General features: G+C 42.0%; 2 protein-coding genes across 6 annotated transcripts in view; one reads left to right on the top strand and one right to left on the bottom strand.

The window, feature by feature from the left end:
- LOC124717362 (spectrin beta chain) overlaps nucleotides 1-53,309 on the bottom strand; it is a 496,390-nt gene extending 443,081 nt beyond the window's left edge. For 2 of the 5 annotated variants that reach the window (XM_047244197.1, XM_047244195.1), the window contains exon 1: nucleotides 53,214-53,309. The gene's annotated coding sequence lies outside the window, so the exon portion shown is untranslated. The remainder of the gene's footprint in view (nucleotides 1-53,213) is intronic. The other 3 variants (XM_047244196.1, XM_047244198.1, XM_047244199.1) reach the window with 2 other exon arrangements.
- A 35,114-nt stretch (nucleotides 53,310-88,423) lies between these two features.
- Nucleotides 88,424-137,018, top strand: LOC124716965 (EH domain-containing protein 1-like). The gene is made up of 7 exons (XM_047243565.1): nucleotides 88,424-88,605; nucleotides 103,482-104,267; nucleotides 104,356-104,464; nucleotides 107,665-107,829; nucleotides 128,102-128,264; nucleotides 134,180-134,344; nucleotides 136,752-137,018. Exons 1-7 carry the CDS (start codon nucleotides 88,541-88,543, stop codon nucleotides 136,994-136,996), a joined length of 1,698 nt encoding a protein of 565 aa, XP_047099521.1. The 5' UTR covers nucleotides 88,424-88,540; the 3' UTR covers nucleotides 136,997-137,018.
- Nucleotides 137,019-144,179: the final 7,161 nt, after the last annotated feature.

The raw sequence follows: 144,179 nt of genomic DNA, 5'->3' as shown, positions 1-144,179 counted from the left end.
CACCCGGTACATAGGCAGAAAAACTTCAACACCTTTCATGGATTATGCCCAGTAGCACCAGCATATAACATCCACACACACTGAGTGTTTTTAGTGTTAATTACTCGCTGTCTCTGGCGCTGAGGAGGCCAGTTTGTGCACCCCCGGTACTGCCTCTGCAGGCAGTAATTGTGCTGAATGTACCGGTAAACAGGGTTTGCAACATAATTCTACGTTACGACCGTCCCCCACTGACGAGTACGTACTCCTGCTGAACAGCTGCCATTTGAACAGGGCCGCATTGTGGGTCTGCGCGGGAAGCAGTACGGACGTATCGGCGAATTACTGCGCATGTTGGGCACAATGTACTAGCCGTGCGTCGCGGCTTTCACCAGCGATTCGTGGAAGATTCCCATACCCGCAGACCAAGTCCTGGACGTCCGCGTAGCCGACTACAGACATACGTTAAGATGGACGCACTGTGTGAACAGCACTCGCCGACCGATCGTTGTCCGGGGATGAAATCCGGGCGGACCATGCACTTGCAGTGTCATCAGGAATCAGTAGAAATTGTTTGCAGCAAGACTAACAATGCGAGGCCACGACGTTTGGAACGCGAATGTACTGCAAAATTCGGACACTCTCAGTACTCCATTAGGACAACAAAATGTGTAAGCAGTAGCGCGTACTTCTCAAGCGTTATTGAGAAAAATCGCAAGATAATTTCGGTCGTAAAATACATACCTGTGCGTGGCTATTTTTACCATTAAGCGCGGGCAGCCGAGTGGTTAGTGTTCAAGCTCTAATCGCTGGGTTGCTGGATCGAGCCCAGCTCGCCAGTTTTTTTATTTATTTCTAACAGTCATTTTCTTTACTATTTATATTACAATTGATGTAATGGGGAAAATACGTGTAATTGGATGAACTTTTATTAAATTTACAGTGTTATTTCGCAGTCTACAAATTTTTATCACAAATAATAGTATTCATAACTACCGACTAATAAACGGACAAGCGCATAAAGTGATACAGGGGGTATCAGACTGAAGCGCCTAGAACCGCACGGCCACAAAGACCGGCGACAGTATTATACAGAATAGTCAGAATACATAATCTTACATTATTACAGGGTATGTGGTTACAGTGCCATAACTGGGCACTATCAAATTATATTGAGAAAGAAGTATGTTTTACATTATAAATAACTTTTACGTGCAATGGGCAATATTAAAAATGATACATCGTTAAAATGTACAGTATTAAAGTATTACAAGTTATCTTGTTGAAATTTGTGGCCGGCCGCTGTGGCCGAGCGGTTCTAGGCGATTCAGTCCGGAACCGCGCGCCTGCTACGGTCGCAGGTTCGAACCCTGCCTCGGGCATGGAGTGTGTGATGTCCTTAGGTTAGTTAGGTTTAGGTAGTTCCAAGTCTAGGGGACTGATGACCTCAGATGTTAACTCCCACAGTGCTCAGAGCCATTTGAACAACTTTTTTAAAAACGTGATGTAAGGAATAGCAATGTCTGTTACAGTTTAATTTTGTGTGGCAGTGTGTGTCATCGTGGCAGGTCGATAGCATCATGTGAAGCTTGAAAGTAGGGATGTGCTCAGCTGTAATGGATCACTTGGGGGATTTTGGGTTAAATGTCTGTTTATCTTAAGTGCTTCTAATACGTTTAATTTTCTTTCATTGTTAGGCAGATGTAGTACTTTTGTGTGGATTTCGTATTTTTGTCGTTCTTTCAGCACATGTTTGGCGAAGGTGAAGTCTGAGCTAACACAATCTCCAGATGCGTTTATGTCCAGTCAACCTAGCTGTTCTTCCCTGCCTGTACAACCAATGTACAGTTTCTTGCAGTCACTGCAAGTGATTTTATAAAAACACCACTGTTACATAATAAATCTTTTGTACTTGCTGTCCAATAGGATATGGGCGTAGTGCCTCTTACATAAAACTACAGCTCAACATTGTCCATTGTGGAAAGTGTAATTTCAACATTAAGAAACAAGCTTGATGCACAGGCTAAGCAAGCGATTGTATCTTCGCCTATAATGTTTGGTTCCCTAAGAACCAGTGTCCCTTGCAGACACTAATCAGTTGTTTCCTGAAGATGGCCTAATAAGCCGAAAAGTAGTTCGAAATAAATAAAAATCAGTAGAACAAAACAGTGTACTTGTTATTAAATGATAAATACTGAACTGCTCTGCCAAGACGTTTGGTTGATTCGGGGGATGGGACCAGACAGTAAGGTCATCGAGCCTACCGCCGTGGGCCGTGGCGTTTAACGTGAACTATTCCAGAATTACCTGAAGCGACTTAGGAAAATCACAGAAAACCTAAACCATGATGGCCCGACGCGGATTTGAACCCTCGTCCTCTCGACTGCCAATCCATAAATAATGCCTTTGTCACAGCTGTGTTGTGCACAGGGTGGTGAAAACATTGGGCATTGATTTATAAATGAAGAGTACGTCGGGTTGCGATGTGCACAGTGGCCGAACAGCCCTTGTGGCTTCCTGTCAACGGAACCATAAACAAATGATAGCTTTCCTCGTCTTTTTCGAAAAATTTATTATAATAGTCTCACTTGCATACAGTCACACTTTATAAGCAATTCCGATCACATTGAATGATGATACATCTGTCTCTGGACAGCGAATTGGATGTTGGGATGCATGCTATTGATGTAATCGATGAACTGTTCCAGAGTTTCGGCACCATGTGGGCAGACCCACAAATGTGTCAACGTATCAATGAAAGGAAGATTGGTTGGTTGGTGTTTAAGGGACCAAACAGCAAGGTCATCAGTCCCTTGTTTCAAATGTGGTCCATCCCGATAGTGTGCCATCTCAGAAAAGGCAGAATAAAAAAAGGGAAAAGGCTAAAAAATGTAAAAGGGCAGTCATGTTGTCAATGGTAAAAACAAAATAAGGTAAGTCAGCAAGAGAGCGAACCCAACGCTATGCTGAAGCAGCAGAGGCAAGACCACCTGCGACTTAAAGATGCAACCGCTAGAATGTAGAAGTACGTACAGAGACTAACCAATCCTAAAAAAAAAAGATACAAACAGAGTAAAAGGGGAAGAAAAGAGGATCTCAGTCAGGGATGGGAATCCCCAAACACGGCTTACAGTGGGAGGTACCCCAACACTCACCGCCCTGCCCCAACACCAGAGAGAGATTAAAAACCTTAAAATTGAGAATAAAAACCACCTTCCCGGAGGAAACCGAGAACCAGGGCGACCATCCGGGAATCGTCAGCGAACATCAAAGGTAAAGTGCAGGGGAGTCTGTACTCAGCACGCAGAGCCAAAAGAAGGGGGCATTCAACTAAAATGTCGGCTACTGACTGCAAGGCTCCACAATCACAAAGTGGGGGTGGCCCATCACGCAAAAGAAAACCACGGGTCAGCCTGGTATGGCCAATGCGGAGACGACACACTGTGGTAGAGTGCTATGAAAGGAAGATTAGCGAAATGGAGTCAAAATGTAATGCGCGTTCCTCAAAATGCTCCAACTTGACGCTTTATTTGTTCATGAGACCCAGAAAACATTAGATACAGGCTCCCAGGTAGATGCTATTTTCCTTGACTTCCGCAAGGCGTTCGATACAGTTCCGCACTGTCGCCTGATAAAGTAAGAGCCTACGGAATATCAGACCAGCTGTGTGGCTGGATTGAAGAGTTTTTAGCAAACAGAACACAGCATGTTGTTATCAATGGAGAGACGTCTACGGACGTTAAAGTAACCTCTAGAGTGCCACAGGGGAGTGTTATGGGACCATTGCTTTTCACAATATATATAAATGACCTAGTAGATAGTGTCGGAAGTCCCATGCGGCTTTTTGCGGATGATGCTGTAGTATACAGAGAAGTTGCAGCATTAGAAAATTCTAGCGAAATGCAGGAAGATCTGCAGCGGATAGGCACTTGGTGCAGGGAGTGGCAACTGACCCTTTAACATAGACAAATGTAATGTATTGCGAATACATAGAAAGAAGGATCCTTTATTGTATGATTATATGATAGCGGAACAAACACTGGTAGCAGTTACTTCTGTAAAATATCTGGCAGTATGCGTGCTGAACGATTTGAAGTGGAATGAACATATAAAATCAATTGTTGGTAAGGTGGGTACCAGGTTGAGATTCATTGGGAGAGTCCTTAGAAAATGTAGTCCATCAACAAAGGAGGTGGCTTACAAAACACTCGTTCGACCTATACCTGAGTATTGCTCATCAGTGTGGGATCAGTACCAGATCGGGTTGACGGAGGGGATAGATAAGATCCAAAGAAGAACGGCGCGATTCGTCACAGGGTTATTTGGTAACCGTGATAGCGTTACGGAGATGTTTAATAAACTCAAGTGGCAGACTCTGCAAGAGAGGCGCTCTGCATCGCGGTGTAGCTTGCTCGCCAGGTTTCGAGAGGGTGCGTTTCTGGATGAGGTATCGAATATATTGCTCCCCCCTACTTATACCTCCCGAGGAGATCACGAATGTAAAATTAGAGAGATTCGAGCGCGCACGGAGGCTTTCAGACAGTCGTTCTTCCCGCGGACAATACGCGACTGGAACAGAAAAGGGAGGTAATGACAGTGGCACGTAAAGTGCCCTCCGCCACACACCGTTGGGTGGCTTGCGGAGTATAAATGTAGATGTAGACAAGTAAAGCGAGAATATTTTATACGAGGATGTCGTCGCGAGAAAAATTACAGTGTACCCAGTTCTCTGAAGAGGCCACAAATACAATGAGAAAGGGAGCTAGGGAGCTGACCGACTGGCACGACAATGCACGTCCCAGCTGTCTTCCAGAAGACTTCCCTGCACGTCATCGGTTTCCTTGCCAGTGTTGCGCTCACAGCAGGACCCACTTCGCGAGGTGAAGAATGGGCTGTACGCGACTGGCGTGGGTGGACGGGCCCCGGAGGTGGCGCCGCGTCACGTAGCGATCGGTGCGTCGAGTCACGCTGATGTGAGCGGCCCGTTACGTCAGGCGTGCGCCGCCTACCCAGCAGCCGGCTGCGTGTGTCACGCTACCGCACCGCACGGCCCCGTCTGCCTTCACACACAGCCCAGACTACTAGCACCACCGCCTCCTGCTACACCTGACAGCTACAGTGGCGACTCCCGACACGTCACGAGCATCACACCCGAGCCAAAACACACACAGTGTCAGCGAGTGGCAGCCCCGCTGACACGTCCCTCTCGTCCGTGCGTCGCGCGAAGTGCCACACCCGACCGCGACCACAATACACGCACTCAGCTGACAAGCGAACCTCCCCATCGCACTCCCCTCAGATTTAATTATAAGTTGGCACAGTGGATACGCCAGAAAAACTGAACACAGAAGAATCGAGAAAACAGGAAGGTGTGGAACTATGAAAAAATAAGCAAAATATACAAACTGAGTAGTCCATGTGCAAGATAGGCAGCATCAAGGAAAATGTGAGCCCAGGAGCGCCGTGGTCCCGTGGTTAGTGTGAGCAGCTGCGGAACGAGAGGTCCTTGGTTCATGTCTTACCTCGAGTAAAAAGTTTACTTTCTTTATTTTCGCAAAGTTATGATCTGTCCGTTCGTTCATTGACGTCTCTGTGCACTGTAATAAATTTAGTGTGTGTTTCGCGACCGCACCGCAAAACCGTGCGATTAGTAGACGAAAGGACGTGCCTCTCCAATGGCAACCGAAAACATTTGATCGCAAGGTCATAGGTCAACCGATTTGTCCACAGGAAAACGCGTCTGATATATTCTATACGACACTGGTGACGGCATGTGCGTCACATGACAGGAATATGTTGTCGACCCACCTAACTTGTACACTTGGCGAATGGATAAAAAGATTCTTCTACCTTGCCCGATTTAGGTTTTCTTGTTGATGTGATAATCAATCCCAAAAAAGTGATGAAAACAGAGTTTGTCACAAACTGCAACAAATGAATGCAACAGTTTCACAGTTTTCCCTGTGCTCTGTCAAAAGGTTTTCAACTTTTTCCGTGTGTAGACCGTCAAATCCTGCATATGTCCAAGCAAATCTGAACATGTCCTAGAATTTTGGAGAGCGAAGTTGACTATATAAAAAATTAAAATTTTCACACGAGGGATGACTTGAAACCAAGGACCTCTCGCTCAGTAGCTGCTCACGCTAACCACGAGACCACGGCGCTCCTAAGCTCAAGCTATTCTTTATGTTGCATATCCTGCGCATGGACTACTCAGTTTGTATATTTTGCTTATTTTTTCATAGTTCCACACAACTTCCTCCTGTTTTCTCGATTGATCTGTGTTCAGTTTTTCAAGGCCTATCCACTGTGCCAACTTATAACTAAATCTGAGGGGGGTGCGATGGGGAGGTTCCCTTGTGAGTGTGGCGCTCGAGACAAACTGCCCGACGTATTGCTCCGCCGATTTGGTGCGAAACGTTTATTGCCGGATCTGGGTTAATTCTCCGCACTACTACACGTACAGCCAACAGCCTCGCCGCAGTGGTAACACAGGTTCCCGTCATATAACTGAAGTTGAGCGATGTCGGGTTGGGCTAGTGCTTGAACGGGTGACCATTCGGTCTGCCGAGCGCTATTGGCAAGCGGAGTACACTCAGCCCTTGCTGAGAAGTAGCTGCTCAGGTCCCCGAAACTGACGTACTGCCGGTTTTTTTTTTTTTGTATGGTGTTAGGGCGCTCAACTACTGAGGTCATTAGCGCCCAGTCACAAATGTAAGTGCACAAATGATCTGGTAAAACTCAAGGGGGGGGGGGGGACACCAGAAAGTTCTTACAAAGACGCAGATAAAATAATTAATAGAGTTAGATGTCTTTCGACAAGTGTACTAAACCTGTCCATAATGAAATGCTTACGTATACATACATTACAACCAATTAACACGACCATAATCAAGTACATTTTTGAAAATATTCATGTGTCGCTGATATTTTAACTCTTGCCTGTGCTTTTAATTTACTACCTTTAATAATTCCGTACTGCACTAGACATTAGTGGATATACAGGACGCTGTTTCCGCCCCGCTTCGTCTTAGTTTTCTTTCCCACTTTTCCATTGCGCGTGTCCTTTTTATTACGGCTGTATAAAAGGCACACGGCAATATTTTAACCCTTTCGGGGCCACTGGCTACAATGGTCTACATTAAATTTTACTCTCTCTCAATTGGATCAGAAATAATTTTCCCCAATGGAAATCTCATGTACACATTGGTGAATGATCAATCTTTTTATTATGTACAAGTGCTGCCAACTGTTTGGCTTCACTATAAAAATATCAACAAGTCAATGTAGCAATACGCAGCAAGATAATGACTGAATGACCAGTTTATTTAATTGGAAAGTGAATATTTAAAAATTAGTTGTTTTAATCCATAAAATGAAGCCAAGTGTAGAAAGAATATTTCGAAAATGCGTGCATATCTTTGTATAAATCTTGCATCTAAAATCGTTAAAAAGATCATCTAAGGGCATTACAGCATATGAGAATTTTTCTTCCTCGATAAATAATTTTAGTCTCTTACCACAAAAAAATGGAAATTTCGTGTGACGAGGGCCTCCCGTCGGGTAGAACGTACGCCTGGTGCAAGTCTTTCGATTTGACGCCACTTCGGCGACTTGCGTGTCGATGGGGATGAAATAATGATGATTGGGACAACAAAACACCCAGTCCCTGAGCGGATAAAATCTCCAACCCAGCCGGGAATCGAACCCGGGCCCTTTGGATTAGCATTCCGTCACGCTGACCACTCAGCTACCGGAGTCTCTTACCACAAGAAGGACGAAGCATATTTTACACCATTTCAGCATGTTCAGTGAGCATAAATTTAATGTTTATGCATCAGGACGAAGATGACGGTGGATTAAATATCACATCTGTCGATGCCAATGGATTGGGGAAACTGATAATGTGAATACTGTAGCAATCTTGACGTAATACATTGTTCTACGGTAGGACGTCTCACTAGTCTATCGTTAATTATTCAGGCCCTGTAGCTATTTAACCATTTTTATAAAAAAAAAATCAGAGATCCGACCACTTGACTGGACTACGTACGCCACTACTAGGTCATACACACCCTCCAGACACTTTATAGAAACAGGACAGCTTTAAGTGGATACCGCCATTTTGATTTACTCTTTTTCTATACACCACGAGAGATGCTTGCCGACGGCTCATATTTCGTGAGCCGGTTTAACATTCAGGCCCTTCGGCCAATGAGCCACTGTAACCGCCGGCAGCCAACTTCACTGGGCATTTCTAGCTCCACTGCAAGATGCAGCTTCCTGACAGGGTTTTTCAAAAGACAGTTTCCAAACAGGTGCTGGGAAACACGTGCCACTCTGGGAAAATCACTCGCGCTTGGACTAGGCTCTCAGATCTCCTCCACAACCCATTTTCGAAGATCAGGGAACGACAGGCTGGATAAAGCCGCCGCCCCCACCACCTCCTCCTCCTGTACACACACGCAAAACTACTGACGTTGGTCTGTTTTAGGGTTTTGGAACATGTTTTGCACTCGCGTATTGTACATTTCTGGACGTCGAAAACAATTTAGGGACAAAAGTGGATTCCAAAATTAGCGATCGTGTGAAGCCCATCTCGCTGTGTTCGTCCACGAGACCCAAAAGGTACCGGCGTCCAGGTAGACACCGTGTTCCGGAAGGCATTCTATACAGTACCGCACTACTACCCAATCGACAAAATACGAGCTTATAAGATGTCAGCCTAACTGGATGACTGGACTGAAGAGATTCTAGCAAAAACATAACAGAGAATGCCATTCTGAATGGAGAGAAGTCTTCACGCCTAAAAGTGACTTCGGGTGTGCCCCAAGGCAGGGCTGTACGACCGTTACTTTTCACAATATGTATTGTATAAAGGAGCTAGTAGATGACGTCGGAAGTTCCACGAGGCTTTTCGTGGATGACGCTGTTTCATACACAAAAGTCGCTACGATAGACAACCGTGCCGAAATGCACGAAGACCTGAAGCGGATCGAGACTTTGTGCAGGGAGTGCCTGGTGACCCTCAACATATACGAATGCAATTTATTGTGAATACACAGAGAGAAAAATCGTTTACTGTATGATTGCACGATTGCTTAACAATCGCTGGAAGTGCAACGACCACATAAAACGGATAAGGCAGATGCCACAGGTTCAATGGAAAAATCCTCATGGAAATTTAGTCCATCAATAAAGGTAATAGCTCAACACACACTCGTTCGACCGATACTTTAATACCGCTCGTCAGTCCGGGATCTCTGACAGGATTGATAGAGTAAAAGGAAAGATGCAAAGAAGAGCAGGGCGTTACGTTACAGACTACTACAGCAGGCGTGAAAGCCCCACGGAGATGCTCATCCAGCTGCAGTGGCACATGCTGCAAGAGAGTCGTTCTGCATCACGGTACGGACTACTGTTTAAATCTGCGAGAGCTTACATTCATAGAAGAGTCACCAAATGTACTGCTTTTACCTACGCTTATCTCGCGATAAGACTGAAGATAAAACATGAGAGATGCGAGCCCACCGAGTCCACATGGGACGTTAACAAGTATTCTTTATACAGGGTGTTACAAATAGGTACGGCCAAACTTTCAGGAAACATTCCTCACACACAAATAAAAAAAAAGGTGTTACGTGGACATGTGTCCGGAAACGCTTAATTTCCATGTTAGAGCTCATTTTAGTTTCGTCAGTATGTACTGTACTTCCTCGATTCACCGCCAGTTGGCCCAATTGAAGGAAGGTAATGTTGACTTCGGTGCTTGTGTTGACACGCGACTCATTGCTCTACAGTACTAGCATCAAGCACATAAGTACGTAGCATCAACAGGTTACTGTTCATCACGAACGTGGTTTTGCAGTCATTGCAATGTTTACAAATGCGGAGTTGGCAGACGCCCATTTGATGTATGGATTAGCACTGGGCAATAGCCGTGGTGCGGTACGTTTGTATCGAGACAAATTTCCAGAACGAAGGTGTCCCGACAGGAAGACGTTCGAAGTAATTGATCGGCGTTCCAGCCTATGACTCGCGACTGGGGAAGACCTAGCACGACGAGGACACCTGCAATGGACGAGGCAATTCTTCATGCAGTTGACGATAACCCTAATGTCAGCGGCAGAGAAGTTGCTGCTGTACATGGTAACGTTGACCACGTCACTGTGTGGAGAGCGCTACGGGAGAACCAGTTGTTTCCGTACCATGTACAGCGTATGCAGGCACTATCAGCAGCAGATTGGCCTCCATGGGTACACTTCTGCGAATGGTTCATCCAACAATGTGTCAATCCTCATTTCAGTGCAAATGTTCTCTCTACGGATGAGGCTTCATTCCAACGTTATCAAATTGTAAATTTTCACAATCAACATGTGTGGGCTGATGAGAATCCGCACGCAATTGTGCAATCACGTCGTCAAAACATTTTCTGTGAACGTTTGGTAAGGCATTGTTGGTGATGTCTTGATTGGGCCCCAAGTTCTTCCACCTACACTCAATGGAGGACGTTATCATTATATCATACGGGATACTCTACCTGTGCTGCTATAGCATGTGCCTTTACATGTACGACACAACATGTGGTTCATGCACGATGGAGATCCTGCACATTTCAGCCGAATTATTCGTACGCTTCTCAACAACAGATTCGGTGAGCGATGGATTGGTAGAGGCGGACCAATTCCGTGGCCTCCACGCTCTCCTGACCTCAACCCTCTTGACTTTCATTTATGGCGGCATTTGAAAGCTCTTGTCTACGCAACCCCGTTACCAAATGTAGAGACTCTTCGTGCTCGTATTGTGGACGGCTGTGATACAATACGCCATTCTCCGGGGCTGCATCAGTGCATCAGGGATGCCATGCGACGGAGGGTGGATGCATGTATCCTCGCTAACGGAGGACATTTTGAACATTTCCTGTAACAAAGTGTTTGAAGCCACGCTGGTACGTTCTGTTGCTGTATGTTTCCATTCCATGCGTAATGTGATTTGAAGAGAAGTAATAAAATGAGCTCTAACGTGGAAAGTAAGCGTTTCCGGACACATGTCCATATAACATATTGTCTTTCTTTGTGTGTGAGGAATGTTTCCTGAAAGTTTGGCCGTACCTTTTTGTAACACCCTGTATTGATACGTGATGTCCGCTCTTTCGGACATGTCGGAAAGAACAGAAAACGCATTCACGTAACTGGTTTGACTCGATCGACAATCAATCCACAACATTAAGTGCGGATGCATATTCATGTACGACGCCAGCGAGAATCTAAAAGTAACGCTCTTGGAGGTCACGGACAGTGGCTGCAAATAGGTAGCGCTGGCAGCGAGTGTGCGTCGGCCGGGGAACGTACCGAGACTGTCAGCGCATTTACGATAAACACTGCGTCCGGGTACCGCAGTAATTAATGCAACTGCCTAGTAAACAGGAGTTCCAGGGTTCGGGGTCCGGGTCCGGCACACATTTCACTCGTCGCCACTGACTCCTTGAAAGTTACGATGCAGCTAATATCATTAGTTCCTCCCCTTTCCTTTATCCCCCCCCCTCCCAATCTCTCTTCAGTTACACGACAACAATCTTACTTCCTGCGAAACATACGCGACTAGAACAGGAAAGGTGGGCTCCGCACCACACCGTATACGGGGTCAAAAGTATTTAAACCGACGAACTCTGGGAGGTTGTAGGGCACATAAAAATAAATGTTTTTCCCTAATGTCATTTTTCCCTGTGAGGAGTATTTAAACCGGTAGAGGAAGAATTCGCTGGCGGCAAATGAATCAAACCAACAAACACTTTTCCATTTTTTATGACCAAGAGACAACACATTAACACAGCCCAATTTCAATTACAGCAGATTTTCAAAAATGCCTCCATTGACACGTAAACAAAGGTTACATACACCGTCGGAACATGTTCTGTCTGACTTGAGCCAAAACCCCGGGAGTGTTCCTGCTGCTGGTACTATCCGGGCAACCAGATCCTCTTCTGATGCAACAGGGGTTGCGTAAACAAGGTTGCTCATCTCCCACCACACAAAACAGTCCAGAGGGGACATATCTGGGGCTCGAGCAGGCCATGGTACAGGACCAACTCTGCCAATCCACGTTTCTGGGAACCGTTGGTCCAGGAATCGACGCACACGACGACTGAGGTGTGCCGGCGCCCCATCATGTTGGAACCACATGCGTTGTCTTGTAGGGAGCGGAACGTCTTCCAACAATTCTGTCAACGCTCTGGCGAGAAAATTGTAATAGTACCTGCCATTTACTGGCCTAGGTAGCAGATATGACCCAATTAAATCGTCCCCAACAACACCGACCCAAACATTAACGAAGAACCGCACTTTATGAGCGTTAGTAACTGTGGCATGTGGGTTATCCTCACTCCGAACATGCGAATTGTGCGTGTAGAAGACTCCATCATGCCCGAACGTTGCTTCCTCGGTAAACAACACAGAGGATGGAAATGCAGGATGCATTTCACACTGTTCCAGGTACCACTGCGAAAACTGTGCTCTGGGTGGATGATCAACTGGTTCCAGGTTGTGGACACGCTGTAAGTGAAATGGACATAATTGCTCTCTAAGGACTGTTCTCACATTCGTCTGACTCATCACCATGTTACGTGCAATTGCATGAGTGCTGATTGAAGGATCCCGCTCCATATGCTGCACGACAGCTTCCTCAAATTGTAGAGTTCTTACCGTGCGACAGCGTCCCTGTCCAGGTAATCTGCTAAATGACCCGGTCTCATGCAGATGTTAGTACACAGCAGCAAAGGTCGTATGATCCGGGATACGGCGATTAGGATATTGTTGTTGATAAACCCGCTGTGCTGCTCGTCCGTTGTGGTGCGCTACGCAACACGCACCAACCGTATCAGTGTATCCACTCCATGTGTATCGCTCGATTAGTAAACAAACAATGAACTACTACACTGATGGACAGCAATTGCCTTCAACTGAAGATCGTAATACGCCCTCTAACAACTGAAGATCGTAATATGGCCTCTAACAAATGAAGGGCTTAATACAGCCTCCACTGATTTAAATAATCCTCATAGGAAAAAATGACATTAGGGAAAAATATTTGTTTTGATGTCCCCTACAACCTCGCAGAGTTTGTAGGTTTAAATGCTTTTCACCCTGTAGAAGTAGATTGCTTAACTTCGCATCTTGGCCACTGACACTATCGAAAATCGGCATAAAGGCGTGAATCATCATTTCTACATAACGAGAAAAATGGAGTCACCACTTTGTAATAAAAAATCCTCTTCAATCGATGTGACGCATGACTAAATTGTCATAGTACGACGGTAACCCGCTATTATTTTACAAAATCATTAAATCAGGGTGTATACGTGGGTAAGGAAAAAATTCCTGATTTTTTTCCCCGGATTTCCCGATTAAAAATACACTTTCTCCCGGGTGAAAATACACTTTTTCCCTGTTAAGTATACTCTTCCTAGGCACTGTAAAAGTCATCAATCCTTTGAATGTTTATTGTTTTATATGCCGACGTAGAATTTCCTGGCACTTTAGAAAACGAAACTCAGGGAGGAAAAACACATTTGATGTGCAGCAACATGTACGCTGCATATTTTCGTATTACGAAGGTATAAGTTTGAATTTCACCAAACACCGCATGTCACTTTCCGAAGCGTTGAAATCGAGAATGCGATGCGCTTTTGTAAGCCAGTCATAGCTCATGTCGCGTGATCTCGCCAGCTGACAGCATGACAGCATAGGACACTTGATGTAGTCAGCCAATAGCAAGATCACTCTTAAGTAGCACTAGCAGACAAATAAGAAAAGTTAATGGTTTAAATTAATGTACATAGCATTCATATATAATATTGGTCTCTAAGACTAATACGCTGGAAGAGAAGCTTCCACATATGTTGATCTTTTTTTTGCGCGTGTTACACTTTAAGATACATTACACAAATGTGGCAGTAAATTTTTTAATAACGACGTAAATGTCTGATCTGGGCTCAAAATTCTTCTAAATGGTCGTCCTCTAAGAGTTGATTTTTAATACGAGAGTCAAATGCTTGACGATTTAAGAAATTCATCGTACATTCTTGCACATAGTTCATCTTGCGTAAAAGGAAATTTAAAACCACCATTCGTAATATTTTCCCACGACCTGTTAGAAATAAGTTCATTTCAGCAGCTGCAAGAGAGCGCCAAGTAACAGGCGTCACCGCGCATGCGCAGCTACGATGACGCAGGAAGCCCATATGTTCGTACGTATAAAACATTAGAAGATCTTACATTAAGTCATAAAAGATACAAGACATCAGAGGAAACTTCAAAAGCGTCGGAATTTCGTGAATCATATTCAAATGCACAATTCGGCTTAAAATGCACATTCGTAAGTAGATTTTCTTGGAGTACCAGTACCGTATTATCTCATGTTTGGTTCTTTATTGTGGCATAATTCCAGACGTGCACTTGAAATGCAGCGAACAGTCGAAACTAGCCAACTGTGTGAAACTAAACACTTCGTTTCAAATAAATTGACTGCCTCAGCAGAAAAGATTAATGAAAGCCAAATCTCTTTAGCAAACCGGCAAAAATAACTTCATTGTTCTGCAAGTCGATTAATGCTTCACTGTCAGAAAGGAGGAAATAAAGTCTGAAACTAATAACATACTTTAGCCTTCCGTAATTATGCGAACGTATTTTAATTCATTTGATAGCTCTCGGCCACAAAAATCCGTTTTGTTATGATTTAACGTGAGAGGATGAAACGAAGAGGAAACAACAAAATCACTTAACGTATACAAAGGACGTGGAGACGACCCACCTCCCCACCACAACTCATGACTGCTCTGTGTATCAGCCCCAGATTTACTATACTTCCGAACCTGGGCAAAATTAATATTATTATATTATATTTACGAGTCGTAACGATACATCCTATTCATAAAGGTGGTTAGTAAAACTTTCAAAATTCGTGAAATGTAAATGCGAACGTCAAAGCTTTTCACCCACGGGAAAGCCTACTGCAATACGAAGGCATTCGTTATTCGTACGTAAATTAGTGTCTTAACTGAAGACCACAAAAACAATTAACAATGCGTACTTCTATCTTCCGCTGCATAACAAATATACTCGATCAAAGTCTCAAAATCGTCGACATCTTCAAAATTCAGCAATAGCTTTGAAGCGCGTTGCGAGTTAAAGTGTGACTGAAAAGGGGGGGAATTACTGAAATCTTACATATTGAATCCATAAACAATAGTGCTACATATGCGGTATCCTTCTCTTTCAGTACTGTTTCGACGTTTCACTGTTTTCCTTGTTACAATGTCAACACCGACGGCAAATCTTGCTGCGATCGAGTGAAAGCGAGGGAGTGCATACTGATTATAGCGAGCGCGGCCCGTAAGAGCGGCTCGGCTAGAGAATAGAAGCGCTTTTGATACTCCGTGCCGCGCTGCTGCTATTCACTCCGAAATTCCGTTATGAACAAATGCCTGCGGCGCTATGGCGCCTCGGGTGGCCGCTTTCAGGGCGCTAATGCAGACGGCGAGAGAACATCGATAAAGTAAACTCACTCCGCGCATGCGCGCTCCACACCCCTACCCCTATCCCCCTCTTCGCCGCAGGCGCTTTCACCAGCGAGTTCGTTCGCGACTCTGCGTAAACAATACGCCACGTTACACTTTTTACTATCGGGACCGGTGCTAAAATAAATTACTGAACAAGAAGTTAAATAGCGTTACAGTAAACGACTATTACAGCGACAATTTTAACACTTGCAAGCGCGAAAATTTTGAGATCAAAGAATCTCTCCTGTAGTATCAAAACATGATATGCAGAAAGAGAACAAAGCGCCCTTAACACTTCAGTCGAATTCAAATGGAATGTCGACAGCCTTATGATCAGAAACTCCCCTACGACCAGGATGAAAAATAAAAAGACGAGCGTTTTCCTCCAATTTCACATTGTCCTAAAATTATAGCTTAAGTCCATGTTAAAATCCGATAGCTATTGCTTCAACTCTAATTCTCAAAGTACACCACAAAAAATGGGTCATTTCTATTGATGTTCCTTTACTGCTCCAAAACAGAATCCAAAAATTGTGTGCACTGAAATATCACTACTCTTTCACACGAGATTGTCTTAAGACACCGTGGAAACAAATGTAAATGAATTTGGGCTGTAACTGTTTACATTCCATACTTCTACATTGTTATGAAGTACTCGTGGTAAAGAAGACTTTAATTTACTTAGCATCCGCGAAATAGAATGACATTGAATTTTTGTTTGAAAAACAAAAGTAGTGCTAATAACATGGCAGTATAATGATGTCCCATTTTCATTGAAGTCTTGTTAAGGGGCATATTATTAATGTTTCAAATGGTTCTGACCACTACAGGACTTAACATCTGATATCAGTTCCTAGAACTTAGAACTACTTAAACCTAACTAACCTAAGGACACTACACACATCCATGCCCGAGGCAGGATTCGAACCTGCGACCGTAGCGGTCGCGCGGTTCCAGAGTGAAGCGCCTAGAAGCGCTCGGCCACTCTGGCCGGCGCACATCATTAATATCTCGGCTTTCTTTTTAGAATCCTGTTGTGGAAATGACACCTAAAAACCACTTTTTATATTTTGCATGTTGTCGCAAAACCATCCTAAAATCATGTTAGTGAAAGAGTGATCTAATTTCTCGATACATTCACTAGAGTTTAAAAGGACATGTTTTAGAGTTAAGTATGCTACTCCGATGTGACGCAGTAAGGCAGCTGGACTGTTACTCCACAAGAGGGGCTCAAATTCCTGGCCGACTATGCATATTTAAGTTCGCTTCTGTACCATTCACTACCCCACCTTCCTGTTCCAGTCACGAATGATTTGCGGGAGGAACGATTGCTGGTAAATCTCCTCGGGAGGTCGAATATCTCTAATTTTATCTTTATGGCCTTATCAGGAGATTACGTAGCGCAGAGCAATATATTTGTTCTACAAACGTACGCTCTCTGAACTTTTTAACGCACAAAGCCTCTCCGTTGTAATTGGCTTTTGCGGCTACTAAATGAATGCTGGGGGCTCCAAGGCTCACAACCCTGCCAGGATCCTTGTCGGTGCAAAACATCGTCGACCCCAAAAAACAGTTTTTCAACTGAAGAAAGCATGGAGGAAAGCTCAGGAAATGCTACTACCCCAGGTGGTACCTAATCCACCGTCGTCTTGGACGACGCATGCAGGCCCTCTGAGTCCGGGGAGCCTGCACCAACATGCTTGGAGGTATCCGAGACTCCCGCAAAGATTAAGCACAAACGCCCAAATTACTTTGCCACCTTTAATGTTAACTCACTTCTGAAGACTGGTAAACTAAAACAACTTACAGATACCCTGCAGCAACATAAAATACTAATTGCAAAGATTCAAGAAACAAGATTCACAGACGAACATACCTTTGAGTCAGAGGTCTACATAATATTTAAAGGTAAAACTGGCAAAAGCGTTGTAAAAACTATTCCTCATCTTGGCACGGGATTTATAGTCAAGAAAAAAATTCCAGATTCCATCACAGAATTTAGCTCACCACATAACCGAGTATCTACTATTTCTTTCCGAAGCACAAACAAAGTTTACAGCATTGTGAATGTTCATGCACCTACCAACCAGGCAAACAAGACAGATCCGAAAGGAACAGATGAATTTTGGGAAGAACTAGAAGACCTCATACCCAACATCCCAGACACACACACACACACACACACACACACACACACACACACACACACACACCTGGTCGGAGATTTCAATGCGCAACTTGGAGAGAAAATTCCAAAACATTTTTGGAAATTACCCAGCACATAAAAGAACCAACCGCAATCGAGAGACACTCGTGGAATTGCGTAACGTTTTTAACATAGTCATGAAATCAACAGCATTGAAACACTTGCCAAGGAAACAGAAAACTTGGTCATGCCCAAATCCGAATCTTGGAGAATACCAAATTGATGACTTTGCCATCGCTCGAAAAGCACAACGAGAGATCCACAATGTTAAAGTTCTGAGGAATGCCAATTTGGATTCAGATCGCCATCTTTTGAAGATTAGTTAATTCCAAGTAATTCCGGAAAAACACAGGCAAAGAAGATAGATCTGACACGGAAAAGCTGATGTCCAATCGAGAATTCACTCGTAAACTTGGATCCTTAGATCCAGAATGCTGGGAAGAATTGCAACAAGCCCTGGTCAGAACAGCAAAGGAAACTGTTCCACTTCTGAAACCGAAGAAGCATACTTGGAACAGTGATTGTGAGGCAGCAGTGTAGCAAAGACAGCATGCGTGGCAGAGATGGAATGCCAAGAAAAATGAAGCTAACAAAACTAACTTCCTGGACGCTAGAAAACATACTGAAAAAAATAAATCATAAGGGCAGTGAGGCGTACATTTGAGAACATGCAGTTGGCGCAAATTGAACAAGACTTCCAGAAGGTAAATACACGAAACTTCTATAGAACTTTTAAGGCCAATCTCACCAAGTACAATCCTTCAAGCCTACACTTCAGAACTCCAAACGGGAAGCTAGCTCACAATGATAAAGACAACTGCCAGATATTAGCGAATTACTTTACAATTCTTCTGAATAATGAACCTCCAATCTCCACATTTCCCTTTACCGACTATGTAGAAGTACACCCAAATTCATCACCACCCACGGAAGAGGAAATCAAGCTAATTATTCACTTGTTTAACAACAACAAAGCACCAGTGGAAGATTCTACGAGGGCTATCCACAAAGTACATTACGTTTTGGAATTAGTAAAGTATTGGAATTTTTTTTATTATATACAGATGAAAGCTACACTTGAATACTACTTTGCTACATAGTTGCCATTTAAATTAAGGCACTTATCGTAGCGATGGAAGAGCTTGGAAATTCCTTCGTCGTAAAATTCGGCCGCCTGCGCCTTCAACCACGTGGTTAATCAGTAACTCGGTAGAAATACGATTTTTGTGGATTTCCTAGAAAGAGGCACTACAATAAACTCTCAAAGGTATTGCCAAACTCTGCACAACCTCAGAAGAGCAATACAAAACAAGCGCAGGGAAAGTTGGGCTCAAAGATCTTGCTGATTCACGACAACGCCCGGGCCCACACGGCAAATGCCACTCGTGAAGTTCTCGAATCTTTTAAGTGGGAGTTGTTTCCTCATCCGCCGTACAGTCCCGACCTGGCACCGAGCGACTTCCACTTATTCCCAGCAATGAAGAAGTGGTTGGCTATGCAGCGTTTTGATGACGACGCACAGCTTCAAGAAGAGGTAACCAGGTGGTTGAAGGAACAGGCGGCCGAATTTTACGACGAAGGAATTTCCAAGCTCGTCCATCGCTACGATAAGTGCCTTAATTTAAATGGCAACTATGTAGAAAAGTAGTATTCAAGTGTAGCTTTCATCTGTATATAATAAAAAAATTTCCAATACTTTACTAATTCCAAAACGTAATGTACTTTGTGGATAGCCCTCGTATAATTGCTGAGCTTTGGAAGTATGCAGGGGATAAGGCAGTAGATAAACTAACAGAAATTATCAGCCAGATTTGGCAAACTGAAAGACTCCCACATGACTGGAATTCTGCTCTAATTCATCCTCTTCAAAATAAAGGCGACAGAACTATCGTGGTATCTCTCTCATATCAACAACCTATAAGAGTGTCTAAAGCTCTGCAAACTAGGACAGAAGAACAGGTAGACCCAAGGCTGGGAGAGTATCAAGGTGGTTTCAGGAAGGGCCGATCATGCGTCGAACAGGTAATTAACCTCAAATCCATCCTTTCGTACCTGACGCTCAGGAATAAAAATTTTGCTGTCACCTCTGTGAATTTCGCAAAGGCATACGACTCGATTGATCGTCAAACCCTGATCAGAGTTCTAGAAGAATTTGGCCCAGACAAGAAGACCAAAGCGATAATCCAGGAAACACTAACCAACACGACCTCAAAAGTGAAACTTTGAGGAGAAACACCAGAAGCTTTTGAAATAAAGACTGGAGTGAGGCAAGAAGATGGGATCTCGCGTCTGTTCTTCAACTGTGCCCTCGAGAAAGTGATTCGTGAGTGGCGCAAAGAACTGGAAAATCAAGGAATTAAAAATGGTGTCAGGCTGCGTTACAAGAACAAAATCTTGAAATCGATTGTCTCGCTTTTGCAGATTCCATGGATACACCTGACAGACAGATTAATGTGCTTTACGTACAAGCACAGAAGACTGGCCTCCAAATTTAATTTGAGAAAACCGAGTTTATAACGAACATAAATTCACCACCAATGGTGCTTGTAGTGGGTCATGGCAAAATTGAGCGAGCTGAAAAGTTTAAATATCTCTGGGAATGGATAAAAGCCACATTGTCAGCGAAAGAAGTCTTCTTATCACGCATGAACAAAATGAAAGTAGCATTCCATTTAACCAAAAACATCTACAACAAAAGATCAGTATCGTTCAATGCAAAGTTAAGGCATTACTGCAATGTTATCCGTCCAGGTCTTGTGCGCTTGTGAATGTCTAGTAATGAACAAAAAAGGCGTAATCGAAAAACTGGAGACCAAGGAAAGGAAGATTTTGAGAAAGATCTTAGGTCCCATCAAAGAGAATGGGGAATACAGAAGACGTCATAATCATGAACTGTATTCCCACATAAGATAACCAATACCATCCGGAAAAGAAGGATTATGTTTTATGGATACGTGATCCGAATGAGCCCTGGAAGACTCACCCATCGTACGATTACCTACGTTCGAGAGAAGAAAACAAAATGGACCTGGTTCACAGAGGTGGAGGAAGATGTTAAAGAAGTGGGGATCACCCATGAAGGCATCTTGGAGCGTGTCCCACTCACGAAACTTATGGTGTGGCAGAGTTTCCAAGAAAAACCAATAAAAACAGGAAAGGCTTGAGCCCAGGAGAGGAAGGAGCAACACCGAGAACGAATGCGGCAGCATTGGGCAAACACCAGAACACGTAAAAAGCAAGACAGGTGAAATAACGTGGTCCAAAGATGGCCTATACGAAATGAATGAAAGAACTGAATCTGTGACGAAACGTGCGGTAGTGATTGTTGTGTAATCATTCAATAGTGAGGTTATCTGCCTATTTATGCCGAGTATGTTACATTAGTTTATGTAGAAAGTCGATTGCCACTCCCTACGCCAAGCGTCGATCCCGTGGAGGTCTTCCTGCATTTCGCTACAGTTTTCTAACGCCGCAACTTTTACAGCTGAAGACTTTTCTCCGTTTAGAATGACATGCTGTGTTCCGTTTGCTCTTCAATGACATAGTTGGTCTGACATTCGGTACGCTAGTATCTTGTCGATTAAGGGGTAGTGCGGAACCTTCCGTTAAGTCAAGGAACATGCTACCTATCTGCGCACTTTTATCTACTTCTTTCCACGTCTCGTGGACGTATAGAGCGCACTGCGTTCCACATGACTGTTCTCGGAACCCATATTGGTTCCTAGAAAGCAGAATCTCGGCGTCCAGAAACGTCACAATATGCAAGCATAAAACCTGTTCAAAAATTCCGCAACAGAGCAACTTCAGAGACAAACGTCTCATTTTAAGCGTTGTTCTACGACCCTTGTTCAAAACTGTAATGAACTGAGCTTTTTCTTATGCAACCTTATTAAATTTTCGCTGCTATTACACACTAACTCACGGCACATTCTTGACACTGTGGATCGCGGAACATTGAATTCTCTGACGATTTCCGAAATGGAGTTTTCATGCGTCTAGCTCCAACTACCATCCCACTTTCAAAGTCTGGCAAGTTGCCGTCGTGCGGCCACAATCACTTTGGAACCCTTTCCACATGAATCACCTTGGTACAAATGGTAGCTCTGCCTATTCACTGCCCTTTTATACCTCGTGTACGCGATACTGACGTCATTTCTATATATGCATACCGCTATCCTATGACTGTGTATAGGATGATTCGCAAGTCATATCCCTATAAACTTTCAGAGACGGTGGTATGGACCGAAAGAAGAAAATACCAGAAAAGCATACATACCTTAAGAGTCATGAGCTCGTGTTCAGTAGATGTATTTCACAGCATCGAAGATTAGCAAGTGCTCATAGCTCGTAAGGTAAACTTATTTCACAGACTATGTTTACTAGCACTTATTTCTTTTTGTGGTCGATAGTACCACCTGTGAAAGTTAGTCGGAGTTGTGGTTCACTTTATTTGTCATTTGGGTCCTGAGTTTTGAACCACACTATGGTCCTACCAAGAATACCCTGTCTGAGCTGTACTGGTGTTGTCGGCTACCACTGTGTCGCAATTGCACTGCGCAAAGCACTGTCCCGATTAATTCTACAGCAGGATGAGTAAATTTCGCCCTTTTCAAGGAAACAGTTTTAGCGCTTTTTAAAATTTTAAAAACTACATTTTTCGAGATCTGTATCACACGTAAATTTAAGAATGTGATTTTTATACGCGACATGATTTGATTGTATTTTCTATCGACACAGAGCGTAACGATGTTGGGAGTAGCTGGAGACAGGCGCCTGTCGCGGAAAAGCCATTACTTTTGACGATAAACGTCAGGTGTTGAATTTAAATCGTGCTTTAACTCTCCTTGGAAACGCGACATTAAAATTCCAGTCTTCTTTTATATTTTTTACTTTAAGCGCTTTGACGTACTTCCCCTTGAAGAAAGCTTTACAACTAGAATGACAAGTAACGCCTAGCTCCAACACTGAAGAGCCAAAAAAACTGGTTCACCCGCCTAACATCACGTAGGGCCCCCGCGAGCACGCAGAAGTGCCGCAACACGATGTGGCATGGATTGAAGTAGTGCTGGAGGGAACTGACATCATGAACCCTGCAGGACTGTCGATAAATCCGTAAGAGTACGAGCGAGTGGAGAACAGGACGTTGTAGGGCATCCTAGACATGCTCATAATGTTCATATCTGTGGAGTTTGGTGGCCAGCGGAAGCGTTTAAAGTCAGAAGGCTGTTCCTGGAGCCACTCTCTAGCAATTCTGGACATGTAAGGTGTCGCAAGTCCGTCGGAATGCACAATGGACATGAATGGACGCACGTGATCACCCAGGATGCTTAACGTACGTGTCTCGTTTCAGAGTCTTATCTAGACGTATCAGGGATCCCATACCACTTCAACTGCACGAGCCCCACACCACTACAGAGCCTTCACCAGCTTGAACAGTCCCCCACTGACATGCAGGGTCCATGGATTCATGAGGTTCTCTCCATACCCGTACACATCCATCCGCTCCACAGAATTTGAAACGAGACTCGCCCTATCGCGGAACATGTTTCCAGTCATTAACAGTCCAATGTCGGTGTTGACGGGCCCAGCTGAGGCGTAAAGCTTGGTATCGTGCAGTCATCAAGGGTAAACTAGTGGGCCTTCGGCTCCGAAAGCCAATATCTATGATGTTTCGTTGAATGGTTCGCACGCTGACGCTTGTTGATGGCCCAGGGTTGAAATCAGCACCAATCTGCAGGTTTGCACTTCTGTCACGTTGAATGATACTCTTCAGTCGTCGTTGGTCCCGTTCTTGCAGGATCTTTTCCGGACGCAGCGATGTCGGAGATTTGATGTTTTACCAGATTCCTGCCATTCACATTCGTGAAATGGTCGTAACTGGAAAATGCCCACTTCATCGCTACCTGGGAGATGCTGTGCCCTTCGATCGTGCGCCGACTATAAGACCACGTTCAAACTCCCTTGAATCTTTATAACGTGCGATTGTAGCAGCAGTAACGGATCTTACAACTGCACCAGGCACTTGTTATCTTATATACAGGCGTTGCCGGTCGCAGCGCCATATTCTGCCTGTTTACATATCTCTCTGTATTTGAGTACGCATGCCAATACCAATTTCTTTGGCGCTTCAGTGTATTTCAAAACATTGGATGAGCTAAAGTAGGAATGAGACGTTTAGCGAATAGCTGTAGCTTGGAACGACATAGGTAACTTGCTGTCTGCGTAAGGCTCATTGGACGTGCGGTTCTGTTTGTAGGCGAGTTGCGAGAGTAGCGACTTTTTCAGCCGAGACCGCGCGCACCTGAATGAAACCGACGCCGGGACCTGGCGGCGATAACCAGCCGGCGACCCAGATGCGGCATTTAGAGGCGACCCTGTAATACAGACAGCTTTCCACTGGCCGCCGGCAAAAATAGCCCGCGGGCAGCCGAATCCACTACTGCCGAAGCAGCACCCACACAGAACTAAAGCGTGCCGTACCGCAGAAATCACGCTAAAGTTACGGGTAGTGTACAACATTCTCCTTGAAAAGCATTTCAGTCACCTGTTACCGTGTGCCTCGACTTCCGGGAAGTCTTCGACAGTACTCACTACATAAATCTCCTGTTACGGAATGTAAGGAGAAGTGTAGCTACCTGCCTGAAATACACTATTGGCCATTAAAATTGCTACACTAAGAAGAAATGCAGATGATAAACAGGTATTCATTGGGCAAACTGACATGTGATTACATTTACAAGCAGTTTGGGTACATAGATCCTGAGAAATCAGCACCTAGAACAACCACCTCTGGCCGTAATAATGGCCTTGATACGCCTGGGCATTGAGTCAGCTTGGATGGCGTGCACCGGTACAGCTGCCCGTGCAGCTTCAACACGATACCACAGTTCATCAAGAGTAGCGACTAGCGTACTGTGACGAGCCAGTTGCTCGGCCACCATTGACCAGACGTTTTCAATTGGTGGGACATCTGGAGAATGCGCTGGCCAGGGCAGCAGTCGAACATTTTCTGTATCCAGAAAGGCCCGTACAGGACCTGCAACATCCGGTCGTGCATTATACTGCTGAAATGTAGGGTTTCGCAGGGATCGAATGAAGGGTAGAGCCACGGGTCCTAACACATTTGAAATGCAACGTCCACTGTTCAAAGTGCCGTCAATGCGAACAAGAGGTGACCGAGACGTGTAGCCAATGGCACCCCATACCATCACACTGGGATACGCCAGTATGGCGATGACTAATACACGCTTCCAATGTGCGTTCACCGCGATATCGCCAAACATGGATGCGACCATCGTGATGCTGTAAACAGAACCTGGATTCATCCGAAAAAATGACGTTTTGCCATTCGTGCACCCAGGTTCGTCGGTGAGTACACCATCGCGGGCGCTCCTGTCTGTGATGCAGCGTCAAGGGTAACCGCAGCCACGGTCTCTGAGCTGCAAACGTCGTCGAACTGTTCGTGCAGATGGTTGTCGTCTTGCAAACGGCCTCATCTGTTGACTCAGGGATCGAGACGTGGCTGCACGATCCGTTACAGCCATGCCGATAAGATGCCTGTCATCTCGACTGCTAGTGATACGAGGCCGCTGGGATCCAGCACGGCGTTCCTTATTACCCAACTGAACGCACCAATTCCATATTGTGCTAACAGTCATTGGATCTCGACCAACGCGATCAGCAATGTGGCGATACGATAAACCGGAATCACGATAGGTTACAATCCGACCTTTATCAAAGTCGGAAACGTGATGGTACGCATTTCTCCTCCTTACACGAGGCATACAACAACGTTTCCCCAGGCAACGCCGGTCAACTGCTGTTTGTGTATGAGAAATCGGTTGGAAACTTTCCTCATGTCAGCACGTTGTAGGTGTCGCCACCGGCGCCAACATTGTGTGAATCCTCTGAAAAGCTAATCATTTGCATATCACAGCATCTTCTTCCTGCCGGTTAAATTTCTCATCTGTAGCACGTCATCTTCGTGGTGTTGCAATTTTAATGGCCAGTAGTGTATCTTTGCAGTCAACAAATACTGGCACTAGCCTAGGAAGAGCCGAAGATGGGCGAGCGGAGAATCAAACATCTGCCAGCGGCGCGAAGGCACACAACTTATGAACTACAACGAGCGTTCAGTAAGTCATGCAATACATTTTTTCTCGGCCAGTTTCGGCTTTACAAAATGCGAAATTTGTTGTCAGACATCGTGGAATATTCCGGCTTCAGCCCCTAAAATGGCGTCTTTAACTGAGGTGTGTTACAAGCAGTCTGTTTCTTTTGGCGGAAAATCAGAACCGCAGATATTAACAGGTGCTTGCAGAATGTCTACGGAGACCTGGCAGTAAACAAAAGCACGGTAGGACGTTGGGTGTAGCGTCTGTCATCATCGCAACAAGGTCGCGAGCGCAAACCTGTTTGATCCCCGCGCACCAGCCAGCCGCATACGGCTGTGACTGCCGCAGTGCTAGAATGTGCAGACACTTCCATTCGAGGAGATCGACGGATCCCAATCAAACATCTCGCTGCTCAACTGAACGCCTCCGTTGGTAGTGCTAACACGCTCGTCCATCAGTTGAGGCACTCAAAGGTGTAATCTCCTCGTTTAACGGAAGACCATAAGGAGCAATGACAACCGTGTCTGCGGAATTACTTCCGCGCTACGAGGCTGATCGCCACTTTTTTTTTTCTGTTGTTAAGCATCGTGACGTGAAACGTGACACACACAGACACACACACACACGGACACGGAGGGGGGAGAGAGAGGGGGAGGGGGGGAGAGAGAGGGGGAGGGGGGGAGAGAGAGGGGGAGGGGGGGAGAGAGAGGGGGAGGGGGGGAGAGAGAGGGGGAGGGGGGGAGAGAGAGGGGGAGGGGGGGAGAGAGAGGGGGAGGGGGGGAGAGAGAGGGGGAGGGGGGGAGAGAGAGGGGGAGGGGGGAGAGAGAGGGGGAGGGGGGAGAGGGGGAGGGGGGGAGAGAGAGGGAGAGAGGGGGAGGGGGAGAGAGGGGGAGGGGGGAGAGAGAGGGAGAGAGGGGGAGGGGGAGAGAGGGGGAGGGGGAGAGAGGGGGAGGGGGAGAGAGGGGGAGGGGGAGAGAGGGGGAGGGGGAGAGAGGGGGAGGGGGAGAGAGGGGGAGGGGGAGAGAGGGGGAGGGGGAGAGAGGGGGAGGGAGGCAGGATTCGAACCTGCGACCGTAGCGGTTCCAGACTGCAGCGCCTTTAACCGCACGGCCACTTCGGCCGGCAGGGGGAGGGGTAGAGAGGGGGGGGAGGGAGAGAGGGGGCTGCATCAAACCAGTCTCAGGACTGAAGAAGACAACAACAACAACAACAACAGTGCTGTTTAAATGGTTTGTATTTTATAATCACTCACAATGAGCCGATTTCGTCATATTGCCATCACCACCTGCTCTTACATGTAATATCGTTGCTGCCATGTCGTGCCGTTTTAGTAATTCTTCGTAGATGTAGGCTGGAGATGTAAGAGCATCTGATGATGACAATATGGCGAAATGGCCTCATATTTATGATTATAAAATAAAAAACCATTTAAGTGTAGCGTAGCTGGCTGGTTTTCGTAATATTCACGTCATTCGAGGCCATATTTTGTACCGCGGTTCCCAAAGAACAAAAGTTATGTTAACTTGATCTTAGCTTATGCACATAATTCTCTTCTGTGGCTAATTTTTGGTATGCAACAGCTTACATTCATAAAGAGACTATTCAGAAAGAGACAAACAAGAAGGAAATCTAATAGGTGCACATTCGCCTTTTATTTATTAATGCAACCTTCAAGCGACAGCGATTCGCTAGCCAGATCTGAAGCGGCTGGCTTTCACCAGATCGGCCACTGCGACGGGTCGACGGCGGCGCGGAGGAAGTGCAGTTTCCGCATGGGCGAGCAGGGCGGCGCGATGCGGCGCTCCATCGCCATCGCCCCGCGTCACGCCGTAGCGGCCACAACAGGGGCGCCGACCTCCGGCGGCAGCAGCCGTCTCAGGGTCACCGCCGGAACACAACCCCGAGAAAGCTGCTGGCCTACTGCCGCAACGTGCGTTTGCAGTCCTCACTATCTACCCCGGGTGTCGAGCGTGTGCGGATGAGACCGGCTCATCCCACTTCAGTTATTTGAAAAATCATAGGCGGCGTTGCCATATAAATATTACGGAATGTGCGGTGTAATAAATCGTGGCAGCAGATACACGCATTATTTGCAGAAGAATCCAAAATCTGGTAGAAGGCGACCTTAGGGAAGTTCAGTGTGTTCTGCAGGAGAAATGTAGAAACTTGCGAATGAAAATTCAGGTCCTATGTACGAGGGGCATTTGCAAAGTCCGTGCAAAGTCCAAGAGATGGCACCACCGGCGCGTATCGAGGTCATGTTTAGTTAGTAGCATCTTTGGAAAGAACACACACCACGTTTCAGCCATCTTAGTCTATTTCTTTGTGTTCGGCATTCGTGTGAATCAAGGAAGTCGAGTGACTGTCAAAAAAACGGACGAATAAGAATTTCGTGTGGTGATTAAACATTACTTTATGAAAGGCAAAACACCTCAAGAGACTAAAGAGAAGCTTGATAAACATTACGGTGACGTTGCACCTTCGATTAGAACAATTTATAAGTGGTTTCAAAATTTTCGGAGTGGCCATATGGGCACAAGTGATGCTGAACTTTCTGGACGCCGTGTGGAGGTTATGACTCCAGATATCAGATATAAAATCCATGATTTGGTGATGGATGACAGAAGAGTTAAGGTGCGTGCTAGTGCTAATGCTGTGGGCATCCCGAATGAACGGGTACATAATATTTTGCATAAACATTTGGGTATGAGAAAGCTATCCGCAAGAAGGGTTCCGCGATTTCTCACACCTGACCAAAAACTGAATCGCGTGAAGTGGTGCAAGGATTATTTGCAGCTGTTCAGGAAGAATCCGCAGGACCTTAAGCGTCGTTTCGTCACTGTGGGTGAAACGTGGATACATTACTATACTCCTGATATCAAACAACAATCTAAACAATGGGTTACCAAGAGAGAATCTGCACCAAAAAAGGCGAAGACCATTCCTTCGGCCGGAAAGGTTATGGCGACTGTCGTTTGGGATTCGCTAGGTATAGTCCTCATCGACTATCTGGAAAAGGGTAAAACTATTACATGTGGATATTATTTTAGCGTTATTGGACCGGTTGAAAACCGAGCTGCAAGAAAAACGCCGGCGATTGCACCGCAAAAAAGTCCTTTTCCATCACGACAATGCACCAGCACACACCTCAGCAGTTGTGGTTGCAAAATTAATGGAAATAGGATTACAACTCGTTTCGCACCCCCACCCCCCATTCTTCGGACTTGGCTCCCTCTGACTACTATTTGTTCCCCAATTTGAAGAAATGGCTGGTGGGGCAAAGATTTTATTCAAACGAGGATGTGGTTGCAGCAACTAATAGCTGTTTTGCAGACTAGGACAGTTCCTATTATTCGGGAGGTATCAACAAATTAGAAAAGCGTTGGACGAACTTTATAAGTCTAAAAGGAGACTACGTCGAAAAATAAGAAAGGTTTACCCCAAACACAGAAGTAGTTTTTATACTTGTACGGACTTTTCAATCGCCCCTCGTAAAATCGCTAAGTGGGAACAAATAAAGTCGAAGTTTGAAATTTCTCATTCAAGAAATCGTTTACGCAGTAGAACCGTACAAACACGACGTCGTTTGCCAAAAGAACTATCTTCCGTATGGAGGACGTAGTAATAAGCACCCCTGGTGCCGAGAAATAACGGAAAAAGTTGAAAGCAAACACGTCGCCATGTTTTGATGGAATTCCGATACGGTTTTACAGAGAGAACTTCACGGCATTGGCCCCTTAACTTGCGTTTATCGCGAATCTGTCGTGCGACAGAAAGTCCCAGGCGACTTTAAGAAAAAAAAAAAAAGAACCTCAAATGACTCCTGTATATGAAGGTACAAGAAAGGACCCGAAAAATTACCTACATCGGTTCGCTGCAGAATTCTAGAACATATTCTCTCATATAAAACTTTCCTTCAGAGGGTGAAATTTCTGTCTACAAATCAGCACGATTTTTGGAAAGCATCGCTCGAGCGGAACTCACACACAGCATACTTAACGAAGGAAAAAGCATGCGGAAGAGTTTCCCAAGTATATGAGTGACTCGTACACCTCTTAAGCAACAGAAACAATTACGCTGTCCTCTACAGACAGGAGTGCGCCAAGCATTCGTGGTAAGACTGCTGTTAGATTCTACATACATAACTGATCCGGCGGGCACAATAAGCAGCGCCTAAGCCTCTTTGCCAGTGATGCAGTGGAGTATGGGAAGGGCAGGATACAAGATGACTTGGACAAAATTTCTAGTTGGAGTGATGAATTGCAGCTAGCTCTAAAGGTAGAAAAATTGAAGTTAATGCACATCAATAGGAACACAAAAAACCCATGATGTTCGAATACAGCATTAGTAGCGTGCTACGTGACACAGTCAGGTAGATTAAATGTGTCTACGCGTGACGTTGGGTAGCGATATGAAATGGAACGACTGTGGAAGGATTGCAGTGGGGAAGGTTGAATGGTCGACTCTATTTACTATGAGAAAAAGTATGGTTCATCTGTAAAGGCGAACGCATGTAGGACACCAGTGCGATACGTTGTTGAGTATTGTTCGAGTGTTTGGGATCCGCACCGGGTCGGATTAAAGGGAGACATCAGAGAAATTCAAAGGTAGGCTGTTAGACTTATCACCTGTAGGATCGAACAAGACGCAAGTGTTACGGAGGTGCGTCGGGAACTCAAATGGGAATCCCTGGAGGGAAGGCGAAGTTCTTGTCGGGGAACAATATTGAGGACATTTATGGAACTGGCATTCGAAGCTGTCTGCTGAACTATTCTACTGTCGCCAACATACATTTCGCGTCACGACCATGAAAATGGTTTTAGAGAGATTAGCGGTCATACGGAGGCATATACAGGGTGTTACAAAAAGGTACGGCCAAGCTATCAGGAAACATTCCTCACACACAAATAAAGAAAAGATGTTATGTGGACATGTGTCCGGAAAAGCTTAATTTCCATGTTAGAGCTCATTTTAGTTTCGTCAGTATGTACTGTACTTCCTCGATTCACCGCCAGTTGGCCCAATTGAAGGAACGTAATGTTGACTTCGGTGCTTGTGTTGACACGCGACTCATTGCTCTACAGTACTAGCATCAAGCACATCAGTACGTAGCATCAACAGGTTAGTGTCCATCACGAACGTGCTTTTGCAGTCAGTGCAATGTTTACAAATGCGGAATTGGCAGATGCCCATTTGATGTTTGGATTAGCACGGGGCAATAGCCGTGGCGCGGTACGTTTGTATCGCGACAGATTTCCAGAGCGAAGATGTCCCGACAAGAAGACGTTCGAAGCAATTGATCGGCGTCTTAGGGAGCACGGAACATTCCAACCTATGACTCGCGACTGGGGAAGACCTAGAGCGACGAGGACACCTGCAATGGACGAGGCAATTCTTCGTGCAGTTTACGATAACCCTAATGTCAGCGTCAGAGAAGATGCTTCTGTACACGGTAACGTTGACCACGTCACTGTATGGAGAGTGCTACGGGAGAACCAGTTGTTTCCGTACCATGTACAGCGTGTGCAGGCAAAATCAGCAGCTGATTGGCCCCCACGGGTACACTTCTGCGAATGGTTCATCCAACAATGTGTCAATCCTCGTTTCAGTGCAAATGTTCTCTTTACGGATGAGGCTTCATTCCGACGTGATCAAATTGTTAATTTTCACAATTAACATGTGTGGGCTGACGAGAATCCGCACGCAATTGCACAATCACGTCATCAACACAGATTTTCTGTGAACGTTTGGGCAGGCATTGTTGGTGATGTCTCGATTGGGCCCCATGTTCTTCCACCTACGCTCAATGGAGCACGTTATCATGATTTCATACGGGATACTCTACCTGTGCTGCTAGAACATGTGGTTCATGCATGATGGAGCTCCCGCACATTTCAGTCGAAGTGTTCGTACGCTTCTCAACAACAGATTCGGTGACCGATGGATTGGTAGAGGCGGACCAATTTCGAGGCCTCCACGCTCTCCTGACCTCAACCCTCTTGACTTTCATTTATGGCGGCATTTGAAAGCTCTTGTCTACGCAACCCCGGTACCAAATGTAGAGACTTTTCGTGCTCGTATTGTGGACGGCTGTGATACAATATGCCATTCTCCAGGGCTGCATCAGGGATTCCATGCGACGGAGGGTGGATGCATGTATCCCCGCTAACGGAGGACATTTTGAACATTTCCTGTAACAAAGTGTTTGAAGTCACGCTGGTACGTTCTGCTGCTGTGTGTTTCCATTCCATGATTAATGTGATTAGAAGAGAAGTAATAAAATGAGCTCAAACATGGAAAGTAAGCGTTTCCGGACACATGTCCACGTAACATTTTTTTCCTTTGTGTGGCAGGAATGTTTCCTGAAAGTTTGGCCGTACATTTTTGTAACACCCTGTAGACAGTCGTTTTTCCCTCGCTCTATGTGCTAGTGGAACAGGAAAGGAAATTACTAGTAGTGGCACAGCCTACCTTCCGCCACGCACCATACGGTCTCATTGTGGAAGTTAGACTGAAGCAAAGCAAGATAGATTGACGAAAGCACATCGAAGTTGCTCCAGAGGCAAAAAACGGAAGGGATTTCTGCATCGTATTGTGACAGGGGACGAAAAATGGGTTCATTACGATAACCCTAAACGCAAAAAATCATGGGGATATCCTGGGCATTCTTCCACGTCGACGGCCAAACCGAATATTCACGGCTCCACGATCATGCTCTGCATTTGGTGGGACCACCTCGGCGTCGTGTACAATGAGGTGTTAGAACCAAATGAAACAATCACAGGTGCTCGTTATCGAGCGCAATTAATGCGTTTGAGCAGAGCATGAAAAGACAAACGGCCGCAATACTGCGAGAGGCACGATAAAATGATTTTGCAGCACGACAACGCTCGATCCCACGTTGCAAAAGAGGTCAAAACGGACTTTGAAGCGTTAAAATGGGAAGCCCTACCGCACTCTCCGTATTCTCCAGCCTCTATCACCTGTTTAGATCTATGGCGCATGGCCTGGCTGACCAACACTCCCGATCTCATGAAGAAGTCACAAATTGGATCGATTCACGGATCGCTTCAAAAGATGAACAATTTTTTTCGACGCGGGATTCGTACACTGCCCGAAAGATGGGAAAAAGTAGCGGTCAGCGATGGAAAATACTTTGAATGGTACATGTGTAACCAATTTGTTTCATTAAAGCCTCAAATGTTGGGGAAAAAACGTCGGAAGCAAAGTTGTACACCTTGTATCATATCTTTTATACGCACGGAAAAAACCAAACACGAGTGGCTGAATTTGTCCAGTGATTCCAGGTAGTAGGGACTGCAATGTCACACTTTTCAAGAGGGATAGTTTTCTCTAAAGGACTAAGATTTTTTAAATGCGTACCAGGAGTCAAGCAAAAGCAAAGTCCGAGGGGGTGTTTTCTTCCGCAACGCTCGCGCTCTCATACTGCACAGGAGAGAGTCACATATGCGACTTCTCTGGCCTCCCAAATTTTGTCTCCCTTCTCTGTTCACATGACATGGCTCTTAGTGACTTTTTCCTCTTTCCAAAAAATCACTGCGTGACAGGCATTTTCAGAATGGTGACGACGGTATTAAAGGCTTCTACAACCAGTCAGTGCAACCTTCCTCATCGATGGAGGAAAATGTCTCACTGAATGGTGTATGAAGAACACTATCACAGAGTTTCAGGGATGCAGCTTAATTTTATCGACGCGATGAAACTATATGATGATGGTTAACCCTCGTGAGCTGAAAAAAATGGCTTTGAGCACTATGGGACTTAACATCTGAGGTCATCAGTCCCCTAGAACTTAGAACTGCTTAAACCTAACTAACCTAAGGACATCACACACATCCATGCCCGAGGCAGGATTCGAACCTGCGACCGTACAGCTCGGCCACTCCGGCCGACTCGCAAGCTGCAGGTTTCTTTATAACTGTGTGGGTAAGTCAGTTCAAAGATCGGCAAACCACCTGCAATACGACCGAGCCGAGTAATGTACACGAGTGTTCGAAAATAACAACCTTCAGGCAGGGATGAGAAAACTCGACCGGCCTAAAGCGATACCGGTATTGTATTTCTGAATAACAGGTATTTTTCGCAATTTGTTTGGTGTACGTTATAACAGGTGTTTATTTTTTACTAATAACTGGGTAAAAACGAAATATTAACCATAGCAGCAACGCCACAATTTTTGGTTTTTAAATTAAGTTTTAAATGATTATTCGCAAAAATTCATATTGCTTTGAAATATTGCGGTATTACTGAAAATGTAAAACGAGATCAAATGTCGACAGAAACTAGCAACAAACGCGTGGTATTAGAATTAGTACAGTACTGCTTAGGCAATGATAAAACTATTCCAATGTGACGTGGCGCACTGAATGGTATGCGTGTACAAAGCAATGTGCGAGACTCGACCCATCTCGTCTATAGGGCAGTTTCACGCTGTCATCGCCGGACATTAGTTGTACTTTACAGAATGGTGCCATCCATCGTCTGGAAGTGTTTTACGAAGTGCGGTAACAAGGAAGCACAATGCTCCATTCTCTTGAAAGATTAAGAACAGGAGGAACCGCGACAAACTTGCGACATCATATAAGCTGGAAACTTAACAGCTCATGCATGGTTTACGATGAAAACTGAAAATAGCTAAGCTATTGCCTATACGTAATATGCCTTTATCTGCTTCTTTAAAATGGACAAATTAACATGAACAATAGGGCTCTTCAACCTCAGATTTCACACTTCAGCACTCACTACACCTAATGCCCAAATGGTGGTATGATTCTTGATTACATTATTTTTGAGCAGAGTTTCAAAAAATTAGAATCAACAAGAGAATACAAGTGTTTTTTTTTTGTAGTATTCAACCACTTGTTCCTTTCCGTGAAAGCAGCGAACCTTGGACGGACCAAGTTTTCTTGGCTTTTCCTATTTACTTTAATATTTTATTTTCATTTTATGTATCTTAGAACTGAAGGAGTCAAATTTCTTCACTCTTTGATTTTTACGATTTTTACAGGAAATAAGAGGAATACAAAATCGGATATCTTATTTCAGAAACCGGTCAGGTCGGACGTTTTTAACGTTTCATTGTCAGGTTCAACTGACGTTGAAAAAACCGATAAATCCGAAAACCAGTTGTTTCGGCAACAACCACCATCCCCACCTTCAGGTTGAGGAAGGGTCCATATTTTATAGTCTACACTGGAATGTCTGACCCGCGGGCGATCGACCCACCTCCGCCAGGCAGCCAAACCAGCTGTAGCTGTCGACCGTAACGAATACAGTGTCCGTTGGATAGGAACAATGTCACACGCAGAGTCATGGCTAATTTGCATACGATTTGCAACTACAGTGACAATATCACGATGGTACGTCACAGTGACCGTGGCATCTGCTGGACATCAACACACCTCCCACACGAGCCACTGGATACCTCGCCGTTGTCTAGCCGTTTCTTCCTTTAACTCTCGCTCCCACACACACACACACACACACACACACACACACACACACACACACACATCGGTCGTATCTCTTAATACTGGCATATCGCGTTGAATGCCTTCGACAGATTTGACCGCATTACATTTGCAGGTCAAAAGAAGTTGCTGCTTTTGCTGCCCAAGAAGTATCAAAGATAAATGGGAAGTACCTGGGTCAATAAGAAATGATTAACTATTGATAAAACGCGAAGAAAGCAGTCAATCATCCGGCTGATTGAAGGCAAGTAATGTGCCCTTACGAACAATATACCAATAACACCTCCATCGTCTACCACCACTGAACACACATTTACACTGTTAATATTTTGAACCATTCTTCCGCACTTGCTAAAATCAATGCAGTTTGCGTTTAGACAAAGTTAATTATTACTGGACTTTCGCCGCACTTGGCTATCCAGCGGTAAAGCGCGTTTCTGGAAACTGCGGGGGCGCGGTTACGACTTCCGATCGGAACACGACTTTTTTTTCCAGGCTGGTTTTCACTTGATCTTCACCTCTCTACGATGTGAAGATTCGCTATTAACGACGTGTGGTTCGGGTCCACGTTGAACTGTAAGTCCGCTTCCCCTCAATAGTATTACTGACATAACTTCAGGACACCCAAGCTGCCGAAGTGGCGTAAAATTAAAAGACTTGCACGAGCCCACTGAGCCACGCGAAATTATCACAACCGAATCACATTTTTGTCTTTTCACCACACGTTCCCACATCTGACACCGTCCCACATTGCGTTAAAAGAATACGAGCATACGGAGTATCGGAGCAGACCTGCGATTGGATCCTAGAGTTTCTTGCAGATAGAACTCAACACGTCGTTCTTAACGGAACCAAGTCGACAGATGTACAGGTAATATTCGAAGTAAGACAGGGAAATCGGATGTTCTTTAAGGGGATACGGAATCGGATTTTGGGTTAAAAAATCGAATTTTTTTTTTATTGGCGTATTATATTCTGCCATGTTTCCTCTTTAAAATGACGTATCATACATAGCTCTACTACAATTATAACTATTTTATTTTTATATATTTGTGAGATCGGGTATTGCGCTTTAGTTATACACGTCTCTCGTGGCTGACCATGAACTTTTTGGCAGTACCTTTAAAGTGACATGAATTCAAATATCCCGGTTTCCAGCGACTATTTATACACTAGTTGCCCGAAAATGTTTCTCTCTGGTTTCCTCAAGTTACTCTTTGACTTTGTGGCGGGACTGTTTTGTAAACAGTGTGATATAAGAAAGTAGTTGTTGTTGAGTTATTTCGTATTTAGTGCTTCATTTTTCGCAGTGAAAATGCCTAGAGCTAAAGCAAAAGTATTTAAAAAGCGTGTGAACTGGCAAAAGAAAAGAAATAATGATTCATTAGCAAAGCAAAGCAGTTCATCATCATCACTGTTGGAAAATGTGAATCCACTTATTACTGATTTGCCGAACGAACTTACACCAAATGAAAACAGTGCTTCTCATAAAAAACTACGAGATTTGGAAGAGAAATATAATTTACTTGATAGAGGGAATGAAGTTTTTGAACTCATTGATACGAATATATTGTGTGAAGCTCTTGAAAACAGTTTGTGCTGCAAAAAATGTCATGGAAACGTTTCTCTGAAAGTAGAATCCCATGTTGGCCTGGCTGCCCAGTTTAATTTAATATGCAGTGTTTGTAAATACAGCTGTAAGTTTCTAAGTTCGGTTTCAGTAACTGTAAATAATGGATACAAGAAAACTGAACTTTATAGTGTAAATATTAGGTTAGTTTATGGATTGCGAGCAATTGGTAAGGGCAAAGCAGCTGGTGATATGCTATGTGGTGTTCTAAATCTTCCAAGTGCACCTTCAAAGTTTGAAGCTTACAATTATGTACTAGGATCTGCAGTTGAAGATGTAGCACAGAAGTCAATGCAGGTTACTGTGGAAGAAGCAGTGGAAGAAAATGACGGCAGTCGTGACCTCACAGTGGCGTTTGATGGCACGTGGCAGAAAAGGGGCCACACCTCCAACAATGGTGTTGTAACAGCAACTAGTGTTGATACTGGCAAGGTTATTGATGTTGCAATAATGTCTAAATACTGTAGGTGCACAGGCAGGCTGAAAAATGAACACAGTGATGACTGTATTGCTAATTATTATGGTAGTAGTGGTGGCATGGAGGTTGCTGGGGTGAAGAAAATTTTTCATCGCTCTTCACAGTGGTATAATGTTCGCTATGTCAAATATCTGGGAGATGGTGACTCTAAAGCATTCAAAGAAGTTTTGGAAAGCAAACCATATGGGAACAGTGCAAATATAAGCAAACTTGAATGTATAGGACATGTGCAGACGAGAATGGGTGCCAGGCTGAGAAGGTTAAAATCAGTTATGAAAGGGAAAAAACTAGATGATGGGAAAACCTTGGATGGCAGAGGAAGATTGACTGATTCCATAATAGACCACATTCAGAATTGCTATGGCCTTGCAATCAGGCAAAATACAGGCAATCTTGAAGAAATGAGGAGAGCTATATGGGCTTTATATTTCCACACCGCATCCACGGATGAGCATCCACAACATGGTTTGTGCCCCAAAGGTGAAAACAGCTGGTGTAAATACAATAGGGGACTAACAACAGGAGAGAAATACATTCACCACCACAGTCTACCATCAGCCATCATGGCAGAAATAAAGCCCATTTTCAGAGATCTGGCTGACAGAAGTCTTCTGATGAAATATCTTCACGGAAAAACGCAGAACCCCAACGATTGCTTGAATAGTGTGATATGGCATCGTCTCCCAAAAACAGTGTTTGTCGGAATTAATACACTACATTTTGGTGTGTATGATGCTGTGGCAACCTTCAATCTTGGAAATATAACTAAATGCCAGGTCCTTCAAAAGTTGGGTATGTGTGTTGGTTCCCGTACGGTACGTGCTATGTTCTTTTTAGATCAGCACAGACTAAGGCATGCTGATAATATAATCAAGACATTAGTGAAAAAAGCAAGACAGGTGCAGAGGGGTGCCAAAAGAAGACTTGAAGATGATTATGAAGACTGTGAAGGGGGTATTAGCTACGGATCAGGAATGTTTTAATCTTCTTTCTCCGTTTCCCGTAAGTTTACTTTTTACTTCATCTAGGAACATTATCTCAGGTACTGGTCAACCTAGAAGTCTGAAATTTTTATGACTTAGTGACATAGGTCCCTATTACATACTGAAACAACGATTTTTTAATTACTTGATTTACAAAAGACTTAGGGGTGATAGTCTAGTAAAAAGCGATGGAAAAAATTTACTTAAAAATAAATGTACAATATCTCTGTAAGAAAATACTTTGACAATAAACTGTTGTTTCAGTATTGTTGTAACATATGAATGCACATACAGTAAAATTTTTACCTCTCTGTCTCCAGTAGTTTGTGAGAAAATGTTCCCTATAGTAGGCATATATTAACATTGCGGGGATAGGTGATTCCGTATCCCCTTAAGGCTACTCGCACATGATGCAGGCGAAGTGCTGTGTTGTGTATTTGCCAGTCGGTTGAATGGGAACACATGAGGCCGTGAGAGAATTGCAGAAAGGTGCTATTCTGCTTCAACGAGCAGTGAATGAAGCTGCCCGATTTGGTGGTGTATCGACGCCGACTGTGGAGCGTGATGGCGTACCTCACGTAACTATGTAACACAGCGTAAAAAAAAAAGAGGCCCTAAAAAAGATCCTAGCGTGAGGGACCGCAGTCGCCTTGTCAATGAATGCTGGAAATTACTGAGAATCCCGCAATGAATACAAAGCTTGTGTCCATAATCCTGAAGCGGAAGTACGTTTGCCACTTCCCCCCCCCCTCCCCCACCCTTTGCGCGGAACCTATATAAACTATCACAATTCCTTCGAGAGAATCTATATTACTAAATCGCTATCCCAGAAACCAATATCGGCTCCAGGTTGCCTATCTGGCGGCTTTCAGGGACTGAAAAAAATTGTTTTTCTACATTTCGAGTTATTATTGGCCAAATTTAAAATGCTACCGTAATCTACTCATTAAGAGGTATAGTATGTTAAAAGTTCAACACAATATCACAAGTATTATCAGGAACTGTGCGTTTGTCCTAGTGCAGCATAACTCAAGGCGCGCAAATAGCCAAACTATATTAATCTAGTATTTGAGAACGAGACCACTCAGATTTCCAGAAAACTTTACACATAATTTCAAATCTTTAGGGAACTTTTTCTCGCTGACAACCGCCACAAAACGGTCAAAGGAAAAGCTTTATCGCTTACTACGTTTTCGTTGCTCATGCAGTTAAACTTCAGCATCTGGGGTGATGTTTTAATTTACTACTACTTCACAACGAACACTATTCGCAACAGATATCGCTAACCCAAGACTATTTACGCGCGTTTCCGGAGAAAACACGAAAAAGCATTTTTCATCTTTTTTGCCATCAGCAACAGGAATCTAAATGAGCAACCGCAGCTGAATTCTCCAATTTTAACGGTACATTCGCTACGCATTATTTATCTAGAAGTGACATTTTCAAGTTCTCAAAAATCTTTATCAGCTAACGAGAAACGCCCCAAAAACACGGCTTTTGTTTACCAAAACACAGCCTCTGATTCCATTTTTGCTATGCATTGCAAGTGGCTGTAATTTTTTCGATATATTCTAAACATCGAGAACTCTAAATACCTTCAAAATTTTGTTAGTATTTTTATCCTTTTCCGAGATACATTGGTTCATGGTTACCCTACTTTTACACAAAATACGCAAGTAAAACCCGGTGTGAGGGTGAAAACTTAGTTTAAAATGTGATGTAGCACGGAAAAAAATGCTGTAAAGTGTCTCCATTATTATCACAAGGATTCTAGGAACCCTATGCTGTAGTACTGAGACGTATGCAAAATTTTTGTGCACCTAAAATCACGTCTGCTGTGTGGAATTAGTTTTTTGTTACTTCAGTTTCACAAATGTACACGATGAAAATTTCACTGGACCATAAACTTCGTTTCATGTGAATGTGACGCCCTGACGTAACAGTGAAAAGAAGAGAACCAAGTGGAAAAATGCTCCTTGCGGAGCAAGTTGCAGTTAGCGGAGAGAGCGCCAGAGCGACAGACGAGTTGCATATCAAGAAAGAGTGCAACACGTTCGGATGGTAAAATTTTTGGGAAATTGTGCTGAGGAAGGCAGAATGAGGCAGTTCGTACCCCATTTTTTCAGTGAGAGTCTTTTAAATAGGAGCATTTTTCCACTAGTTTTATAATCCGCCGATAACTTAGCGGTTACCAACGGTTTTAAGCATAATTTCAAACTCTTCCTTTACTTTATCTTGCTCGCATGCTTTAAGACAAATGTTCAACACAGCCTCATTTGTAAAGTAATCAGACGATTGTAGCTGTTTTATGCATTGAGTTCAATTCTTTAATGGCTCTGGAGGTTTACTGGTCGAATAGTGCAGGGTGTTTCAAAGAGAATTACCTGGTTTCAAACCTTCATATTTATTGATAACACGTTAGAAACAATGAATGGATTGCAAAATACTCAGAAAATCTTAGTTTTACTATGCTATTAAAAATGCTTTACACGTCCACTATCAGTAGAAGCAGCACGGATAACATCTAGACGATAGATAAATTGGTCTTAAACGTTACACAATGTATCTGCTTTTAAAGAAGTTAAAGAGGCTCTTGTTCTTCACTGCTCCTATGCCCCGATGTAAGGGGGAGATGAACACACTTTCCTTCAAACGTTCCCAGAAGAAAATATCGCATGGGGTAACGTCTGGCGATCTAGGAAGCCAAGAAAGAAGCACAGTGTATCAGGGTCCAGTGTTCCCTATCCAACGTTGAGGCTCAGTGTCATTGAGAAACTGACGTACGCTGCGGTGGAGCTCCATCCTGTTGGAAAAAATGAAGTCACCGGAGTCATGAATTGTAGAAAAATCCAATTCTGCAGCATTTAAAGATAGCTCGACGCTCTTTAGGACGCACGGGACCCCAAGACATCGTCCTGCTTTCCTGACATCCAAGATCGCCAGAAATGACCCCACGCGGTTTTTCTCTTTTGGGAATATTTCAAAGAAAGTGTTTATCTCCCCTTTGCCTCGTGAGACAAAACCAGTGAAAAACAGAATAACAGCTGCCATAACTTCTGTAAAAGCAGGTACACTGTTTAAAGTATATGACCAATTTAACCATCGTCTAGAGGATCTCCGAGCACCTGCTAATGAACATGTAGAGCATTTATATTTATGTTGTTGTCTTCAGTCCTGAGACTGGTTTGATGCAGCTCTCCATGCTACTCTAACCTGTGCAAGCTTCATCGTCTCCCAGTACCTACTGCAATCTACATCCTTCTGAATCTTCTTAGACTATTCATCTCTTGGTCTCCCTCTACGATTTTTACCCTCCACGCTGCCCTCCAACGCTAAATTTGCCTCAGAACATGTCCTACCAACCGGTTCCTTCTTCTAGTCAAGTTGTGCCACAAACTCCTCTTCTCCCCAATTCTATTCAATACCTCATTAGTTATGTGATCTACCCATCTAATCTCCAGCATTCTTCTGTAGCACTATTTATCGTCCATGTTTCACTTCCATACATGGCTACACTCCATACTAATGCTTTCAGAAACGACTTCCTGACAAATCTATACTGGATGTTAACAAATTTCTCTTCTTCAGAAACACTTTCCTTCCCATTGCCAGTCTACATTTTATATCCTCTCTACTTCGACCACCATCAGTTATTTTGCTCCCCAAATAGAAAAACTCCTTTACTACTTTAAGTGTCTCATTTCCTAATCTAATTTCCTCAGCATCACCCGACTTAATTCGACTACATTCCATTATCCTCGTTTTGCTTTTGTTGACGTTCATCTTATATCCTCCTTTCAAGACACTGTCCATTCCGTTCAACTGCTCTTCCAAGTCCTTTGCTGTCTCCGACAGAATTACAGTGTCATTGGCGAACCTCAAAGTTTTTGTTTCTTCTCCATGGATTTTAATACCTATTCCGAATTTTTCTTTTGTTTCCTTTACTGGTTGCTCAATATACAGATTGAATAACATCGGGGAGAGGCTACAACCCTGTCTCACACCCTTCCCAACCACTGCTTCCCTTTTATGCCCCTCGACTGTTAAAACTGCCATCTGGTTTCTGTACAAATTGTAAATAGCCTCTCGCTCCCTGTATTTTACCCCTGCCTCCTTTAGAATTTGAAAGAGTTTTCCAGTCTACATTGTCAAAAGCTTTCTCTAAGTCTACAAATTCTAGAAACGTAGATTTGCCTTTGCTTTATCTATCTTGTAAGATAAGTCGTAGGGTCAGTACTGTCCCACGTGTTCCAACATTTCTACGGAATCCAAACTGATCTTCCCCGAGGTCGGCTTCTACCAGTTTTTCCATTCGTCCGTAAAGAATTCACGTTATTATTTTACAGCTGTGACTTATTAAACTGATAGTTCGGTAATTTTCACATCTGTCAACACCTGCTTTCTTTGGGATTGGAATTATTATATTCTTCTTGAAGTCTGAGGGTATTTCGCCTGTCTCATAAATCTTGCTCACCAGATGGTAGAGTTTTGTCAGGACTGGCTCTCCCAAGGCTGTCAGTAGTTCTTTCAGTGCTCTGTCAAACTCTTCACGCAGTATCATCTTCATCTACATCCTCTTCCATTTCAATAATATTGTCCTGAATTACATCGCCCATTTATAGACCCTCTATATACTCCAACCTTTCTGCTCTCCTTTCTTTGCTTTGAACTGGGTTTCCATCTGAGTTCTTGATATTCATCCAAGTGGCTCTCTTTTCTCCAGTGTCTTTAATTTTCCTGTAGACAGTATACATCTTACCCCCTAGTGAGATAAGCCTCTACATCCTTACATTTGTCCTCTAGCCATCTCTGCTTAGCCATTTTGCACTTCCTGTCGATCTCATTTTTGAGACGTTTGCATTTCTTTTTGCCTGCTTCATTTACTGCATTTTTACATTGTCTCCTTTCATCAAAGCGAAGTAAAACTATGATTTTTTGAGTATTTTGCAATCCATCTCCTATTTATAGTACGTTAATCAATTAATATGAAGTTGTGAAATCAAATCATTCTTTTTGAAAAATCCTATATTTGATTATGCTGAATGCTTCACTTTTTTTAAATGCACGTATAGCACCCAACACTTGTTGGTATTAAAGACGATTCAGTCCAGCATTACAGTCGAAAATGAGCACAAGATGAGCGTCACATTAGTTTGAGGGGAAAGTAAACTCCCGCTTTCTCCAATAGTAGTTCAGTTTTGGGACCGCAGTTTCCCATACGCCTGCCGTGTATGGGACGGAGATGACTCACAGGCGGTTTGCTGCTAATCCACGGCTGGCGCCACCGTTCTCCTTGACCTTTCCGCAAAAAGTAACACTGCAGCCAGCATCGATCGCGGCCGCTGTCTTTGCTATTTCGAGTTTCGGGCGCGCGATGTCATGCCTGAGGTTCCAGCTGCTACGGTGGCGGCGTCACCCACACACACAGAAATGTGGGAGGCGCAACTCGTACGGGTGCAGACAGCTTTGATACAGTTACACCCGCGTATGTTGTGGCAGTCCAGCTGTAGCCGCAGTACTTCGATTACGTGTGTACGTCGTACTGTGGTCAGCGAGCAACTCGTCTTTATCAAGGGAGTGCGCAATGTTTGGTTGAACAGTGGTGTGTGAGTACAGGCAGTGGTTCCAATGGCTAGCATCAAAGACGCGTGTTGGCCGCACCCGCAGCCCTATTTTAAGTTTATAACGTCACTGACTGAACCTATAGTGCAGGCCTTATTAGGGAAAATTATGTGATAATTGAGCAGCAAAAGTAGCATTTTAGAGCAATTTTCGAATTAAAAGCCTATAAAGCGGCATTTGAGGTCTATTGCTTAGACAATAATACTTCTAAAATGTTAGACACTGAAGTTGTGAGGCTGCCAGTACTTCGTGTATGACCACCGCCATTATTATTATTATTATTATTATTATTATTATTAGTAGTAGTAGTAGTAGTAATTAGGCCCTACACCACTGTAGTAACCATTACATAAATGTTGCGTTGTGATCTTAATTAGTTCGTTTATTGTTGTGAATTATGAACCAATTTGTGGTCTACTGCGGGAACTACTTACAACTCGCGAAAGGCATTTTCGTGACATATTTAAGCATGTGTGATGTAAGTATGTATCTCAACTTTACTGTCATAGATGTATGGTACGAAGTACGAAATGTGTGTATGCACAGTTGGTGGATTATCTGAGGAAGATAATGTTCATACATTGGCTTCACACGTTGAAGCTTCCACTATATAGTCACGCTTTAATGCTAGTATCTGAAAACATAACTTACGTAATCAGTATTAGTCTTAAGAAATTTAATAATCAAAGAACGGGAACAAGAACTGAAAAATCGAAATATCTGGAGACCCATCAGGTTACGACAAGAAAAGGATCATATATAGTTAAGATATGGCTTCCCGGCCACTGACCACCTTGCGCGAACGCACACGCTATGCCCGAACTCGTACGGGACTTGGTAGATTAATCTGCCACTAGTAATGAGTATGATGGGCAAACATCTATTAGGCGCACTACGAATGTAGTCGTGTGGACATGTTGGGAATGTGGGTCTCACGGGGAGCGTGCAAGGGATAAGTCCCTGCAGGTGCACTGTCCTCTGTGACTCAGATGAATAGAGCGTCTACCATGTAAGCAGGAGATCCCGGGTTTGAGTTCCGGTCGGGGCACACATTTTCAACATGTCCCCAATGAAGTATATCAACGCCTGTTTGCAGCTAGGGTGTCCATTTAAATATCATTTCAAACTTTTAAATATTCTACGCCAGCGAGACTCTAAACCTTAATTACAAAGGAGACCTCGAAAATATCAAAAAGGCTGAAAAAGATCACCCGAAAAATCCTTAGCCAGAACTCACAGACGAAGGATACCGTCTACAATCACACACAGTCACAGAAAATTATTCCAACACCGAAACCGATTTCCGCAAACGGCGACTGAAATACTATGGGCACATCACGAGATTTGATGACAACCGACTAACAAAATTTTGGCGTACTTACAGAAACAGTATGGATAAAACAAGTCCAAATTGATCTAAAAAATGCCAAAATCTCACCGACATACATGGAAGATCGAAATTTCATCAGAAGACAAGCCCAAGTTACTTAGAAGAAAGTGCTCAAACGAACGTCGTGCTACACATAGCTGGATGGTGAAACAATTCTGGAAGAACATGAAAAATAACTGTCATAGGTCATAATTTGCTTTGTGAGATTCTCTACGAGTCTAAAAAATGTAAATAAATAACGATCTTTTAAAAATAATTTAGTTTCGTGGCCGAAACAATTCATTTTTTTTACCCATTATAAAATTTTAGTTTACCCCTCACGGGGTAATTACACCCAGGTAGGAATAACTGCTCTAGAGGGAATAGAACATCCGTTACTGCGGGCGCGCGTGCGCACACCCATCTATGAACTAGAGGTAAGTTTAAAATTTTCTCCTTCAATCGCAGTTACAGATGAACGGCTTCACTCGGGTATAAAATGCATGATTACGAATACCTCTGAGTCTGCTGCTTATGAAACTGCTGTTCCCGTTAGGTACGGGGCGTTCAATAAGTAATGAAACACATTTTCTCAGATCAGGTTGGTTTTATTCAGGATTCCAGTAAACAATATTATTCATCATTCTTTTGGCTACAAAATCATTTTACGACATAACCATCGTTCAAGGCGACAGCCTTACGCCACTTTACTGCGAGGGTCTGTATGCCCACACGGTACCTCGCATGTGGTCGACGTCGGAACCAAAGTCTTGCTGCATCAATAACCTCCCCCATCATCAATGCAATGCTTCCCGCGGAGTGCATCCTTCACGGGCCCAAACAGGTGGAAGTCTGACGTTGCGAGATCCGGGCTGCAGGGTAGATGAGTAAGAACAGTACAATGAAGTTTCGTGACTTCCTCACGAGTGCGCAGACAAGTGTCAGCGTAACAACAGAAACGCCCAGCTGGGCAGCGAAGTGGTTTGTTTGTGATCCCTCGTTTTGAGAGTGTCTGCACGTTCCAACATTGTAGGAGTCACGGCTGTGTCCGGCCGGGTGCCATGCGGGAGATGGAAAGGTCTGCGCGACCTTGTTTCAATGACGGGCCTCCCCCAACGACTCATCGTGCTTTTGTTCGCTGCCAGATCTTCGCAGACATCTTGCAAGCACGTATTAATGTCTGCGATGCCCTGGTTTTCCGTCAAAAGAAACCTGGAACACCTCCGTTACAGACGTATAGCGCCGCCCCACCTATCAGAACTTTATGAAACTATGAAGTGAGAATATTCCACTATGTCCCACACCAAATCCCGCTTTCTCAATCGAAAAAGAAATGTGTTGCATTACGTAATGAACACCCCTCGTACTATTCGCAGCCAGGCATTTTAAATCTGGCAGAGTGTGTGAAAAATAGCGAGTTCCGGCAGTTCGGAATCCACGTTAATTTGTAGGTCGTCCTATGACTGGCTGGGTAAGTAAGCTCACAGGAAGGCAACGCCTTGTCACTTCCAACACGACCATGCCTGGTAAAGCACTGGGGTGTTCGATACAATACATGGATTGATGACAGCTTTACTTACGGGCGCATAAGACACTGAAATAGGTCACCTGTTAATAAAAATACTTTGCGATCGAGATAATCGCTTTATTTTACTAAGAAAGGGGGGATCACTACGTTCCAGCGGCGATGTCACCATTTCTATCTATGGAGCAAGTTGTCACGGAAGGATAAGAGTGTAGTGAAGATCGTCATACAGCCGCTCTGTTAGGACTGACGACAACGTTGTCACCTTTTATGCAGCTACTATTAGGTCTGAAGGTAGTCTTTGGCCGTTAAGATAACGGTCAGGCGAATCTTTGACTACTTTCACACACTTTGCATTTCGTGGTCATATGTTCGTCCGCCGATGGAAACCACAAGGGCTTACTTTTCTCACTGTGGTCTGTCGTTTTCAAGTTTCTAACATGTTGACTGGATTACACTCTTTAAACTTCTGAAGTTAGCGGGGGTAAAACACGAGGAGTGAAAAGTTATTTACAACTTGTACAGACACAAGACGGCAAGTTTAAGAATCTAAGTGCATGAAAGGGCAGCAGTCGTTCAGAAGAGAGTGAGGCAGGTTTGTAGCCTATCCCCAATTTTATCGAATCTGGACACTGAGCAAGCTGCGAAGGATAGCAAGTAAAAATTTGGAAAAGGAATTAAGGTTATGGAAGGAAGAAATAAAAATTTTCAGGCTTGGCGATGACACTGCAATTCAGAGACAGCAAATGACTTGGGAGTGGAGCTGAACGCAATGGATAGTCTTATAAGGAGGGCAAGTTGAACATTAACAAAAGCAAAACAAGGATACTGGAATGTAGCCTAATTAAATCAGGCGGTGCTGAGGGAGTTACGTTTAGTAAACGAGACAAAAGCAGCATACGAGTTGTGCTACTTGGGCAATAAAATAACTTGTGGCAAGAAACGCTTTTCTCAAGACGAAGAATTTGTTAACATCAAAGATAAATTTAGCTGTTAAGAAGTCTTTTCCTAAGGGATTTGTCAGAAAAGTGTAGCTGTGTACGGAAGTGACACGTGGACGATAAATAGTTAAGAAAATGCAAGCTTTTCAAATGTAGTGATATAGAAAATTGCTGAAGATTAGACAGATACCGTAACCAATTAGGAGATACTAATAGAATTGGGGAGAAAATTGTGACAATGTAACTAAATGAAGGAAAATAACTAAAAGAAGGGATCGGTTCATTGCACACGTTCTGTGACGTCAAGGAATCCTGAATTAAATACTGGGTACGAATGTTGGGAGTAAAAATCGCAGAGAGGCACCGCGATATGGATACAGCAAGCAGGTTCTAATGAATGTGTGTTTGCTGTAGTTAGAGATGACGATGCTTGCACAGGATAGAATAGCATGATTTAAGTAATAATGAAGCTTTCTGTGTGAGAGCCAATTGTATCCTTTATTAAGAGCGTGCTCAGCTGCAGGTTAGGTTACAAAGGGTTATACCACCAGCGTGTCTACTATTCAGTTTGTCGACAGCTCCATGTCCCATCATTATAATCTTACAACCGACACTGAAGAAACAGGTAGAAAGCGCTTTCACAGTTAAGATGTGTGCACTATCTTAATCCATCGCTGTTGGCCGACCACGCCTTTTATCGCGGCTCTGTAGCAGTGGATAAGCTATCTTGACGTTATCTCCAGCAGTGACGGGAGCATGTGTACTCATTTCCGAGCTCTACCTGCAAAAAAAATATTTCCACCGACACCCAGTACTGGAGTACAAAGTACCGCCGCCATCATGCCGAAGCCTGGTTGGAACACAAGAGGTTTACTAATAGAAAGTGCTTCTCACGATGGTTCGCTTCCCTTCCTCGCAAGGCTAAACTGCACCACAACAAACGGTATATACAGTAACTAATACCCGCCCACACGGGGTAAAGATCACACCAGAAATCGGAAAATATGGTCTGAACAGGACTAGAAAAAACGGACCAATGAAAGACTAACTACGCCCATTTACGAATTCAGCACAACCCACTTCATAACCCCCCCCCCCCAGATGTAATCTTGTCCGCTAAAAAAATTTGCCCAAGACCTAGGAATTACGAACATGTGAACAACTGCGAGAATAGTGAATTGAGAGTGCAAAAGTAGTCCTTCCCTTCGAGCCAAAATAGGTTAGAATAAGATTTACGGTAGTGACGTCCTATGTTGACAGATGATCAATAGTCACAGCTAGAGCACTAGAGCAAAGATAGAAAATAATCCCAGTCTTTATCCCATGTGTGGCTATTGAGCGAACAAGATAGATGACATAGGTTTAGGTCATCTAAACAGAATGCGAGTATACTAAACGGCAACTAACATATACCCAAAGACAAGATAGCAAAATAATTAAACGATTGGTCAGTACAGCAACCAGTATCCTTTCCAATTGAGTTTTTCACTGGTGGCTCCCCTTATGTGTAAATACCGGGATGCGGAATTTCACCACGAAAAGAAATGTAGAGAAAAATACATAATCAAATGAATAAGAACAAACCAATTGGGTGGGAGCCTCAACAGAACAAAATTCCTAAACCCACACTCCTAAGGGCATCAATGCCCTTAAGAGCCCCATAAGCTGAAAACATATGGCAGATTATTTAAAACAACCTGCTCATCCAGCCCTTATACGGTAGGAACTTGCCATTTAACGAGGAATCCTTGTGACAGGTACCTAGAATTTTAAGGGGGAAGAAGATTAGGATTTAACGTCACATCGACGTCGAGGCCATTAGAGACTGAGAACAAGTTCGGGATAAGAAGGAAATCTGTCGTGCTTTTTCGTAGGAACTATCTCGCCATCAGTGATTTATGGAAATCACAGAAGTCTGACTGGCCGGCCAGGTATCTCAACCGTCGACTCTCTGAACACGTATATAGTGTCTTATCATTGCCTTAAGCCTCTTCGTTCAGTGCCTGGAACTGTCCCAAAAAAGCAAATACGATGAAGTGCTAACGTGGATACTATATACGATACGATTAACTATGGATTGGCGCTCCGAACTTCTCCGTGGCCTACACACTATTCTAGTAAGCGGAGTGTAGCTTATTTTGCGCATTACAACATCCAGCGTCATAAATACCTGAAAATACTACTTGGTACTAACAACGTTCAGCATACCCTCATAATTATAAGCTTATGAAGTGACATCCCCTTCTTGCGAAATTGCGCTGAATTACCTTTCACCATGCTTTAAACTGAATTATTATTAGATTCATTAAATTGTCCCAATAGCAACAGTGTATATTATCACAGCGAAGTACTTAACATGCTTTTCTACCACAAATCTCACATTATAGTCATTTTTGTTCTCATCAAATGAAACAGAATAGTCCCATCAACACTTTACAGCTGCAAAAACGTGCTTGCCGACTTTTACGCCTCAGGGTGATAAATAATAATCTCCCTCAGGTGAAGACTTATTATAACACCTTAATCACATATCTTTTTCATATACTTAGCCTCAGGAAAATTTCCTCTAAGACCGTATGTCTAGTCTGTAAAAACTTAACTGCAAGCCTGGGATTTTGTCCGAATTTAATGCGACATGTTAACCGAGAAATTTTTTGCAAGGACTCCGTCGCAAAAGACTGTTTCCATAACAGTTCTGTTTATTAAAAAGAGCAACTGTTCTTGCAAACGATGGACGACCGTCCAAAAAACCCGGACGAGTAGACGAAACGTCTGTATCTATGTAATTAATTAGCTTAAATACTCCCGTCTGGTTGATATTGTCTGCCCATGTAGCCACCCACTCTGCCCGACTATTTCTAGTTGCCTTACACTCTCACAACGAAAGGCCGTTGCCTGCAATGTTGTTATTACGGCAGACTCATTATTCGGAGCAACACTTTAAACTTCTTAAAAATTGTCAGTCTTTTACACTGAGGAGTAAATTCAGTGTTCGATGTTTGTTGCCTGGTAGTGTCAAAACTTATACACCCAAAAGTACCAGTTTTTGTTACGAATATGAATCATATTTAGGGCTCGAAAACAAACTGCGTTTCTGCTCTGTTGTATTTGTTTACTGGCACCAGTTTTCGGATTATAAGGCTACTGTCGGTTGTTGCGTGACTAAGGCCCAATAAGCCGCAAACTGGCTCGTAATAAATAACGCTTTTCAACCTCTGCCAAAGAAGTGACAGAAGACAATATGAATCACTTTGCTACCACAGAAACTCTGCTACTCATTTGATTTGCATCTTTTTGTAACTAACTTCCAAAACAGTGTGTCGCAATTTCACAAAAATCCGCGTAGATGGGTTATGTCTGCTCTCGTGATTAAGTCGTTAAACTTGCTGGCGGCAAACGTCTGGAAATTGGAAACCGGTACCTTTTCAATACTAAAGTAAGTTTTCATTGTTACACATCCTTATAATTTATCGCAATATTTGGACTTCGGCGTCTGAATTACCACTAATTTTCTCATTAGAAGCTTCAACTTTACCACGAAATAGACAGCTGACGTTTGTTTTGTGTAGCTACAAAGTACGCCAAGTATCAAGTTTTATACGAAAAGTGTATGTTAAAAAAAGGTTTGAGTTGCTGGAGATTTTTTGTTGTTGTTAGCTCATTGACCAACAACTGACGGTAGAAAGACTGTAACCCTGTGTAAGAAAGCCGTATAACTGTCGAAATCTGATCCCACCCTACCGGAGTGAATTCTAGCAAGCTGAACTACTGTGTTGCCACACCCGCCACTTGAAACACATGTCTACGTTTAACAAGCGTATAAGGACATCAAAAATGATGCGGGCTTTCTTGGAAAAGATCCCTCTCTTAGTGGAAACTCAACACTATCTTCGATACATTCCTAATGCTGAAATGCCAAACTGAACAAAAAACATGCAGATGGGTTTAGGTGCCTATTGTTTATATTAGGCGAGGAAAAGATTTGGAAAACCCAAAGTTAGTTGTCATTTTAATGCCAATACATTGGAAAATTTAACGTTGACAAACATGTTAACCACAATATCGACATTTTTTAGCACAAATTCCAACAATTCGTTCGAAAAATTGCTCTCTCTCTCATATCAAGACCTAGGACGTTAACAACCGCCAGTTAAGCTTACAGAAATGCACTTTGATTACCTTCTCTCTTCCAAAGCAGTATAAATGGCGTCACTACTGTATGTCAGATAAACCAATGATTTATTACTTGTTGACTACATATATAACAACTCTGGGATAGAAAATTCCTATTTCTATTTTTTACACACAGTATACTATATCGGTACATGTACTTCTCCAGAAGACTTTTATAGCACTCTGAAGATGCTAACATTTTTCCATTACTTTACCTGCCACAGGCAACTATACCGGCAACTTAATGGCACTCCCTTTGATACTACTTGCACCCGGTTAGTAAGTACTTTATTCAGCCAAGGATCATTTTACATTGACAATGGATTTGTCAAATTATTACTAGGAAAAAGATGAGCCATATAAGCTGATATATGAATATACAAACGTGTTTAGTCTGGAGAGGACACGTGAATCGATAATTGACTCAATTCCCCCTATGTTTCATTTATGCACAATTCGTCCTACTTCGCCTATGCGTCAGCACTTTACAGTGCCACTACTGCCCACAAATTCTGTGCACTAATGACTTAGTTGCATTAGAAATATCTTGATAATAGCAAGACCATTTTTATTGCTTCTTCAAATATTGAAATCATTTCATTAATTTCTTAGCGCTAGTTAAATTTTATTTAACGAACTGTATCACTCTTCGTCTTCCGGATGACTTATCAATTTAATTTAGCGTACAAGGAAATATACTTCGGTACTCGCCGATCAGTCAGTACTTCGAAAATAAGGTACTACTTAGAGCCAGCCGCACTACTACAAATTATTCTAAGCAGTTTATAATTTTGACCGCATACTTTGACAGGAACTATTCTTCAAAGATTTCGTTATGTACAACTAATGTTCAGTAACTGTTTATTACCTTTACCATCTTTAACCTAAAGTGCTGCAGACTCTTAAACATGGCGTTTATCAAAATTAAACTTACGTTATAAAGATCACTTTCATTACTCTGAAGTCTGTGGATACAGCTTGCAAACGTTTTCAACGACTGAGAGTTGTCTACATAGCGGAATGAGCACTTCACAATTAGAAATTTCCGGCAGACGGCTACTATGAAGGCGCGGGTGACAGAAACAGTTCGGTCGATTCACCGAAAAACAACTTAATTTCTTCATAAGTGGCACAATACGTGCTTACCTTGTATATCGGCGGGTCGTTCGGTGTCGCAGACACACAGGGACTAACACACACGCCACACACACCCCTGCAACAGCACACTACCAGCCCGAAAATTACCTACACTGCAACGAACTCGCTTTGCACCTAGTCGGACGACCGCTCAACTGCACAGTACAAAGATGGCTGCGCGGCGCAAAGTAGTCGTGGTTTTTAAGCACTTTACGAGGCACAGTTCAGAACCTACCAACTGTAGAAGGAAATGTTTCACGATTTCTCTTATTAATTTGTTCAGTAAAGACTGTAGAATGTGTTATAGACGCAGTAATTCACGATGCCGATTATAAGCGGATAGCTACAAAACTACCATGATGTCACCGGCCCCTTTAGGTTACTGACTGATGAATGAACAAGAAAATGAAAGTGGGCGTGGCACTACGGCAGCAAAAGAATTGGAAATTCCTTTTCTTTGAAACATCGCTCATAGGAGATCTATTAAGACTACAGGCTAAACTAACATTAAATTCCCGTGATGACACGTTTTTGATGAAACACGCAAAAGTGGGTCACTCGAACAGGCAGAAATGGTAGAAGGAAAGTAATTGGTTGCTCCTGTTTATAGAGAGAAAGTTAACCTGTAATTTGAACTTCTTTACATCCTCAGTGCTCTGTATAATGACAGCAACCAGTATCCCAACTGAAATCTCTAGAAAAACGAGCATTAGCAATATCCTCCCCATACACTTTATGCAAACACTAATCTTTTGCACTTAAATAAACTTGTGATGTGTGTACTTTATAAAACGGTAGTGAGCCTCCACTATTCCATGTTAACACCAATTAACTGATATGGGAGCCCTCAGCCCCAACCCACAGTAGTTATCGTTTTCAGTATTCAATCACCATGTATTATGTGCTTGATTTAACAAGGAAAGCTAGGGTCTGTCAATAAAATAAGAGCAACAAGTTAATTTTCGTATAGTTTGCACTGCTTGTGTGTCAGGGTCAAGTCACTCTCACTATCACAACAGCTACAAGAATGTGTTACAAATATCTGACAAAGAGCAATCTCTTGGAAAAATAAAATGACCATAAGTATATAATTTTAGGTGAAAAAACTTGACAGAGTGTGAACAAAATTGACACTAATACACATTCTTTACTTACCCACATCATCCAAAAAGCACATTTCTCTCATCAACATATTTTTTTTTTCCTCCTTCCTCTATATAGCAGTCTCATGGTCTTTTTATGATTGGAGAATCAAAAGTGTGCAGATGGGGAAAGAAATGTAGGAGAAAGCAGACTTGCCTGTTGTGCTGTAAGGAAGTGTGTTGGGGGCACATCTGATGGGTATCCATGGCGAGGGAGATTAATGTGATCCCTGAAAAGGAGCAGCAGCCATTTCACACCCACGAGAATCATCTCATTTTTTGGGTCTGTGGACCTAAAACTGAATCTAATCTAATTTAATCAGAAGTTTCAGGGGCACCAGTCTGGAGAATTGATTTATGTAGCCTTGTAACATTAACAATTATGGCCTTTCCATGATGATACTGTGAAAGTTAAAAAGCAAGGGAAAACTGCAGCTGCTGTATTCCTTGGGGATATGTAGCTCTACCATATGGTTTAATGATGATAGCATCCTCTCAGATTAATTTTTTTGGAGATACAGTAGTCCCCAATTCAGGTATCCAGGTAGGAACTTTGTCAGAAGGATAAATGTATATGATGTTCAGTGGGTCAGAACATGGGATTTTAGTCCTATTAATTGTACAGAGAGATTAGAGAATTTTAAAAGAGAAATTAATAGGCTGAAAATTATATGTACTGAGAATTAGTGCAAAATGGTGACAGCAATAACACAATTTCTGATCAGTTAAGTACAATTATACAAGATGATCAACACACAGTGAAATAGGAGAAATGAAGAGCTATTGTCTCTTTATTTACTTATTTATTTATTTTTTTACCAAAATAATATGTGTGGTTACAGAAGACAGTGTGTCAAGTTCAAAAATTAGACTTTGTGCAAAATGCTGTAATAGTCACAAAAAATTATTTTGTTGCTTAGTGTATTCTAAAACTAAGTATCTTATCAGTATAAATTGATTTTTCCATTTAAAATTAAGTTTGGTCACTGGTGTTCAACATTAAAGTTAGTGCGCAATAAAAATTGTGGGCGTGACCCATTGTATGCTCTAAATTGGAGCTTTGATGTTAACTTATGAAAATGTGGTTCTGTGAGCTCTCATGAATGATTAATTAATTAATAGATGAAGCATAGGTATTCAGGAACATAATCATTTATTCTATACTAATCCAGGAAAAATCACAGTAAACAAAAATTATAGTTATGTACAAAAATTCCATGCCTCTTCATCGTCTGGACCAGGGTAAATACTCCCAGCACTGCTCAGTGCTGTTTTCCCCACCTGCTGAAGCTCACAGTTTTAAATTGTTCTTCTTTTATCAGTGATGTTTTATAAAGAATTATCTCTGGTTGGTGTTTTTAAGCTGAAGGCCATTGGAATGGATAACTGTCATTGTCATTTGTGTGATTTTGTAGTTGGGTTTTCAAGACAGCAGCTTAGTCAGGAAAACTGCCTTTTTATGCATTTTGATGGCAGTGGAACTTTTTCCCCCAGTTTGTCTAATCAATTATGTCTACTACTGTGGGTGTTCTATAGATCCACTGAAAGTTTTCCTCTTCTGCTCTGTCAAATTGTGCGATGAAACATGCTAATCACACTCTTTGGGGTGTGTCCAGCAATAAGAACTTTAGAATCGATTATTTCCAAGGGTGGGGACTTCTGGAGGGCAGACATGCACATCATTGCAATATGGCTGTTCTTATTTTGGCTTCAACAGTGGCTGGAATGCATTATCGATGTTTTCTCTTCTGGTTTGATATCCTGATTGAATCTGTATATTCAGGATTCCACTTGCAGCATCAGCCTCATGCCAATAATTAGTCTATAGCATTACATTATTTGTCCATAATGCCCATTTGTAAAATTATATTGAATTTTTGAGTAAAGCAATTGGGAGATATTGCTGCAAATCACATGTAATGGTCTGTGTTTTGTTACTGTTCTTTTCAATTTCTTTATTGGCATTCTTACTTTTCAAACTGCATGAGCTTCCACATGATGTCCTTTGATAGCTTTCATTAACTCAGGTTATTCAGTTTCTGGAGCAAGTTTCAGGTGGATTTTCATTTTATCACAAGTTGCACATGTGTCCATACTAAGTTTCATGTTTGGGAACTCCACAAAAAAAAACTTTGTAGGCTGCATTGCCATTAGCCCTTATTCTGGCGTATTGTTCACACAGGGATGTAATCATAAGGTATGGGGACAAAAAAATTTTACTACAGTGTCTTCTTGAATAGTGATTCTCGTAGCTTGGAATTTTTCTGAGAAATTCTCTGACACTGACTGTAACAGTTTCACGGTTTTCACTCTTGAGTATACCTCACATGTCTGTCTGAATTACTCCAGATGAAGCCATTCTTAAAAACAAACTGTTTCCACAAATCTCCTGGTTTCACCAAATACACCCAAGAAACATGAATTGCACAGTTGTGCCATTTCATCACTAAACAGTATATGGGACAAGACTATAACTGCCTTGTAGCTGTGTTCTATCCAGAATCTTGTTCTTCCCGGGTCTCTCAGTTCTACAGGGTGTTACAAAAAGGTACGGCCAAACTTTCAGGAAACATTCCTCACACACAAAGAAAGAAAATATGTTATGTGGACATGTGTCCGGAAACGCTTACTTTCCATGTTAGAGCTCATTTTATTACTTCTCTTCAAATCACATTAATCATGGAATGGAAACATACAGCAATAGAACGTACCAGCATGACTTCAAACACTTTGTTACAGGAAGTGTTCAAAATGTCCTTCATTAACGAGGATACATGCATCCACCCTCCGTCGCATGGAATCCCTGATGCGCTGATGCAGCCCTGGAGAATGGCGTATTGTATCACAGCCGTCCACACTATGAGCACAAAGAGTCTCTACATTCGGTACCGGGGTTGCGTAGACAAGAGCTTTCAAATGCCCCCATAAATGAAAGTCAAGTGGGTTGAGGTCAGGTGAGCGTGGAGGCCATGGAACTGGTCCGCCTCTACCGATCCATCGGTCACCGAATCTGTTGTTGAGAAGCGTACGAACAGTTCGACTGAAATGTGCAGGAGCTCCATCGTGCATGAACCACATGTTGTGTCATACTTTTAAAGGCACATGTTCTAGCAACACAGGTAGAGTATCCCGTATGAAATCATGATAACATTCTCCATTGAGCGTAGGTGGACGACGAAACTAAAATGAGCTCTAACATGGAAATTAAGCGTTGCTGGACACATGTCCACATAACATCTTTTCTTTATTTGTGTGTGAGGAATGTTTTCTGAAAGTTTGGCCATACCTTTTTGTAACACCCTGTATAAGTCTTGATATGTACATAAGTACCAGTGGAAATTTCCCTCTCCCCATTATTCTCTAAACAATATTTCAGATCTTTCACCAGTTAATTTTTCTGAACACTTGTACCTACACAAACATACAGTTTTTGATTCTCTCTTGGGGTACATTTTATTTTTACTTCCCTTCATCTCGTATTTCAACCCCAGATTTCAAAGTATTTTATGAGAATCCCTTTTCTGCCATGTCTTTCCCTTCGGCCCTCCTTCCCTCCCTGATAGTACCCTTTTCCATAAAATGATTCAATGGCAAATCATCTCGCATCATCATCAGATTCACTGATGGTAGGATGACAAGTCTTCTCTTTTTCTTTGGAATTATTGGGCTGCAGACATAACAACCAAGGGATCATATCTGTATTTGGTCTGCTGCTGGTACACAGTTGGATGTGCTACGACCTGAAAAAAAAAAAAGACACAAAATTTTTTACTTATGAGGGAATTTTTTGTTGATCTCTGCTGCTATAGGCATACAAAGGTATGTATGTAGGTAGGTAGTTATGTTCTGCAAATACAATTGGTGCCAAACTAAGATTCTGAATTTTATATTGCAATTGTTAGCATTTATTCTTCACAAAGTGCAGGACTTAGCTGACGACCACATGGTACATAGCACAAGTCAGCAGACTTCACCCATTATACATACTCCCATCTGCACTGAGCTCAGGGAAGAATGTGTCATATCAGGATGGTCACAACTGACATGCTATTCTCTACACCAGGTCAATATCCACAAACATAACCCACTATACGCTAATGCACCAATCAGCAACAGGTGCTAATAGGACCTGACTCAATGTTTCCAGACAAGGAGTGAAGTGCCTGAGAAGTAGTGCACTTAACTTGTTTTCACCACTTTTGGACTTAACACAGGATCTACTGCAAGCACAGATAGATGTAGATATATGCATATATAACATATATGCAAAATAGAATAGGATTAGGCAAGGATGTGGCATGAAGTTGGCCATGGCCTTATCAATGGAACCATCCCAGCATTCATCTTAGCAACTTGGGAAAACCATGGAAAATTTAAGTCAGTATGATTGGACAAGGTACAAACCCCACTTATCCTGAATGTGAGTCCAACACATAATACAGCTTTTACCACCTAGCCACCTCACTCAGTATATGATTTGGAAAGAAAACATATGTACCTAGTCCACAAGGAGCTTACATCATGGAGAAGAATTATTATAAATTGTATTTCTAGAACATGAAACTTTGATACAGTACACTTCTGAAAAAATGAAAGCACAGAATACATTATATAACACTGCTGAAAAGAATAACACATGGACACAGGAACACGTGTCAATACTACATACATAACAACTAATCTTTGAACTGCTCTCTTCTCTGAGAAACTGTATTGCACTGGATTTGAAACAGAAAAAACTGAAAACTAACAGCAGAAACATTCTTGTGCAAAGACAAACATAGCATGGATGTTACATCCATCAACAGATTAAAAAGTACTCAACAATAAATGAGGGCATATATTTCTGTAGCCTAATACATTCTTTAATGCTGTAAAATACTTATCAGTAAGAAATGGTTTTAACTCTGCTCTAAAAGCCATGTATGTTGGCAATGCATTACAAAAAGTAACACCAAAGTGGCTGACATATATTTGAGTATGAGTTGCTTCTGTTCACTCTACATGGGGGAACCCACAGTTGAGAGTGTCACAGCTAGGATAACCACTCTTTGTTTGAAGGTCTCCAAGATTAGCTCTTGTCATCAAAACACATTTTGTTTATGTACAGGAATGATACATTAAGCACACTCAACTTTTTAAATAGGGACTTGCAGTGAGTCCTTGTACAGCTTTGTGATAAAATTCAAATAGCATTTTTTCTATAACATAAAACTTCCACTTAATCAAGTATTAATTTTACCCCAGAACACTATTCCATAACCTACAATGGATTCGAAGTAACCAAAGTAAGCCATTTCAGGACCTTCTGCAGAGCATGCTTTAGAAATGATTCTCAGACCAAAATGTGGAGAACTGAGTCTTTGGAGAGAATCTCTTGATCGGCGTATATTCTTGAAGCTTTGTACATCATACCCTTTCCAACTTAGCCTAGTACCAAATGGAGGTCATGGTTTTATTTCACTCTTACAAATTGAATGTAATGTGTTTTGTCCATATTAGGGGTGATTCAACAATGACTGTAAGGATTTGAGCAGTTGTGGAGAGACATTCTGTAACATTGCCCACTATTAGTCTGATGTCACTTGCAAACAAAATGAGTTTCTGAAATCTGTCTGTCATTCACATGCATAAGAAACAGAAGAGAGCTTAACAGATTACTTTGTGGTACAGCTGCTTTGACTTTCTTTGCATCAGATACAAGTCTGATTATATGAGTAAAATGAGCTGAAATGGATTTCACAACTTGTGATCTATTTTGAAAATATAATGGAAACCACTTGTTTACCATCCCACTTATCCTCATTGCTTCCAACTTATCTAAAAGAATTTCTTAACAGTAATGAAAGATTTAGAAAGGTCTAAATTTACTCATGCACCACTATTTTTGTTATTTATGTTTCTGGTTATTATGTATGTAATTCATTATTGTTGTTTCTGACCCCTATGAATGGCGAAGTAAATGAACAAACATAGCCGTAGGTATTTAGCAGTTTCAAGTGGATGTGGGTTGCAGTAGTATCCATTGTAGATCTATCTTACAACTGTATGCACCAGTTGTCCAATGTATAATACATTGATTACAACATTTTTTGCGTCTACATTATCCCATTATCCAGTACTATAAAATAAAGAAATAAATCAATACATTGCAAAACTACACATACTGACAACAGTGCAAATATCTAAATTTTCCTGCAGCATGACATACCCTAAAAGTTTCTATGCCATTAAACACTATCAAAAGAAAAAAACCAGCAGGAAAACATTTATTTATTTATTCATCCATAGACCATTTATTACAATACATGAATAATATACCACAGAAATAATATATCCATATAAAACATTAACAAAATAGGATAGGATAAGATAGGGCAAGAAATCAGCCATGGTTTAATCAAAGGAACCATCCCAGCATTCACCTTAGTGACAAGGGGAAGCCATGGAAAACCGAAGTCTGGGTGGCTAGATGCGGAATAAAGTCTGATCCTCCAAATGCTGGTCCAGTACATGAAAACTGGTGTAGCCATCTTGCCTGGTACATGATTGGATGGGGAGTTGCAAAATACGTCATCTACATTGTGAGTACAACATGCACAATAAGCAAATAAGTGAAAACATATGAAAAAATTACATAACACTGGAGAAAAGTACAGAATCCACACTAAGTGAGTCAATGATGTAGGTAAATTATGAAACTTTGATTTAGGACAACCCGGAAAAAAAAAAAAAAAAAAAAAAAAAAAAAACCACCCAAGCACATTACGTAACACTGCTAAAAAGCATAAACACACAAACACCTGTCGACACTGTAACCATCGCTATGAGGTTAGCACCAGAAACCTTCTCAGCGGTGTCACACTGTATCTGAGGGAACAGAAAACCAACAGTGGAAACATTCTTTTCAAAGACAAACACAGCACCAATGGCACATCAGTCAACAGAAGCAGAAGACCCAAACAATGAATGATGGCCTATAGTGATCCTATAAGCTACCATATTCATTTACATTTTAGGAACACTTCTCAACAAGAAATGATTTTAACTCTGATCTAAAAGTCATTTCTGTCTCCAATGTCTTTATGAATGTTGGCAGAACTACTATATACTGAATACTATATATAAGATCTAAGTTATGACATACTAGTGCCTAAAAATATAAGAATAGCTATGGTTTGAACTGAACATATGTTTAAGAAACAATAAAGATGAAATATGTATGATACAGACATTCTAGGTTGCACTGTTCTTGAGTGGGGCAGCACAATCATGTTTAAAATATAATTGATGACATAAAATTAATCAGAACTATTCCAAAGCGATTATAAGGCTAGCAATGACAAAAAGAATGAAAATATGACACAGACATTGTAGTTTTCACTGATTGTTAAGTGGAACATCACAGTCATGTTTAGATTAGTTGTCCTGACACAAAAATAATCACATATTGTTCTAAAATAATTATAAGTTTAGCAGTGATATTCACTTTCTTTCAGAAATTCATCAACCATATAAAAAGATCTCTCTATTAATTACTCTCTGAGAGTTAGTTTGAATTTGGGCAGTTGACTACGAAGACATTTAATATGTGATGGAAGTGCATTAAACAGCTCAATGCTGGAGTAATAAATTCCTTTTTAAATCAGATCAAGACTTTTAACTTCAGTATGTTGACTGTTTTTGCTTCTTGTGTTGTTGTAGTAACATTTGCTGCTGTCCTTGAAGAGACAAAAGTTAATGCAGGCAAAAGTCAACAAGGAAAAAATATACTCTGAGGAGGTGGTAAGAGTCCTCATCCTTTAAAACAGGTACCTACAAGAATGCCTATGGCTGATACCACTCACTATTGTAATGGCTTTTTATGTACAGTGAAAATTTTGTGTCCCAAGAATATAATCATGCACGACAATAATTAATTAAAGTAGTCAAAGAAGGAAGCCTTATTGGTATCTGCTTCAGCCACTGAAGCAATAATCCATAGTGCAAATGTTTCTGCACTAAATCTTTTAAAAAGCTGGAGAATGTGGGTTGACCAGTTACATTTGCTGTTACATAACCACCCAGGAATTTTGTATCCTCAGCTTTCTGTATTGATTGATCTCTACCTTTTATGTCAATACATATAACATATTCTATCTGTATTGAGTGACAGACCATCTGAAGAAAATTGATATAATATTTCGGTGAAAACTTTGATAGCAGTTTGTTCAAGACTATTTTCTGACAATTAGTATATGACAGTTGTGGTATCATCTATGTAAAGGATAAATTTGCTCTTTGTTTTGGGACAAAGTGGGAGATCATTAATGAAAATGAGCAATAACAGTGGACCTAAAATAGAGTCTTTGGCCACCACAACTTAAGGTACTCTACTCAGATGAAGCATGTCCTCCAGATAAGCCCTTCAGCATTACAGTCTGTTTTTGATCCTTAAGATATGACTGAAGCCGAGAACCAACAGTACTTGCTGCACCATTCAAGAGAATTTGATGGTATATACAATTGAAGGCTTTTGAGAGACCACAAAAAATACCTATTCATAACATTTTCTTATTATTGGCTTCCAAAACTTGCCTGTTAAAAGAGAATATTGCTTCCAGAATGAGATTTTCACTCTGCAGTGGAGTGTGCGCTGATATGAAACTTCCTGGCAGATTAAAACTGTGTGCCGGACCGAGACTCGAACTCGGGACCTTTGCCTATCGTGGGCAAGTGCTCTACCAACTGAGCTACCCAAGCACGACTCACACCCTGTCCTCACAGCTTTACTTCTGCCAGTACCTCATCTCCTACCTTCCAAACTTTACAGAAGCTCTCCTGACAACCTATTTGCTTGTTTGGTAGAAAGACCAGCATGAAATCCAAACTGATTTTTGTTGAGGATATTGTGGAAGCTTTTTAGATTATTGGCAAAAATTCTGTGCACAAGTTTTCCAAAAATTTTTGAAAATACAGTTAAAAATAAGCTTGAATGGTAGTTTGTGGGATTACTTTTATCACCATTTTTAAAGAGTGATATCAATGCAGCCAGTTTTAGTTTTGAATATGTTACATAAGACTAGACTTACATCTTTCTAACAATATTTAAATACTTTACTAGAAATATTGTCACACTGACAGACTCATCTACTATAACAGGACTGGCCACAGCGTGCCAAACTTCACACGTACAGTGTGTGCAGACCACAGGTGGGCCAAAGCCTGGCCTGTCACTCGGCTCTGCCCGGTCCTTCTCAGAAGTACCCAGTATGGCATTTCATTTAGGTTTGCAGTGCAATGTTTTGTGGTCGGCACAACTCTCTGTGAGTTCGGCAGAATCGTGGTGTCAGTGCCATTTCCCTTTTGCTATTTCTCACGGTATGAAGGATATTCACACATTCAGTGGCTGTTGGCACAAAAAGAGGTGTCTAGCAATCTATCATCACAGATGTTTACGAATGAATTGGAATGACAAAAGAGAGGGATGAGATTTCTCAATCTGCATAATAAGTGAATAAGTGGATATTGCTTCTCTGCTGTGAAATGGCATTATAGTACCATGCAGAAGGAATTGAAACATTTAGATGACAATGAAAGAGCAAAAAATTACTACAGTTGACATACGGTATACATTGTTCTGCACATCAAGAAGCACTTTCTCATAAATCTGCAGGCATGGAGCACTTGAAGAAATTGGTGGCATGAATAGTAAATTTGCTGAAGCTGCACCCATTATTCCATTTTCAATTGCAACAGTTTTCTGTGGAAATGAACGAAGAGTTTGAAGACAGCATATATTACTGAAAAACATGTTGGTTAAGTCAAGGGATGCCTGGAATGATTTTTTGATTTAATCCTCACTATTGTTGAATTTATAAAGGGAAAAGCCATGCAGGAACAAAAATTTTAACATACAGAATGGATTGCAGTCTTTGCATTTTAATTGGTTGCGCATTGCCCGCAGTAAATGCTTGCAAGGTAAGATCTTTCTGATTTGATGGGGATGCATTTAAAAAGAAAATCATGTTGCAGGAGTTAGAGTTCAAATGAGTATGGCGAGTGAGGGAGAGCATTATGCGCATGGAGCATGAGCTCCACACGCATTGCCTCACTTAGCAGATGTGGCTGAGACCACACAGATGCAAAGAGGTGATGGTAGCACCTCTGATGTGCCTGATGGGTTTGCAGAGTGTGCTCCCCCGCGATTGTCAGTGGCAGACACTGCAACACCAGCTGTATAAGGTGACAGCTGCAGCTGCGATACGATACGTGACTTTCCACAGCATGCTGCTTCCCTAACAGCAATGGCTGCACAATGGTGTATGAGCCCACGGGTTCACATGCTACAGATGCTGTTTGATGGTGGCACGTAGTGGGGGAAATGCCCTCCTAGGGTATCGTAGGAACACTGGCCATTGGCGGTCGGCAGACAACTCGGCCCGGCATCGAAAAATGTGGCTTAGCAGATAGGACCACTGTTGTACCTGCTCCTGTGTCTGCTGAGTCGTAGTTGGGCATTGAGCACACTCTGCTTCCTGTTGTTTCCACTGGCGCAAATGACACAGCACCAGCACCTGCACCTGCACCAGTGCCAACCGTAATGACTAATTTGGGCGATGTCAAAGTGGCCAAAGAAAACCTGGTTTTAGATGAGTGCAGTGCTTTCGTTGCTATGACATGTACCATGTGGCATAAATCTGTATTATGCCCAAAAATGTGTGAAATATGCCAGGAAACATCCCAGTAAAGAATGCACACTTTCGTGGACAGATACATTGAAGTGTTACAGCTGCCCAGAAAAGCATGTTGCAAATTACAGAGGCTGCTCACATTTCAAATGTTTGTTGTTGTGGTCTTCAGTCCTGAGACTGGTTTGATGCAGCTCTCCATGCTACTCTATCCTGTGCAAGCTTCTTCATCTCCCAGTACCTACTGCAGCCTACATCCTTCTGAATCTGCTTAGTATATTCATCTATTGGTCTCCCTCTACGATTTTTACCCTCCACACAACCCTCCAGTACTAAATTGGTGATCCCTTGATGCCTCAGAACATGTCCTACCAACCGATCCCCTCTTCTAGTCAGGTTGTGCCACAAACTCCTCTTCTCCCCAATTCTATTCAATACCTCCTCATTAGTTATGTGATCTACCCATCTTCAGCATTCTTCTGTAGCACCACATTTCAAAGGCTTCTATTCTCTTCTTGTCTAAAGTATTTATCATCCATGTTTCACTTCCATACATGGCTACACTCCATACAAATACTTTCAGAAACGACTTCCTGATATTTAAATCTATACTCGATGTTAACAAATTTTTCTTCTTCAGAAACGCTTTCCTTGCCATTGCCAGTCTACATTTTATATCCGCTCTACTTTGACCATCATTTTAAATGTGGTACTGCAAAAAATAATTCATGCACAAATTCTATGAAAGTTAAATTGAGAAAGAGCTTTGCTCATGCTGCAAAAGCTGCAGGTCATTCCAGTGCTCTGCAAGCAGCTCATAATCCATCTTGTGAAGGTGCGAATCACGTTGGTATTTTGATTTTTGAAAACAGCCAGTACTCCGACATCACTGACATTGGTGACCAGGCAAGGGTGCGGGAAGCCGCTCCAGCTACTGGGGCAGTCGTTCAGGGGAGCAGACAGCAGAGAGAGCCTCCTATGCCTCCTGCAGCTGCTCACGGGAGGGGACAGCGAACAGAGCATTTTCTGTAGATGCCACAATAGCAGCTGCGTACTGTCCTTCTGCCAGCACAAACAGCTCCAGGTTCACAGGTGACCCATTTCGTGAGGCTGCAGTCCCTTTGTCCTCACCAGCCACCTGGGTAAGTACCACATGAACTTCTTTCTGGTAACATCTGGGATGGCATCTTCTGTGTTGACCTATTGAAGTGGTACTGACATCTTCTTCTGTCGAGCAGTATAGCAGCTAAGTTGTTGTAACGGAGTATGATGTATGCTGACTAACCATCGTCTGTCCGTCCAGGTGATGTTGCTTTGTGTCTTCTTTCTCCCCTTGAAGGACCTCATCATGCCCATTTGTTGGAGGTATTTATTCGGTGTTTTTGCCAATGTTGCAAAGTTGATCTGTGCTTCTCAAGTTGGGCAGAAATGTGACCAATGTTGGCACACGTGCCATCATTCCATTGTTGTACCTCTATGCTGGCATGGTCGGGCATTGCCTTTTTGTCTTCCTCTGCATCACCAGATACGTCACTCATGTGAGTTAAGTAAGCTGATAGTTCCAGGAGCATTGACCGCTAGTGTGCAAACTCCTTGAAGCGTTGGTCGTTGGTCGTATTCTTGGTTGTTGATCTGCTGAAGTGCTGACTGCTGCCGAGCAAACACCACTGGTCATCAGCCTTCTTATGTTGAGGAGAAATGTGACCAATGTCAACACACGTGCTGGCTTTTCTTGTTCGACAGCTGCCGCAATTGAATATTGTGGCTTAACATGTCAAAGTCTCTAAAATGTTCACTTAATTTATAATAAGTCTTTATGTATTTTTCTGCTCTCAACAACCATAAACAACACATATAATTACTATACATAATTATTATACAGGCACCCTATAACATTTACAAGAATGGTATGCCCCAAACATAATGAATATAGGCAAGTCACACATTAACTACCATTATGTAAATATTTATTACCACTAGTATATTGCAACATACAAAATAGAACTATCAGTAACATAGAACAGAAATATTTGAGTGATTATAAACATCTTTTAATTAACAACTGTTTCAACTTGCCCTTAAAAGAGAGTTCCACAGGGCTGTTTCATATTATTAACAAAATGTTATAGAATTCCAGAGTGAGATTTTCACTCTGCAGCGGAGTGTGCGCTGATATGAAACTTCCTGGCAGATTAAAACTGTGTGCCCGACCGAGACTCGAACTCGGGACCTTTGCCTTTCACGGGCAAGTGCTCTACCATCTGAGCTACCGAAGCACGACTCACGCCCAGTCCTCACAGCTTTACTTCTGCCAGTATCTCATCTCCTACCTTCCAAACTTTACAGAAGCTCTCCTGCGAACCTTGCAGAACTGTCTTACAGAATTGTCTTCTAGCTACAAGATGACTGTGATATGTAGCTCAGAATATGCAAAGCAGGAACTTACAATGCATGCCAATGACAATAAAATCATATATGCAGCTGAGACAAAGGAGGAGCTTGAATAGGAAGCACTTCTAAATATTGAAATTGAAAATAAGTATGTAGTACGAACAATCTTACAAACCAATGTTTTAGTGTTCGTGGCTGAGGGGTATGATGAACAACAATTGAAAGCTACATCTACATCTACATCTATACTCTGCAAACCACTGTGAGGTACATGGCAGAGGGAATGTCCCACTGTACCAGTTATTAGGGTTTCTTCCTGTTTCATTCACATATGGAGCATGGGAAGAATAAATGTTTGAATGCCTCTGTGCATGCATTAATTATCCTAATCTTATCCTCACAATTCCTATATAAGCGATACATAGGAGGCTGTAGTATATTCGTATAGTAATCATTTAAAGACAGTTTTTGAAACTTTGTTAATAGACTTTCTTGGGATAGTTTAGATCTATCTTCAAGAATCTTCCAGTTCAGTTCCTTCAGTATCTCTGTGACACTCTCCCGTGGATTAAACAAACCTATGACCACCCGTGCTGCCCTTATCTGTGTACATTCAATATCCCCCGTTAGCCCTATCTGGTATGGGCACCACACACTTGAGCAATATTTTAGAACTGGTCATGTGAATGATTTGTAAGCAACCTCCTTTGTAGACTGATTGCATTTCCTTAGTATTCTACCAATAAACTGAAGTCTACCACCTGCTTTACCCATGACTGAATCTATGAGGGTTGCCCAGAAAGTAAAGCACCGCATTATTTTTCTTCAACAATTCTTTATTGAACATAATGAGAATCACACACATGAAAGAATGGTGTTTTATCAACACATCCTATTTTTCCACATAGTCTCCATCCCATTTTATGGCCTTCCTCCAGCGCAAAACAAGGGTGCATATGCCCTGTTGGTACCAATCCTTGTCCTGGTGAGAGCCAGTACTTCAGTGTGTGAATCACCTCCTCATGATCCTCAAAATGTCTTCCACGAATGGCATCCTTTAATGGCCCAAACACCAGGGAAGTCTGAGGGGCCTATGTCAGGTGTGTCAGCCATGGATGGTCTCCCCGACTGCTGCAAATCGTGGAGAGCTGCTGAAATGCCTTCGAATGACCTCACCCTTCATGCCCAACTGTATTCCTATCAACAACAGATTCTTCATAGACTTTGCACAAGTGTTTGTGAATATTCCCCACAGTTTCCTTCTCTGCAGTGAGAAATTCAATGATGACATGTCGCTTGTAATGTACATCACCTACAACCGTCATTTTGAAACTGTCCTGCAGCTACGTTATCTGTCAGAAGTGATGGAAACTTTGTGTGCTCACTCAGGAGACTTCAAATAATACGTACGTAACATTCTGCACTTGTAGCATTGTTTTTGGCTGAGAAAAAAAGATGTGGTGCATTACTTTCTGGGCAACCCTCATATGTGATCATTCCATTTTATAGCCCAGCAAAATGTTACACCCGGATATTTGTATGAGTTGGCCGATTCCAATGGTGACTCATTGATATTATGGTAATAGGATACTATGTTTTTTCATTTTGTGAAGTGCACAATTTCACATTTCTGAACATTTAGAGCAAGTTATCAATCTCGGCACGATGTTGAAATCCTATCAAGATTTGACTGAATATTTATGTAACTTCCTTCAGATAGTACATCAGTATAGATAACTGCATCATCTGCAAAAAGTCTGATGTTACTGTTAATATTGTCTGCAAGATCATCAATTTACAACATGAACAGCAAGGGCCCTAACACAATTTCCTGGACCACACCCGAAGTTATTTCTGCATCTGACAATGACTTCCCATCCAAGATAACATGCTGTGTCCCCCCTACCAAAAAGTTCTCAACACAGTGACAAATTTCACTTGATACCCAATATGATCATACTTTTGACAGTAAGTGTAGCTGTAGTACTGAGTCAAATGCTTTTTAGAAATAAAGAAATACTGCATCTACCTTTTTGCCTTGATCCAAAGCATTCAGTATGTCATATGAGGAAAGTGTGAGTTAAGTTTCACACACTTGATGTTTTCGAAATCCATGCAGGTTGGCATTGAGGAGGTCATTCCATTCAAGATACCTCATTATATTTGAGCTCAGAAAATCTGTGTCAAGGATACTGGACAGTAGTTTTGTGGATCATTTCTACTACCCTTTCTTTTCTTTTTTTTTTTTTTTTTTTTTTAGACAGGACTGACCTGTGCCTTTTTCCAAGAACTGGGCACGGTTTTTTGTTTTAGGGATCTACATACATCTAAAGCTACTTCTACAGCTATACTCTGCAAACTAGTTATTAGGATTTCTTCCTGTTCCATTCACGTATGGAGTGGGGGAAGAATGATTGATTGACTGCCTCTGTGTGTGCAGTAATTATTCTAATCTCATCCTCATGATCCCTGTGTGAGCAATATGTAGGGCGTTGCAGTATGCTTCTAGTTATCATTTAAAGTTGGTTCTTGAAGCTTTGTTGATAGGCTTTCTCAGGATAGTTTACGTCTGTCTTCAACAGTTTGCCATTTCAGTTACTTCAGTAGTTCTGTGACACTCTTCCCTGGATTAAACAAACCTGTGACCATTCATGCTGCCTTCTCTGTATATGTTCAATATCCACTGTTAGTCTTATATGGTACAGGTCCCGCACGCTTGAGCAATATTCTACGTTGGGTTGCACAAGTGTTTTGTAAGCAGTCTCCTTTGTAGACTGATAGCCCTACAAAGTGTTACACCCAGTATTTGTATGATTTGGACAATTACAACAGTGATTCATTGAAATTATAGTCATAGGATACTATGTTTTTTCGTTTTGTGGCGTGCACATTTCTTCATTTCTGAGCACTTAGAGCAAGTTGCCATTCTTTGCACTGTGTTGAAATATTATAAACATTTGACTGAATATTTATGCAGCTTCTCTCAGATAGTACTTCACTATAGATAACTGCAGCATCTGCAAAATCCTGATTTTATTATTAATATTGCCTGCAAGGTCATTAATATACAACAAAAACAGCAAGGATCCCAACACACTTTCCTGGGGCACACCTGAAGTTACTTCTACATCCGACAATGACTCTCCATCCAAGATAACATGTAGTGTCCTCCATACCAAAAAGCCCTCAATACAGTCATAAATTTCACTTGATACCCCATGTGATCGTACTTTTGACAGTAGGTGTAGGTGCAGTGTTGGGTCAGGTGCTTTTTACAAATCAAGAAACACTGCATATACTTGGTTGCCTCGATCCAAAGCTTTCGATATGTCATGTGAGGAGAGTGCGAGTTGGTTTTCACATGACTGATATTTTCAAAATCTGTGCTGGTTGGCATTGAGGAGGTCATACTGGACAGTAGTTTCATGGATCATTTCTACAACCCTTCTTGTAGGGGGGGGGGGGGGGGGGGAGGGTGTGACCTGTGGCTTTTTCTAACAACTGGGCATGGTTTTTTGCTTGCAGGCTCTATGATAAACTATAGTGAGAAGAGGCGCTAACTCAGCCGCAAATTCAGTATAGAATCTGACAGGGATTCCATTGGGCCCTGGAACTATATTCAATTTCAATGATTTCAGCTGTTTCTGAACATCACTGACACTAATACTTATTTCACTCATCTTTTCAGTAGTTCGAATACAAAAATAAAATTCTCCTGGGTTTTTCCTTTGTAAAGGAACATTTGAAAATGAAGTTCAGCCTTTCAGCTTTTGCTATGATACCCTATATTTCAATCCCTGTCTCATTTGCTTGGGGTTGGACACTAACTTTGGTACCACTAGCGGCCTTTTCATATGACCAGAATTTCTTTGGATTGTGTAAAAGATCACTTGACAATATTTCGCTACAGCAGTTATTGAAAGCATCACACACTGCTCTCTTGACAGCCAAACATGCTTCATTCAGCATCTCTCTATCTATATCCTTGTTGTTCTTGTGATCTTCAGTCCAAAGACTGGTTTGATGCAGGTCTCCATGCCACTATACCCTGTGCAAGCCTCTTCTTCTCCGAGTATCTGCTTCAATCTACATCCCTATGAATCTGCTTGCTGTATTCATCTCTTGGTCTCCTTCTATGATTTTTACATTTCCCTCCAGTACTAAATTGGTGATCCCTTGATGCCTCAAAATGTGTCCTACCAACTTATCCCCTCTTTTGATCAGTCTGTACCACAGATTTCTCTTCTGCTCAATTCTGTTCAGTACCACCTCATTAGTTACGTGATCTACCCATCAAATCTTCAGCATTCCTCTATATCCCTATGCTTTGTTTTGCACCTGCTATGCAGTAATCTCTGTACCACAGATTTCTCTTCTGCTCAATTCTGTTCAGTACCAGCTCGTTAGTTACGTGATCTATCCATCAAATCTTCAGCATTCCTCTATATCCCTATGCTTTGTTTTGCACCTGCTATGCAGTAATCTCTGTTTCTAGAAATTTCTTTACAGTGACTGTGTACCATTGAAGTCCCCTCCCATTATGAACTGTTCTACTGGGTACATATATATCCAGTGCCTGGTCAACTATTCTTTTAAACCAGAGCCAGGATTCCTCTACATGCTCCTGCCACAGCCTTAAAGTTTCAAGTTCCTCTTGGAGATATTACACTAACAACTTTTTATCTAGTTTACTGAACTTGTATATCTTTCTGTTTGTTTTATTTGTTGTTTCTACTTTGTTAATGATAGTGGCCACAACAGTGCCATGATCACTGATACCAGTTTTGATGCGGCTTTATTCAAAGAGGTCAGATCTGTTTGTAGATCCAATATACTTCCATCGTGAGTTGTATTCCTAACTATCTGTTCTAGGTAGTTTTCAGAGAAGGCATTTAGTAAAGTTTCACAGGATATCTTATCACACTCACCACTAACAAAACTGTAATTTTCCCAAGTAATTGTTGGATGGTTACAGTGTGATTGGGGAACTTATGTGCAAGTGGACTGAGGTTTTCTCTAAAGTTTTCAGTTATATTAGGAGGTGAGTCTGGTGGGCAATAGAAGGATCTGATTATCATTTTAAGAACACCCCTGATACTGACCCTTGCCCAAACAATCTCACATGCAGCTTCAATTTTCATCTTGGTGGATTTGAGTTTCTTGTGTACTGCAAAAAATGCACCACCTCTATTTCCCATTTGCCTAACCTTTCAATGTACATTTCCCCCAAAAATCTCACTGCTGTCAATTTTAGGTTTCAACCAGCTTTCTGTACTTAGTATTATGAGAGCTTCACTGCTTTTCATGAGCATTTCAAACTCTGGCACTTTGTTACGAATGCTTTGGCAGTTTACCGTTAGCATTTTAATACTCTCACCTTGGGGAGGCATTTCTTTCAGTCTTACACTGATACTCCTGGGTTTCCTACAGCTATCATTATCTGGATTGGATGGAGAATCACCTAACCTAAAAATCTCTCTTGTGCACCCCACACACAGTCAGCTACCTGAGCAGGGACTCTACAGTTCTGAACCCTATGGCACAAGTCCAGGAAGTTGCAACCTAGCTTGTCACAGATCCTTCAAAGTCTCTTGTCCAGTACTTCCACTCAAGTCAGAACCAAAGGTCATGGTCAGTTCTGGGGACAATGCTGCAAATTGAGAACTTTGTTGAAACTCCACACACAAGGTTGGTCTTCACAACCTTCTCTACCAGTCACAGGAATGACCCAAGAATGACCTCAGATCCCAGACAACAGGCATTATTTGTTCCAATGTGCACCACAGTCTGCAGTTGGTTTCAACCAGTTCCCTCAGTGGGTGTTGGAACAATCTCTCCAGCATGTTGAATGAGACCCCCAGGCACACATACTGAGGGTACATGGTGTCTTTCCTGTCCATTGCGGTCATTTCCCTTATGAGTACCACCATTTGCCATATGTTTGAACTACTGGTGATTAATAAACCCCCACTCTTTTGCATTTGCCTCCTCCTGACACTGGACAAAGCAGGTTTCCCCAAAACAATTGAAGTGAGCCCCACTGGCTCAATTTCAGTTTCAGTTTCAGTAAAAGACAGCACCTCAGACTTGTTGGTTAGGGGGATCTGTACAACACACTGAGTTCTCCCTGGCTCCTGGCCATCCTGTACAGGACACCTAGATCTACCACTGACATGCCACTTGCAGTGAAGTGGACAGGTAACGACAGATCCTGTACTTTCTGTAGAAGAGAGAGGATCCACAGGAGAGGATAGTACTTCCTCTGGTACAGGTATCACAGGTACATGACTCTTGGGAGCTCTTCCAACACACTGATTCACAGCAGCTGTCTATCATTTGACAGTTACTTACAAAGTCAACCAACTCATCCTGTGTTTGAGAACAGCATTCGAAGTAGGGCTGCATTTTGACTGGTGCAACGTACGAGGTTTTTCCGGAAAATACGTATAAAAGTTGAACAATGTTACAAGTTGCAGTCACCGCAGGTGGGACTACTGCTGTAATCAATCCCATCAACGCTCAGTTCGAGTCAGAGCACTCTGCGTGAAGGTGGGAGCGCAGCAGCAGCTTGTTGACGGTTGTAGTAAACAAAAAGTTTTTTTAACATGCTACTGAAATCACATAAGGAAGAAAATCATTTAAAATTCTCTTGTAGAGAAATGTATATACAGTATGAGAAAGTATTAAATATCAAATTAAAATTAGAACAAAAATGATCAGTTATTGACGGTATAATGTAAATGGATATATAAAAAATCTACTCACTATGCGGCAAGACGATAAACACTCAAAAACGTTTAACTTTTACAAGTTTTTGGAGCCAGTGGCTCCTTCTCCTGGCAGAAGAGTTGAAGGGGAAGGAAGAGGTGTGAAGGAAAATGACTGGAGAGGTTTAGGAAAAGAGGTACAGTTCAGAAAAGTCAGCCAGAACCGCAGGTCAGGGGATACTTACCAGACGGGATGAGAAGGAAAGACTGATTGTTGGGGACTGCACTGGATGAGATTTGAAAAACTGAGAGCTTAACAGTGGGAGACAAGGAGTACTACTAAAACATTGTGCACAAGTTAATAAGAGTGAAAAGCTAAGTGTATTGTATGTAACAGAGGTGTGAGGCGGTGTGACAAAAAAATAGACAGGTCTAGAAATGACAGATATAGAAAACTAAAATGGATTGAAGAAAGGAGCATTAATGTGAATAAATGCTGCAATGGAAGGAATTAAATTAAGGCAGGTGGGTGGCGAAAACCAACAACATGTTGTAGTGCTAGTTCCCACCTGCAGAGTTCTGAGAAACTGGTGTCTGGTGGAAGGCTCCCGATGGTGTGTGTGGTGAAACAGCACCGAGGTCATGACTGTCATGCTGTGGAGCATGCTCTGCAACAGAATATTGCGTGTTGCTGGTATACACCCTCTGCCTCTGCCTATGCTCATTCATCCTGACTGAAAACTGGCTGTTAGTCATACTGATGTAAAAGGCCGAACAGTGTTTACATCACAGCTGGTGTATGACCTGTCATTTCACAGGTGGCTCTCTCTTTGATAGTATATGTTCTGCCAGATACAGGGCTAGAATAGGTGGTGACAGGAGGGTGCATAGGGCAAGTCTTGTAGCAGGGATGGTCCAGCTGTGTGGTAAGGAGATGGGTGCAGGAGCAGCATATGTTCTGACAAGGATATTGCACGGATTTGGAGGGCAATGAAAAGCTGTTCTAGGCGGATGGACAAAATCTCAGACAAAATGGATCTCATTACAGGGCATGATTTTAGGAAGTCATGGCTTTGTCAAAGTAGATGATTAATACATTCAAGACCAGGATAATTCTGAGTGACAAGTAGTGTGCTCCAAAGTTGTTTTTTGGAGGGATCAGCAGTATCAGGATTGGGTGGGCCTAGGAAATCTGCTTTTCAGCTAGACTGTTGGGGTAATTACGTCCAGTGAAGGCTGAGGTGAGAATGGTGGTGTATTGCTGTAAAGAATCTGCATCTGAACAAATGTTTGCCTCGAATGCCAAGGCTTTATGGGAGGAAAAATTTGACATGGAAAGAATGGCAACTGTCAATATGTAAGTACTATTGTTTGTTAGCAGGTTTAATGTGAACAGAAGCATGTTGCTGTCCTTTGGTGATGACGAGATCAACATCAAGGAAAATGGCATGGAAATCGGAGTAGGACCATGTGAAATTTAACTAGGAGAAGGTATTTAGAGATTCCAGGAATTTTAACAGGTCAGCCTCACCATGAGTCCATATGGCAAAGATGCCATCAATGTATCTAAACTAGACCAGGGCTGAAGGCTTATGGATCCCAGGGAAGCACCCTCCATGTGATCCATGAAACACCCTCCAAGTGATCCATGAAAAGATTGGCATAGGAAGGAGCCATTCTGATTCCCAAAGCCATACCCCTTATCTTTTTGTAGGTCTGCCTCTCAAAGGTGAAGTAATTGTTGGTAAGTAAAAAGTTGATTAATGTGAGGAAGAAGAATCAGGTGCATGTTGACTCAGGAAATGTTCAGCAACAGACAGACCATGTATGTGGCGGATGTTGATTTGGAGGGAGGTGGCACCAATTGTGACAAGCAAGGTGGTAGTGGGATGGGCATGGATTTCAGACAGTCTAGGAAATTGTTGGTATCTTTAATATAGGAGGGAAGTCTTTCTAGTATGGGTCGCAGCTCTTGATCAGCTAAGACGGATATACATTTGGTGGATGGTTTGAAGCCAGCAACTGCAGGACAGCCAGGATGATTGGGTTTGTGGATCATGGGAAGAAGGTAAAAGGTGGGGCTGCATGGTGTGGGTGGAGTAAGAAGTTCTATGAATTAAGGTGTAAGTCCTTGTGAGGGGCCTGAGGTTTTGTAGGAGAGAAAATGGCTCTGAGCACTATGGGACTTAACATATATGGTCATCAGTCCCCTAGAACTTAGAACTACTTAAACCTAACTAACCTAAGGACATCACACAACACCCAGTTATCACGAGGCAGAGAATTTGTAAGAGAGACTGCAGGTCAGTTTGAATCACAGGGATGGGATCTTGATGGCAGATGCTGTATGTAGAGGTGTCAGACAGCTGGTGTAGACCTTCACTAACATACTCCTGTCCATCAAGTACCATAGTTGTAAATCCTTTATCTGCTGGGAGTATAATGATGGAGTCATCAGGCTTTAGGGAACATAGAGCCTGGAGTTACCCAGAGGATAGGTTATGGCCATATTGTAGGGACCTGAGGAAGGTTGTGAAACGGTGCAGGATGTGGGGAATTCTTGTAAAGGATGATTTTGAGGTAGTGGTGGTGGATCAAGTTGGGATCATGATTGGAACTGTTCAGGACAGGGTTTAGTGTCAGGTCTGCTGTTGGAAAGGTTTTGGGATTGGGTCGCAAAGTGATATTTCCAGTTGATATTATGTATAAAGGAAAGTAGGTCCTTCACCAAAGCAGAATGATTAAATGCAGCTTTAGGGCTGAAAGTGAGACCCCTGGATAATTCAGATGATTCAGGAGGGGACAGTGTTTTAGATGAGATGTTGAGGACACTGTACTGTTGTGATTGGTTATGAGTTATTACTGGTCTGGGAGGCAGTGGTGAGGAGGCTGGCCAAACTCAATTTGTAGGAGAGGAGTGTTAGTTGATGGTGTGGCTGTTTGGGGCGCTCTGGAGGGCCAGGAAGGGAAACAGCACTTGAGGTAATTTAGGGTATGGATGGATAGCTTTATGAGGTGAAGTCCAGGATATTGTTGCAGTCTGAAGTTGGCTTGACAGATGATACAACTGTAATATCCACGAGATAAATTTTAGCTACAGTGTGACGAGAGGAAATTATGCTTCTAACAGTTATAAACATTATCTATTCGACATATGAAAAAACAGTGAAATAAATGTTAATTATTTATATAATATTTTATGATGTAATTGGACATATCGATGTGTATCATACAAAGACAATGATAATTGTAAATTCCTTTTATCATCTGTGTTTGTCTTCCTTTGCTTTTACCTTTTGTTGGTTGGCTTTTGTAGATTCAGGGTGCAAGACGCATATCAAACTGAGGTCTGTTAAGAAATTGTAATTATTTGTTAATTATTACTGGAGAATAGAGTTCATTATTATTATAAATATGAGTGAATAATTATTTGTAGCTTTAATTCCTCTCTCAGTAAGCATTATCTGTGTTAATTATTTCTTTCCACTGCAAGGAGTGCAGCCATTAATGATAGCGATTTCTATAGTGTTTTTTGTCTACGTTTTCCTTAGAAAAAAATCAAATGTTTGTTTGATGAAGTCTAAATAGTGCACAATACGAAAGTAAAGTTTAATAAGCATTTCAAATACTTATCCTATTTTCTCTAACAATAGCAAGTCTCGTCTGCCGCCATCTTAACAATTATCTCAGCGGCAAATTCAAATTACGCAACTCTGCAGACATAAATGTCGAAGGTAATAAAAATGTGTAAAAATAAATGTGCACCGGTGGTCCCAAACTCATTTTAATGAAAATAATTCGAATCAGATTGGTTCTTTAAAAACAGTGCTCATAGCACGATCCTTATAACAAACTTTTCTAGCTGATGTATGGAGCCGAAATTAATTACATACGAGTTGCGAAGAATATTGTTTCAGGTAACATACATCAGTGTTGTGCACGCTGATATTCAGTGGTTTTAATGATCATTTTGCTGAAGATAACTGTTTCCATCATAATCAATAGTTGTATAGAATCTGTTGTATGAACTGTGATTTAGTGACACTTACACATCTTACAGACAACACTTTAACATGACGTTAACTTGGGGTTCTTCAGCAACTTGACCAAATCTTTAGCCGGGAGAAAAATTATTTAGTAATTACTCACTGTAATAAAATAAGATTATCATTTGCATTTACAAATTAGTTACATACCAAACCATGGAATAAAACAGCAAACGCCACACAACCCAAGGACACATGAGGGGCAGATAAATGCAGGATTTTGTAGAAGGCTCAATTAAATTTCACATGGTCCTATTCTCAATGCCATGCGACTTTCCTTGGTGTTGATCTCATCCTCTCTTAAGGCCAGCAACACATTTCCATCCACATTAAACCTACTAACAAACAACAGTACTTACATTTTCACAGTTGCCATCCTTCCAATGTCAAATGTTCCCTCCCATGCAGCCTTGTCTTTCAATGCAAACATATTTGTTTGGATGCAGACTCTTTACAGCAAAACACCACCATTCTCACCTCAGCCTTCACTAGACATAATTATCCAACAGCCTAGTTCAAAGGCAGTTTTCCCAAGTCATCACATGCAATCCTGATACTGCTGATCCATCCAAAAAACAACTTCAGAGCACACCACTTGTCACTCAGTGTTATCCTGCTCTTGAACGTATTAATCAGCTTCTTTGACAAGGACATGAATTACTAAAATCATGCCCTAAAATGAGATCCATTCTGTCTGAGATTTTGTCCACCACACCTAGATTAGCTATTCGTTGCCCTCCCACTCTAAGTAATACCTCTACACCTACATCTACATACACATTCCACAATCCACCATACGGTGCATGGCGGAGGGCACCTTGTACCACAACTAGCATCTTCTCTCCCTGTTCCAAACAGAACGAGGGAAAAATGACTGCCTATATGCCTCTGTACGAGCCCTAATCTCTCTTATCTTATCTTTGTGGTCTTTCCGTGAAATGTAAATTGGCGGCAGTAAAATTGTACTGCAGTCAGCCTCAAATGCTGGTTCTCTAAATTTCTTCAGTAGTGATTCATGAAAAGAACATCTCATTTCCTCTAGAGACTCCCACCCGAGTTCCTGAAGCATTTCCGTAACACTTGCATGATGATCAAACCTACCAGTAACAAATCTAGCAGCCCGCCTCTGAACTGCTTCTATGTCCTCCCTCAATCCGACCTGATAGGGATCCCAAACACTCAATCAGTACTCACGAATAGGTCGTATTAGTGTTTTATAAGCTGTCTCCTTTACAGATGAACCACATCTTCCCAAAATTCTACCATTGAACCGAAGATGACTATCCGCCTTCCCCACAACTGCCATTACATGCTCGTCCCACTTCATATTGCTCTGCAATGTTACGCCCAAATATTTAATCGACGTGACTGTGTCAAGCGCTACACTACTAATGGAGTATTCAAACATTACAGGATTCTTTTTCCTATTCATCTGCATTAATTTACATTTATCTATATTTAGAGTTAGCTGCCATTCCTTACACCAATCACAAATCCTGTCCAAGTCATCTTGTATCCTCCTACAGTCACTCAACGACGACACCTTCCCGTACACCACAGCATCATCAGCAAACAGCGCACATTGCTATCCACCCCATAGAAAAGATCATTTATGTGGATAGAAAACAACAGCGGACCTACCACACTTCCCTTGGGCACTCCAAATGATACCCTCACCATCGAGGACAACATACTGGGTTCTATTACTTAAGAAGTACCCTTGTCAGACCCCATGCTCCTGCTGGACTGATCTTCCTACCCTATGACTGCTACCCCTTTGACCATCCCCACTGCAAAACTTGACCTATGCTCTCTCCTGCCACCTCCTATTCTAGCCCTCTAACTGGCAGAACAAATACTATCAAAGGGAGAGCCAGCCACCTGTGAAATGACATGTCATATATCAACTGTTACGTAAACACTGATCAGCCTTTTATCCAGAATGACTACCATCGAGTCATCAGTCAGGATGAATGGGCATAGGCAGAGGGTGAATACCACTAACACACAATATCCTGTTGCAGAGCATGCTCCAAAACATGACAGTCATGACCTTGATGCTGTTTCAGCACACGCAGCATCTGAATTCTTCTCCCATGCACCTGTTTCTCAGAGCTCTGTAGGTGGGAACTAGCACTACAACATGTCCTTGGTTTTCACCACTCACCAGCCCCTAATTTAAGTAAATTCCTTCCATTGCAGCATTTATTCACAGTAATTACTCCTTTCTTCACTCCATTTTAGTTTTCTACATCAGCCATTACCAGACCTGTCTATTTTTTGCTGTCCCCCCTCCCACCTCTGTTACACACAACACACTTAGATTTTCACTTTTATTAACTCATACACAATGTTTTAGTAGTAATTCCTGTCTTCCACTGTTAAACTCTCAGTTTTTCAAATCTCATCTGGTGCAGTCCCCAACAATCAGTCTTTCCTTCTCATTCCATCTCATAAGTATCCCCTGACTTGGGTTTCTGGGTGACCTTGACTTTTCCGAACTGTATCCCTTTTCGTCGACCTCTCCAGTCATTTTCCTTCACCCCTCTTCCTTCCCTTTCAACTCTTCCACCAGAAGAAGAAGCCACTGTCTCTGACAGCTTGTAAAAGTTAATTGTTTGTGAGTGTGTGTTCTCTTGCCGCCACTTAATAGTAGATTTTCTATGTATCTATTTACATCATATTAAACACTAGATGTTATATTATAACACAAAATATGAGTATGTAATGGGTTGGTGCAAAAGTTCATAGCATTTTTTCCATAAGTTCAATATACACAAGAGACACACATAAAAGAGATTTTAGACATCAATAGTATATTCTCCTTCACTATTCACAACAATCTGTCAATGCTGGGGTAACTTTTTATTCCGCAACTGTAGAAAACATGTAGTTTTGAGATGAAGAATTTGTTAGGCCATGTTTCAAGCATATTTTCATCCAGAAAGGAAGTTCCTTGAAATTTATTTGACAGAGAGCAGAAAAAGAAAAAATTTTAGGGTGCTGGATCAGGTGAATAATATGGATGTGAAATGAATTCCCAGCATAATTCCTGTATAGCGTTTAGCAGCCTAGCAGAGAGCAAGTTGGCATTGCTGTGGAGTAGCATCATTCACACAGTCTTCCTGATCATTGTTCTTGGTCTGCGTCTGCAAGACATCTCAATTGTTGACAATAAATGTCAGCAGTAGTGCTTATACCTCGGAGAAACAATTCATAGTACACCACACCGTTGCTGTTCCACCAGATGCATAACATTATCTCCTGTGGATGCATGCAAGATAAGGATGGTCGGTGTTGTTCATGAGCCAATTGTTGACGAGCAAGCAGAGATGCACGTATGGCCCCAGTGATTTCTGTGATTTTGGCTTAGAGTATGGGATACTATTACTCTCGATTTTAGAACCTTTCCCATTGCATGCAAATGATGCGTGATGGTGGAATGATCACAGTTCATCACTTCTGTCAGATTTCAAATACACTAATGTGGATCATTGTGGATTAATGCATTTTAATGACCTTCACCAAACCCTGCATGTCTCCTGAATGTGAAGAGTTACGAATGTTAAAAGATGCTCCTAAAAATTGTTTTTGTGCCATGCTCTGCCCAGTGGCATTATTCCCATACATGGTACAAATGTTTGTGACTGCCTCTGCTGCTGTCACCCCTCTGCTGAAACAGGAGAATATGTCAGAAATGTTATGATTCCTCCACTTTGAACTCCATTTTCTAACTTTCACAGCTCCATTCACTATTGACAAATGACAATAACTTAACTCAAATGGCAACAATGAACTACAAATAAATAATGACGGTCAATAAATAAATCCATAGCAATCAGAATACCAATATGAAAAACAAAAATGCTACAAACATATGCACCAGCCTAATAATAACCTTATACAAGCCTTAAAGTGTAATCCTATGGTAAATGCAGATGCTGATCTGCCTTAGACTGTTGCTTACAGAACTATATGATGCATACTACACTCTTGGCTGAAAATTATCAGCTAGAGTCTATGGGTAAAGTATGGACAAATAAATAAATTTTATTACTCTGTATCCTATGATAATCACAACGCCTGTTGTAATTATGAATATGTCTAGTCATATTACTTCATTCTCTTTTGAAACATAATTCTCTTAAAGACATGCAAAAACTACATAGTCAGTAAGTTATATTTGATGGAAGGTGTCCCTACAGGAATGGTGTGCTTATATTGACCCTCATTCCACCTGCTCTCTTCTGAGTCCTGAATGTCCTATCCAGACAGACTATGAGTGTCCCACAAAAAATTCGAACCCGTGTTGCATATACCGCTGGATTAATCCATAGTATGTTTGTTTAATGATAGTAGCATTATTATATTTGAGAATCATTTGAATAAGTAAATATTGCAGCTAATCTTTTTACAGGTGTGGTTGATATACACATGGTAACTTCCATGGAGGGCTGAAGGAATATGTATGGGGTCTATACAAGGGAAACACAACTAATAATATATTATAAAAAGAGAAGAGGGCGTAAATGAAGATGAGATAGGAGGTATGATACTGCGAGAAGAATTTGGCAGAGATCCAAAAGACTGTGGTCAAAATAAGATACCTCGCGTAGATGACATACCCTGAAAATTATTGAGATCCTTGGGAGAGTCAGCCATGACAAAACTATTCCAGCCTTGTTTGCATCATATATCAGACAGGAAAATAACATCAGACTTCAAGAAGAATATAATAATTCCTATGGCAAATAAGGAAATGGCTGACTGGTGTGAATGTTACCAAACTATTAGTTCAAGAAGTTATGGTTGCAAAACACTGATGCAAATTATTTACAGAAGAATGGAAAAACTGTAGAAGCGGATCTCAGAGAAGATCAGTTTGAGTTCTATGTTCTACATTCTGGAGAAATATGGGAACACATGAGGCCACACAGTTTTTCTTTGAAGATAGACTGAAGAAATGCAAACCTGTGTTTCTAACATTTGCAGATTTAGGAAAAGTTTTTGACAATGTTTACTGGAATACCCTTTTTGAAGATAGCAGGGGTAAATTACAGGGAGTGAAAGATTATCTACAGAAATCACACCAAATTTATAAGAGTCAAAGGACAAGAAAGGGAAGCAGTAATTGAGACAGGACTAAGACAGGGAGCAACCAGTACAGGACACGAAGCAGAAATTTGGAAAGGGAATTAAAATTAATGAAATAAAAACTTCGAGGTCTGCTGATGACATTGTAATCTGTATTACTAAATAGTTATGGCCACCCATTCCCAGTTGCAGGTTGCTTACCTAATAGCTTTGAATGACACCAAAAATGTGAATTTCAGTATCTCAAATACTTACTGAGAGAATTTAATATGTCATAATCTACTCATTAATTTATTAAAAGTTGTCAAGTATTAAAGTGAGGAACCGTATTTATGCCTTGAGACATATTTGAGAATGAGGGTACTTCATGATTTCCAGCATCTTTACACATAATTTCAAAACTTTCTGAAATTTTTCTCACAGACACACCGGGAGGTGGGGGGGGGGGGGGGCGGCAGGTGCCCAGCTTCCATCCTTACTGGGTATGATCTTGCTACTGACACTAGTTGCCAATCAGCATAGGGGAGATGAGGGAGACACACTTACTATGTTACATGCGGCATACTGATTGTGGGAATGATAATAGGTATACATCATAAATTAATTGAAATGCAGGAAGTAAGCACACTAAGGCCCTATTCACACGGGAGTACTAAAATCAGGTCTCCAGCTATCCGACAACCAAGAGGCTGGGAAACTGAACTGGACAAGTAGCCGATCACATTCACACAGGCACGACATGAGTCTCATGTACTGCCAAGTCACTTGTGGTGTGAACAGAACATTTCCAGTCCAGTTTCTGCCCCCGGAGACCATTTGACCCCTCAGTGCACTTTACGAGCCACCACTTGATGTGAACAATGTTCTTTGTAGTGATACTAACTGTGGTTTCTACTCCTCCAAACATGCTACACTTGTCATGTCGAAAGCCCAGCGGGAACATTTTACTGTGCTGCTCTCCCACACCTTCGCCCCCCCCCCCCCCCCAACCCCTTTTCTGCCACCATAAGTACACTTGCAGGAGGTTTCAGCTGCAGCTGTTCACCTGCTTACTTTTCCCATGGCGCCAGCCATGCCTTCCACGTCAGACTTCCATGCCACGAACATTGCGGTAGACAGTTCTACATCATCATTCCCTAGTGCTTCGGTGCCATTCTCATCCGCTTCAACAGACTGCTTGCATGCACTCTACGCAGTGCCATGTGCATCGACCGCGGCAGTCCAGCATCCACGTCATATGAGTGATACGAGGGACTCAGATAGAGGACTAGCTGCGCCTTCATCGCCGCCACCATGCCACTTAGCAAGCCTGCCCCCGCTATCTGAGGACAACCCAACGACATGGTTTGCACTAGTGGAGAACTGGTTTCAGCTGAACCATGTCGCCAACGACAATTCAGAATTCATGTGGCTCATGACTCAACTGCGTGGGCACACAGACCTGATCTGCGATCTACTTCTGATGCCGCCACTAACTTCGAAGTGCAATTTTGCGTAACAGACTATCATCAAGTGGCTTCGCATTCCCCCTCATACAGTATTCCGTGAATACTGTACAAGGGGCATATCAACGACCGCACCCTGTCCCAGCTTTGGCGCCATCTACGCCTCCTGGTCAGCAAGCAGATGATGCCGGATGAAACCTTGTGGTCGGTGTGGTTATCAAAACTGCCTGCACATCTCCAAGTTCATCTCCTCCCCCACGCCCTGAAAGCCATCGGTTCGCATCTGCAGATGGCTGACCAGGTCTATTTGCTCACACACCAGCGCCACCAGCAGGAGCTGATGCAACAGGTTGGCACTCCTGCAATGGTAGCTCACCCGGATGCAGGCAGGGCTGTGTGGCATCGACAAGTACGAATGACATCTCTGCCATCAGAAGTTCTTTGACTCTGCTTCCTAATGGCCCGCACCATTTTGTTTGTCACTTGGCTCTACGACTTATTGTAATTTGGACATCTGTAATGAAATATACAAAGTCCTGCCCCCAGACTGCTGCATCTCCTGGCACCCAGCATACGCACTCTCTGCCCACCAAGCTGCTGCATATCGTGCCTGTGCTGACCACCCCAGTGTATGAACACATAGAGGATGATCAGCCACCTCCTCTCCCAACGTACCCTCACTGTTAGTACCACAACGTATTCGACGATGACGCAAATAAGTGCCGCCGCCTGTGCAAGCATCCGAAAAGCCAACCGTGTGATAAGTGCCAACCACGCTACATTCTGTCCGTGCTTCCGTCATATTGAATGGCAGCCTTTACGGCAAAGACTATTCTTTGAGTTGCTACTTCCTCACGGACACCGGCACTGACGTCTCAATCGTACCTAAATCAATGGTCACATGCCCTTCACATGCAGACGCTCTCTCCTGCAAGTCGTAAACTCATCTACACTCCAGACCTTTAGCTCCACCTCTCTAATGGCCTCTCCCTCCCCTGGATCTTCCATGTGGCGGACATCTCAAAACCAATCCTGGGAATCGACTTCTCATCACACCACCACCTGTCTCCGAACGTCGTTCAAGGTTCTCTGTTTCACCACACCTCTAAGTCTGACATCCTATGTGATGGTACTCCTCCACCTGCTCCGAGTGTAAATGCCGTTAACTGTGTAGTGCCTCAGTGCGTGGCTCTCGCAAGCACGACTTATGCATCCATGAATCGAGTCCTAGCGGAATGTGCCAAGACGTGCACCCTCCGCTGTGAGAACGTCGCTTCGAAATATCATGTTGCACGTGCCAAGGACGAACTTGTTGCAATCACTGCCTGCATCAATTCACACCGCTTTGCAAAGCCAACAACCGAGCCTACAGCCACAGTACCTGACACCTCCGCCGAGAACAGTACCCAGATAAGTTACTCCACACTAATCTCGTGTGACTCCAGTGTCAACCACACAGCGCTACCCCCGCTCCTATCAAGTGTGTTCTGCTCAACGTCCCTCTCACCTGTTTCACAAACTGACACACGTGGGCGACACAGCCCCTCCCCACACACTCCATCCATACGTGCGGTAACGGCCCACGCCATCTTGTTTGTTAGTTGCCTGTGCGACTTATTGTAATTTGGACATCTGTAATGAAATATACTGAGTCTTACAGAAATGTGTGTGTTTCCTTGGGCTACAACCCAACCGCGATCCCACAATTGGATTACAAATGGAAGACTAAACTTGCCATTGTCTTCGAGATTACAAGATGATGAAAATGAATATAATTTCTCTTATTACTTCATAGGAGATGAAGCATTTCCATTATCACGCTACTTGATGTGATCATACCCATAAAGAACGCTCCGTAATGTGAAGAGAATTTATTATCGTAGATTAAGCAGAGGAAGAAAATCTGTGGAATGCGCATTTGGAATGCTGACACAGAAGTTACATGTCCTGAGCAGTCCTATCCATTCTCGAACTACAGACAGAGTGATGACACAATAAAATCCATGTGCATAATGAATAACTGCATTCGAAAACATGAGTGTGTCCAATACAGTTGCGGTGAACAACCATGGAACAGTTCCGAAACGCCAACAGTCAGAATCCAGCCTAGGAAAGACATTGTACTGCATCCTCATTCTACTGCTTATGGAGTAAGAAATTATTTAGTGAACTAGTTTCTGATGCCTCGTATTTCCCTGGAAGTACTGCATCAACAATAATCTAATATGATTGTATTTCTTTATAAAAAATTTTATGTGTATAAACGTATTAGTAACTTATTAATTACATTTCTTGTATAGTGGATACTTATAAATCATTGATTAGTTTTTTAATAAAATGGATCTTAAAGCATATTTATTTTATGTTAATAATTTTAATTATTGTTAATGAACTTATCTGATAGATCAACCTCATCGGCTACTTCATGCCATGCTCTCTCTGTCACCTCCTCACTTGAATACCCTTTCAATTTGTAATTTTACAGTTCTGTATATTTCTCCACTTCTCCCACGAATATCATATTAAACATTTGTTTGTACACTGCGCAACCCAATGGTACGAATGCAGCTGAGAGTCTGGGAGACTAAGCACGTCGGGTCGCATAGTATCAAAGTCGTGGTGTCTCTGGGACGCCGCTACGGTAGTATTCCTGTCTGAACGACCCTCCCTAATTACACATGCCGCGTCTTTTGGTTGCAGAAAGAAATGTTGTGAATTCCAGAGGGATCAAACTGCTTAGGTCATCGGTCTATAAGATTACACATCATTTAAACTAACTCAAAGCAACTTACGCTAAGAACAACATACACACCCATGCCCGAGGGAGGTCTCGAACCTCAGGCGGGGGTGTGGGGTGGGGGGAGGGGGCGCAGTCCGTGACATGACGCCTCAAACCACGCGGTTTTGAATGCAGAGTATGTCAGTCGCTCGGAGACTTAAGTATACCCTTGTGAATAGGGCCTACGGGTAATATATCAATTGACCCGCCCGGATAGCCGAGAGCACTAATGGCTAAGGATCCGTGAAACTGGGCGATGAGCCGTACGCGGGTGAAATCCGACTCGCGGTTTAACGACGGGAGAGATGGTGAGCCGGCCAGATAGAATGTAGTATTCTGGAGATTTCTCACATCAAGCTCGGTAAATACCAGTGTGGTAACCGTTATCTCACTTGGACGGGATGCAAGCGGATGGGGTACACTGATTCCCTTCCGGAGCGAATTGTGGCTTCAGAAACGGCATTCCACCACCAAGGCACTAAATGCTACTAAAAACACTGCCGATACCAGGCGTATACCAATGCTGACCCCGACGAGGAAACGGGAAAAAGCAAAAGTAGAAGAAGATGCGTTCATTTCAACTTGTCACGATGCAATTTGCGTTTTCCTCCAATTTATGAGCATCTGCTTTGTAAACCTTGTCCATCATCGGCATTCTCAGTTAATAATAATAATTATTGTTGCTTGCAGCGCCACTGCAACGATTTGTTCTTCTGCTGCAAAACAAAATGATCGTCAAATGAATGCCATAACGTGATATATTGCAACAGAACACCTACGAATCGAACTTATGGTATCATTGCTATCAATTAGTTGATTGGTGAGTGGTTTAAGTAGTTGCGCAGTGGAATTCGTCATAATTGTTGCAAACTCAAATCTGTGTTATCTTTCCAGCAATATGCTGCTTGAGAAATGTGTTATCTTTGACATATGATCGTAGGAATGTTTACAGTGTGTGTGTATTCGGTTGTGTGCAGAAGCAATGAGAGACCTGTGAAAATTTTGTAGTTTCATTCGTATATTTTCCGGTTGTTATACAGTAACAAACACTTACAGAGCGAGATGATTGCGTTGGAGTGTCGTTTTAGACAAGTAACAGGATTGCTACTTCGTAGATGTTATGCGAGGTACGACTGAATTTGTTCTCAGGATTATTGTCTGCATTCAAAGTAATTTGCCTAAGTGTACATTTTTTACCATGTCGAAAAGGGAGAAACTGTGATTGATCTTTTAAATTACGTGCGTGGATCTATGATAGATTGTATTAATATTTGACAAGGAGCTGTCATTTGGCACAATAATATTGATCCTGTCACGACCAGTCGTTTATATTTATACGAATTGCTACTATCGTAACTGGAATTTTGTGTGAGGTATATGTGTTTTATTTATTCTTTCATCCTGGCACCATCCCACAATGATGTAGGATTTGTCATCGTAGACAACGAATAGATTGTTAAATTAAAACTTTTATTCTCACATGACGTACATACAGAAATCATTGATTGAAAGTACAGGAGACTCATCAATATAAATAATTTAACAGTGATACATACAATGTGTGTAAAAATCATTCTTAATTTACAAAAATAATTGCAAATTTGTTTCATTACAATGCAAAGAAATCTTCATAATGATTTAAAATTTTATTGAAAATAGTTTTCTACAAATAATTTTGTATTGGTATTTATAAAGGCAAACAATTCATAAAATAAATAAATGGAATAGTTAAAATTTTTAGATCTGTGGTTAGATAGGCTTAATTTTATACTTATTTGTGATAATAGTTTTTTTGAAGTAGTAATATTCTATTGAGACTACTTGCATTATCCCAAAACATTATTCCATAATGTACAGCCGCGCGGTCTAGGGCGCTGCAGTCATGGACTGTGCGGCTGGGCCCGCCGGAGGTTCGAGACCTCCCTCGGGCATGGGAGTGTGTGTGTTTGGCCTTAGGATAATTTAGATTAAGTAGTGTGTAAGCTTAGGGGCTGATGACCTTAGCAGTTAAGTCCCATAAGATTTCACGGGTCGACAGAAGCGTCCGATCCCACGCGTCGGCTTTGACCCGTGACGTAAAGGTGTTGCCGTGTGTGACGTCATGACGGCGCGGAGTTTTGTTTGAATGTGGCTGTCTCCAGTTCTGTTTTGTCTTATTTTATTTACTTTTCTGATCTGGTCGTTCTATCTCGTGAGATTTTTTTTTTTAAATTTAAAAACACTTATTACTTTTTTTAATTATCTGTTTCCTCCAATTTCTGTTTTAGTTTATTATATTTATCTTTCTGATCTGTTCGTTCTATCCCGTGAGATTTTTTTTTTTTAAAGACAAAAAACACTAATCAGCTTCTGAAGCATCTTTATCTTCTATGGGTTGCAGGGCTTACGCCCCCGGGGGAAGTGGGTGGGTATTCATGCATGGCTGTCTTCACTTACACGTTTTAGCTACGCAAGGCGTCTAAATTTGTTTATATTTAGTTTGCCCCCCCCCCCCCCCCCACTCAAAACACCCCATTTCCCGCGCTTGTCCCGTTAGTGTCAATAGGCTTCTTGTGGAAAGTGTGTGTGTGTGTGTTTGTTTTTGTTTCCGCCATATTTGTGACGTCATGGGTCAAAGCAGACGGGCGGGATCGGACGCTTCTGTATTTCCGATTTCACACATAATGCACAGTAAATTCAAAATAGATTTGGTAAACAACTTTTCTTTAACTATTTATCTGGTAATAGCGATGAAGCCAGTCGCATTTTTACGATTTATTCAACCATGAATGTGTTTTCGAGCCACTGCAGGTTCATCATCAGATGGAGGTGTTACAGGAACATTATGTTGTGGACCAAGTGTAGCTAGGTGCAGTGCGGGTGCTGCTAGTGGAAATGTCAGAAATTTAGTAATACATGTACATATGTGTTGTCTGCAGATAAAACTGAGTGGGATATTGTATTTAGAGGTAAACCAACCTGTGGACATTTGTGCTGTCCTCCTTTGTATCCATTCAGTATCCCCTGTTAGTTGCATTTGGTATGGCTCCCACACACATGCAGTATTTTATGGTCACAGGAGTGATATTGAGCAATTTCCTATGCATGCCCATAATATTCTACCAATAAAGCGAAGTCTGCTACCTATGTTAGTGAAACTGAGCCTATGTGTTCATCCAGTTTCAGATCCCTGTGAATTGTTACATCCAGGTATTTGTATGAATTGACAGATTTCAATTGTGACTCGCTTGTATTGTAGTCACAAGATACTAGGTTTTCTTGTGAAGTGCACAGTTTTACATTTCTTAATATTTAAAGCAAGTTGCCAGTCTGTGCACCACATTGTAAACTTATCAAGATCCAACTGAATATTTGTGCAGCTTGCATCATCTGTGAAAAGTTTAAGGTTACTAATATTGTCTGCAGGGTCATTAGCCTATGCTGAGGTGACAGATGTCATGAGATACCTCATAATATCGTGCTGTACCTCCTTTTGTCTGATATAGTACAACATATGGACATTGCATGGACTCAGCAAGTTGTTGGAAGTCCCCTGCAGAAATACTGAATGTCCTGCCTCTGTAGCTATTCATAACTGTGAAAATGTTACTGGTGCAAGATTTTGTGCATGAACTGACCTCTTTTTTTTTTATGTCCCATAAATGTTCGAAGGGATTCATGTCAGGGAATTGGATGGCCAGATTATTCGCTCAAATTGTCCGCAGTGTTCTTCAAACTATTTGCAAATTGTTGTGGTCCAGTGATGTGGTGCATTGACATCCATAAAAATCCAATCATTGATTGGGAACATGAAGTCCATGAATAGGTAAACATGGTCTCCAGGTACCTGACCATAACCATTTCCAGCCAATGAGTGGTTCATTATGAGTAGAGGATCCAATCCATTCTATGTAAACACAGCTCATGCTATTATGGAGCCACCACCAGCTTGCACAGTGCCTTTTTAACAACTTTGGTCAGTGCCTTGTTAACAACCTGGGTCCAAGGCTTTGTGGGGGAGTCTGTGCAACACTCAAACCATACCATCAGCTCTTACCAACTGAAATTGGGACTCATCTGACCAGGCCACAGTTTTCCAGTTGTCTGGAATTCAATTGATATGGTCACGAGCCCAGGAGAGGCACTGCAGGCAATCTCATGCTGCTAGCAAAGGCACTAGCACCAGTTGTCTGCTGCCATAATCCTTTATCACCAAATTTCACTGCACTGTCCTAAAGCATACAGTTGTTGAATGTCCCACATCAATTTCTGCAGTTATTTCACGCAGTTTTGTTTGTCTGCCAGCACTAATAACTCTACGCAAACACCACTGCTTTGCGTCATTAAGAGAAGGCCGTTGGCCACTGCGTTGTCTGTGGTGAGAGGTAATGCATAAAATGTGGTGTTCTCAGCACACTCTTGACACAGCAGATCTCAGAATACTGAGTTCCCTAACAATTTCCGAAATGGAATCTCCCATCCTTATAGGTCTAACTACCATTCTACATTCAAAAGTCTTAATTCCCATCATGCAGCCATAATCACATCAGAAACCTTTTCACACAAAGTCGCCCGAGTACAAATGACAGCCCCACCAGTGCACTGCCCTCGCATTCCTCGTGTAAGCAATACTACCGCCATCTGTATATGTGCATGTCGCTGTCCCATGACTTTTGTCACCTTGTGTATACTACTGTATAAAGACAAGCCATCGTTTAGCATTGTTACCAAAAATTTCAAAAAGTTCCTGATTGATTGACTTCAAAGTTTCACACGATAACCTAATAAACGTTCAGACGGATATGCATGGTTCTCTAATAAACATTGAGACAGTCATTGGCTGTATATTAATTAAACAAAAACGTGCGTGTTTTCTGTTAAATCTGTGGAAAGCAAAATACTGACCTGTGAAAATGTGTTGTTTTGTTTCTTGCAATCAATTTTAACTGCAAAGCAGAGCATTTAAAACATTAAACAAATTGTTCCTTCATATATATTCATTCTCTTTATCTGTAATTTTAAACAAAAATTGGATACAGAGCAATGTGCTGTTTTTATATCTTCCTTGCAGTCGGTTTTAACTGCAAACGAGAATGTTGTATTATGGCTCATCAGCTTATGGTCAGAATAGTACTACAGAATCTGGATCATTTGAAACTTTGTAACCCTACCCATTTGCAGGCTAAAACGTGCGAAATACTGTCATTGAAGCTACTATCCTCACAGGTCGTGCGGCAGGAGAGGTCTCTCATACCCCATCTGCCAGTGATGCCAAGCAATTGACCCATTTGATTCATGATCATGGTTTCATTCTCAATAACAATAAACAAGGCTCAAGGTCGGCGAGAGGGGGAGGGGGAAAAGGTGATGGAGGCGGGGGGGGGGGGGAGGAAATGGATATGAAGAGGAGAAAGAACAGGAGCAGAGAGAGAGGGGGGAGGAGGTGATGATGGGCAAAGAGAGAGGTTGTAGGAGAAGATGAACAGAGGGAAGGGAGAGGAGGAGATGGACAGAGAGTGGGGTAATAAGGAGATTAGTACATATCTCCAATTTCCATAAATATGTAACAACTACGAAGCATTGCCGGGTTTGCTAGTATATGAGGTGTGATCAAAAAGTAATGGGAATTTTTGTTTTTCTTAAAGAATCTTTATTTGTTTATCATCAATATCAACATTGCTCCCTTCAAAATAATCCCCCTAGAGATGCCAGTGCTTTTTCCAATCTTGGGAGCACTGCCAGAATTCACTTTTTGTTACGGTGTTCAGCTCCTTCAGCAATTCTGTTTTTATCTCATCAGTAGCGGCAAAATGACATCCTTTCACGGTTCTCTTCAGCCTCGGGAACAAAACGAAGTCACAGGGGGGGCCGGGTACAGTGAATACAGGGACTAAGGCCACGTAACATATGTTTTTTTCCCAAAAAATCACAAACAAGCTTAGAGTTGCGAGCAGGAGCTTTATCATGATTCTATTTCCGTGAGTGGTTCTGCCACAATTCTGATTGTTTTCTTTGGATTGCTTCATGCAAACGATGCACAGTCTTCAGGTAGCATTCCTTTTGACTGATGATGAACTATCACACTGCATTTGAAGAAAACAGTGAGAAGAATCTTCACACATGGTTGAATTTCTGTCTTGGCTGTTCAGGCAGCTTCCATTGGGGTTACTGGCCCTCGGTTTTGATGTCGTACCTGTATACCTACATTTCGTCACCTCTTGTAACCTTCCTTAGAAATTCTGGATCATCGTCAGCGCCATTCAGTGGTTCTCAAGCAATGTCCGTGCAATGTCATTTTTGGTTGAAATTCAACAATTTTGGAACAAACCTTGCTGCAGCGTGTTTCATATTGAAAACATAAAAAAAAAAAAAAATCACTTGGCATGACCGAAAGAATATGTTGTTATCAGCAACCTCTCTGTTGGTGATTTGGCAATTTTCCAGAACAATTTTCTGTACTTTGCCCACATGTTGTCAGTAACTGATGTTCTAGGGCTTCAAAGCGGTTGTCGTCTTCCGCGTCTTCTCGGCCCCCTTTGAAACATTTATACCACTTATAGTAGCTTTGCCAAAGGGCACAGTCAACATTCTAAATGTGGTGCTGCACTTTATTCCTTTTTCAAGCAAAATTTAATGCAAATCCTTTGTTCCATCTTTTTTGAAAATAAAAATTTGCTTAGCACTCGAAAACACACACAACCATTTTGACTGCTACAATAAACTAAATATTCAAAACAGTTGATAATGCAAACATGTACCAGGAACATTTGTACCAACAGGATAAAAAAGTGTGAAAATTGGATGTATAAAGCCCACAAAATAAAATAAAAATCCTGTTACTTTTTGATGACACCTCATACAATATAAACGGCAAGGGGCCCAACACACTCTTGCAGCACACCTGAAGTTACTTTCACATTTGTCAAAGTCTTTCCGTTTGAGATAAATATGGTGTGTCCTCCCCACTAAGAAATACTTCAGTCACAAACTATGCATGGAACCCCCTGGGATTGTACTTCGAATAATAAACGTGTGTTATTCTGTTGACTACTTTTAGAAGTCATGAAACACTGCATCTATGTGACTGGTTCGATCCATAGCTTTCAGAATGTCATCTGAGAAAAGTGCAAGTTGGAACCCATACTGTTTCTCATGGAGGAGGTCATTCTGTTCGAGGTACCTCATTACCTACAATCTCAGAATATGTTCTTGGGCTTTGCAACAGCTGTCAAGGATATTGGACAGTAGTTTCATGCATCACTTTTGCTATCCTTCTTGTAGAAGGATGTGACCCGTGCTCTCAAATGGTTCAAATGGCTCTGAGCACTATGGGACTTAACATCTGTGGTCGTCAGTCCCCTAGAACTTAGAACTACTTAAACCTAACTAAGCTAAGGACATCAGACACATCCATGCCCGAGGCAGGATTCGAACCTGCGACCGTAGCAGTCCCACGGTTCCGGACTGAGCACCTAGAACCACGAGACCACCGCGGCTAGCTGACCCGTGCTCTCTTCCAACTACCGAGAACAGTTCTTTTTTTTGTTTGCATTATATGTAATAGATTATGGCTAAGAGGTGCTAACTCAGTCACAGATTCGATGTAGAATCTGATAGGGATTCTGACACGACCTGGGGCTTTGAACCTGACTAAAGGTTTAGAATCTTAGGTGACTAGGAAGGTTTCTTATAAGTGGCTCATAAATAGTTTGACATGTGGTTGTGTCATTTTTATTTTAACTGAGAGCACTGTATTTGAGTATTTTACATTCACTGTTTACCGATTTTACCTTAAGTTCGTAAACAGTGGTTGTCAGAAGCTCAAAACCATTATTGACTTTTCATGAGCAATGCACTTGAGCGAAACACTGGAACTGCAGTGCAATACTGGATCAAAGCCTCTAAAATGTATCGTAAATAAATAAAAAGATTGGTTGCATTTCTTTCATTTTGTTGTAAAAATACAATCATGGAAACATCCCACAAAAAGTGTATGTGCAGAGTATAAAAATTAACTAACTACATATTTATACTCAATGTTTACACAAAACAAATAACACTTTTAGCTGTAGTAAAGGCGTGGTTACCTGCTCCGATATAATGGAGCTGGACGCTGTGGAGTTTTGTGAAGAATTGAAAAATATGGCCGTCACGGAAGTGCAGAACTACACTCCTGGAAATTGAAATAAGAACACCGTGAATTCATTGTCCCAGGAAGGGGAAACTTTATTGACACATTCCTGGGGTCAGATACATCACATGATCACACTGACAGAACCACAGGGACATACACACAGGCAACAGAGCATGCACAATGTCGGCACTAGTACAGTGTATATCCACCTTTCGCAGCAATGCAGGCTGCTATTCTCCCATGGAGACGATCGTAGAGATGCTGGATGTAGTCCTGTGGAATGGCTTGCCATGCCATTTCCACCTGGCGCCTCAGTTGGACCAGCGTTCGTGCTGGACGTGCAGACCGCGTGAGACGACGCTTCATCCAGTCCCAAACATGCTCAATGGGAGACAGATCCGGAGATCTTGCTGGCCAGGGTAGTTGACTTACACCTTTTAGAGCACGTTGGGTGGCACGGGATACATGCGGACGTGCATTGTCCTGTTGAAACAGCAAGTTCCCTTGCCGGTCTAGGAATGGTAGAACGATGGGTTCGATGACGGTTTGGATGTACCGTGCACTATTCAGTGTCCCCTCGACGATCACCAGTGGTGTACGGCCAGTGTAGGAGATCGCTCCCCACACCATGATGCCGGGTGTTGGCCATGTGTGCCTCGATCGTATGCAGTCCTGATTGTGGCGCTCACCTGCACGGCGCCAAACACGCATACGACCATCATTGGCACCAAGGGAGAAGCGACTCTCATCGCTGAAGACGACACGTCTCCATTCGTCCCTCCATTCACGCCTGTCGCGACACCACTGGAGGCGGGCTGCACGATGTTGGGGCGTGAGCGGAAGACGGCCTAACGGTGTGCGGGACCGTAGCCCAGCTTCATGGAGACGGTTGCGAATGGTCCTCGCCGATACCCCAGGAGCAACAGTGTCCCTAATTTGCTGGGAAGTGGCGGTGCGGTCCCCTACGGCACTGTGTAGGATCCTACGGTCTTGGCGTGCATCCGTGCGTCGCTGCGGTCCGGTTCCAGGTCGACGGGCACGTGCACCTTCCGCCGACCACTGGCGACAACATCGATGTACTGTGGAGACCTCACGCCCCACGTGTTGAGCAATTCGGCGGTACGTCCACCTGGCCTCCCGCATGCCCACTATACGCCCTCGCTCAAAGTCCGTCAACTGCACATACGGTTCACGTCCACGCTGTCGCGGCATGCTACCAGTGTTAAAGACTGCGATGGAGCTCCGTATGCCACGGCAAACTGGCTGACACTGACGGCGGCGGTGCACAAATGCTGCGCAGCTAGCGCCATTCGACGGCTAACACCGTGGTTCCTGGTGTGTCCGCTGTGCCGTGCGTGTGATCATTGCTTGTACAGCCCTCTCGCAGTGTCCGGAGCAAGTATGGTGGGTCTGACACACCGGTGTCAATGTGTTCTTTTTTCCATTTCCAGGAGTGTATATGTGGAGAGTCACCACATTGGAAAAATCTGCAACATTTATCCTAACTTTTAGCACTCCAGAATGACATGAACAGATCCTTGCAAGCCATATCTGTCTAAAGATTTGCTTGTTTGTTTCTAACTCAAAGATTTGGCCATACCACTGTGGGATGAAATGGGAAGACTATGTGTGGACATTGTGGACGCTCAGCTCACGAAAATCAGGCAATACGTCTACACTTCCTCTGAAATGTGTAAACTGCTCCATGGATCACCCAGTATGGAGCAGAAACTGTGAGGTTTACATGAGGGAAGGAAAATTCAAGAGTTGAAGGTACAAGACTTGTACCCTATTGTGAAGCTATAAAAGCTTTCCAAGCTGTGCAACCTACGGTTTTTGCTACTTTTTTTTGCATCAGCCCTTAAGAAGCCAGCCGCCAAGTATGATGCCTCCACACAAACTCAGACCACAGATTCAAGTAGGAGCATATATACTTGTCAGTGTACCTGTGGGGGCAAAGCTACACTTGAACGAGAAATCATTTGGAAGCTGTCAGCGATGGGCTTACAATCTAAGCCACGTACCGCTGACCACCGTCAGAAACCTACTAAGCCAGCCCCTCAACCCAAGTAACCACATCCTCCCATAAATAAGAGAAAACATCCCTCAAAAAGTAGTTCAAAGTTCAAAAAAGTGGAGTTAAACCTTCGGATCCGTGAGCTCTCACCCTCTCAAATGGGGACTTTACTCTTGAGGATGTGGATTTCCACTTGGAGTAAATGTAATGTAAATCACTGCTTTTGAGGGGGATAGACATGACAAACCATCAATGGCTTCCACAAGTACTTTTGTGTTACAATGGAATTTAAATGGACACGTTATCACATTGGGAAGAATTACAGCTCCTGGTGCAGGAGAAACTGTTCTATATAAGCTCACAAGAAACTAATTTTAAAGTTAGCACCTCTACAGGAAGGACCACATTATTGGAGACAGAGCTAAAGGTAGAATGGATGATTTTAATGATGACAGATGCCACTGCTCGCCCGACCCTCTTACCACGCCCATACAAGCAGGTGCTGTGAAAGTTCTAGCACCATTTAACATCACAGTGAGCTCTTTATATCTTCCACCTTATGATCCTTTGGATGCAGATGCAGAACTCTTCCAGGTACTCCCACACCAAGTCCTCCATGTGGAGGGACTTTAATGCACTCAGTGTGCTGTGGGACTCGGCTACCACTTGTTCCAGGGGTTGAATTATCGAGCGACTTGTCCATTCTAAAATATCTGCCTTTTGAACTCGGGTCAGATGACACACTTTTTCACAGCTACAGGGTCCTTTTCAGCCACTGACATTTATTTTTGCTCCCCAGGTATTGCCGTCTCAATTCAGTGCAAAGTGGCTACAGATTTATGTTCTACTGACTATTTCTTTTGTGGATCTGTCCGCCGACTCGTATGGTGGTCGACAAGAGACCTCGAAGATGGATGATTCAGAGGGCAAATTGGTTGCAGTACAGGTGACAGGCTATTTTTGAAGAAAAGGCTTGTGCACATGAGACGGTGTCCCGTATCACTTGTGAGATACAATCGGCTGCCACAGAGTCCATCTAGTGGGCTAGCAGCCACCTCAGACAATGACCTGTGCCTTAGTGGAGTGACAACTGTTGCTTGGGAATCAGAGCCAGACAAACAGCTCTGCAGAACTTCAAACACCATTCAACTACAGAAAATCTACATACCTTCAGATCTGTGAGAGCACATGCGAGGCGAGTGATAAAAGAACGGAAGAGGGATTCCTGGAAGGAATTCGTGACTTCCAATAATTGATCCCCTTCCAATGCGCAAGTTTTGGAATCAATAAGGTGGATTTCAGGCAAGGGTGGTACACATCCCCTTCATGGCCTTGTCAAGAAATGGGGTCTTGATGGATGTGCCTAAAGATGTGGCTTAGGCTATACTTGAACACTTGTTTTACGGTCACTGCATCATCCAGACAAGCTCCTGCGTTTCAGGTGTTCCGCTGGACTGCGGAGATGGGAAGCTCCATTTCTTCCCGCATAATAAGGAAGTCTACAACCTTCCATTCTCCATGTGGGAACTGGAATCAACTCTGTCCATAGCCAGGGCAGTGTTCCTAGAACAGATATAATTCTTTATGCCATGCTCCGTTATCTGTGCCCCGAAGGGATAGGACAGCTCCTTTCTTGTTTCAGTAAGATATGGTTTGATAGACGGTACCCTAGGACTGGAAGGATGAAATATTAATTCCATTATGGAAACTAGGCAAGGACTGTAACAGTTACCAAAGTATAGCCCTTATCAGTTGTATGCGTAAGACTCTGGAACACATGGTCAACTGCCACCTCATCTGGCTGCTGGAATCCTGAGATCACCTGAGCCACTCCCAGTGAGGTTTCAGGTGCTACCATTCCACCCACGACAACTTAATTCTACTGGTGACGACGATACAGGAGTCCTTCTTATGCGAAAACCATTTGATTTGTGTGTCTTTTGACCTCAAAAAAGGAAAAAGGATACGACACTACTTGGAGGTACAACATTCTTTGCCAACTTCATGAATAGGGACTACGTGGACATCTACCGCTTCTTGTCCAGTCCTTCCTTGATGACAGGCACTTTCAGTATCACATTGGTGATGCCTTACCTGACGGCTATTTTCAACAGAATGGGGTCCTCCAAGGCAGTCTATTCAGTGTCACATTGTTTGCCATCACTACCAATGGTGTGTTTCCACTGTCAGGAGCCCTGTCAAATGCTCTTTGTTTGTGGATGATTTCTCAATCTTCTACTCTTCCTCTGATCTTACAGTGACAATGAGGCAGCTACAGCTGACCATCAGGAGGCTGGAAATCTGGGCCAAGACAACTGATTTTTGGTTCTCACCAGAGAAGACTACATGTGTCAATTTTAATCTCGCTCGTCAAAGTTTTAACCGACCAGTGTTCACAATGGGGGACAGTATTTTATGTTTTCCGGAAGTTGTGCGCTTTTTGGATTTATTATTTGACTCAAAGTTAAATTGGTTTCCACGCACGAAAGACCTACAAATAAGGAGCTTCCAGTCATTTAACGTTTTGGAAAGCCTTTACGGAAAAGTATGAGGAGCTGACAGGTCCTGCCTCCTGCAGTTTTATAGGGCAGCATGGTCTACGAATCAGCCCATATTTCTTACCTCAAGATGTTAGACGTTGTCCACCATGAGGGCTTCGGATATTGACTGGAGCCACCTTTCAGACCAGTCCAGTTGAGAGGCTTGTGAACCACCACTCTGGATTGAGCGACGTATCCTTTTGGCTCGACAGGCACTGAAAATTTCAGTGTCACCTCAGTCATTGGCATTTAGTGCAGTAGTTCAACAGCAACTTTGAATGGCTGTTCAGGAATCGGCCCCATGTGACTCAGCCATTCGGGATACATGCTACAGTCTGTTTCAAGGATATTGATTGACCAGACCTCTGAATACAAAGCCAGGGATGGAACGCAGTGCCACCTTGGTGTCTTCAGAGGCTCAAACTGATTTTAAGTTTGACGTGGTACAAGAAAATTTGTATTCCAGATTATGAATTTACAACTTTGTTTCCTTCCATTTTATGTATGTAATACAGTTTTATCATTGTTTATATAGATGGATCCCAACAAGAGAATGTCTTTAGTTGTTCCGCTGTTTTTCCTGATAGGGTTTTCAAAGTATGTCTTCTGGAACAATTTACAAATTATGATGTGGAGTTAGTTATATGGAATTATGATGGCATTGGAGAGGATTCACAGACATAACTGTACAAGGTCTCTTGTCTGTTCTCACTCAATTAGTGCACTGCAAGCACTTCAACAAATGTATCCAGTAGACCTATTGATTCAGCTCATCTGTGACTCCTTACAATGGCTCCACCACCATGGTAGAGAGGTGATCTTTTGCTGGGTACCTGGCCACAACGGGATACAGGGAAATGACACAGCCGACAAAGCATGTCGAGATGGTGTTGTGTGCCAGCGTGCCATCCCGTTGCATGCCGTCATCTCATTTTCTGACAGAAGCATCAAGCATCAGTGGGAGACTGAATAGTTGAAGGTGACAGGAAACAAACTGCGGTTGCTCAAGTCGACCATACAGGCATGGTAGACTCCACGTTGGACTCACCGCTGGAAGGAGGGGGGACAGGCTGCGCATTGGACATAGCCCTTTAACTTATGGCATCCTCCTCCAACGGGGACGTATGTCGTCTGTGTGGTGTTTGTGGTGTACCACTTTCAGTTCAGCGTATTTTGGCAATGTATGACTTATATATTGATAACTAGGCAGCTCTCAGTCTTGTTTGAGATCCAACCATCATCCTCGCCTATCCTGATTCCAGTGTTACAAGAGTGGTGAAATTTTGTGAACAGTCAGGCTCATTCCTAAGTTGGAGGAGGAGGTGGGCAGACTTTGATAATCATCATCATCATCATCATCATCATCACCACCACCATCATCATATACAAGTGACCAACCTATTAGCTGTGAAACTAAAGCATTTATCTATGTGGATGATACAGCAGTTACTGCCCAAGGCAAAACCCTTGAGGAGGTAGAGATAAATCTGACAAGAGTTGGACAGGTACTATATTGACAATCGTCTGAAGCCAAATCCTGGAAAGACACCGTCATCTATGTACTTACAGGAACCACCTGGGGTACGCGAACAGAAGTGTCTGCCCCGGCACTATGTTTCTACATAGCAGAATATTCGGCACCTATCTGGCAAAATTCTTTATCTGCCAAACAGGTCAATTCAGCTTTGAAGGAAACTGGGCACATTATGACAGGCTGTCTGTGATGAATTACTGTCAGTAAACTGAACCAAATTATAGATATTGCACCAAAAAATGTTCGCAGGATGGCAGCCTCAGAACTGGAGAAGAAGAAACATGAAACTGATGCCAATTACCCCTTGTTTAGACATGAGCCGCAACAACTGGGGCTCAGATCAAGGAGGAGCTTCATGCACAGGACCTCACCAATCCTGTCATCCCTCAGAACTCCCCATGCTGAACTTTGATGAAGTTCTTTGCCTGTGGCAAACCGAATGACTGTGAAAGAGGAGCCAGCTAGAGAGACGCATCTTCGTTATGTGACATGGGAGACACTGAACAGACTGGAGACTGGAACGCCAAGACACAAAGTCAACCTCAGGAAATGGAGCTACAGCAGTGATGATAAAATTTGCTGGGATGGTGACCTGTGTGACCAACAACTGCTGGTCTGCAGGGACTTAGGCCAGATACATGCATTACTGGGGATCTTGCTGCAGCTAACAAAACAGCACAAAAACTGCTGAATACTGGGGTCTCCACACAATTTGAAGAGAATTATTATGCTGTTTTCTTTTACCTTCCTGCCTGTATTTTATAAATTCTTGTACTGCGTATTAATCATATTTTTAGTGCCATTACTTTCTATCTTTATTTTATTGAATTTCCTCTGTAACTGATACTTTGTACGTTATTACTGTTCTACTGTATTCTCCTGGACACGCATAAAAAAAAGTAGGATTTGAGAATGTCTCATGCAGCAGGTAATGAATTTGTAGGCACAGAAACATGCTGTAGATGATAGCCTACTACCCAAACCATTAACATCATCTAGACCATAAATATTGTTTGTGGAAGTCTGCATTATATGAGTGTAGAGATTTGTTGTTGTAGAATTTGGTTCAAATTGTTGATGGCCACATTTCAGTGTAGGATATAGATAGTAGAAATTGACGTCCTCTCTGGAAGTGACCCAGTGCATGTAAATGGATGGCAATAGTTTTATTGATGCATTGAATTAAGCTGTATCTGCCACGCAGGGTAGCCGCCACGATTCGCACGGCTCTCCCTGTTGGAGGTTAGAGTCCTCCCTTGGCATGGATGTGTGTGCTCTCCTTAGCGTAAGTTAGTTTAACTTAGATTAAGTAGCGACTGATGACCTCAGCAGTTTGGTCCCATAGGAACTTACCACAAATTAAATTACCAGCAAGCTGTATCAGGTTATTGGTTGAAAGGCAACTTTGAGTGACAAGCTAATTGCCATTGCATAGAAGTACAGATAATGCATTCATGCCTGCTTCTATTTCTCTTCATGTAAGGTTGTTACTGTTATTACTATTATTAATTATACTAAAGCATATGTAATAGTGTAAATAAAAGTTACGAATCACTTTTATCTTAGCCTCTGCCCAGCTGCTTGGTAAATTTGTGATATTCTGTTTTACAAAGTGCTTAATAACATCTGTGTCATTTAATTTTTACTTGTGTTTTTTATGTGTAGAAATGTGGTGTGGTCAGCTTTTTTTCCTATTTCATCTTTACATACTAAACTTATGGGAGTTCTGTGTATTGACTGTTATCTGTTTAACATGGAATTTGTAGTATAGATTTTCATACATAATCTTAATTTTGCAGCTGGTTTGGGACCTCTGAGAAGGCTACCGAATATGGAAATGTTGTGGACGGCTTGAAGACTGTGTACAGCATGAAGTTATTGCCTCTGGAAAAGAAATATTTATTTCACGAATTTCATTCACCACAATTATTCGATTCGGACTTTGCTGCGAAGCCCCTGATACTCCTCATGGGCCAGTACTCGACTGGTAAAACGACATTCATTCGGTACATCTTGGGCTCCGACTTTCCGGGTATGAGAATCGGCCCGGAGCCTACGACGGACAGGTTCGTAGCTGTCATGCATGGCAGTGAAGAGCAAGAAATACCAGGGAATGCATTAGTTGTAGATCCGAATAGACAGTTTAGGCCTCTGGCAAGGTTTGGCAACAACTTTCTGAACCGATTTCAATGTTCACTGATAAATTCTGATGTTCTGAACTATGTCTCATTTGTGGACACACCAGGAATTTTATCAGGTGAAAAGCAGCGCGTGAATAGAGGTTACGATTTTGACGGTGTTTTACACTGGTTTGCGGAACGTGTCGATCGAATAATTTTATTGTTTGATGCAAATAAGTTGGATATTTCTGATGAATTCAGAAGGTGCATAGATATTTTGCGTTCGCAGGATGAAAAAATTAGAATTGTTTTGAATAAGGCAGACCAAGTGAATCAGCAACAGCTGATGAGAGTGTATGGTGCTTTGATGTGGTCACTAGGAAAAATTCTTAACTTCCCAGAAGTAGCACGTGTTTATGTAGGTTCATTCTGGGACAAACCTCTTCTCCACGATGAAAACAGAAGGTACTGACATCCTGAATTTATTGCATGTTTCAGTGTTTCCTTTCCGCAATCAAAATTAGGTCTCATAAGACAATTGGCATTTCTACAGGTTGTTTGAGGATGAAACAAGGGACCTTTTCCTCGATTTGAGATCACTGCCGAGAGATGCGATACTGAGGAAAATTAATGATCTGAGCAGACGAGCACGTCTTGCAAAAGTAAGTAATGAGTTACTACACTGAGGAATGCTTCAGTGAAAATTTCTATCAATAAAAGAATGTGAAAAACAACATTCTTAGGAAAAAGAAGGATTAGCTATACAACTCAGGTTGTTTGTCTAAATGTGGATCCCTAAATGTTCATAATTTTTAACGTTTTATCCTATTGTTATAGCCAGCTACACACGCCACTGTAAATGGAGGTTTGCTCAGATAAGAAAAATGAGATCCACTGTCCCAGGAACTTTATCTGCAGCCACACCATCAATCTGTGATGCACATTTACAGATATAAAAATTTTGTAAACCACTTTAATCCATTCACTAAAGAAACAAAGGTTAATTCACACTGACTATCAAGGCACCATCATGGTATGGCACTGTCGTGTCAAGATTTATTCACATTGTCCGTTACATAACAGTGCATCAAGTCAGCTCAAGTCATGTGATCTCAACATGTATGGCTGTCCGCAACTGTTTTTTTCAGTCGCTAGTTGATTTTCAACTGTTTTTACACTCAAAAGTGCACATACATAATGCTGTAGCTTATGTACGTGGATGCTGGATTCAACATTTGTACCAAAATTATGTTTGTTCAGCTCAAATGTGTTGCAACTTGCACAGATAGCTTGTATGTTAGAGAACACAGACAGAAGTGCAAAACACAAAAAAAGAGCTTGAGTGCAAAAAATGTTATGGGGTACTGAAGGGGATTCACACTCTAAACAAGGAGCTCAAAGGAGAGGAATCTGCATTTTATAAGTATTTCAGAAAGTTGAAGCACCCGTTGTTTCATCAAATTGCACCCAGAATTACTAAAAGGAACTCAGTGTTACAAGCTGGCATCACAGCCCATGAAAAGTTGGTTTCTTCAAGGCTAAGTTTTGTTGCCAGTCAAGTGCAAATTTTTGCGCAGTAGTCATATCTTCCTCAATACTGTTCCCTTCAAGTGTTACAGGTTTTCTTTACATCTTGTACTTGGCTTTTAATGGTCCAAGCACCTTATTTGTACAGGGATTGGCTAGTGAAACCACATAAATATTGACTACTGATGCTTGCAAAACTGTTTCTCACACAATCTAGAGAGCTACTTAACAATAAATAAGCTTGCCATAAATGCTTATTTAAGCAAACAGCTCTAATACATTACTTGATGTATACTTTGCAAAAAAAGCATTTTTGCCACAGTTGAATGTCTGAAGATTTCAGTCCATTTCCTTATGAAACACTACAAATGCCTGACAGCAAACAAATAAATTACGCTTACTAATCAATCTGATTCTACTCACGGTACTTTTTTCACTTCAAGTTGCAGCCATATTGCAATCCATTTCATTGTAGAATATTAAATATGGTACTGGTACATATAAACATCCACTAGTAGACGGCAAGTAATTTACTATGCTCATGTTGTACAGTTCAGACTGCTGTCTCACTGCTTCAATCAATTTTTGTCATTTATTATAAAATTATAAATGTTAACAAAATAAATAATGATATGAAACAATTTATGACAAAAATAACAAGCAACAAACAACTGATATCAGACACAAAAACTACGCTGAAATGAAATATGGAGAAATGTGCATGGCTGTGTATCAGGAGGAAATGAGCATAGGGTTATGCTATCGACAACAGACGGGTGATGTGGGCTATCAAAACTTTCTTCCGGAGAAACGTGATGGTGCCATGACATGATGTGATGTGATGGGATGGAACGGCCCCTGTGGATGCCACCAATTGAAATGCAGTGTAGAATGTCTGACAGTGCCAAATGCTATTTTGCTTCAGGTGGACCACTTGCGGTGGTTGTAGTGTTTGGTGGGGTGAGTAGAGGGAGGCAGGGAGAGCGACTGGGTGTGGGTGGCTAGCGGCTCGGAGGGAGGTGGCCATTTGCCGACTAGGAATGTGAGAGGGAGGAGTGGCAGGTATACGGGCTGGCACAATTGGATCGCCGGTGGGAAGTGGCATGTGCCGAAAGTGACTTAGTGTCACTAATTGGGAGGGGGTGACAGGATGGAGGAAGGGGAAACTGTTGGGTGGAGAATGTGGGCACAGTGGATTACCTGAGTTTCAGGTCAGGACGATTACGGGAGGGCAGGACCTGTTGTAAAAATAACTTCCATCTGTGTAGTTCAGAGAAGCTGGTGGTGGAGGGAAGGATCCAGCTAGCTCGAACTGTGAAGCAGCCATTGAAATTGAGTGTGTTGTGCTCCACTGCACGGTGTGCCACAGTATGGTCAGTTTGTTCTTGACAACAGTTTGGCTGTGGTCATTCATCCTCGTCAACAGGTGTATGTTCCCAACATCCTAGTCTATCCTTTGCCAGTCCCAGTCCCAACACCCTTGCCGCAGGGATCATGTCCCTGTGGCACACAAAAGTGCAAGACCTGTCCAATCCACCCATACAGCGCCTCATACTCCAGTCCTCTTGCAGGCTTATCCTTCCCCAGTGAGGCATCTCGTGTACATAAGAGAATGTTGTCTTTCAATCATGACTGAAACGTTTTTCACTTCTCTTCAAATAACTGAACAAATAAACTGTTCTGGCAGATTGAAAGTGTGTTGGACTGGGACTCAAACTTGGAACCTCTACCTTATACAGGAAAATGCCCTATCGACTGAGCTATGCATAAGGAAAGAAGTTAGAAGAATTGGCGAAAGTGTAACTGTGGGTGCCCCGGTGAATCAATCTTGTTGCACTTGCAAGCGAAAGATGACGGTTCTGGGTTTGAGCCCCAGTGGGCCCACTTTTAATGTGCCGGGAAGTGGCAAATAGTGCACGCTCCACTTCAGATTGAAATTTAATTCTGTAAACCTGATTGCAAAATAGTATTCTGGTTTGTCTGTAGGGCTAAGAAAGAGAGGCAACATTAGCAGATCAAGGTACAAATGTTGCAAAACAAATACAACCAAAGTGTGTAATAATCATCATAAAGTAAAAACAGGTGCAGCTCTCTTTTTGGAGCTGAACTAAACTAACTCTGCGATCAGGTCCTGAGGATCATACAATGCCGACCACATGCTTTGTCATCCTTTGCTTGAGGTATCTGTTGGATGCAGTACACAAGGGCATACTCTCTCCCAGTTATCAGCTTTTCAAACCTTGCGGCTAATTACTGTTTAAACTATTTTCATTGATTTGGTTATCTGTTCAGAGGCGACAGTCGGACTAAATACAGCAATGAAAATTCTTTCCAGGCACATGCTTGTATCATTGGAGAGTTACAGCAACAAATGCCTGCCTTCTTTGGTAAGGACAAGAAGAAGCAAGAGCTCATAGACAGTCTCCCACAGATTTATGCCACACTACAAAGCAAGTACATGATATCAGCTGGAGATTTCCCAGACATAGAAAAAATGAAGGTAAGACTAAGATAGATATTTGATCCTTAGAATAATTGTGATATTTGTAGTGGATTCTGACTGTGTGCCAGTGCCTGGTAGTAAACACTGATTTGTTTGGTAATTCTTATTAAAATTGGATGGGCCAGTTGGTACTTTTGCTCTTGAATAATCTATGTTCTGGTGACAGACCTCACATTCTTTGTCATTCTTTTGTTTCCATTGCCACTCGTATGGATTCAGACGCTGATTACAGTTATATATAGTGAATGCCCTACTTGACAAAGTAATCATTCTGGAAGAGAGAATATTGCGATAGTAACAGCTTCCACAGTTGCAAGACGCCGTTTATAACTTACTGTTACCGCTAGGAATGAGAAAGCAGTCAGCTTTTAATTTCTTAATCTTGTAACAGTATTTCAGAAAAACAACTCTAATTATCTCTAATAACATTTGAAAATATTATCATTTTAAGGAAATAACATTAGGTTTACTCAAATGGTACAGGTTTTCACAGCCACTATTTACGTTCTTAGTGATTTGTGTTATATGGGCATTTGATACCTTCAAAAAAAAAAAAAAAAAAAAAAAAAAAAAAAAAAAAAAAAAAAAAAAAAAAAAAAAAAACCTATCGCTGTTCCAAGCAGAAAAGAAGAATTATTAAAATATTGGTGGGCCAGGTGAAAAGAAAGTTTGAAGCACAGTTCTTGGAGGAAGAGCTTGATTGTTTAAGACTTACTTTCAGGAAATATGGCTGCTTTTGACAAAGAGATAAAAATGGCACTAATTTCTAAAGTTCTGAGCCACAAGGCAGCAGCCAAGGACAAAGTTTTCCATCCATTCATAAAAACACTCATAGTTTGTATCAGCAGAGTGCTAAGAAAACACAGTATTTAAATCAGTTAGAAAGATGTACGAATATTTGAAAACTGCAAAGGATCTACACCCATAACCTGCTGTAACAGGAGTGTACAAAATCCCTTACACATTTGGTCAAGTGTACGTGAACTATTGAAAGAAGAATCAACTCCTTGTTTAAGGAACATAAGAGCAATTGTCATTTGGACAAAATGGATAAAGCAGCTGAAGCTGTTTACATTCTGGGACCAGAGAATCATCAAATTTATTTCTCTGAAAGTATAATGTTTTGAAATCCAGTCATTAGAAATTGAAAAGCACAAAACTAACTTTAACAGAAAAAGAGGAGGATTGAAATGAAACAAGTTGTGGGACTTATTGCTAAATAGAACAAACAGCCACAGTACAAGCTCCACAACACATGTTGTCATGGATCCATCGTCTCAGCCAGCATTCAGGTGTGTTAAGACTCAGCTGTTGCACTATTACTTTTAAACAGTTTTGCTTGCTGTTTCGGTTTTAGTTTGAAAATACTGCCTCTGATGGCATAGGCAGCTTTAGGACCAAAATTTTAGGCATGACCTAATGCCCATATAACAAAAATGACAAAAAATTTGGTTTACTGTTTGTAAAAATCAGCCTTATACAATAATTGCATTTATTTGTGATAGTACTCTGCAAGATTTACAGGGATCCAACTCTCAATACTGAAATTGCTAAAACAGCTGCTCTTCATGAAATGTGGCCATCAGTTAGCCTTTTTAGTTCCATAAATGTCCTGCATCCCAGATCCATAACTCTCTGAGAAAGTCAATAACAGACTTCTCTCTCCCCTCTTTCTCTTCTAGACCATTATGCCTCCTAGAATAAACTGAGGTGTGCACCCATGGCTCAAAGAAGCCCCATTCAGGGGCGGCAGTAGTAGTAGTAGTAGTAGTAGTAGTAGTAGAAATAAAAAAATAAAGGTCATACCAGAATGTTTAATAGGGAGTTACATTACAGTGTATTTTATGGTTTTTGGTAAACTCAACTGTCATTTCCAAATATAGACTAAGTGGGCTGTTAGAATACATTGATGCACCCCTTCTGTACAAGATAATATAGTATGCAAATTCAAGGTTGTAAAATTAAAGAGTAAATTAATTTGGAAGTAATCATATCATTGCCACTGTAGGGGGATGGCTGTGTTTTTTTCTCTTGCACTGCAGAAGGAAAAATAATTATAACAAACTGATGTGTTCTCTTATGCTTGCTCTGTGAAATTGGGGGTTTAAAAGTTTTTGGATTTGTGATCAAATTGTTGTTTTATTTGCATGATGTTTCTACAACATTCCTAGTTCTGGGGGCTTCACATACTGCCTTCGGAAAACACAGTGATCAACTTGTATATTTAAACATCAGGTCACACAAGTGATGTATATTCTAACCACAAGAACACACAGACAGTTATGGACACAATATGTTCTTACGTCTAGAAATAGATTGTGCAAGAGAGCCACAGAGTGACTACATTACTAGTACAGTAATCCTAGCAAGAATGTCAACATGGAACTGAGGGCAAGGCTGGCAGGGCCCGACTCTGTAGTGAGCAGTCGGGTGACCGGCAGATTGCACAGAGGAGAAGCTGAGTGCAAATCTGTGAGTAGTGGTTTCTTAACAGGTTCTAGCATCTGCTGACTTCTATGGCACACCTTACAACTGTGTGCCCAGATCTCGGGTGGGAAATATATGCGGGTCACTACATTCTTCCCTCCTTGGGAGTGGTGTCACTGACTCCCCAGGCAAGTTGTGGGTGGCCACGATGTGGAGACGGCATCTGTGTCTGTGGAAGCCTCAGAGATGAGAGGGGAGAGGAACTCCCGATCATTGGAGACCTTAGAATATGGACGAAAGTGGCTGGCATGAGGAGAGCACTGATGCTCTCTAGTTGGAGCACGAGATGACATTGTAGGCGACGGACTGTCTGAGCTGGGATCCTTTGCAATGTCGGGTGGTGATGTGGAAGGTGGAGGTGACTTCGTTGCTGCCGGAGGCCACACAGGAGACATCAAACAGGCATGGGGCTTGTCCACTGACTGGAGGGCCACCAAAGCTGCTGCCAAAAGATGTGAAGTCATAGGCTCATAGGTGGAGGCACTGACACAGGCGGAAGAGGAGGCTGGAACACTGGTGGATAGGTGGCACCCAGCAACTGGGACACTGACAAAGAGGGCAGGTGCCAACACAGATGTGGAGCTGATTTCGATGGCACTTACTCCCGGTCTTCAATCCAGGTGGTGTAGACCCAGTGGTCATTCTGACCCGTGATGACTACTGATAACTAGCTCGGGCACTACCAAAACCACGTGCCCAGACTGCCATCCCCAGTGAGAAACCCAGTATGGCAGAACACAACAGCGGGTGAGACCCTAGGTGGAAGAGATGGAGCTATGTCCCAACAAGGCTATGGGAACCAGTAGGAGTTGTCTGGTAGGCCATGAAAAAACTGTAATCCTCTGTGCAGATCCTTTTTCATCTAGATCTTGCAGGTGCAAACTGTGTGCTTGATTTTCCGCTTTAGATTGGGGATGAAAGTGAGGGGAGTGAACATGACAAATGCCTGGCCGTACACAGAAATCATAAGAATAGGAACTGTGGTCTGTTATTGGAAACAAAAGTAACTGGCAGATCTCCCACATAAGAGCCTGAATAGTGGCGTCGGCAGTGGCTGAGGAGCACCGCAAAACATATGGAAAATGCGGGAATGCATTGATGACAATCAGCCAAATCACATTCGAAACGGTCCCATAAAGTCCACATAAATGAATTCCTAGGACTGGATTGCTGGAGGCCATGGGCTTTGGGTGCCACTTGTTGAGTATTGCACTGGGGACAAGCAGCAACCAAATGCTCCAGATCCCGATCAATACCAGGCCAGTACATGTGTCTGTGAGTCAAGGCTTTGGTATGGGAAACAGCGCAGTGACCCTCATGTTACAGCTGTAAGACCTCTCGCCAAAGACTCTTGGAAATAACCAACATGGGAGGTTTGCTGTCCATGAGTGGACCCTGTCTAAGACAGAGACGATGGTGCAGACATAGTAGTTACGAAGTGGGTTGAAAGTGCGGCCCTGGGGATGAGAAGACTACCCTGCTGGACGAGATGGACTACCTAGTTAAGAATGGCGTCGGTGGCTGTTACCTTTGTGACTCGGGCACTGATGATGGGAAAACCTGTACCATTTGCCAGGAGGTGGTATCAAAATGAAAACATGTGAGCTCCTCCCAATCAGACTCTGGGATAAGACATCCACATTGGTGTGGCTCCCAGTGGGGCAGAATTGGATGTCATAGTTGTATTTGGAAGGGAACAAGGCACACATCTGAAACCTGTGGGCCACCTTATCAGGGACAAATTAATGGCTTGGGGTCCATAATTAGTTGTAATTTGCTCCCACACAAGAAAATGTGAAATTTGGTGACCGCATACACAATGGCCAGAGCGTCCTTCTCGACCCTAGGTTAGTGGACCTGTGCTAGACTGAGAATTTTGGATGCGAATGCTAGTGGCTGTTCCAAGATGTCTGCATTCTGATGGGCAAGGACTGCCCCCACACTGTAGTGTGATGTGTCTGCAGCCAAAAGCAGTGGTTTGCCAGGATCAAATGTAGCTAGATATGGTGCTGACCTGAGGTACTCCTTCAGTGTGGTGAAGGCCTGGTCACACGCTGAGACCAGACACAGGAAGGACCCTATCAGAGAAGGAGGTAGAGAGGATGTATAATGCTGGATGCCCTGGGAATGGAACAGTGGCAATAGGCAATTTTGTTCACAAAAGCCTGCAGTTCTTGCAATGATGAGGGACATGGCAGGCGCATAATGGCACTGAAAAGACTTGCCATGCGTTGGATGTCCCACTGTGAAATGGTGTGGCCCAAATACTTAAGAGATGGTTGGAAAAATTTGGATTTCTGTAGGTAGCAACACTGACCCGGAGTTTTTGAAAAAGGACACAGAGATTGTGTAAGTTGTCGCTCGTAGTACGTCCAGTAATGACAGTGTCATCCAGGTAGCTGAAAGAGTGTGGAATAATGGACGTGACCTGTTCCAGAAATCGTTGAAAAATTTGGTGGTGGTGGTGGTGGTGGCAGTGGTGGTGGTGGCAGTGGTGGTGGTGGCGGTGACGGTGGTGGTGGAGGAGGGGGGGGGGATGAGTGGACTTGCCAGCTCAAACATCAGCTGTTGGTATTGATACAGGCCGAAAGGGGTATTAAGAGTCACGATACGCTTCGACTCCTCAGCCAGGGATAACTGTTGATTTGCTTCAGAAAGACCAGGTTTGGAGAAGAATTGACCACATGCTAAACATGTGAATGGTTTGTCCGGGTGTTGCATGGGTATGTGTTGACCATAGACTATGAATTCACAGTGATCTTAAAATTGCTGCAGAGCTGCAGTTTACCAGAAGGTTTCTTCACAATGACAAGGGGGGTGACCCATTCACTGAGGAAAAGCCGGCTGCTGTGGCCGAGCGGTTCTAGGCGCCTCAGTCCGGAACCGCGCTGCTGCTATGGTCGCAGGTTCGAATCCTGCCTCGGGCATGGATGTGTGTGATGTCTTTAGGTTAGTTAGGTTTAAGTAATTCTAAATCTATGGGACTGATGACCTCAGATGTTAAGTCCCATAGTGCTCAGAGCCATTTGAACCACTGAGGAAATGGGAACAACAGCTGTGAGAGAGGCAAGTTGGTCCAGCACCACATTCACTTGGGCTATAGGAGTGGTCTGCCTAGCATGAAAGAATCTAGGATGAACCAACTGCTTCAAGGTTATGTGGATTTGAGAGTCTGGGGTGCATTTTGAGCCTTCGGCAAAGATGTTGTGAAATTCTGAGCACAGAGATCCCAATGATTGGCTGCGGGCTTCGGCAGATACCAATTGTTGGAGTCTGTGACTGAAAAGCCAAAGGCCTGAAAGACATAAAACCCAAAAAGGTTTACTGAACTAGCATCATGGCAACAATAAAGGTAATAGGCAGAATCACTGATCTGTAGGTTGACCAAGCAAGGGGATTTGCTATTTACCATATCCCCTGAGGTACCTGTTTAACGGCAACAGCAACAGAGAGCTGAGATTTGAATATGTTGGGCATTAAACTGGGAAACTGTTGCATCAGTGTCTACCTGCAGGTGCAGCTGTCACGAGAGAACCAAAGCCTCAATAAAAAGTTTGTCGGAATCCTGATTGGGAACTGCCTCTGATGACAACACTTCCTTGATATCGATATCAGTGTTCTCCGTTGCTACATTCTGTGCAGTTGAATGACAGACTACCACGATGTGACATTTTATGACCAACAGCCCAACAATAGGCACCCCCTGATCTGTCATGTTGGGATTAACAAGACGCACATGATGGCAACGGGAAGTGACAGCTGGAATGTTGTTTACTCACAGTGTGGAAGTCACCAGATCACCCAGCTTGCACTGCTGCAATGTCATCCACCCTGGATGCAATGGATGCAGCCGAGCCACTCTGTACCGCCGCATTGCTACACCAGGCTTCCAGCTGCTGACCAGCAGGGTGAGAGACCTCGTAAGGCTGGGCTATTGACAAATATTCTTCGAGGGAGAGGTTCCCTAATTGGAGGTCCCTTTATCGGACTTCATTATTTGGTGTGGAGTGGATGAGAATTGTGACATCCGCATATGATTCTTTTGACTTGGCCATGGCAGAATGCTTTTTACGATTAAGACCTACCTTCTCACCTGTAATGTGGAAGGTGTGGAAATGTTGCTGTAGGCGGTGTTCGTACACATACCAGTCTTCTGTCACCTCGTCGGATGGTGGGAACAGAGAAGGAAGCAGAGACGGAGGTGAAGGTTTGGAGAGCAATGTCAGCAAAGCCTGTCACATGACTGTGATGAGATCCTTCTGTTGTTGCACCAGCATTTGAAGCAGAGTCTCTAAGTCACAACAAGATGCAAAAAGCAATCGCACAATGAAAAACGTGGAAATATGACCCTGCTTGTCACCGTTGTATTCTAGTCACAAGAACACGCAGACAGTGAGAAACACAACACTTTACTATGTCTAGAAATAACTTGCACAAGAAGACACATGCCATGGAGTGGCTACGCTACTAGTCTGATAATCCTAGTCAGAATGTCAATATGTAACTGAGGGCAAGGCCCGACTCCATAAGCAGTTGGTTGGCTGGTAGAGTGAATGGAGTAGGGGCTACCCGTGCATTCACGAGTGGTGGCCTCTGATGGTACTAGTAACTGCCGTCTTCAGTGGTGTGCATTACAATTGGTGGCTGTGATCTCGGGTGTGGAATCTATTTCACGAGTGGTGGCCTCTGATGGTACTAGTAACTGCCGTCTTCAGTGGTGTGCGTTACAATTGGTGGCTGTGATCTCGGGTGTGGAATCTATGTGGGTCACTACAATATCATTTCCAGTTTTGACTTCTTACCAAGTCATCTTCTTATGGTATGTTTAAAATGAAAGAAAAGGGGGATAATAAAATAATCACTTGTCAACTAAAGAGACATTTTTGTGCTCCATTTGTTGAAACTGAGGCTACAGTTGCCTGTGTAATAATACATAGTGAATACTCTTAAATCACAAATTTAAGATTAAAGGGGACTACATACACTCTAATTTATCAGCTGACTGACTGACATATTGTATGTGTGTTGGCTTGTTGGGTATGACCACCTGACAGCTGAACCTCCCACCACCTCAGCCGACAAATTGTGCCAAATGTAGCACTGTCCTGCCAACTGCCTGATAGAAGTTCGTCTTCTGTCACAACACAGGAGAATAAACATTTCTCAGATAAACATTGTCTCGTCTAACAAATGTGACCCACACAAATAAGCTCAGAGTCCTACTGCTACTGCCGACATGCCCACCAGCTCCTATTGCTAATTCTGCAACAAACTCTGGCTCTCTCACCTTCATGCCTGCAGCACCTCCCATCAGGATGTCCTAAAACTATTCTCTTGCTCTCTCTTTGCAGTGTCCCATTCCCCAGTTTTGTTCACATTTCTCCCTTCGTCCCCACCAGCTATTGCCGTGACATACTGTCGAGGGCTACTTGGCTCCTTATTGGCTATGTATGTGCACGACTGTTCAGTGGTTCTTCAGATGCTGGGTGGAGGGGTAGAGATGCCTCTCTTGATATAGTCACGCACTGCGTCCTAAGCCCTGCATTGGCTTCTCATGACATAGTGCTGTCCCCGTTGGAAGGCACTCTCCCTTTCTGCTTCTCATTACACATGCTCTCTCTCTAACCAAAAATCCTGTATGCCTATTATTTTTAATTCCAATCCTTGTCTAGGACTCCATTGTCAGAAATACACGTGGCCCTCTTTGTGTGCTTATAGCTTTTATCTCGTTATCAAGAGCAACTGCACATCAGCCAAGCATTGGCCAACCTGCTTCTGGGTCTATGGTTCTTCTTGCCGCACCTTAAGAGCTTACTATTGCCTCTTTTGTTATTAATAGTTGCACTTGTTGTTATTAACAATGTATTTCAGATTTGACTTTTCTCATGGATGTAACAATATATTATGACAAAACCCCTATCGACTATTTATATTTCGGTTTTTAAGTTTTATTTCCATTGTGTATCAGAATTGAAATACAGATAGTCGATGGACTTCTATTCATAAAATGTACTTGCTTCATTGTTAGAAAGTGTTAAAGAATATCATCTGAACACCATACCCTCTGCTTTATGAAGAGTAAAAGTGTAGGACTGAAAATTTTTAGAGCTCTGATGATTGTTAAATGCTTCATTCCTGTGTATGTGTTTTATATTTATTACATAATGTGATGCACAACAATTTCTAGTCTTAATATTTCTAATTTGAAATGTGTTTCTTAAACTATAGGGGACATCTTAATGCTACATACATTAATAATTACATAAAAGTTTTTTGAACAGCATTTGTTATATTTGTTTTGATTACTATGATTTAGTTCCTCAGGCACTTGTAACTGAGATAGAAGGTTTCAGGCTGGCCATTGTGGCCGAGCAGTTCTAGGCGCTTCAGTCTGGAACCGCGCAACTGCTAGGGCCGCAGTTTCGAGTCCTGCCTCGGGCATGGATGTGTGTGATGTCCTTAGGTTAGTTAGGTTTAAGTAGTTTTAAGTTCCAGGGGACTGATGAACTCATAAGTTAAGTCACATAGTGCTCAGAGCCATTTGAACCATTTGAAGGTTTCAGGAATAATTTTATGTAGTTACTGTGAAGATAGAGCTGCATTGAATTACTGTTTTGAATGATAAATCCTGCCTTAACCACAGCTAAGAGCCTCTCCTCACAGCTTACTGCTAATCTCATCACAGTACCGGTATTATTTTTGTTGAATGTGGCTTGATGAGCTTTAGCAGCTCAGAAAAGTGTGTCTCACCTATTCTTAAATAATTTTGGAAATTTTTGGATCCCAACTCCTTTTATAGTAAAATGTAGGCGAATTTGATCCTTTGAAGAAGCGATTTCTATGCTCACAGCTTTTTCTCACTTTTTTGGCCTTGTCAGTTCTATAACATCAACTGAAAGCTAAGTTTTTGTGTCTTTGTTACACTGATCAGTATTTCAGGTAACACAACCACAACGAACTTAATATAATCAACAAGCAGAGAGTGACAGGAACAGGGTGGCACTGTGATCAAGGTGTGTCATCACTCAAACAGTGTGGGGACTGCTAGCAAGTTGGTCGGTTGGCCGATAAATTGGTGCTTGTGTAGGGCCTTAAGACTGTTCACAATGTAAAATTCGTCATAAGAGGAAGTCGTCCCAAAGTGAAACCTAGCAAAAAAACTACTGAACTACTGATGTTGATAAGATAGATGCACACTAAAAGCAGGATAGATGACGCCCACCTTCAGATGCAATCAGATTAGTAAAATGGTAGTTGGTGACTGCAAATGTACCCCAAACATCCAGTATGAAAGAACTAGTAAATTGAGGTACTATTGGACAAAGGAACACGAAGAAGGGAAAAAACCCAAAAATCAGGGACGAGACACATCCTAAGGGATCAGAAAATACTTTGAAAAAGACTTTGTTTTGAAAATGCTGTGTTTATTTAACAACAGATTTTGTAAAGTTAGTAATAAAATTCAAGTTCTTAAAGTGTGTGCAAATGACATCATTTAGAAACATGATGACAGATATCAAGATGTTGATCCATGCATCATGTTTTTGTATGCATTTAAAATAAAAGAGAACCAGAAGCTGTTTATTACTACCTACATTACAATATTGTCTGAAGTGTAAAGGTCTACGGGTTGCGCGCAGCCGTACGGTACAAACACGTGCTCGCCAGCCGACCGATCTGGAATGCTGACAGTTTGCTTGGCCAGTACACGTGTGTCCGGCTGCAGTGCGACGCAGGGTGTAAGCGACTGGCTGCCGTCCGCAGCACGCTGTATTAACAAGCGTGGCCTCGAGTGTGAAGATGTCTCTTTTCTTAGCTCATTGTGGAGCCTTTCGAAACGACTGTTATTAGTATATCGGACACAGTGATGATGGGTGCGCGTAGCGTGCGTGTTTTATAATCAGCCTTTGTTAATAAAACTGTTAGACTTACTTCACATGTTCGCATATTGCTGTAACTCAAGGACACACTGCTTACAAATCTTGACAAATTTTTTGTCTAATTGTCATCCGGGACAACAACACAAACAACCTCCTTATAAAAGTAAACATTTAAAAAAATCCTAGTTGTCCTCCTTGGGAGCTGAATGCAGACTTTATTCCATACAAACTGAAATACTTTGTGCTATGACCTCTGTGCTGAAACCAGTGATCCAGGATGGCCACTTCTGCCCCCACAGTGGCATGTGCGAATAGCTGTGGGGAGGGAAGTCCTGGTCAGTAAAACAACCTTTGCTCTACTGTCCTTGTACAATAGTCGACGGCTGCAACCGACTGTGACTAGTGGCAGTGGATAAGTCCTCATAGATGGTGTACCAAAGGTTGGCGGCGACTGTAACCACGCCAAAATGAGACGGAAGCCCATTGCATGGCAAGCTTACAGCTAGACTGAAGTACTCAGCCTGATGGATCTGGCAGGGGTGCAGGCACTCCGAATCACACCTGGGAGTCTTGAACGCAGAGTAGAGAGTAAGGCGACAGCACCCGACGAGAGGCTTCACCTCAGCGGTACCAGTTTGAAGCTCGGTATCGTCAGTGCGAGCTGATAGTGAGTAGACCGGCAGCTTTGCCCTGTTGACAGTGATGCCCAGTTGAGCTGTAGCTCTTTGGCTGTATACTTGCCCTGGCTAGTTGTGTTATCACAGGAGCTCGGTTACTGTTACCGGGGTGGCAGTTCTTATGGAAAACTGGAAATCTCAGGGAACTGCGTTTTGTTTGGAGAAATCATGGGAATCTCAGGGAATTTTAGGAATTTCATAAAATCTCAGGGAATTCTGCTTTTTTAACCTAACATTGAAACTGAATTTTACGAATCACAAATTTTAAAATATTTGATATTACAAAGTGTGTTAATTATGTGAATATTACTCCATATAAATTATAGATGTTTAAAAACTGAGATGAAGTACTGCTTATTGCTGGTGTACAGCTCAGCTGAGAAAGCCGGCCAGTGTGGCCGTGCGGTTAAAGGCGCTTCAGTCTGGAACCGCGTGACCGCTACGGTCGCAGGTTCGAATCCTGCCTCGGGCATGGATGTGTGTGATGTCCTTAGGTTAGTTAGGTTTAATTAGTTCTAAGTTCTAGGCGACTGATGACCTCAGAAGTTAAGTCGCATAGTGCTCAGAGCCATTTGAACCAATCAGCTGAGAGAAAAGAAAAGTCATTAATGTGGTATGCTACTCCCCCCCTTCCCCCCCATGCCCTGCTCACCATTAATTATCAGGAGCTTCTTGACACCATGTTCCTCCTCACTTCTGGAATTACCAGGGATTTTTTTTTCCAAGTTTGAGTAGCCACCCTGGCTATGTAGCTGGCTGTGAAACATTGATTTATGCTACAGCATGTTGCAGTTCAGACTGCCGCAACAGTAGTATCCAGCTGCATAATTGCTAGGACAGTGTGCAGCGCGTCCCATCTGCAGTTTGGTTGCAGTCTGAAACCGAGTGACGATATTGATACCTGAAGAAGACAACTTGGGATCGTGTTGAGATATCGTGTAAAGAATATGACAACTCAGCTATCAGCCCAACAACTTGTAGTGAATTGATTTTTGTGTAAACTGTGGTGACATCGCATTCTCAAACACATAGGTTCTTGCTGTGGCAAATTGTACTGCAATTTATGTAGCAACAGAGACTGTACTATGACATTATAGTATACATTTTTCTGTAGTAGTATACCATAGACACTAAATGGCAACCTTAAATATGATCAAAAATAGTGGTAATGGTACCAGTAAAAAAAAAGTGTAGTTTTGATTATATGGTGACACATAGGACAGCCCTCATTTTTCCACTAGTGAAGGGGCTAGATAGTATACATTCTTCGAATATAAAAGTTTGTGGGCATGGAACAGTCATTTTTAGTAAATTATTGATAGCTCTGTAATGTTCACCATGTATCTTATTTCTGATATAAATCCCTGTCCTGAGCAAAGCTGTCCTTCTAAGTTGGCTGCTGTAAAACCCCAATTTTGATAGTACAGGGCTGTATAATTCGATGATGTCAGTCGTATTTCACAGCATCTGTGTTGGTGGACACACTGTGTGAATCATTTGATAGTATCTCCAGATTCATAAAAAGAAATGGACACTGTTGTTGTTACATATGGCTTTATTGGAAATTAATCCATAATGCATTTAACATCTGACTGCATATCAGTGTGAAAATATTAATAACTTAACACACAATTAATGTGTGAGAATGATGATGATGATGATGATGATGATGATGATAGTAATATAAAACAGAAGTCTCAGAAAAGTTATAACATACATTTATGGCATCCAAGGAACATTTTAAGATGTACATACATAATAACTTAGAGAAATAAATCAGTACACACGAGACAGCATGCATCACTTATGTTCCAAAATGCCGCTCGTAAAAACAGGATTCTTCTGGGCTCATACCTTTGGTTCTGTTGGTGACAAAAAGGTGGGGTCAAGTGTTCCACATAGACATTGGGACAGGGACCATTTGTATAGCAAACAGAAGGTTTGTCCTAGTCTCACTGTCCTACGGTATGACCTCAGAGTATGAATATTACACCTTTTCTCCTACTTAGGCAAATGGAAGAAAGTGTCTGGTTCTTTTTGCGTGTGATGTGGTCTGTGCCTGTACCTTAAGGAGCTTATGGAGCCACCATTAGTTCATGGGCAGCAAATGACTGAAATTTTTATGATGTATTCCTAAAATTTCAATATCAAACAATGGTGAAAATTTTCTTGATATCTTTGCCCATTTCTGAGATATAGAGGTTCAGATTTACCCCACTTCTACATGTAAACTACACATGTGAAATCCAGAGTGAGACAAAATCTAAATAATAAATAACGACAGCAAGTTGCGTAGATTTTAATGTTATGTTCTGTAGGCATTTAGCTAGAAGTACCATCTTTTGTTTCCAAAACTCTTTATCCCTTATTGAGAAACTACCCCAAAACTTGGTTTTTCGGTACCAAAACTGAGCCGCAGGTTCCCAGACAGCTATTTGCAGGAAATGAGTGTAATTTTTACAATATATTTGTAGGATCCCGAACAAAGTCACCCTACATGTACATGTGAAATACGCATGTAAAATCCGGTGTGTACAAAAACATAGTTTATAAAGTGACATGGTGCAGAGAAATATGCTGTAAAGTGTCCCCATTATCATCTAAAGTGTTCTAGAAACCCAATGTTGTAGTACTGAAGTACATGCAAAATTTTTGTGCATGTATAATCTCAACTGAGGTGTAAAATTACTGTTGTGTTACTTGAATTTCACACAAGAAAACTATAAAGATTTTACTGACCCATAAATTGGTTTGCATATGAGTGACAAGCTCTGCTGTGGCAGGGAAAGGAAAGGAACTGGCGGAAAAATGCTTCTATCAGAGCACAAAGAAGGTGAATATGCTGCTGTTTAGAAGACACTGGCTGAAAAGTGGGGTACCAGCTGCCTCATTCTACCTTCCTCAGCACCTTTAAAAATGTTCCCAAAAATTTGATATGCGAAAATATTCAGATTTTTTAATGCTGAGAGATGAACAGACAGTGGCAGTGGGCAAGATGTGGATAAGTAATAAATACCAGAAGATGGTAGACCGTGGTTGTGGTATAGAAAGAATGAAGGAGACAAAGGCAGTGTGAAAGAAAGAGAGGTACACAGAGGAAGTGGATCAGAGTTGACAGTGACAGAACAGTGCTAGGAGAAGAGTGAAGGAGACAGTGCCAATGGGAGAGGAATAAAGAGGAGAATGTGGAACTGGGTGGAGCTAGCGATACTGAGAGACGGAGGCTATGACAGTGACAGTGAGGAAGAGAGAGATAGTGACAATAGAAGTGGCAGCAGCAGTAAGAATGAGTGGCTGAGATAATAGCAGTAAGAGAGAGCAATTGTTAGACAGTGACAGTGAGAGGAGACTAGTAGTAAGAGAGAATGAAAGAGAATGTGGCTGTGGAGCAGGAGACAGTGACAGTTAGATCCACAAAGAGATAATGACAATGAGTAAGTGAGAATTGCCAAGTGGGACTGTGACTGTGACTTGCAGTGATGGACTGGTGGGTGTGAGCAAGTTACAGTCAGAGGAGCTTGTGGCAGTGAAAGGTGAGTTGGGTGTTAAAAAGAGCACAAATATGTTCACAAGCCAAAATTTTCGGGAACATTTTTTAAGATCTTGAGGAAGGTAGAATGAGACAGTTGGTACCCCACTTTTCTATCAGAGTCTTTTGAAAAGGAACATATTCACCCTTTTTGTATTCTAAGAGGAGCATTTTTTCATTCGTGTAATAGTGATGCCTCCCCATGAACCATGGACCTTGCCATTGGTGGGGAGGCTTGCGTGCCTCAACGATACATACAGCCGTACCATAGGTGCAACCACAACGGAGGGGTATCTGTTGAGAGACCAGACAAACGTGTGGTTCCTGAAGAGGGGCAGCAGCCTTTTCAGTAGTTGCAGGGGCAACAGTCTGGATGATTGACTGATCTGGCCTTGTAACACTAATCAAAATGGCCTTGCTGTTCTGGTACTGCGAACGGCTGAAAGCAAGGGGAAACTACAGCCATAATTTTTCCTGAGGGCATGCAGCTTTACTGTATGATTAAATGATGATGGCGTCCTCTTGGGTAAAATACTCCGGAGGTAAAATAGTCCCCCATTCGGATCTCCGGGCGGGGACTACTCAAGAGGACATCATTATCAGGAGAAAGGAAACTGGCGTTTTACGGATCAGAGCGTGGAATGTCAGATCCCTTAATCGGGCAGGTAGGTTAGAAAAATTAAAAAGGGAAATGGATAGGTTAAAGTTAGATATAGAGCGAATTAGTGAAGTTCGGTGGAAGGAGGAACAAGACTTTTGGTCAGGTGAATACAGGGTTATAAATACAAAATCAAATAAGGGTAATGCAGGTGTAGGTTTAATAATGAATAAAAAAATAGGAGTACGGGTAAGCTCCTACAAACAGCATAGTGAACGCATTATTGTGGCCAAGATAGATACGAAGCCCACGCCTACTACAGTTGTACAAGTTTATATGCCAACTAGCTCTGCAGATGACGAAGAAATTGATGAAATGTATGATGAAATAAAATAAATTATTCAGGTAGTGAAGGGAGATGAAAATTTAATAGTCATGGGTGACTGGAAATCATCAGTAGGAAAAGGGAGAGAAGGAAACATAGTAGGTGAATATGGATTGGGGCTAAGAAATGAAAGAGGAAGCCACCTGGTAGAATTTTGCGCAGAGCATAACTTAATCATAGCTAACACTTGGTTCAAGAATCATGAAAGAAGGTTGTATACATGGAAGAACCCTGGAGATACTAGAAGGTATCAGATACATTATATAATGGTAAGACAGAGATTTAGGAACCAGGTTTCAAATTGTAAGACATTTCCAGGGGCAGATGTGGACTCTGACCACAGTCTATTGGTTATGAACTGTAGATTAAAACTGAAGAAACTGCAAAAAGGTGGGAATTTAAGGAGAAGGGACCTGGATAAACTGAAAGAACCAGAGGTTGTACAGAGTTTCAGGGAGAGTATAAGGGAACAATTGACAGTAATGGGGGAAAGAAATACAGTAGAAGAAGAATGGGTAGCTTTGAGGGATGAAATAGTGAAGGCAACAGAGGAACAAATAGGTAAAAAGACGAGGGCTAGTAGAAACCCTTGGATAACAGAAGAAATATTGAATTTAATTGATGAAAGAAGAAAATATAAAAATGCAGTAAATGAAGCAGGCAAAAAGGAATACAAACGTCTCAAAAATGAGGTCAACAGGAAGTGCAAAATGGCTAAGCAGGAATGGCTAGAGGACAAATGTAAGGATGTAGAGACTTATCTCACTAGGGGTAAGATAGATACTGCTTACAGGAAAATTAAAGAGACCTTTGGAGAAATGAGAACCACTTGCATGAATATCAGGAGCTTTGATGGAAACTCAGTTCTAAGCAAAGAAGGGAAAGCAGGAAGGTGGAAGGAGTGTATAGAGGGTCTATACAAGGGTGGAGTACTTGAGGACAATATTATGGAAATGGAATAGGATGTAGATGAAGATGAAATGGGAGATATGATACTGCGTGAAGAGTGTGACAGAGCACTGAAAGACCTGAGTCGAAACAAGGCCCCAGGAGTAGACAACATTCCATTAGAACTACTGACGGCCTTGGGAGAGCCAGTCCTGACAAAACACTACCATCTGGTGAGCAAGATGTATGAGACAGGCGAAATACCCTCAGACTTCAAGAAGAATATAATAATTCCAATCCCAAAGAAAGCAGGTGTTGACAGATGTGAAAATTACCGAACTATCAGTTTAATAAGTCACAGCTGCAAAATACTAACGCAAATTCTTTACAGACGAATGGAAAAACTGATAGAAACCAACCTCTGGGAAGATCAGTTTGGATTCCGTAGAAATGTTGGAACATGTGAGGCAATACTGACCCTACGACTTATATTAGAAGAAAGATTAAGGAAAGGCAAACCTACATTTCTAGCATCTGTAGACTTAGAGAAAGATTTTGACAATGTTGATTGGAATACTCTCTTTCAAATTCTGAAGGTGGCAGGGGTAAAATATAGGGAGCGAAAGGCTATTTATAATTTGTACAGAAAGCAGATGGCAGTTACAAGAGTCGAGGGGTATGAAAGGGAAGCAGTGGTTGGGAAGGGAGTGAGACAGGGTTGTAGCCTATCCCCGATGTTATTCAATCTGTATATTGAGCAAGAAGTAAAGGAAACAAAAGAAAAGTTCGGAGTAGGTATTAAAATCCATGGAGAAGAAATAAAAACTTTGAGGTTTGCCGAAGACATTGTAATTCTGTCAGAGACAGCAAAGGACTTGGAAGAGCAGCTGAACGGAATGGACAGTGTCTTGAAAGGAGGGTGCAAGATGAACATCAACAAAAGCAATACGAGGATAATGGAATGTAGTCGAATTAAGTCTGGTGATGCTGAGGAAATTAGATTAGGAAATGAGACACTTAAAGTAGTAAAGGAGTTTTGCTATTTGGGGAGCAAAATAACTGACGATGGTCGAAGTAGAGAGGATATAAAATGTAGACTGGCAATGGCAAGGAAAGCGTTTCTGAAGAAGAAAAATTTGTTAACATCGAGTATAGATTTAAATGTCAGGAAGTCGTTTCTGAAAGTATTTGTATGGAGTGTAGCCATGTATGGAAGTAAAACATGGATGATAAATACTTTAGACAAGAAGAGAATAGAAGCCTTTGAAATGTGGTGCTACAGAAGAATGCTGAAGATTAGATGGGTAGATCACATAACTAATGAGGAGGTATTGAATAGAATTGGGGAGAAGAGGAGCTTGTGGCACAACTTGACTAGAAGAAGGGATCGGTTGGTAGGACATGTTCTGAGACATCGAGGGATCACCAATTTAGTACTGGAGGGCAGCGTGGAGGGTAAAAATCGTAGAGGGAGACCAAGAGATGAATACACTAAGCAGATTCAGAAGGATGTAGGCTGCAGTAGGTACTGGGAGATGAAGCAGCTTGCACAGGGTAGAGTAGCATGGAGAGCTGCATCAAACCAGTCTCAGGACTGAAGACCACAACAACAACAATAATAGTGATGCAAAGGTTGCCAAAAGGTATAAGGTTTAATTTGTAACATCCCAATATGGTTTGTGGATGTTCATTTCCTTCTGTGCTTTGGTATCCAAACATGATCGTGTCAGTAGGTGATCTGAATCCACAACACCAGTTTTGCAAATAGGCCATTCATTTGTGGAAATTACTTATGTGTTGTTTAGATGTTAGGCTAGACAGTTGTGTCCCATTGTCAGTTGAAAGCTGTCTATTGCTTCCTTCCTCAGTTTATTCCTGTATAACTTCTGGTGGTCTTGTCTGTTTTTCCATATTTTCCTTTTGATTTACTTGCTATGTCTGTTATATGGGATTCCAAAATTGCTATGTAAGTTTCTGAAGTGTATCAGATAAAATTGATTTTTTGTAGCTTGTATACAACTTCCTTTTCTGACCAATAAGTCAACAGTCTCATTTCTGTCGATTCTTACATGTGACGGTTTCCATTGAAACACTTTTCTTATTTGTGTCCATGATGCAGGCTACTGTAAGGGATGTATTATTTCAGTTATGGCTTGTAACAATATTGTGAAAAGGAAAGTTGCTACTCACCACATAGAGGAGACGCTGAGTAGCAGATAGGCACAACAAAAAGATTGTCACAAATAAAGCTTTCGGCCAGTAAGGCCTTTGTCAGAAATAGACGACACACAAACGTTTGCGCTCACACACACACACACACACACACACACACACACACAGTTTGCAGTCTCAGGCCACACTGCCAAACTTATGGTTTTGTTTCTGTAGATTGGTTTGCTGAGGTTGCTTGAATGGCTGCTCTTGAATCAGTCAATATCACATCTTTTATAAATAAGTTGATTCTGTATGTAAGGTTGTTTATTGCTGGTTGTAGTGTGTATCATTGAGCATAAAATTTGTAATATACTGCTCAACCAGGGAGTATTGATGAAATAATTTCCAGCTGCATCACTACTCTGCGAACCATCCATATATATTCTAAGCCATTCTGGTTCTGTGTATTTTCATATAGCATCTTTATTGCAATTAAAACTGTATCTGGAGTTCCTTCTTAGTAATATTGTAAACTTTAAAAAAAAAAAAATTTTTTTATGTCCATGTAATGGAAACGATAGACAAGTTCTTTGTTGCGATTCTCTGTAGTTAAATTTATATCTAGGCTTGAATTACATTCATAGCATAAAACATTTAATTTCATGATGCACTGAAGCAGCGCAGGATTCATCATGTTTTACGATTTAAAGTGTCCGAAAAGCTTGCACCTAACATAAAGCAATAAATTGGGAATCCCAATTAGTTCAAAAGAAACTTTAATGCATACCCCATTAACCACTCTTACAAATTATCTAACTATCTAGATTCATGGACTGAAAATTTCTGTTAATTATGTGTCAAGTAGCAATGATCATAATAAAGCTGTATGATAGGTATTGTATTGTAAACTAGCCCCTGTTGTTCAGATGTAAGTAACTGTTTTCTTTGAAAACTACAAATATTATCAAGAAAAATTAAATTACTATTGGAAGACAACTGCTATTGAACATAACATAACACAAGCAGCAGCTTTCCTCCTAATTTACAAGGCGACAAGTAGCTGTATAGGCAGGCATAGTGTCACACACTATGCAGATAGTTTATTGTTAGTAGAATGTACAGATTAAGTTGTGCCCAAATAGCCACATGCATCGGCACGCTGCTTCCGGGACTCATGGAAGCGTACTGGCCCTGTGTCGAGTCCTCCCAGCAGATTAACGATTAGGGCCAGTGTGCTGGACAGCCCAGATGTCAGTTTTTCGTGGTTTCCCATATCCGACTAGTGGTATACTGGGGCAATACCCACATCCCACCACAGTTATGGGATCTGCAAACACTTAAAAAACAGTCCCACACTTTGACACAGTGTAGCGCGAGACACAGATAGATGGGGTACACAATTTCTGTTCTGGGAAACAAAGGATGATGACAGGAAGTACACTCGGTCACCTCTGATCACTAACTTTGACTAATCCGTATTAACGTGGCAATCCTGTGGAGGTTCGGGATAAGGCCTGGAAAAAGAAGGAGAAAGAAGACAATGTACAGTTGATTGTTAATGTACAGCTTGACTTCTCTTTCTCTTGATGGGATCTCTATAACATGATGAATGAATGAAGCAGTTAGTAGTGTCACATTAAATTGTATTGAAATGGTTAATTTTTCTTATAGGTCTTGCTGAACTCTGCGAACTTTGACAGATTTGAGGGGATAACACCCAGTCTCCTGAGGTCTGTCGATGACATGCTGGCGAAAGATATATCTAAGTTCATGTCAATGTTGGCAGCAGAGAAAATTGAAGAAGAAAAATTGGGATCCAAAAAATTTATTCACGGTAAGATTAGTTTGCTTTACAACAGCTGAAATGTAACATACTTGTTTATTGTGCAAATCTGTTGAAGATTTTTTTAGTTTAGACATCATATCCATACACCTAATATTGAAACAAGGGTATGGATATAATGTCGAAACTAAGGCTCATTTGTTTCATTGTAAGCATTCTGGATTGCCAAGACAGAATATTGATTGGAAAATATAGTCAAGTGAGAAGATTATAATCACTGTGTTCTTCCATTTCTTGCCACAGTGTTAAATGATCGATAGGGAGTACTCCTTTAAATTCAGCACCATTTGCACAAAGCAGTCTTTGAGGGGGGGGGGGGGGGGGGGGGGGGTCCAGGGAGACACATTTATGGCGAAATAGTTCATGGCTTTTACACCATGCCTGTCTAGTTGAAAAGCTCATCCAAAGTTGCAACCAAATTCTTCCCTCTTTTTTGATATGGTACTGGAATACTATAAAGATAAATGTAAGAAATTGTTTGTGGGATTCATAACCTATTAATTTCTTACGGGACATGCTCGAGCTTTGCTGCTTGTTCATGAATTTTTGGCCAAAAACAACGCAGTACAATAATGCCCTATCTGTGTACTCACCAAATGTCATTTCAGAAGCATATGTGAGATTATTCCTGCAGCAAAGACACTGCCAGTTTTCCTTTTGATTGTTTCCACTCTGAGCTAAAGAACTAGTTTTTTTATTTTATGTTTTCGTTTTGCCTGGAGGAGGAGATTCAACTGTGAATTATATAATCTGAATAATGAACCATACATTGTCAGCTGTATCAAGATTAAAAGGCAATCTGTGTGCTGAGAGCTAATGACAGAATTGAGAAATTCAATTGAAATACGCAGCACAGTGCCCAAAGGAACCCAGAGGATTGGAAGTCCAGTTCTTAAGAAGGGAGGAAGCTGTCAAGCAGGATATAAGAAAATTGGGATCGAGAATTTGAGGAGTTTGACAATACACAAGAAAGAATGGAATGACCTTCTGTGGAAAGCCGAGGGTTACCCAGATCACAGACTTTGGGCTGAAACACCAGCCGGCCTGAGTGTGGTTTCTAGACAGTTTCCCACACTCATTGGACAGATGTTGGCCTTATCCCTAAATTATGCCTCAACAGATGTTGCATACAAATAGTTAAAATATGATATCTTGGAGAACAAAGTTTACATTCACAGGCATCTGGGGCACACAAGTTCTCCCCCTCAAGTTACCTCGTTGACTGCGGTGCCAGGAAGGGTATCCAGCCACAGAATTAAATAATTAAATAAAATCTGCCAAGTCCTGGAAAAGCAGACTCTGTAACTGACAGGATAAATAATGGGGAAAGGAAGAAGAAGAAGAATGTCAAGGCTCATAAAGGGCTGCTGTGCCATATGATGATTTATTTTTTTATTTTTTTATGCAACCTGATGAGATTTGAGTGTTCACATCGTCCCGTACATTGGATCAGGGCTTTAGACGTGTAATACGTGTTACCTAACAGTTACTTGAAGACTGATGATAGTTTAAATGTATATCAAAAGGAAAATTCACTGTGAACTAATTAATACATAGTTGCTGGCCATGTATTGCCAATACACAAACATGAAAGTACATAGACTATTCTAGCTCTTGGAACCAATAGTTCCTACTTCATGGAGGGGAGTGGGGTAGTTTGGGGTAAGTCTGAAAGAAAGGATAGGTTACTCAGAGCACATGATGATATTGCATATGACTCAGAACTTTGGCTGAAATAAAATGACATACTAAACACATTATTCCATTTTGCACTGCAGAAACCTGGGTCAGGAATGAAAGGGCAAAAAAGTAAGGTGCTTGCAAAGTCAGATAAGTGAAACAAATGTGAAAGAGATAAGAAATGAAAGTGTTAGGGAAATAACACATGTGGAACACTTACAAGAGAATATTTAGGAAAGAAGATTAAGAGCATATGGACATTTGAAGAAAAAAGAAATGAAGATGTATAGGAAGACGCACGAGACAAAGGTGAATAGTGAGAAGCTGAGGAGAAGACTAAAGGTGTGCAAGAATGCACACAAAAGAGAGGGGAAGGCCAGGAAAGAACAGCTGCAAAGAGGGCTCAGGAAGATCGGAGAAAGCGGAGAGGCTCATTTTCCGAGTAGACCATGTCAGTGGCAGAACAGTTTGAGAAGATTTTGTTATCCCGTAAGAAATTAATAGGTTATGAATCCCACAAACAATTTCTTATATTTATCTTTATAGTATTCCAGTACCATATCAGAAAAGAGGGAAGAATTTGGTTGCAACTTTGGATGAGCTTTTCAACTAGACAGAAAATACTGTCGCCACATACTTCCGCTTGCCTGTAAGTCCTTAAATAGTTTCAGAGCATATTTCCACAAGATTTCTGGTCAGAGCAGCTGGAGATAGCGATTGTGTGTGTGAGGTGTGCTTGCCCGTGTGAATGGGGGTGTGTGTACTTTGTTGAGGAAGCCTCTGGCCCAAAGCTAAATGTTTAATTGTCGTTTCGTTGTGCCTGTCTGTAACTCGACATGTCGTGTTGACCATGAGTAGCAATATATCCTTTCCGTAACATTGTTGATATTCCTATCTAGACTTTCCATCATTTGATTTCCACAAGACGTGAAATGTGAACTTGTGCTTTCATTATACTGAATCTCTGTTATTGCAGACTAATCCTGCATGGTCAAAGTGGTGAGAATATGAGACCATTACAACTAATTGTGAATATTTTAATGTGTTCCACCTGCAACATTTGTCTGTACGACCACGTCATTGCTTTGTATACCTAGTTAAGTCAGTTGTGATCAGACGAGTTACTGCGCACGGTTTCTGCTTCATCGACTCCTCAGTGTGCCAGCACCTCAGTAGCACACATCAGAGATAAGTGCCTGTCATCTCACTGTAATGGAAACACAAGGTCTCTCTTATCTATAATCTGTTCATCATAAGAATAAACCTGGTGTAAACATTGCACTATGTATTCTTCCGCATTTGCTGGATCCTCACTGGGTTTCAGTTTCACGTGGGACTGCAGCCAAGCTGTCACGAGTACTGTCAAGTACGATAATATGGGTACGTTTTGTGCTGTGCGTTACGTGCACATCGACTGACAAGCAGAGGAGCAATACAGCTTCGAATATCATTTAATTTTTAAGCAGCATGAAATAATACACTGCAGATCTCCCACAATACGCTCCTTAGACAACTAGATGAAAACTGCAACACATTATTGTTTTTAGCTAACGTACTATTGTAGCGAAAAACAAGAATGATGAAAATTCCTAACTTAATCACAGGGTAATTTTTCTGCATAAGCTGTGTGTAACACAAGAGAGTATTCAAGGATTTCGCCATATAGTTAAATATTCAAGCCACTGAAGGTATTACTTACAGTCAGTCGTCTGGTAATATCTTAGCTCTTTCCTTATCCGGATCCGAAAAATACATTTCAATTCTGGAGGTATCACCTGTTTTGTGGATATCGAGCCTATCGACAACAGAACCCACAAAGCCAACCAGGCGCAACATTTTCTCTTCTTCTTTTATGACGAGCCATTCTATATCCCGCCAGAGTTCAGCAGTGACGTGTGAAAAAGCTGTGCGCGTTAGTTCCAGTACGTCTGGCAGCTTAACGGTCTGTTTACGTCTCGGGCCAAATTCCGCAGCTTGGCTCCAGATTGGTTCTGTTGGGTTAATATTGTAATGGTACAGTAGCAAATGTAAAAATGCGGCATTTGTATGATGTGCTCGATGCTGTGAAAATGATTGTTTTTCATGTTTATACATTCACTTATCTACCTCTGTGTTATAAAATGATGGACATAGTCCAAATAAACAGGATTTGATTTTTCATTTTTGCCTTATTTCCTTAATTAAAAAACTTTTACGAACAGTCTTTCATAAAACATCAATAATTAAGAATTTGTATTTGAAATTGAAAAAGGAATTTCACGTCCAGTATGTAATTAGAAACAAGAAGATGTGCATTATTCATAAAAAAAAGATGATGAGTTTCATAATTACGAGATGTAGGTATTTCAAATTGAATGAGAAGAAAAAAATGATACTGGGGAAATGTGAACATACGCATGAATAACCTCCTTTGCTTTACATTCCATTACGCTACTGACTGTGCTACACATTCAATGTGTGTTAGTTTATCAACTGCATCATAGACAAAACTGGGAAAACTTCAAAGCCAGTTATCTCCATAAATTTACGAAAAACATTAAGAACAGCCTATTTCTTGGCACTTTTTAACTGTGTTCCACGCACATGTTTCACTACGGAGCACAAAGCAGCCTCGGTCATTTTCATACTCCGCATTAACAGCGTGACAATCAGAGCACAACTCTGCAGAGGCTGAGACTGTACACGATTTTTGAAACAAAAACAATGTGGCTACAGCGTGATTAAGAAAAACATTGATGGCTCTTAATACATTTGAATATCTTAAAGTTTTATTTAATGTAACTTAGTGATAAGATATCTAATATATAAGTAGGAACTACTTCCAAGAGCGTAACAACACCAGTGTAGATGTGCTACTGCTTCTGACCAATCATCACGTTTGTGTTTGTTTACATCTGGTTTATTCTTATGATGAACGGATTATAGCGTTTGAGCTGTGCCCATAAGTAAAGCAGAAACATTGGAAATGCCTTCTCTGTTGCCGTTGTGTGCCTCCAGATGAGCTAATGTGCACGCTACACACAATTTGATGCCCTTTTGCTGTTAAGAAGTAACTGAAGCACTTCCTTTTGTCACCCTCAAATGTTTCCATAATTCTCAAATGTGCCCAGTTTTCCTCTTATCAGACAGTGAAACAAATGCTTCCGTCTTCCCCTGGGTACACTTTTTTGTCTTTTCATTCCTCGGGTGCATCACTTTCTTTTCCCCCGTCTTCACACATTGCATTCTATCACATTCCTCCATCTCTCCCTCTTCCGGCCTTTCCCTCGTATCCATTTCTGCCAGTGCTCATAGTTTAAGTCTATTTTCCTGTAATTGTCTTTATTGTTATACTACTCGCAAAAGAATGTAAACTATGTCTTTTGTACACTGTCATTAATTTCTAAATATTGTATTCTACTTTAGATGTAATGCGCTAATCGTAACATGTGTAATGCGAAATATGTGGAATGCCTGGTTACATGTAACAGTATGAGAGCCTCATGGCCCTAACCATGATAGGTTAAATCAATAAATCAAGCAATAAATAAAATCAAACAATATGCCTATCTGCAACTCAGCATCTCCGCTGCATATTGAGTAGCAACTTTACTATTAAAAATAAATAAACAAATAAATAAATAAAAATGAATGAGGTCCTAAACCCACTGTTCTGTTCTGTTTCATTGGTGATATCTTGTCCTATATCTACAAATGCTGCTAATTCTCCAGTCACACCCTCAAACTCAGAAAAGCACCCCTCTCTTTACACAATATCTCCCCAAACCGAAACCATTTAACCACATCCTTTTTCACTTCACGTGGAGGGTTACTGACGCTTGTCTTTTTGCACACCATTTGTGAATGGAATAGGAAATTGGTACCTAATACCCTCTGCCACATTTTCTGTGGTGGGTTTTGGAGCAGTGAGTGACATGTGGGTGCAATGTATTATGGAGGTTCTAACCTTTGCCATTTGTAGTTGATAACTACAGTTTGTTGTTCTGAAGTAATGAATTTATTTTATAATTTTGGTTTGTTGTCATAAAGTTGATTTCCAGAAGCCATTGTTCAATGCCTATTCACACATCCTTAGTAAGAATTGTGTGCAGAGTTATCAATCTGCCAAAATTAATGTTTTCTTTATTTTTATTTTTTCGAATACGATTGCTATTTGTTTTGCCGGTAAATTTCTGGCCAAAATTGTGATAGTTTTCCCAATGACTAACAATGCCAAATACTTTCAGGTGGTGCATTTGTGAGTGTCGTCGACACAGAAAATCCGTTCAGTGAGAGAGAAGGTATCAGGCAAGGCTTAGGAGAAAAGGAATGGGTTGTTGAAAAATTTCGGAGCCAGTATGATGACACGTTTGATAATCTGAAGCCACAGCACGGAAAGCTGACAAAAACAGGTAGGTCAGAAACACTGAAAACTAAAATTATAAATTTCATATATGAGAACGTGCTGAAAACTAGTGCCTCCAAAAATTTTATGTGAAAACTTAAAACTTTTTTAATAAAACAAATGTTACTGACATTATGCATCTTTGTTCTTCGTTTCTGGATATTTATTTCTCAACATGGTCATCCTGGCGACAAATAGGTTTCTTCAAATGACAGACCAGTTTGTCGATACAGTCACTGTAGAATATTTGACTTTCTCGATGGAGCCACAACCTCGGCTCTGCTTGCACCACTTCATCACCATCAAAGTGAAGTCCTTGAAGGTGTTCTTTAAATTTTGGAAACAGATGAAAATTGGATGGGGCTGAGTCTGAACTGTGTAGAGGATGACCAAAGACACTGAACACAGGGCAATGGATCGTTGCAGGTGTCGCAGTATTTGTATGTGGTCTGGCATCGTTGTGCTGAAGGAGAGTGCTCTACTTGTGGATGAACTTTTCAAATTTGAAACTCGAGTACAGCACACTGTTTCTCATGCACCAACATAGTTACATTACATACTGCTGTGTTACATGCTACGATTCGGAGCCGTCTAGCAGCAGAAGGCTGCAAATATGTAGACATGAGGAATAAACGTGTAGGATGTTGCTCATGTTTGTTTTATTTAAAGAGACTAGAGAATATTCACATAAAAAATTCGGAGGTGCCCTCGTTCAGAGGAGAAGAATGAAAATTTGAATTGTGAAGGAGGAAAATATTGCTAACTGTTTTCAAGACTGCAGTGTTACCTGTAACTAGACATTAATGTTTGTTACATTAGGGATAAAGTTCAGTCTCAGTGGATGATAGAAGTTTAAGTATTTGCTAGAGGCAGCTTAATTTTCAGAAAATGGAATGAAGCAGAATCGTAACAAAGAACTAAGCACACTCAGAAGTCCGTTATTACGTACTGCTCTGTATCAAACAATGGAAAATCCAGGATGGAATGTAACAATACCAGAGAAGGAAAGTTGCTACTCACCATATAGTACAGATGCTGAGTCGTGATAGGCACAACAAAAAGATTAACACCATTAAAGCTTTCAGCCATTAAGGCCTTTGTCAGCAGTAGACACACATACACACACGCGCGCGCGCGCGCCCACATACACACACAACTTGCACACGTGTGCAGTCTCAGAGAGCTGAAACGACACTGCCAGTGTGGTTTCAGTGTGGTTTAATGACCGAAAGTTTTAATTGTGTGAATCTTTTTGTTGTGCCTATCGCAACTCAGCATCTCTGCTATATGGTGAGTAGCAACTTTCCTTCTCTGGTATTGTTATTGTTCTGTATGATTGATTCACTGAATTTTTCACAATAAAATAAAAAATTGCAACAAAACCACACATTATCTAGATGGAATGTCTTGTAAAGAGTAGTAGTGGTCAAGAACAAATTAATTCATTTTGATTTTCGAGCTTTTTCATTGTCTACCACCATCTTTAACCACAATGGAAGAGATCAAATAATTTTATGGCTTTGGGAGATGAAGAAGCTTGCACAGGATAGAGTAGCATGGAGAGCTGCATCAAACCAGTCTCAGGACTGAAGACCACAACAACAACAACAACAACATAGTTTATATATTTCTATGTAAGAGTAAGACTGAGATTTGATCTGTATAAGGCATTTTTGTCCCTGGTATTATATTTATGAGTGCTACTACTATTTTCAAATAGGAACTGTTTCTCCACAACTATTTAGTGTGGTGCTGTAGTTAGTGTGACAAGTAGCCTACATAAAGTTCAAGTATGGGCACCAGATATTATCTTTTTCAGCAATTTTTCTCTGCAATGGATACTTTGTGTTTAAATGTGAAGTTTCAGATGAAAATGATTCCAAATCACACTCTTTAATGAAAGTGTGCGAAGTAGACCAACATTCTAATGCTTTCATCATGAGAATCAGCTAGCACACACAATATTGCTGAACTGGGGTATTTGATAATATCTGTGATGTATGTGATTTTCAAGTGAGTACTCATCAGTAATATTCACAGCCAGGAATGTTGACCATTCTGTTTCACGTATTTCCTTTTCTCTGTGCTCGGTTGTTATTGACCTGTACCAAATGAAGTGACCTGTGTTTTTCCTAAGTAGAGTGATAGGCCATTTTCTGTGTGTGTGTGTGTGTGTGTGTGTGTGTGTGGGCGCCCGCGCGCACGTGCATGTGTGCAAGAACCTTCTCCCAAAGACTGAATGCCATTACGTTATGTGGGATGAGCCGCTGTCGATTTCTGGAGACTCTCGGCCACATAGTGTCTGTGTTTTGATTCTACGTGATAATTATGAAAGTGATGATTTTTTTATGTGTGTGTAATTTAAAAAAATAAAAAACAATAATGTCCTGCTTTTCTTTTTACTTCTTCCACAGATGTGAAGGACGAACTACGGAAGTCGAAGCTTCCGAGCCATATCTTGAACAGTATATGGTTACTAGCAGATGTGGACAAGGATAATATGCTCGACAAAGACGAATTTGCTTTGGCGATGTATCTCGTGAGGTTGAAGGCAGACGGTCACAATTTGCCTGAAACGTTGCCAGAACATTTGATACCACCATCGAAACGTTTAGCAAACAATGTTGAAAGCAGGGTAGAAATTCCAAACAAAATCTAACTGTGAAAAATATGCCAGTATTGAGAAGCATTACTGTGTTCCTATTGTACAAAGGAGTAGATGACTGTAAGAATTATTTTGTAAGATTGTTTGTGATCATTGCTTTCTGTAAACAAAATCTAATCTGGTTGTACCCAATGTAAAATGTTATCCCAGTTTCTTTGCTGAAATTCTCACAGGTTTGGTATGTGATACTCAATTGTTGACAAATTATGCTATCTGCGAGTGATGTAAGTAGCTACTTAAAATTTCCTGTTGTTATGTGTTTTTGTAACATATAAAATTTTTCAGCTGTTCCTTATTCAGAGAATACTTGCGATAATCCCACACTCATTTGATGTGTAGCAAACAAGGCATTTCATTGCGAATCATTTTCCTGTTTTTTACTTTTTGAGAATTGTGCTGTGTTGCCAGTACCAAGTCTTCCTTCATTACTTCATTTTTATTACTTTATGCTTGTGATTTTTACTTCATTTATTCATCATAAAAAGTAATATATATATAATATCTCTCTCTCTCTCTCTCTCTCTCTCTCTCTCTCTCTCTCTCTCTCTCTCTCTCTCTCTCTCACACACACACACACACACACACACACACACTGTCTCTGTCTCTGTCTGTCTCTCTCTTCTCCCACTGGTTTGTTGCATAGAATTTGTTGCACACATTTGGTTGTAGCACTTGTGACTTGACTTGTGCTCTTTGTTGTGTACATACTAGACTTATTTTCCACTTGGAGGTGTATTGTCTTCCTATTGGCTTTAATAATTTTTTCATAAATATTTTTGTGAATGTAATGTACTGCAGCTGATTTGCAGAATGTGTGTGGGTGGCAGAGAGAGGGGGTGGGGGGGGGGGGGGGGGAGAGGGGAGGGAGAGAGAGAGAGAGAGTGAGTGAGTGAGTGAGTGAGTTAGGAAGGATTGATTTGTAAAGGATCAAACCCATGTTGCCATGAATTACAGTACACCATAGTAAAACATTGTGTATTGACTTCACTCAATTTTACTTTACAGTTTCACAGCAGAAGAGGTCATTAAATAGGCTGCAGAAATTCTAATTTTTGATACTGATGGTGCAGCGTTGTACATTTTAATATGCAGAATGACTGAATTACAGATAGTTCATTTATTTCATATTTATAATTACAGTGTTCACTGAAAACTATTTCCAAACAAGGAAATTTTTAAAATTAGTCCATGTTATGTACCGTCATAACTATCAAATATTTAATACTAAACAATCTCTATTTTGTATAGAAAATGAGTTTAGCAGTAGATGCTTTGGATGGTAAAAATTTTAACCAGATTGATTTTATTATACACCTTTCCTTATTTATTGATGAAAATGTGTACAGTATTAATAAAGTCTTGCCACAATACTGTTTTGTCTCTATCTACAGTGGGCCCTTCTGATCACTATGACATTACACCCCATGAGAAGCATGAAGTGACTACCCAAACCAATACAAAATTTCCTCTGTAGTTTAAAACTGGAAGAAGACTGGGCTGTGTGCTTTTTTTTTTTTTTTTTTTTTTAAATTCTCATTTATTCATTGGGTTCTGAGAACCTACAAAGGAGAACCTTCAGGGACGTGGAGTAAGTCAAAGCATACATTAACAAAAAGCAAGAACACCATAAAAATGTAATTTCTGTATACTATGTTAGCAAACTACGACTATACCATTTAATTTCATTTGTGCTTAAGCCATCTAAATATAATTGAGTAAATTAAAGAAAAGCTGCTGCTTTGAGGAAGAGGGAAGCTACTGTCTTCTCACTTGCTTATACGTTAAGAGTTGCTGTTCATTTGCCATTCGTGGCACAATATTTACATGGTTACAATTTACGGTACATTACTACTTGTGCTTCATGTGCAGCTTTTCGATGAATATTGCTATTTGTCATGTAGGCAACAGACTGTTTCATTCCCTGAATCAAGATGTTCAGATAATTTGTGGAAAGAGGGACTAATGAGTTAAGTTTCTCATTTCTTTTGAATTGGCCATGATTCCCAATTTCTTGCTGTACATTAGATGGGAGCTTGTTGAATATTTTCTCCACCTGCGTTCATAACTTCACTCTGCAAGATACACACGAGGCAGGGTCTACATTGTTTCTATGTCTGTATGTACCACAGTTCTTTTGAAATTGATTTATACTGTCAACAGTGTATACATTTACAATGGGAAAATGTACTGGGAAGCGATTGTAAGAATTCTGAGATCCTAAAAAAGGCTTTTGCAAGATCTATATGTAAATGTGCACTGTGGCAGGGAAGATTATAGAAGTAGATGTGTGCGCACGTTAAATATTTCCGTCAGTCAATATTTAAAATTCTTTCTGAACCAATGAGCCCTCTTCTTTGTATTCATCTGATTTACAGATGTTTGCCACTAGAAATGCTTTCACAAATGTTTCATTTACTTAATTCACATTATACTCTGTTACATAGATTCCTATTAAGTTCTGCAGTGGCTCTCATAGCAGTGGTCTTGTTACAGGCAACAATCTTTGTCAAAGCCATTCTACCACTATTCTTAAAATTAGTTTCTCTTCTACAGTCACTTTTAGCGAACAAAGTATCTCCATGATCCCAATACACTTTCGTAGCTGTAGATGTAGTAGCTCTAGATATCCCTTCACAAATTTCTGCTCTCTCTGCAGATGTACTAACTTGGGGGACTCCATTAGGTTTTCATTGTCGCAAGTCTGTAAGGTCTGTCATAAAAATAGATTGTCGTGAAACCATAACGAAAATTCACAGAATGCAAAAACACAATATCTGTCACAACTGGAGTTGGTCAACTTGTGAAAATGCCTGGATGTAACAATTGTTGGGGATATCTAAGAGAATGAACATATAGGTCAAATTGTAGGTAAAGCTAATGCTTACCGTATTTACTCGAATCTAAGCCGCACTTTTTTTCCGGTTTTTGTAATTAAAAAAACTGCCTGCGGCTTAGAATCGAGTGCAAAGCAAGCGGAAGTTCTGAAAAATGTTGGTAGGTGCCGCCACATCGAACTTCTGCCGTCGAATGTATGTAGCGCTACACAGGCATGCTTTGCAGGCACTAAAATAAATACTGGCGCCAAAAGCTCTGTGTCAGTAAATAAATTTCCAAAACAAAGATGGAAGACGAGCTTTTTTCTCCGCCCTGTGTTTCAACCACTGGATTTTCATACATTATCCAACGAAGTAAATACAAATTCCATATTGTTCATCTTTGAATGTAGCAGCATTTCAATGTACTACGAAAATCCACTGGCAAGACTGTTTGGGATGTTTGTCAATATGACCAACTCTACGTTTTGAATTTTTTCCTACTTGTGAGAAGAGATGGTTGCTAATAGGAATTTTTGTGAATTGTGAATCACATGCAGTATTCTCTTCACCGTAAGAATAATACGAATATAAACATTTTGCCATGTATCGTTTCGTGTTTGCTGCTATCTCATTTAAATCCTATCTGCCCCATAAACTACGAAACTAGAGTGAGACAACAGCAAACGCAGAAGAATAAACTGTCATGTTTATATTCGTATTATTCTTATGCCTAATAGTGATACAGTCAGAAATGAAGCACGGCAATTGACTAGATTTTTAAATTGCAAAGATTTTCAAACGGAGAAAACTTTTCGCTAAACTCTCGTTCAGAACATCTTCTATCATACGCAGTCTATTATTTGGTTCTTGTTGACCATTATCAAAGAAAGCAGCAGTGTAAGTAACAACAAATAGCAGTCTCATTCCAATGTTTTGCTAATGAGACAATTCCTCTCTCATTTTTTAATGGTCAGCAGCGGCAGCGCGCACTAAAGCAAGCCATGCCGCGATCGGCGATAGGTCGTAAACATTCGTATCAGAATGCGACAAACAATGGATGACACAGTACAATAAGGCATTTTCAGTTTTAGAGTGACGTAAACACCTATAACATAGAGAACGGCACTTGTCAGATCAAAGAAAAACAAGCAATGAATTCAAACAAGATGAAACGTGTGAAGAAGGAAGGGTACCCGTATAAATACGGACGGAGCGCCTGACGCATAGCAATGGGTACCTGGTAAAGCTTACTACTCGAACCAAACTACTGTAGCTGTATCGTCATTCATTCGACCTAAATTGTGTCTCATATTACAATGGACCACCTTTGTTTTGATTTGGAGGAGCGGCCATAAACTTTTCTCTCCCCTTGAATTTCGAGTCTCAAATTTCAGGTGCGGCTTAGATTGGGGAAATTTTTTTTTTTTCCTTGATTTCGAGTCTCATTTTTCAGGTGCGGCTTAGATTCGATTGCGGCTTAGATTCGAGTAAATACGGTACTTGAGATCATTAATAGGAAACTGGGAAAATGTGAGCAACCTACAGACGAGATTCCTCACAAACACTCGTGTGATGTGACCTAGAATATTGCTAGAGTGTGAAGAAACCGAATAGGACTTACAGGGGATATGAATGTCTACAAATAACAACAGCACAAATGATCACAGGTTTGTTTGACCCAAGGGAGAGTGTCATGGAGTGCTGAAAAACTCGAATTGTGAGATGCTCAGAGGTGCACAGCAACTATATTGTGAAAGCCTACTTACCAATTTTCAAGAACAGACGATGTGAGGAATTCAGCAATTTTGTACCAAATGTAAATTCAGTTGAAATAACTAATAAATTGTGAGGCAGAACTGCTAACCAGCACTTAGTGTCAGGAGGTGAAATGTGCAGTATTGCCAACAGACATGAGTAAAAAGTAAGAGGGACCCACTACCTAGCTTTTGGAAGTAATAGTTCCTTCCTCAGAGAGGAGTCAGCAATAAGTTGGGGAAGGTTAACTCTTATGAGAGAACAATTTTTTGTAATGACTTGGCAAAGTTAATTTTTTCAGTATCATGTTATAATTGTGATCAGTTGACTATATCTCATTTTTGGCTACTTTAGTTCTTTGATTTAGAACAAAAAAAAGTGGTAAGTTTCCTCCCACTGGCCTTTTGTATGCTGTTACTGGTTGCCATTATATGACCTTTGAAATTCCCCTGAAAACACCAAATATCTGTAGAAGGCGACTTGGTGCAATGTATATGTGTACATTGGGATACAGTAGTGTATACTGTATAAACGGAGCCATGTGTTTGGGCCTCAGGAGTGACAACAGTAGTGATCTCTTGACAGATGGAAACATTGTTTTAGAAGTTTTATGCGCCTGGTGCAGTGTACTGCCATGAGACATCAGTCACAGCCAGAGGTGGCAAGATGTATTCCTATGAGCTGTCACAATTGTCTTGGTGGTAAGTATGCTTTCCACAGTCTGCGTAAGAAATATTAATTTTGTGGCAAGTATGCTTCCCGTGTATCTTGAAAAAATTACTTTGATGGTAAGTGTGCTTATCACTGACCTTAAATGAAATGTCATTTGGTGCTATGTATACTTCTTATGGTCCCAGAAAGGCATGACAATTGGAAGATCTATTTTACAACAGACAGAAATTGCAGCTGCGGGTCCGGTGGTTTGAATAGGCCCGAGGTATTCCTGCCTGTCGTACGAGGTGACTAAACGGAGCTTCACACGTTTCGGCCTTTATGTGATGGTCTCCTGTAGGGTTTGACCTCCATTCTTCAAAATTTTCCCGAAGAGTGAGCCAATTGGGGAAGGTGCATCATGTCCCATCATGCATAGAGATCTTTAGCCAACTTTCTTGTTGTCGCATTGCAGTCCTGCCCATTCTCCATCTCTTGGGCGAGGACACCTTTCTGTGTGCGCTTTCCACCATGCATTATGCAGTGTCGATTTCTGCATCGACGATGACCATGGACTTCTTTGCACCTGATATCCAACACTTGGAGGGGCCGCCATGTACCCTGTTGGTTGTAGCCCCCTGACCACAAAGGGATCACTCTGATAATGGCTGCATCATTAACTCCCCACGTATGCCAAGGGGTAGATGTCCTCTGGGGCATCAGGACTCCCGGCAATGACCATTCTGCTAGATGGCCTTTGCTGCGGCTGGATGGCGCCCGTGGGGGGGGGGGGGGGGGGGGGCCTGGTCGGAGTGGGTGGCATCAGGGCAGATGACATGCAATGAAGCGTAGTCCATCGTTTCTTGCTGGTGGTGAAACACCAGCAGTCTCTCAGCGATCACGAGCTCAATTCAACGCACAGAAATACGACCCCAAATCGTTCCCCTCCCTGGCCACACCATGGGAGAAACGTCAGGTTAAGGATGGCAGCGGTTCTTATTCGCCCGGGTACCTTGTATGTTCGAGAGCTGATGGGGAATCTTTCATGACTATGAAGCCTCAGTTTTTTGTTGAGCATTTAGAGGACAAGTTCGGGGAGGTGGAGGGTTTGTCCAAAATGAGATCTAAGTCAATCTTGATCAAAACAACATCCTCTGCCCAGTCACAGGAGTTTCTCGCTTGTGACAAGCTGGGGGATGTTTCTGTAACCACCACGCCCCATAAGAGCTTAAATATGGTCCAGGGTATCATATTTACAGAGATCTTCTTTTGCAGTCCGACGATGAGCTGCATGCCAATTTAGAGCGGCGAGGTGTACATTTCATCTGGCGTGTCCACCGGGGTCCGAAGGATAATCAGGTTGCCACCGGTGCCTTCATCTTGGCCTTTGAGGGTGATATGCCTGAGAACATAAAGGTCATGGTCTACCGGTGTGATGTAAAGCCCTATATCCCTGCCCCGATGCGGTGCTTTAAGTGCTGGAAATTCGGCCATATGTCTTCCTGCTGTACTTGCAGCGCTGCATGCCGAGATTGTGGATGCCCATCACATCCCAACACTCCATGTGCCCCGCCTCCCATCTCTGTCAACTGCAGAGAGCACCATTCGCCTCACATGCCTGACTGCAGGATTCTCCAGAAAGAAGGGAAAATCATGGACAGATTGACCTACACTGAGGCTAAGAGAAAATTTGAACGCCTGCATCCTGTGCAGATGACATCGTCTTACGCCACCGCTACAACAGTTCTGGCACCATCAGTCCTGCCAACCCAGGTCACCTCTCAGAGCCGGAAGACTACACCTTCCCACTTGATGGTGGGGGCCATTTCCCTCCCTATTGCTCCTGCACCACCTACTTCAGGAGCAACATCCCCTCCAACCATCGGGGATGTCTGTCCCCACTTCTAGGCCAAAGAAGCGTAAATGTTTTTCGGCTTCTCTCACTAGGAAGGGAT

The sequence above is a fragment of the Schistocerca piceifrons genome, chromosome 9, assembly GCF_021461385.2.
Source record: "Schistocerca piceifrons isolate TAMUIC-IGC-003096 chromosome 9, iqSchPice1.1, whole genome shotgun sequence".
NCBI lineage: Eukaryota > Metazoa > Arthropoda > Insecta > Orthoptera > Acrididae > Schistocerca > Schistocerca piceifrons.
This window is presented reverse-complemented; position numbering and strand designations above follow the sequence as displayed.

Coding starts and splice junctions, on each gene's coding strand:
- LOC124716965 (XM_047243565.1), top strand. CDS start 88,541: ATGATTGCGTTGGAGTGTCGTTTTAGACAAGTAACAGGATTGCTACTT. Junction 88,606..103,481: donor CTTCGTAGATGTTATGCGAG/GTACGACTGAAT, acceptor TTAATTTTGCAG/CTGGTTTGGGACCTCTGAGA. Junction 104,465..107,664: donor GACGAGCACGTCTTGCAAAA/GTAAGTAATGAG, acceptor AATTCTTTCCAG/GCACATGCTTGTATCATTGG.